The 121,896-nt window shown below is 44.6% G+C and overlaps 2 protein-coding genes across 2 annotated transcripts; one reads left to right on the forward strand and one right to left on the reverse strand.

Annotated features, from left to right (window-relative positions):
- The first annotated feature begins 38,155 nt into the window (after positions 1–38,155).
- On the forward strand, positions 38,156–111,428 carry LOC147447313 (RNA-binding (RRM/RBD/RNP motifs) family protein). The gene is made up of 7 exons (XM_086523154.1): positions 38,156–38,498; positions 54,873–54,936; positions 63,194–63,261; positions 109,829–109,918; positions 109,992–110,122; positions 110,816–110,977; positions 111,075–111,428. The coding sequence occupies exons 1-7, from the start codon at positions 38,207–38,209 to the stop codon at positions 111,090–111,092; spliced, it is 825 nt and encodes a 274-aa protein (XP_086379280.1). The 5' UTR covers positions 38,156–38,206; the 3' UTR covers positions 111,093–111,428.
- LOC147447314 (uncharacterized) lies at positions 56,298–57,434 on the reverse strand. Its single transcript, XM_086524438.1, has one exon. The coding sequence runs from the start codon at positions 57,432–57,434 to the stop codon at positions 56,298–56,300; it is 1,137 nt and encodes a 378-aa protein (XP_086380564.1).
- Positions 111,429–121,896: the final 10,468 nt, after the last annotated feature.

A 121,896-nucleotide genomic window follows, 5' to 3' on the forward strand; every position in this document is an offset into this window, starting at 1 on the left:
CATACCTAGAAGAGATAACGGATTACAAGCTCTTATATGTCTACACATACGGAGTCGACTGTCAATGGAGATCTATAGTTGTCGACAAGTATGGACAAGAATACAGAGTTGTGGAAAGCACAAATCCACAGACTGTACTAGAAAGAGGTGGATATTTGGTCAATGAAGGACCACAAATGCCTCCACCAAACACGAGAATTCCTATAGGAATTCCAAGAAGAGAGCCACCAGGATTCCCTTCAAGAGCGATAACGAGAGAAGGATTGGGAGAGCCTCTGGTTAGACTTGTAGACAATCGACGAGTTAGACCATCCCAAGTCCAAAAATGGATAAACAGAAAATACTCCGGAGATAAAGATCCGAGAGATCACGTAGCGGCTTTTAGAAGAGTGATTAGAGCAGAGGAAGTTTCAGATTTTGCGACACAGTTTGCGGGATTTGGATTGACTCTAGAAGATGATGCAGCTACATGGTTCGACTCGGTGGAAAAATGGAATTTTGAGACCCTAGATGAGCTGTTTGAGGAGTTTATTGTAGAATTCTCGCCAAAAGGCATTGCTCACAACACGGTCTCGCAAATCCATAGATTCAAACAGAAAGAGGATGAATCAGTACGCAAAGCATCATTACGGCTCAAGAGATATGTTAAGCTCTGTCCGAGAGCGGAGTTACCTACACAAGCACGACTGATGTTGATCTTTATCCAGGGAATGAGACATGCGGGCCTTCAGAAGGATCTGTATATGATAAGGAGGATGACGCTAAACGAGTTGATCAAGAAGCTCTTTATCTAGTGGATAACTGTGAGGCATACAAAGAAAAGGACTTAAAGAGTCAAGGAGATGACACATCCTCTCAGCACAGTGTTTCACAGATAAGTGAGTCCATTGCCAAGCCAACGGCACCTATTGATCAAGAAAAGCTTATCTACGACTTGGTCAAGAGGTTGATTCCTCTTGTAAGGTCTGATTCGGGAGAGCCAAAGTGGTGTGAAATTGAGAGAAAATGGACGAACCATACGGGGGAAGAGTGCTATTATAGCATGGAAAATGCTAGGGAGAGGTATGTACAACCTATTCCAGAAGCACCTACTCCACCTAGATACATTACGGGGAATGCGCCAAGACCAGTAGGAGATTTCAGGCCACAACTTGTCTTACGACAACAACCTCCGCTGCCAGGTGCTAGAATTCCGGTAGACATGAGATACATGCCAATGATGGAAGCATCAAATAAACCAACGCCAGTACCAGCTACAATGTGGTATAGCAACCAAAGTGGGTACTACCCTTCGGAGCAACAAAATGTGAGAGCAACACATGGAGTGGTGAGGCCGGTACAACCTCCACCTCCTGAGTTTCAATCAAAAGAAAGAAGGTATGAAATGGACGAAAAGACATTGCGATTCATTGCAAATAGCGGCTTATCTAGGTCAAAGCTTGCTTATAGCCAAGAGGAAATGCTAAAAGAATCTCCTCAACCAAAGACAGATTGTCACAAAAGTCGTGACAACCACTTGGTCAAACAATGTCCTCATACGGAGATCATTGAAGTAAATTCCTATTGTCTTGAGTGCGGCATCACTCACTTGATCCCCGATTGCCCAAAAAAACCAAACCAAATCAGGAAAATCACGACAAATGTATCAGGGATTGTTCAGCTACCTAGTAGCTCAGAAAATGAAAATGTTGTACCAGTTCAAGTAGTTACGAGAGCACAAGCTCAAAAGAAAGCTGATGAGAATCTAGAGACAAAGAACACGGAAAGTGACATGAGTCCAAAGACAGATGATGGACCAAAGACAGACGCACCTAGTCAGAAAACCAAGAGCAAACGAAATAGTTGGAAAGCTAGAAAGACTAGGATGAAAGCACGCACGGAACAAGAGCAAAAATCCCTAGCTGAGAAGCTTACCGAAGCTGAGGAGAAGATAAAACAACACGAGGAAAAGGAGGCACCTTCTCTTACACAGATGGTTAACCTTCTAGAAGAACCATCCACGGATGAGAAACCGAGAAGTGCTAGTTCAGGAGGATCTGTGTTGGCAGAGAAGGTTAATGAGACATTAGATGCCCTCTTGAAAGCCTATGATGCGAGGCTCAAAAACAACCAAACCCAAGAACACAGGTGGATGACATATCCATATACGGAACTAGAAAAGCAAAGGTTTGAAATGTGCCATAAAATGATTCAAACAGCCCAAGCTTTACTAGAACCACCAGTTGCAAAACCTGAGGATGTGAGCCGTGTCATGCCTACACAAGTAATCCCACCAAACCAGGAACTAAAAGAGCCAGATTCGAGTCATGAGCACAGACCAGACCTCAAAGACCCAGCATTAGAACCAAGGATAGTACTGAATACCACGGATAACTCTTCCAAGGGATTTCACCAAGCTATACCTGAGGATTGTAAAGAGATAGATGGTCTTGACGAATTGTGGAAACAAGTCAGAGAGGCCAATGAAGCCGATGACCTAAGAAGACGAGTAGACAAGACTGGTGATGAACGAGGAGTGTTTCTACCACCAATAGAGGAATTTGAGACTGGATCTCAAATGAATCTAGACGTGCAATCGTGTTGGGGCGACAAAGGATCTGTACAATCTATGGATAGTCAACCCCATTCGCTAAGAACACTACCGTCCTACATGGGAGAGTACGAGACCAAGTCAGATGTGGTTGCAGTCCCATCAAAGAGACTGTCTCCCAACAAGGCCATCGATTCAAAGGGGCTAGTAGATATTCTATCTACCCCAGTCACCTGTACAATAATGTTAGCTGAGTTACTCAGAATAAGACCAAACATGTGGGCTAATGTGGGTAAATGTCTAGAGAAATTTGGTGTAAAAACCCCAATGACTCAAATTGAGGAAGGCATCAAAGAGCTTGAAATGCCTCAACTAAATACTAGGTCAGTTCCATTAAACAAGGTAGGCGAGTATTACGAGGGAGAAGATGGAAACACCACCCTTCGTGTGGAATTCAATGGTGTACAAACCATGGCAATCCTTGACAGTGGAGCTGGTGTGGTGTTAACCCTCACGGCTCACGGACACCCCATCACCTACAACGGACGTGTATTATGTATTTGGTAGAGTCAGGTACCGGGCTTGTCGGACCAATAGGAAAAGGGTAGGAGTGATCGCCGATGAGAGGCGCACTCTAACTGGGACATTCAAGGGATTAGTTGGCTAAGCATGGGCGCCCAAGTGTGAATGGGGTGTGCTCGTATAAAAGCCAACTAAACCTAAAATTCACGCATTCTCTCTCATTTGTGCAATAGAAGAGTGCTCTTGCTCCATCTCCATCTTCTTCTTCTTCACCTCCTCGTGTGTGTGTGTATGTGTGTGAGAGAGAGAGAGGGAGAGTGTGTGTGCGATCGAGCATTACGAAGGCACGATGGCGGCGAAGCGGTTGAGCGTGGCATGACTGCAGCTTCTTCTTCATCGCGGTGAGGAATCCTCCACGGCAGGAGCATAGAGCGGTGAGTGACACACCATTGCCCTCTTTTGAGCTTGCTAGATTAGTCTTGTTGTGTGCTTGGAGCCATTTGTGGCTCGCACACGGTGTATCGGCAAGTCCCTTGCTTCGACAGTGCGGCAAGGAGTGCACATTTTTGGCGCCGCTGTCGGGGAATCGCCCTGCACTAAGCCCAAGAGGCACTTTGTGCTTCTCCTATGAGTTGTTTGTAGTAGGAAAGAAGAGGAAGAGGAATGAGTTGTTTTTCTGTATGTTGTTAATTTTTGTGTTGTCTGCAAGTTCTGTGATTTCTGCATAATGTTGTGTTTTCTGTTTGCACACAGTCTTTGCACAATTAGTAGTCGTTAGCTTGGTTGCAGTGAATGAATAAGTAGGAAGGCAGTTAGCAATTTCTGTTTGCACACAGTTTTCTGTCAAGGTTTGGCTGCACACAGTGTTTGCACAGCAGGTAGTGAGAGAGGAAGTAGGCGGACAGTTAGCTCACTGTCAGCAAGCAGTTAACAGATTAGTTAGTAGATTAGTTAGTGGTTAGCAGCACAGTTAGTAAGTAGATAAGGTAGTGAGCTGTCTGTGAGCTGTTGACTGGGAGGTTAGGTAGGTGAGAGTGTGTGTAGCCAAGAAAGGGTCACCAAAATCCGCGCGCGGTCGTCGCCTAAAAAATAAATAATTTTTTTAAAAAAAAAGTCAAAAAAAAAAAACGAAAATATTTAAGCGTGAGTGACTGGGGGGCTACACTAAAATTTTGATCGGGATCGGTTCCCCAAGCTCAGGCCCAGGCCTCAGTCTTATGATATATACTAGACTCACTCTTATATATATACCCTACCCCCTCAAGAGGGAATGAGAGCATGTGGGGCAAGTCCTCCACTCTCCTCCCTTCTCTTCCCACTTGCACCCTTAGACTTTCTAATTCGGGCCTAGTTTCCTACTAGAAATTGACGGTTTTAGGGATTTCGAGGGCATAAAGTGATCAAACGGACGGTTGTAAAGCACGGCACGTCCCTCTGACCGAGACACTCGTTTTGAGCTATCCTATGTTCTATTCTATAGCTGGGTCAGAGAAAAAAGGACCAAAAAATCAAAAAATAAGAAAAGACTTGGGTTGCAAAACACCCAAAATTACTAGGTGAGCAGCCTTCACGGGCCCTCACTGACACTTCTAGGGGATCCAAGTCATATGAACCTACGCTCCGGACGAGTGTTAGAGCACGAGCATATTGGTAGTGCCTCCATTTACGCGGGCACCCATTATTCCTCCACCCTAGGTTCTGGACCTTCGGCCGGGACTCAAGGTAGCGCGACCCAAGATCCTCATATCGCGTCTAGTGATTCTTCCTCTGACTACGAAGTCATGGAGGGGTATCCTACACCAAACCCTGATAGTTCAAGTCAAGACATGCATGCCATGGGCCCACGGCCTGGGTCCAGCGTGTTTAGCCACTTAAAAGAGACTCTTAGTAGAGCTACTCGCTCCGAACATGCGGTTAATGAAATAAATGAAGGGAGCGGGGAAGTAAATTCGTCATTCATGCCTAAAATGGACCCTATGCTTCTTGAGAGTGTGCATGTGAATTTTCCATCCACTGCATCTCCTGATCCTTTAGGACTATCTCCCTCTAAGGTTTTACTACCCGATGGTAGGAGTCTTGCCGAAGTACAAGAGATCGAACGCTGTATGCAAGCAACAAGGGAGAGGGAAATTGAGAACCTACGAAGGCTAGAACAAAGTCGAGCCCTGAAAGCAAAGGCTCCTATGACAACAATCATGCCAGCCGAGCAACAGAGTGCTCCCAAGGTAGCAGTCACGGAGGGGCAAGCTATGGGGAACAATAATGCTTCCACTTCAAGGGAAACCTCCAGCACGCCAGGCCTAGATGGGATATTCCTAAATGAAAATTGGGAGTATGACCTACAAGCAGAAGCTTTAACTGATCGGTACACAGGACACACCTATCATGTGGGTTGGTTAGATGTTCTACAATCCACATCGGGTGCTACTAGCATAGATGAGCAACAACAGAAAGTCTGTGATGTCCTCAATAGGATTGTCGAGTTAGAAAGACAGAACACAGGGATCAACATGCCTTCAACAGGCCTAATGAGATTCTTGGATACGGGAAAGGCCAACCAACCAACCCTGTCACAAATGGAGACTCCCTCAGTGAGCCCCATTGATCCTCCATATGTTGTTTCGCCAGGAGCCTCAGTACAATCTGAGCCCACAAGTGGCAGCTTTACCTTCCCAGATCTAGCTCCTCTTTCTCTTAATGACACTACGGCTACCATGCATATCCCAATGGTGAGCATGACAAGAAGTACACCATGGAGTTCATTTGTTAACACTGCGCCGATGCCTAGTAGCACAGTGCCCCCAACTATACCTACATGTATGTATCAATCATGTGCACATGTCGTACCTCAGCCTCATGTAGCTCCTACACCTCTGATTATTCCAAGAGCTTACAATCCACAATGGAATTATCCAAGCTCTTATACAAGTGGAGCCATGCCATTTAATAATAACATGCCATATCAGGCACCCCCTATGCCTAGGGCCACGCCTGTAAACTTTGGACCACCGTCTGGTACACCACCATACGAAATTTGGGACCCAAGAGCCGCGCGTATGCCAAGGCCAAGGCCAACTCCCATCTCACATGAGGTTCCAGGAGCACAGACACCCATTATACCTGCTCAAATAGGAGATTTGGCAGCATTTGCTCAAACTATCGGTCGCTCTATTGCGGAAAACATGCGTAGTGCACCTGATAGAGAGCCTAGGAGCAAGGCAGTTCAAGTAGCTAAGCTCACACAGAAATTCAATGGAGACGGAGATGCTAGAAAGCATATGGAAGTCTTTGAACATGTGTGCGATTCCTTGGAAGAGCACAATGAGCTACATAAGTGTAAGGCTTTGAGTTTGACCCTAAGCGGAAAGGCTGGAGATTGGTATAGAACCTTAAGAGTAGAAGAGAAAACAATCTACTCTACTCTTAGGAGACTGTTCTTAAAAGAATACATACGAGAGGGAGTACTTTGGGGTGTAGCCTCTCAGCTCCAGAAAGCCCAACGAGAAGAAGGTGAATCCGTGAGAGACTTCATTTGTCGCCTAAAGAATTTGAATTCTCGATGCAATCCAAACGAGTGATTCAACAACAACCAATTGCTCGATAGATTCATTAGGGGACTACGACATGAAAGTATTTATAATGGCCTAGTCATTAGAGGTATCACTACTTGGGAAGCAGTCACTATGAATGCAATCCAATTGGAGGATAATTTAATGATTGCAGGAGAAAGAGTGTCTGCCGAGCTGAAGTCTAGTAGCTCGCAAGCATCAGGGCTAGAGCCAATGAAGATAAAGCCAATTGTGAAAGAGCAAACGATATCTGAGATGACTTTGGCAAATCTCACAAAGGCCATCCAAGAAAGCCTTAGGGGTAATCGTGCTCCACAAAACACTCATATGTATCCAAGAAGGGAGCAACAATGGTGCTCAATTTGCTTGGGCCCACATACTACGAGTGAATGCCCTACTTTCAGAGTAAAGTTTAACGGGACTTGTAATGCGTGTGGTAGGTATGGCCATCAAGCGAAGGATTGCCTAATGCTTAAACGCATCATGGAAAATAGACCGCCTATAGCTTGGGCAGACTCACCTCGAGTTCCTGCATTGATGCCTACCCCACCCATGGAGCAACAGTTGCCATTACAGCACATGGTCCCTAGAACCCAAAATGTGGTCCAAACCACACCGTTGCCACCTCCAGTGCTAGGACCGCAACCCCCTCATCCAAGAGTTACACCTATGAACCAAATAGGTTGCGAGTCATCTAGTACTTATGTAGATTGCGAAGAGGACATAGACTCTAGTATCACCTATGGAGTCGACATGCTTGAGGAGTGTCCCATGTACTATATGGAAGACCATTGGGGACAAATCAAACCGGTATATCAAGCTACTGCGCTAGCAGCAAGAGGCCAAAACATTAATAGTTTTGCCAGGAGACCACCTCTTCAGTGCTACGAATGTGGTGGACCACATCGAGTAGCTGAGTGCCCCATTAGAATACAAAAGAATGTTGCACTAATGCAAACAAGTCAAGGGAGTGCAATGGCAATGCCAATACTCACTTGTAATTGTTGTGGCATAGATCATTTGATCGCACAGTGTCCTAACAATCCAAACGCACCGAAATCACACCATTGAACATAATAGAGATTGTTGATGGGACACCACCAACTATAAACATAGCACCAGTGAATGCACTCACACGGTCGATGCTCCAAAAGCAAAATTACATCCTCGAAGAGAGAGATGCTGCATCCATTGGCCGAGCGAGAAAGAAGAAAACACGAAGAAAGAAATCCCTTAATGCTTCTAGCTCAAAACCTAGTTCAAAGACTAACATAGGGACAGGAGAGGATCCCGTGTATATGAATGACCCTGAGGATGACTCAGATTCGATAGAGACCACGGAGACCAAAATTGTTACTACAAAGGAAAAAGCCAGTGAGGAGGATCACGAGAGGGAATTACGACGAACACCAAAAGAGTATTCAAAGTTAAACTACCCAGTCATGAACCCCCAAAGATAAGCCACGAGAGACAAAAAATGAGGATTGCAAGAGAAAGATTGGAACCTATCCAAACCCAACAGTGGAAATTGAACGAGTCCAACAACTGAGGGGTTTGGTGGAAAAAACTCAACGAACATTAGAACCTGAACCCAAACATATCCATATGTCGGACACAGTGTTTCCCACACAAGTTCAACCTCACAAGAACTACAGGTCGTTAGCTATACCCAATATCATTCGGGAAGAGAGTGAGGGTAGGACATTTGAAAGTGGAACCACACCTTTCCTACTAGAGAGAATGTTTGGTGAGGGAATGTCCAACCCCCTTGAGGAAGTGGAGATTCCATCTTCACCATTCTCTTGTCAGGGTCCTACGTCCCACAAGATGCCATTAAATGTTGCCAAATTGCTGGATTTCATGTCTTCAGAAGTTAGAACCACCATCATGTCCAAACTATATAAAGACCCCGAGCTAGTCTCAGCTCTTCGAGCCTTCCTCAATGGAGAATTACAGGCCGGATTACCACAGTTTGCACATATGAACAAACCTGACTCGGTAATGAATGATGAGGAACATTTAGCACCACCATCTGACCTAGCGGGACATGAATCTGTAATTGAAGTACCCGTTAACAAGTTGGGGCAATACTTTGAGGGTGATGAATCTAATGCTACTCTGCCAATCACTACTAAAGGATTAACTGTAAAGGGAGTCCTTAACGGTGGTGCGGGAGTCAGCATGGTGACAAAGAGTTGTTGGGAGTCTATGGGGCGACCTCACCTTGAAGCCACAAGCGTAGTGGTAAAAATGGCTAATGGATCTATTGTTACGCCTATTGGAATGCTTAAGGATCTCAGGATCAAGGTCTTGGGACACAAGGTAAGGCAGACTTTCATTGTTATGGATTTTTCCAAGCATCCTATGTCATTTGAGATGATCTTAGGGCGTCCATTCATGAGGGAAGCAAAAATGGTGCATGACTGGTCCAAAAACCACGTCTACTTACAGTTCCAAGACTCTGTCATTCGAGTTGATCTTTTAAGTAGTCGAACGCATCCTCTAGGAAATAAATTCATCATTGATAATCGATCAGACACAACAATTCACTCAGCTCCATTACAGTATTGTTACACGTGTAACGAAGACACGGATATTGGGGAGAAATCTCCTTATATGGATATCCTACCCGGAACTATAGATACATGGGGAGCTAGAGGAACAACCTGGGTAACACCAAATGGGGAAGAGATACCACACATTGCACCAGTAAACATGTTAGGTGTAGCGCATGTAACATCCGATGATAAGAAAGAGGCACACCTACCTGAGAGTGAAACCGATGAATCCTCAAAGGCTTCAAGCCAATACACATTAGAAACGGAATCTCAGGGAGAAATGGATTCAGAACCTGAGGAAACATCAAGTGAGCCAAGTATAGAAACTGAACACTCAAGGTCTAGTACGACCATTTTTGGTAATTTATATGAGAGTGAAGAAGATACAAGCGAAGACCTATCAAGCGAGTCGAGTTCAAACATTTACCAAAATCAAAACCTTAACAAGAAACAAAGGTCATATAAGAGACGACGATATCGAGCAAATGTGAGAGCTAGGATAAACAAGGAAAGATCTACTGCAGAATGGCTTAGCTATCTAGGGGCATGTGATGCTCATCGAAAGCTAGTAGACAATTGGGGTGAACATCTCCAGAGTGTCATGTGGTGCAGCCCGCGACCCATTGACCTCGCTCAATTGGAGGTTACAGAGCCGAAATTGAGTCGAACTATAAGAAGACGTCAAAACCGAGAGTTAGCACAACAACAAAAGGAGGCAGAACTAAAAGAAAGGTCTCCGTCAGGACAAGAACCTGATGACTTACATATGGCTCCTGAACATTTTAAATCTTATACCACGGGGGAGCGAAAGGTTGTGTATGCCAAAGCCCAACGAATACCTACCAATGGAAGCAGTGGAGTCTATGATGGTCCAGCGGTAGTTAAAGAGATAGAATTAGCAGAACCAGGTGAGGAGTCTAAACCAGTCTTTATTGCTCAAGACCTTACCGAAACTGAAGAGGCTGTACTTAAGGAGCTCCTCAAGGAATACAAGGATATCTTTGCTTGGACATATCATGACATGAAGGGCGTTCCACCTTCTGTGGTGCAACATACAATTCCCATGATCAACACTGCTAAACCCGTCTAGCAACGACCCTATCCAATGAATCCTAAGTACACCAAAATTGTACAAGAGGAGATTGAAAAACTTATCCAATGTGGATTCATATACCCTATTGAGCACTAAGAATGGGTTTCTCCAATAGTCATTGTGCCAAAAAAGAATGGGAAACTAAGAGTGTGCGTGGACCTCAAGAAAGTTAATGCAGCTACTAGGAGAGATCATTATCCCTTGCCATATTCAGAACATGTGCTTGAAAGAGTTGCGGGCAAGGAAGCTTATAGCTTTTTAGATAGGTACTCTAGTTACAATCAAATCACAATTGCATTAGAGGACCAAGCTAAAACTGCTTTTATCATAGAGTTTGGAGTGTTTGCATTTCGTGTTATGGCTTTTGGCTTAACGAATGCCCCTGCTACATTCCAACGATTAATAAACACTGCGTTTAAAGAATTTCTAAGGGAGTTTTGTGAAGCTTTCCTAGACGACCTTTGTGTTTATTCTTCTTGGGAGAAGCATTTGTTATATCTATGAAAAATATTTGAAAGGTGCAGATTTTATCGCATCTCATTGAACCCTTTCAAATGCCAATTTTGGGTTAAGCATGGAGTCATTCTAGGGCATATAGTGTCCAAGAACGGGATATCCACAGATGAGAATAAGATTAAAGCCATTGCCGATTTGCCACCACCTACGAACTATAAAGGAGTTCAAAGATTTATGGGCCATGTTGGTTATTATCGAAGATTTATTTTAAACTTTGCCGAGATAGCGCGTCCATTGTACAAGCTTCTTATCGAGTTTCACTGGACGGAAGAATGTCATCAATCTTATGAGTTATTAAAGAAGGCCCTAACAAGTGCTCCAATCCTGCGAACACCTGATTGGAATGTACCTTTTCATGTGCATATTGATGCATCAAATTTTGCTATTGGGTGTGTTCTAACTCAACCAGGAGAACATAAATTGGACTACCCTATTAGCTTTGCAAGTCGCCAATTAAATGATGCCGAGATGAACTACACTACTACAGAGCGCGAAGGTCTAGCTATGATTTACGCAGTAAAGAAATTTCGTTATTACCTTCTTGCTACCAAGTTTGTGTTTTATGTTGATCATCAAGCATTGCTATATTTGGTAAACAAGCCGTGTTCCACAGGTCGAATTACACGATGGTTGTTAATTCTTCTTGAGTTTGACTTCACCGTTGTTGTGAGGCCTGGGAGGAAACATGTCATGGCGGATCATTTATCTCATATCCCTAATGGCGAAGCTCCTACGGGGGTTGATGATGAATTGCCTGATACTCCTTTGTTCATTGTTGAGACAATGCCTGAATGGAGTGAAAAGATTGTTAACTTCTTAGTTAATGGTTTTCCACCCGGCTGGAACTCTCTATAAGAGAGGAAAAGATGATGTTCTTAGACGCTGTGCCCGCGAGGATGAGTATTTATATATTCTACAAGAGGCAATGGGCGTAGCTGGTGGTCACTTTTCAGGAAACTTGACTGCCCGAAAGATCTTACAGTCAGGCTATTGGTGGCCCACTCTGTTTAAGGATGCATCACTTTTTGCAAAGGGATGTGATGAATGCCAACGCTTCAACAAGCCACAAAGAAGGGATAGGATGCCTCTACATCCCATCAAGGTAACCCAACCATTTGAAAAGTGGGGCTTAGACTTTGTAGGACCGATTAGTCCGGCTGCACGTAACACGCAATCACGATATATCATTGTGGCTACCGACTATGTAACCAAATGGGCTGAAGCAAAAGCAACACGAAAGGCGGATGCAAAAACAACAGCTAAGTTCCTCTTTGAGAACATTATCACACGTTTTGGATGCCCCTTTGAGCTTGTAAGTGACAATGGAACTCATTTTATAAATGAAGTAATAAAAGAACTCACGTCAAACTTCATGATATCACACCACAAGTCTACACCCTATTATCCCCAAGCAAATGGCCAAGCTGAGAGTACCAACAAAACTCTCATCTCCATTTTGACAAAGACAGTTGAGGCTCATCGCACTGATTGGGACCTAAAGCTTACATCAGCTTTATGGGCTTATCGTACTGCGTATAAAGTTGCTATTAATTGCACACCGTTTAAGATGGTGTATGGCCAAGAAGCAGTTATGCCATGGGAGTTTGTCATTCCTAGTCTTCGAGTATCATCTCAAGAAGGTTGGGATGGTAACCCCTTAGTGGAGCGATTATATATCCTGGAAAGGCTAGATGAAGAGAGGCAATTAGCTGTGCGAAATGCTCTAGTGGAAAAGGATAGGAGAAAGAAGTGGTTTGATAGCCATTTAAAGGATAAAGACATCAAAATTGGTGATAAAGTTCTTATGTACGGGGTACGTAATGAAAAGAAGAAATTGAAATACGCTGGTAAGGGGCCATATCGAGTGTGTGAAATTACCCCGCAAGGTACCATTCGTGTGGAGACTCTAGATGGAGTTGAAACCATTGGATTCCTTAATGGGAGTAAATTCAAAAGATATTATGATCCTCTAAGCCAGGAAGAGTTGCAAGCCATCCATCAAAAGAAGGCTGCCAAGGAACAAGCAGAGCTTTAAAAAATCCAAGCAAGAGTTGAGGCTCGAGAACGACAACAACGTCTTAGACGCCAACGAGAGGCTAATCTGGGAATCACGCAAGCAGTTTTCGAGGACACAGATGACGACTCATTAGAATCTGAGCCACCCCTACGATACCCAATTGAGCTAAATAGCCCCTATGGGAAAGTACTATACAATGCTTTATTAGATACGGGAGCTAAACACAATTTGTTATCCTATGGACTTTGGTGTCAATTAGGGAAACCGACCCTATCCCCGAGTACGATGCAAGTTAAGGGCATTAATAAAAAGAAAACTGCTATTCTTGGAGTCCTTCAGACCCCATTGTCTATTACAATGGAAGCATAGTGCAGAGGTCTCTAGTGATGCCAGCGGGAGCTATGGAAGGCAACGTAAACCTGGGACGCACGTGGATGTTGGCAACCAAATGCACTATTGATTGGGATATTGTTGTCACGACGCGACCACCAACTCTTACCCCTATCATTCAAGCAAAGTCACCTACGTTGCAAACTCTAGCAAAGTTGAAGGATAGCCAACATTCACAAGCCAAGGTGGTTAACTCGTCTTTGCCTGCTACCCATGAACCTAGCACTTCAACACTTGTAGTTGCAGCAAGCAGTAATATTGCAAGTACTCATCCACGACCTAAGAGTACATATCAATGGGTCCCCAAGGCCTTACTTCCAACTACCTCAACCCTCCCATCCATTCCAAGAAAAAATTTCCTGGGAAAACCAAGAGCGCGCCCTAGGAGAGTCAAGACCAAATCACGATGGATTCCAAAACAACTATTAGAAGCCCAAGGCTACTATGATGGAAATGAGCAAATTTGGGTACCTAAACGTAAAATGTGTCCTTCCCTATCGACAACAAACCCATATGAGTCAAACAGTGTAACGCTAAAGCCAATGGCAGACCGTGGGAAGGGAAAGATCACAGAATGCTACACGCCTAGTCCAGAGCTAGTTTGGGCTCCAAGGCAAAACCAATTTATTCCACCTAGCTCAGGAAGGGGGGAGTTCCATGAAGCTTCGAGCTCCTCATGTAATACATCCATAGAGGTAAAAGCTTCTACACAGCCTCCATCTATAGTAGTGGACCTCCATGAAGCTACAAAAGAATCCACACCTACCAGTGTTCAAGAATCGCCTGATGAACCACTTCAAGTTCGATCCTGGGAGAGTACCTTACCACCCTTGCAACTTGACGAGGCACCTAGGGTAATAGAAAACTAATGGCAAAAATCCTCACCTATTACCAACTAGAACAATTGGTTTCAAAGGGTGACGACATCATTTCAAACGGTATGATCTACCCAAGGAAGGGGGGAGTGTTTGTGGACATCCATTATTCACTTGCTTCCCTCTCAACCTTTCTCCCTGACCTCTTAATCTCCAATCTTAGGGAATGTATATATAAAGCCTTATACTTACAAAAACAAGATAAAAAAGTAAAAGAGCAAGAGCCATGACACAAATCATAAAACAAATTATGCACAAGAACATGACCCTTGTAATATTTGCACTCTAACCATCATCTATTTGCGTGTACAGATATGGCTAGTACGCTAGAGTCATCCACTCCTGCCTTGGGTGAGAGGTACCCTCGTTACTTTTCACAAATATTTCACATGGTCTTTCCAGTGCTTGCATGTGAATGGAATTTGATAGGTACGCTAGCATGTGAGAGGAATTTTGAGGAGTTAGAATGGTTGATACGTCTCTTGACCACGTCTGATCCATACTTAGTAGAGAGCGTTTCTCCCATTGCACAAGCCTACCCTTTTGACCAAGATGACTATAGGCGTCTAGTGACCTTCTTAGTAAACATGGGCACCTATGATGAAGAAGAAAATTTACATGACTACACGGATGGCACATATGGTCTCATGGATGATGACTTTGTTTACCTCGACGACGAGGATAGGGGTTTAGCCTTAGGGTTTCCCCCCAACCTCTACAATATCCTATTCCCTTGACTCTCTAGGGGGAGTGCAAATAATTAGGTTAGGGTTCCTTATGTTTTTTGTTGTGTTCAATAAGTGTTGGTACCTTTTTCCACTAATGTGCCTCCTGGAGGTATTCCTTTCGTTTCCTAGTGTGTACAGGAGCGTGTCGCTATTGATAGGATTTGGACCTTCATGGAATCTTTATCTCGACTCACTCTTCAAATCAAGCGCGACCATCAACACAAACAGGTGTTTCTTGTCCATTAGCATTGCCCCTTATCTTTTTTGCATCTATGGTTGTCAGCTTTAATTGTGATTGGTAGCCTAATATTCACCGCATTTGCTTAGTATCAAACATTTAATTCAATGTAATTTTTTGTCATAATCACTTGTCTAGGTTTAAAAATCAAGCAGTCCGACAAACTAGTTTGACCAAGTTAGGTGTTAGAAATCTTCTCTTAATACCATGGGGAATGCCTTCCTAATAATTAATGGTTACTTAGGTTCTTAATCCGATTTAGGCAGCATTGTGTGAAATGTACTAGGGCTTTCTAGTGGGCTTGACCCTATTGACCTTTAGCTTAAGTAGTATAAAGGGAGTTTACTAGTGTGATGAGCCTGGGGAGGTGTATCAGTGTTATATGACCCCCCAAAGTTACAAAATTAAAATGCTGAAAATGAACAAACAAAAAATCAAAGTGCCACACTGTAAAATCTTAAGCTGGAAGAGAAATCTCAGCTTGATTTGGTACTTCACTCACATGTATTGCCTATGGTACTAGAGCCCTAGAGGTTCCCAGTATGGGTGCTTTTACTTGAAAAGCAAAAAACCCAAGGCATACAAAATAGGCACACACATCAAAATTGAATCACTATGAAAAGACTTTGGGGGGTCAAAGAAAAAGTAATCAGTCAGGCGATGATTTCATGAGAAATTCCTTTTATGGTAGCTTAACTACAAGGTCTTCTAGATATAGCCTCTAGTCAGCCCTCTAACATGAATACTTCTAGATATAGCCTCTAGTCAGCCCTCGAACTGTCGAAGCAAGGGACTTGCCGATACACCGTGTGCGAGCCACAAATGGCTCCAAGCACACAACAAGACTAATCTAGCAAGCTCAAAAGAGGGCAATGGTGTGTCACTCACCGCTCTATGCTCCTGCCGTGGAGGATTCCTCGCCGCGATGAAGAAGAAGCTGCAGTCGTGCCGCGCTCAACCGCTTCGCCGCCGTCGTGCCTTCGTAATGCTCGATCGCACACACACTCTCCCTCTCTCTCTCTCACACATACACACACACACGAGGAGGTGAAGAAGAAGAAGATGGAGATGGAGATGGAGCAAGAGCACTCTTCTATTGCACAAATGGCGTGAATTTTAGGTTTAGTTGGCTTTTATACGAGCACACCCCATTCACACTTGGGCGCCCATGCTTAGCCAACTAATCCCTTGAATGTCCCAGTTAGAATGCGCCTCTCATCGGCGATCACTCCTACCCTTTTTCTATTGGTCCGACAAGCCCGGTACCTGACTCTACCAAATACATAATACACGTCCGTCGTAGGTGATGGGGTGTCCGTGAGCCGTGAGGGTTAACATGTGGCCATTGCAACCAAAGAGGTTTGGAAAAAATGGGAAAAACCTACCTTGAGATCCACACGAATGACCCTGCAGCTTGTAGACGGACACAAGGAAAAGCCCCTAGGACTGCTAGAAAAAGTAATTGTTACTTCTTGTGGCATTGAATATGAACACACTTTTGCTATTGTTTACTTTGGCAAGAAGAACAACTATGAAATCATTTTGGGAAGACCATTCATGCGACAATTGAAAATGGTCCAAGATTGGGGTTATGACCATATATACCTGAGACATATGGAAACCATAACAAAGGTAAACTTGAGGGACCATAGCTATAGGGATGTGACGAGAACACCGGTTGAGGAGTTTGATTCTGCCACAGTTGCAGGATCAGAACTTCCAGCTTGGTTAGGTAAGCCTAAAGAACTGTGGATGTGTGGAGCTTCACAATGTGGTAGCTTGAAACGTGAGGAATGTATCCTAGAGCGGGTTATAGAGGATATGGACTATATCCCAGAACCATTTCCTGAAGAAGAGTTAGAGCCTTTTGGATGGGAACACATCTTGGCTACTCTGGACGTGTGCGTCGTGGAGGATGCTCCCACAACAAAGTTTTGTGATGAAAATGGCTATGATGTCGTTCCTTATTTTGCAGTAAGTGTAATCCAAGAAAACGAAGAAATCCAGACATCAACAAGCTCTCGAAATAAGGAGCAAACAAAGAAATGTGGAGAATCAAAAGATGAAGAAGACGACGAGTTCTATGACTCTGTAGAACACTTCGAGCTTCAAGAAGATCAACGACCCGGGAATCAATGTCATCGCTACACAAATAAAGTGCATCAAAAGTGGATTCCGAAGTCCTCGGTGAAGACATAGCCACCACAAGCATCCTCATACAGGGCTCCTAATAAGGATGCAAAGACTCAGCTAGGAGGAATACGACCAGAGCAACGAGCTAACAGTGCTCTAATCAATGGGCTAGAAAAGTTCTCCAAGAAACTACCACCCACGAGCAAATAGACAGTAACTTTCCACTACCAGCCAAAAAATCAAGGGAAAGTACAAGAAGTCAACCTTGCTGAGGATAGTAGCGATAGTGATGAATCTTACGACATCCCCTATCATCAAATCAGTCCATCACTATCACCAACCCCTTCAGCAACAACCATGACAGGTCAAAAGAACAGGACAACAAGTCAAAGTCAAAAAGCTCGACAAATCTGGATACCCAAAAGCCAGATCGGCCAAAAACAGATATGGATCAAGAAGACAAAGATCTCTAATGACAAATCACAAGATCCAACACCAAAACAAAAACAAGGAAAGCGTGCACAAACGGGTAAGAATATCACAAAGTCGCAAGCTTTCACAACTCAGGTTTGGGCTCCAAAGAAGTTGATTCAAGCACAAAAAAGTCAGGAATTCACTTGGATTCCAAAACAACCACAGTATCAACTTTCAAAACCTGAATCCCGTCACCAACCAAGCGTACAAGGGATGAAGCAAAGACCACTGTCGACTCACACAAGAAAAAGGTGGATCCCAAAGAAGTCTCTTCAAACACAAACGAAGCACGGGCAAGTATGGGTTCCCAAACGAGAGCCGGCAACAAAACAGCCAAAAATCGCAAAGAAATGGGTCCCAAAGAACACCAACAAAAGTGTTGTCAGTGCATCACCGCTTGAATTCTTACAATTCTTCCTACGCTTACATTACAGTTAGAAGAGAGCAAGTCGCTTCAATCAAGCAACGATACAGGATCTCCAAGGACCATTACATTGCTTAGAATAGGAAGCCTTGCCAACAAATGCCAATAAGCAAATTGCTTATACCCACATCTTGCACAACATAAATCTTTTCCATGCATTGACTGTGTATGCATAATAGGGCTACATTACAAGGCCTGCATAGGCACAAATTTTACTTGCCCAAGCACAACACATACCCTTTGCGATACCCTGTCGTAAAGGATGACTCCAAATAGGAAGGGGGGAGGCATTCTGAATGCGGACCTAACATTATGACTATTAGAGGCCAATGTTTTGTGAGATGCATTGAATTTTTGCATTTTATTGTGATAATTTTTTGACGAAATTTAGAGTATATGCCCTCATAGTAGTGTTACAGAGGAGTATGGGGACAAAATCCATATATGAGCCCCTAGGGACATGTGTATAGTGTACATAGCATTTAGATTTCTATTTGAATGATTTTTCTTTTATTGAGTTGTTTTAAGATTTTCTTTGTTTATTATTTTTTTTTAAATCCATAATCCACATGAAGAAAAGACTGACGAGAGGCCTGAGCACTACAAAGAGAAGAAGGTACAGGAAAACGATGAAACTTCACGAAGTATGTCTCAGCAGCCACTACAACAGCCGAAGAACTTGTCACAAAGCAGTGTCAACAAGCAACCGACAAGTCATAAAAGTCAGAATCGAGTCGCTAAGCCACAAAATGAGTGAGGTGTTAGTCCCAAAGCTTCAAGTAATATTCTTTGTGGTCTAAGCGTCTTAGCTATTCTAAGTACTGCTCAAGCTGGAAGAGTTGAGCATATCTAAGTTGTGTCGCTCATGCTGGTATAGGTGAGCAAAAGAGTCGAAGTCTACTATACTTAAGTCTGGTGAAGTGAAGGAGAAGGTCCAAAAGACACTCACGTACTGTGCACAGTGAGATACGAGTGGAGAAACTTCTACATCGAAAACCCTTCTTGGAAAGGTGGAAGCTATTGAGACATCTTTTGATGTCACATGTGCTACATTTATTCCTCAAAACACCCATCATCTCCTTCTTTCACATTGCATGCTTTTGTTGACGATTTCTCATATGCATATAGAATGTCCCATAATTGGCACTTGCATCAGGCACTCTTTCAATGTGTCACCCAAGCACTCACCTTTCATGAACATGTACTTCACGTTCAACTGCTCAACTCCAATAAGAGCGTATACCAAAGGCATTTTTTTCCCACCGGGTTTTTTCCCTTTGGTCATCCAGGTTTTAGACCCTAATCTAAAGACACCTATCACCATCCTCTTGTACATAGTCCTTCTACATCAACAATAAGGAAATTCTACTCAAATCAATTGACAAATGAATTGGAGCACCACTTTCAGATCATAGCATACTTCTCCTCAATGGCGAGTCGAAGAATGGCCTACAATGACAAAGCTGCAGACAACACTAACAACATGATTGCACAGAAACAAAGAAGTCCCCAATGAAGAAGCGCAGACATAAAAGTAATCAGAGGATCTCAAAAGATGAATGGTTATGATGATAGATGTCCGCTCTAATGGATCATAGTTCTTGTTGTGGTTCGACAAAGATACAAGCAGTGCAACAGATGAAGCCAAAACAACAGCAAAGTGTTGACAGCTGGGTCAACATCACAACATAAATCATACAAAGTTGTCATTGGCTCACAAGATCAGAAAGCCAATCACTCAATTCTACAGATTGTAGAAGTTGTTTCTGAGAATCACAAATACTCTGAATTGACAGATTTGCTGGAGCAAATGATGGATGGAGCTTTCTCTATCCATGATGATAAGAGTCAAGTTAAACGACATTGGGATCTTTTTGAATTTAGATCTGGCAGTAGACTTATAATGACAGAAACAGATGCTGCAGCTCGGAGCGTGGATGTGAAAGACATAAAGTTCGTCATCAATTATGATTTTCCTGAATCATGTGAAGACTATGTACATCGGATTGGACGAACAGGACAAGCTACTGCAAAGGCTATAGTCTATACTTTCTTTCCAACAACAAAACGACAGCAAAGACCACATCGCCATCGACAATCAGGTCATGTCGGGGACGACGTGAATGCGGAAGGGGGGAAAGTTGACTGCTAGGTCAACAACACAACATAACTCAAGTTTCGTATCAAAGTCTTATCTTTTGTGAGTTATGAAATGCTGCGGATTATGGCTATAAACGTCATTTGTAATGAGTAATTATTCTAGTTTCAGAAGCCGGGGTGCAATGGTACTTCCAGATTGTAAATGCAAAGCCATTTGACCCTTTCAACCCCAATTTTGGTTAAACCTAAGGTAGCCTTAGTATATAAGGTACCTAGGTCATTTTGTAAAAAGACTTTTATCATAATCAAACTTTAGCGTTGTCGTCTGCTGTGTGTGAGAGAGAAAGAGAGTGAGTGTGAACTTCATCCTCTTGCTACGCCCAGCTCGCTCAACACATTGGAGATCCGACTGCACCATTGCTGTAGGCTCGAGGAGAGCTACGCGACAACGCCAAGCATTCCACGCGAGACGAAGCGCACACGCCGACGCATCTACGAGCTATTTGTGGCCGTAAGTGTATCAAACGATGTCTGTTTTCTGCGTGCTAGTAGTCTATAGAATCATGGCGACATAAGCTACGCATAGGTACTCATAAATTTCAATTTCGGGCACTTTCGAAATTCAGCTCTGTCATCCTACGCGTTTTCCGCAGATGGGTTTAGAGTGAGGGTTTTGAGTGTAGAAGCTTAGGGACAGGTGTATCCTAGTGAGGGGATGGTGTTCCTTAAGTTTCGTACGAATCTGGCATGATTAGGTGAGTTACCTTCCATATGTGTGTATGTGGCTAGGTGGTGTAGTTGAGAGCAGTGAGGTTCTTGATTGTGGTTTAGTTGGCCTTCCTGAGTGTTGTATGTGTAGGATGGTCTCAGCCTGACAAGCTTAAGAGATTTCCTCTGTGTGCCTATCGTGTCATCTGTGTCCTCGATTCACATTATGTTGATCTAGGTAGTGTTTGCATGCACTTCATGGGTGTGTGAGTCTCTCCCGTCCAACAATTGCCTAAGTCTATCCATGGGAATACGGGAATATGGACGATAGTAGACAGGTTCAGTAAACAAGCTCATTTTATACCTATCAAAAAGACTATCAAAGCCCATCAAATGGCAACCCTCTTCATTTCACAAATTTTCAAGTACCATGGCTTGCCAATGTCCATAGTGTCGGATAGAGATCCTAGAATGACCAGTAATTTCTGGAAGGGTCTCTTTGAGAATTTAGGGACAAGGCTAAACTTCTCTTCGCCTATCATCCACAAACGGATGGCCAAAGTGAAATAGCTAACCTAACCATTCTCGATCTACTAAAAGCCTATGTAACGAAAGTAGATCAAAGATCCCAATGGGAGAAATACTTACCCTTAGTGGAGTATGCTTACAATAACACTGTACATACTTCCACGGGAAAAGCACCTTTCGAGGTAATTGAGGGAAGATCAAAAAGTCCCTTGCTACTTAAGGTACATGGGAAGATCTTCGCTGCAGATGAGTATAGTCGAGACCTACAAGAATCTTTTCAAAAGATTAAGGATGCTGTCTCTATCTCACAGCAAAGGCAAAAGGCTGCTGCTGACAAGCACAGAAGAGCCCAAGCCTTTAAAGAAAATGATTGGGTCTTATTAAAGTTTCCCAAGGCTCGATTAAGGCACACGACGGGCAAGAATCCTACGGGCCACCAAAAGTACTATGCTAAACTAGCAAAAAGGTACTATGGTCCCTTCCAGATTCTTAGGCCAATCAATTAGATGGCCTATCAACTCAAGTTGCCCAATCATTGGCTCATACACAATGCTTTCCATGTGAGCCTATTAAAGCCTTACAAAGGAGAGCCACCTCAAGAACCAACTATTGAAGACCCACCGGAGATCGAGGACCAAGAAGAGGTGTTGCAGCCCGAGTCCATTCTCTGACATGAAGACAAGGTACTAAGAGGCGGTAAGACTATCCGACGATATCTTATTAATTTTAAGAATTATCCTTTTGAAGATGCTAGATGGATGCAAGGCATACAATTAAAGGATAACCTAAACCTTGTCAATGCTTACAATGCTTCCCAAGAGTAAGCAAATGTACAAAATGTTAAAAATGAACAAAGTTTTTGTCTTATAAGACTCTCTTTTTCTTTATTGTGCACAAAAATGAAGTAGTATGCATGCTTAGATCAAGTTTGCGGAGACGACGTCTCCCAAACACCAAGTAGAGCTTGTCACTCTACTATGGAAGATTGATAGGACTAACGTGCAGACATGCTTGCGGCAGCCTCAGGCTCTCAAGCACCAAATGGACTAGTCATCCATTGTGGAATGATGTCGTAGGGTAACATAGGGATCCTCTACCCGCTAAGAAAAGGACTCATGAATATGCTTTATCTTCTCTACACCATAGTCGAGGACGACTATGATTTCAAGAGAGAGGTAATGTCATAATAATCAATATCAAATTCTCCTAAATGATTTTCTCATATTAAACTGATCATTTAATGTGGGGAAGTGCCAGGGGAGAAAAAGCTAGAATATTGGTTAAGCTAGCAGACCGGCCACAGTAGGGATCCAAAGGAGGGAAAATAGGGATCCAAAGGGGGGGCCATCTGCAAAAGAGCCATGTGCAACAATGGGCTAAAAAGACCCTAAGGTTCAGCTCATTAAGACTTCCAAAATGCTAAGGTTTCAAAATTCAAAGGTTGTGTCCAAAGGTCAACCCTAGGGGAAATTGGATGCTTTGTGTGTGACCAAAAAAGTCTTGCATATCCCTACATAGGAGGGGGCAAGCCTAGTAAGTAGGGGATGAGAGAGAAAGTCACACACACACACACACACACAGAGGCTCCCTTTACACAAAGGGAATTAGGGACACATGTCAGCTCCCTAGCCCAGATGCCCACAAGGTGTGCCCAATTGCTATTGGATGACCCTTGAAGTGGACCAATGAGAAATAGGCTAGAGTAAATTTAGCCTAATTAATTTTAAAACACTTAATAAAAAGAACCAATGAAAATTAAGTCTTCTGGATGATTATTGGACAGAGCCCGTGAAGGGGTCCAATAGGAATTGAGCAGCCCAATGGGCTACTTAATTCCTATTGGTCAGAATGGGGAAAGGTCCAATGGGGATTTAATTCATTTAAATCAATTAAGTTTAATTGATTAAGCTCTCACAAAAGGGGAAAGAGGGACACATGTCAGAAGGCTATCACTTATGCTGCTTAATTGTGATAGGCTAGCCCTGGGGAGGTCCAATGGGGAGCCTGCAAGAGCAAATAGCAAGAGGGCTCACCCAAGAGAGAGAGGGGGCTGATTTTTGCAAGTCATTATCACACACACACACAGAATCTCATGTGTGAAGAAAGAGAAGACTATCTCTTCCCAAGCTTTAATGGAGAGCTCATCACCTACTCCAAGCTTGTGGGATAGAAGCCTACATCAACACACTCTTGGCATGTGGATGCAAATCCAACCAAGAGCCAAGCTTCAATGCATGCTCATCTCCTCTACCATGCTAATTACTAAGCTAAGCTATGCTAATATGAGTGATTATGTGAGGAGATGTACATCTTTCTCGTAAGATACTCCTTCTTCCTCTCAATCTACTCTCATACCCTGCTAGCTCTCACCATCTTCGAAGGTGTGTGAGGTCTTGGGTATGAGAATGGGGATAATTAAAGTTGTGTTTGCTAAGTGTTTTGCTTAGTGCATGAAGCTTTCATCTTCATTACACTAGCTAGTCTTGAAGGAACACAAAGAATTGTATTGTACAATGTCTCTCTTGATGGGAGAAACCATAATACAAAGCCTTTTGGAGGGGGGACTGGCTCCATGCAAATCCGGTCCTCAACTGTTATCAATAGCTTAATTTCTCTCTCTTTTGAAAGTATTGTTGATGCTATCTAACTAGGTGTTATGATTTTTGTTGCTCTCTCCACCCAAGCACTCTTGTAATTCTCATTAGGAATCTATTCTAATGAAATGCCCACTATGTTCATGCTAATTTCTGCTACACACAAGTTATTAGGCCATTAAATGTGACATAACACGTCCTTGGGTTTTCAGGTTACGGATATGGAGCGGGTAGATGTAATACTTGGTTGAGAATGGTTGCACACCCTAGGACCATCACTTGAGTGTAGCTATGAGCACAATAGTTTGATGTTTGAATCCCATAGTGTACATGTGTTGTTGCTAAGAGAGAAGGATGTGCCTTCCTCACCACTCATACGCACAACATAGCTTATGGAGCTCACTTCTGGTAATGTACTAGAAGAAGTTTTCTTGTGTTACTCTTTGTGTCATTTTCTTTCAAATGTTGATTTCGTTGATAATTCCTCAATGCCGCATGCTACTCTTTCTTCTCTCCTAGCAATGGCTACTACTCTCTCTCCTCAATAAGAAAATGTTGCTAATCAATTTTTTTTAATGGAATATCAAGATGTTTTTCCCAATGATTTACCACAAAGATTACCGCCAACACAATCTGCACAAATGGCATAGACGTGCTTGTAGGCAGTAAACAGGTTAGTAAACCACCCTATAGAATGAGCCATTCTGAGGCTGCTCAGGTAGAACGTCAACTTGCGGACTATCTTAGTAGAGGGTTTATTCAACCTAGTTCTTCACCATGGGCTTCTCCTATCCTATTGGTGAAGAAAAGTGATGGTAGCATGCACATGTGCATGGACTACCGTGCCTTGAATGCGGTAACCATTAAGAACAAGTATCCATCACCATGAGTGGATGAGTGCTTTGACAAGCTCACTCATGCTCGTATTTTTACTAAGATCGACTTGCGGTCGAGATATCACCAAGTAGGTATTTGACTTGTTGATATACCCAAAACTGCGTTTCGAACAAGGTTTGGACACTATGAGTTTCTATTTATTCCTTTTGGGTTAACCAATGCGCCCACAACTTTCATGATGCTCATGGATAGTGTCTTGAGACCGTATTTGGGCAAGTTTGTTATCGTCTTTGTCAATGACATTCTCATGTATAGTGCCTCTAAACAAGAGCACGTGCAACATCTAAAGCATGTTTGAATTGCTACGAAGCAAACAAGTTATATACCAAAGAGTCGAAGTGTGATTTTCTCAAGGAGGAAATTCATTATCTAGGGCATGTCATCTCAAATGATGGGCTACACATGGATCAATCCAAAGTGGATGCCATTCATACACAATGCTTTCCATGTGAGCCTACTAAAGCCTTACAAAGGAGAGCCACCTCAAGAACCAACTATTGAAGAACCCACCGGAGATCGAGGAACAAGAAGAGGTGCTGCAGCTCGAGTCCATTCTCCGACATGAAGACAAGGTACTAAGAGGCGGTAAGACTATCCGACGATATCTTATTAAGTTTAAAAATTATCCTTTTGAAGATGCTAGATGGATGTAAGGCATACAATTAAAGGATAACCTAAACCTTTTCAATGCTTACAATGCTTCCCTAGAGTAAGCAAATGTACAAATGTTTAAAATGAACAAATTTTTTGTCTTATAAGACTCTCTTTTTCTTTATTGTGCACAAAAATGAAGTAGTATGCATGCTTATAGCAAGTTTGCGGGGACGACGTCTCTCGAACACCAAGTAGAGCTTGTCACTCTACTATGAAAGACTGATAGGACTAATGTGCACACATGCTTGCGGCAGCTTAGGCTCTCAAGCGCCAAATGGACTAGTCATCCATTGTGGAACGATGTCCTAGGGTAACATAGGGATCCTCTACTCGCTAGGAAAATGACTAATGAATATGATTTATCTTCTCTAACCCATACTCGAGGACGACTATGATTTCAAGAGAGAGGTAATGTCATAATAATCAATATCTAATTCTCCTAAATGATTTTCTCATGTTAAACTGATCATGTAATATGGGGAAGTGCCAAGGGAGAAAAAGCTAGAATATTGGTTAAGCTAGCAGACCGGCCACAATAGGGATCCAAAGGAGGAAAAATAGAGATCCAAAGGGGGGGCCATCTGCAATAGAGCTATGTGCAACAATGGGCTCAAAAGACCCTAAGGTTCAACCCATTAAGACTTCCAAAATGCTAAGGTTCCAAAATTCAAAGGTTGTGTCCAAAGGTCAAACATTAGTGGAATTGGATGGTTTGAGTGTGTCCCAAAAAGTCTTTGCCAAGCCCTACATAGGAGGGGGCTGAGCCCAAGAAGTAGGGGATGAGAGAGAAAGTAGGGGATGAGAGAGAAACACCCATACACACTCACAAGCTTCATTTGTACACAAGGGGAAAGAGGGACACATGTCAGCTCCCTAGGCCAGATGCCCACAAGGTGTACTCAAATCCTATTGGATGGCCATGGAGGTGGACCAATGAGAATTAGGCTAGAGTAAATCTAGTTTAATTAATTTAAAAACACTTAATAAAAGAACCAATAAGAATTAAGCTCTCTAGAAGACTATTGGACAGTCTCCCAAGGGGACCAATGAGCATTCAACAGCCCAATGGCTTGCCTAATTCCTATTGGCCAGGAGGCAAAGGGGTCCAATGAGAGTTTAGTTGCATTTATTAACTACCTAAAGCTCTCACAAAAGGGAAAAGGGGGACACATGTCAGAAGGCTATCAGTTATGCTGCTTAATTTCCATTGGCTAGGCTTGGGGAGGTCCAATAGGGCTGTAGCATGAGCATTTAGCAAGGGGGGTCAATCAAGAGAGAGAGAGGGGTCTGATTTTTGCAAGGCATTATCACACACACACTCACACAATCTCATGTGTGAAGCAAAGAAGACTCTCTCTTCGAAGGTGTGTGAGGTCTTGGGTCTGAGACCGTGAGGGAATTGATGTCGTGTTTGATAAGTGATTTGCTTAGTGATGAAGTTTCCATCTTCATTGCACTAGCTAGTATTGAAGGAACACAAAGAATTGTATTGTAAAATGTCTCTCTTGATGGGAGAAACCATAATACAAAGCCTTTTGGAGGGGGGACGGGCTCCATGCAAATCCGGTCCTCAACTGTTGTCAATTGCTTAATCTCTCTCTTTTGAAGTATTGTTCATGCTATCTAACTAGGTGTTATGCTTTCTATTGCTCTCTCCATCCAAGCACTCTTGTTATTCTCATTAGGAAGCTATTCTAATTAAATGCTCACTATGTTCATGCTATTTTCCGCTACACACAAGTTACTAGACCATTAAATGTTACAATGCATATGTAAATCATGATAATATAAGATTCGTTCAAGTTCAGAGGCAGTTGGGTAGGAGGTTCAACGTGATCAACCAAAAATTATTAGTCAATGACATTGTTGTCCTTATGCAAGCGTTTATGTAAACGACTATCATGAAATACCGGATGAATACAAGAGTGTACCGGTAATGAGAGTTTGTAGGCTCAATCACCAACTCACTTGAGTATCTTGAAAGGTCCACGGCATCTTGAAGGAAATTTAGGTATTGGTCCAGTCTTCAGACCTTCTAAATGCTCTAGCACATGCAGAAATACCTCTTCCAACTTGCCGACGTTTCTCATCAGCGTACTTCTTATATCGATCATGGGTTTGTCGAACATTTTGACGAGACAGTTTTAGCATATCCATATGGTCTTGGATAAAATACTTGGCTTGTTGGAGTTTTTCATTTGCCAACCCCACCGTAACCAGTGACCGACATGAGCATGAAAGGACTAAAGCTAGTCGTTACAAGCTTGGCACTATTATAAGAAAACTCAAGAATAGGCAGATACTCTTCCCAATATGATTGCTTCTTGCTAATGTATGCTCATAGCATATCCTCTAGCACTTGATTGACTCTTTTATTCTAACCATCCGTTTCATGATGATCTCTTGTACTGAGGTTGAGTTGTGTACACAATCGTTTAAACACAGCCCTCCAAAGATGACTGCTAAACATGGGATCACGATAACTCACAATGTTACTTGGCAGTCCATACAACTTGTACAGATTGTCCACAAATAACTTAGCTAACTTTGGAGTCTTAATAGCTGAATTGGTTGGAATAAGCTTGCATAGTTTAGTCAACTGGTCCATACCAAGTCATGATCTCGCACAATGGTTGGTAAACCCACAATTAAATCCATAGAGATACTTTCCCATTTACCATTAGGAATCTCTAATGGATGCAGGAGACCTCCTGCCTTCAGGCGCTCTACTTTATTAGCTTGACATTTTTGGCAAGGCAAGACATAGTCTTGGACATAGCCGTGTAAACCTAGCCAGTAAAATTGTCATCGTACGAGAGCATAAGTCTTCTTAATCCTTGGGTGCCCTGCACTTGGACTATCGTGACATTCATAAAGAATTTGGTGTCGAATGCCCGTGTTTGTCGCTACACAAACTCTCCCCTTGTGAAGTAGGTACCCATTATGAATGGAAAAATTATTCCATCTCTGCAATTCATCACTTGATAGAGGAGAACTGCGTGTGGAGGTTAACGATACACTACCAGCATTGGAGCGAGAAGGATCCCTCATTTTCACATGGCTCCACACTTTGGAGTATGCATCGTCATGCTCATATTTTCCCTTAAGAGAGTCCAAAAACCCACTTTGAATTTCCGTGAGCAGAAGAGAGTTGATCTCAGGCATACGACTAAGAGAGTCAGCTACCACGTTGTATCTTCCTTTATGATACCAGAGCTCTGTGTCATACTCCTGAAGAATTTCAATCCACCTGGCCTTTCGACCCTTCAAATCAATCTGTTGTGTAAACTATTTTATGCTTTCATTGTCGAACACAATTTCAAATTGAGCTCCATACAAATAATGCCGCCATATCTTCAAGGAAGACACTATTGCATATAGTTCTCATTCATATCAGAGTAATTCTGTTGTGTTGAATCAAGCTTCTTGATTTCAAATGCAATTGGTATTCCCTCTTGTAGAAGGACTGCTCCAATAGCACAATCACTGGCATTTGTTTCTAAAACAAATGGCTTCAAAGGATCCACGATAGCTATAGTAGGAGTGGTAGATAATGCGTCCTTGAGAGCATAAAAACTTTGTTGTTGAGCGGCACCCCACTCAAAGGTTTTCCCCTTGGCTTTCAGTTGGTCCATCATCAGCACAACAATGTGAGCATAGTTTTTAACGAACCTTTGATAAAAACCTGCAAATCCCAACAAAATCTATAACTGTTTCATATTTTTTGGAGAAGGCCTCGGCTATACTCATTAACAACGAAGATCTTCCCGTGTACCTTAAGTAGCAAGGGACTTTTTCATCTTCCCTCAATTACCTCAAAAGGTGCTTTTCTCGTGAAAGTATGTACAGTGTTATTGTAGGCATACTCCACTAAGGGTAAGTACTTCTCCCACTGGGATATTTGATCTACTTCCGTTACATAGGTTTTTAGTAGTTCGAGAATTGTTAGGTTAGCTATTTCACTTTGGCCATCCGTTTGCGGGTGATAGGCCGAAGAGAAGTTTAGCCTTGTTCTTAAATTCTCAAAGAGACCCTTCCAGAAATTACTGGTCATTCTAGGATCTCTATCCGACACTATGAACATTGGCAAGCCATGGTACTTGAAGATTTGTGAAATGAAGAGGGTTGCCATTTGATGGGCTTTGATAGTCTTTTTGACAGGTATAAAATGAGCTTGTTTACTGAACCTGTTTACTATCGTCCATATTCCCGTATTCCCATGGATAGACTTAGGCAATCCAAAGATAAAATCCATGGATATACTCTCCCATGGTGAATTAGGGATTGGCAAAGGTTGAAGCAATCCAGGTTGCTTCCCTCTATCAAAATTCGTCTTTTGGCATACCACGCATTTAGAAACATACTCTTGTATGTTTGCTTTCATGGTAGGCCAATAGAAATATGTTTCAATCCCCTTTAGAGTAGACCGAATCTCTCTATGCCCTGCATAAGGAGGAGCATGAGATTCATACATTACTTTCTCACGTAGTGGCTAGTAACGCATAGTCTATTGCTGTAGAGAAGATAACCATCTTGTAAAGTAAATGGTTACTCTTTCTTCCCTAGTGCAAGGGTTGAAATCGCATCTCTAAAATCGGGATCAATAGCATAGAAGATAGATCATTGTGAGTTGCTATGGAAACCGCATTCACTCTCGGCCATTTTGAGAATGCATTGGCTACTTGATTATGCTTGCCAGCAATGTGAACAATATGGAAATGAAATTGCGAAAGGAAATTTGCCCACCTCATTTGTTTGTCGGAGAGCTGCGTCATGAAGTACTTAAGACTTTGGTGATCCGTTTGCAAAATGAAAGGAGTCCCCAATAAATAGTGCTTCCATGAGTCTAAGGCATGCAGAACTGCAAGGAGTTCCTTTTCATATATGCCTAGAGCTTGCTCAACAGGGTCGAGCCTTCGACTTTCATAGCCTATGGCGTGCCCTTCTTGAATCAAAACAGCTCCAAGGCAATCACCACAAGCATCACATTGGGCCTCAAATGGCTTTGAGAGATCCGATAGTGTAAGCACAGGTTGAGAGATAAGCTTTTCTTTAATCTTTTCAAAAGCATTGTTCTCCTTGGCAGACCATGTGTACCTAACCTTTTTCTTTGTTAGGTCATGTAATGGTCCTGCTATTAGTGAGAACTTTTCTATGAAGCGTCTATAGTATGCGCACATACCTGTAAAGCTTCTTAATTCATGAAGATTCCTTGGTTTAGGCCATCCTTTTATTACCTCTAACTTTGATGGATCCATTTGGATGCCATCTTGAGAGATTATGTGACCTAAATACTGAATCTCTTGTAAGAAAATTCAATTTTCTTTCAATTAACATAAAGTTTATTCTCCGTTAGAACTTGAAATATTACCTGGAGGTGTTGCTTGTGTTTGTCTAATGAATTAGAGTAGATGATGATATCATCAAAGAACACTTCAGTAAAGGTTCGGTGAGGCCTGAATAGCTCTCCATCAAGCGGTTGAATGTGGATGGTGCATTGGTCAAGCCAAAAGGCATGACAATGTATTCGTAAAGACCAAACGTAGTGCGAAATGCGGTCTTTACAATGTCTTGATCAACTATCCTTATTTGATGATAGCCACTTTTTAGGTCAATCCTACTGAAGTAGGTGGACCCTTGTAGGTTATCAAATAGGTCTTCTACCCATGGAACGGGAAACCTATTTTTGATAGTGATCCTATTTAGTGCTTTGTAGTCGACACACATATGATATGTGAAGTCTTTTTTTTGCACTAGTAGCACATGAGAACAAAATGGAGATGAGCTAGGCCTAACCATGCCCTTGTCGACTAACTCATGCACTTGCCGCATAATCTCCTCTTGTTGAGCTTGAGAAACACTATAAGGAGGTTTGTTAGGCGGTGAACTTCCTGGAAGAAGTTCAATTGCATGGTCATCATTACCTCATTTAGGACGTAGCTCACAAGGGATGTCGTCAATAAACCCCTTGAGGAAATTGGATAACTCTAATTCCTTTTGATTGTGTATATTTTATTTTGCTAAAACATTAGGTTCATTTTGAGAATCTTTAACAAAAATCATGTACACGGAAATAGAGCTCTTTATTGACTTGTTGAAAGCTTGTGTATGTACAATGGGTATAGTGTTACCCATTTCCTTAGCATCTATATACATATCTTTTTCCCTGAACTTAAAAGAGATTCTCCTTTCAGGGAATTTAACATTGGCAGTCATGCGATCAAACCATGGTGCCCCTAGGATTACATCCTCATGCTTGAGAGGAGAGATAAAGAAGTCCTCTTTGTCCACATAGCTTTGGACATGGAGCCTCAATTTCTCGATTAAGGGAGTGATTGAAGCTTCTTGCCCCTTGAAAGCACCGTCTGCGGGTAGGACATCTCCCATCTCGTAAGCTTGTATGCCTAGCTTGGTGGCCAACTCTATAGATATAAACTTGTGAATAGAACCAGGGTCAAAGAGAATAAAAGCATCATGTTCTCTTACCTTTCCCCAAGCATGGCATAGAGGAGATCCTTTGTGGTGAATTTCCCCCTCTTGGATTTCGACCAAGGTAGCTCTAGGAGGTTCATGGCGGGTGTTCTTTTGGGGACAAGCGCGGTACGCATGCCCTTGCTCGCCGCACTTGAAATAGAAGTTATCCTTGCTATAACGCTCAAGCTCTTCAGGAGAGAGTTTATTTTTGCCTTTATAAATTCTCTTTAGCTTTGTTGGAGCTGCCCTTAGGAGACTTTTGGATATTGTCCTTCCCCTTAGACTCATTGGAAATTGATTCGAGAGGCCACCATAGTATGGTGTATAACCGCCGATATGGTGCGTGGCCTTTGGGAGTTGACATACTCCACCGTTTATTCAGTTAAGCCCACACAAAATTATTGCTTTTGCTCTCCAATATCCAACTTTTTGAAGACAGTGGCTTTGAGTTGTAGGTCCCAAAACTTGTCTACATATTTGTGAATGGATTCATAGGGAGAGAGCTTCAAGCTTCGCCATTCGGTGAGTACTTTGTCTTTGGCATTGGTGGCCAAAAACTGCTTCATAATGGAAGCTCTTAAAGCTTTCCATGTTCGTGGAGCTTCACTGTTGGCCCGTAAGCTAGACCACCATTGTCTGGCAGACTTTTGAAAGTGCATAGCTACATGGTGTATCTTAGAGGACTCCGTGAAGCCCTCATCTCCAAACACCGCATCGAATTGTTGGATAAAGGCCAAGAATTTGTCCGTAGCACCAAAAGTGCCATCGTAGGTAAGGAAAGCGATGCTCTTCCCTCCCTCTTTGAACTTCTTGAGCTTGGATGACCTCTTCCACGTGGCATAGGATTTCCTATGGCCTCTTCTTTTTGATGGTTCAAAGGTTGCACCATCACTTTCTTTAAAAGATGAAGAAGTTGAGGAAGATGGAGAAGAGGGTGACCTCTTTCTCGCCTTTCTCTTGCCTTGTTTTTCATTTTCTTCACCATCACTTTCATAAGAGGAAGAGGATGAAGAAGATGGAGAAGAGGGTGTCCTCTTTCTCGCCTTTTTCTTCTCTTGCTTTTTGTCATCCCTCTTTGAAGTATGGTGTGGAGAAGTATGCGATGGTCTTCTTCGTTTTGGAGGAGATGGAGAGCGTTTAGCCCGCCGTCTTCGAGGAGCCATCTCCGCCGAGGTGGCGGGAGACTCACTTCTTTCTCGTTCCTTCGGTGGAGGCTCTTGAGTTCTCCTTTGAGAAGGAGATGCGTCATCAAGGAGCAAATTTTTGAGCCCTTCATATGGATCCTCTTCTTCTTCTCGAATCGAAGAGAGACCTCTTTTGGAAGTCTTGTAAGGAGGCTTCTTAGGTGTTCTCTCGTCATGGTGGGGAGCTTGGAGAATCCCATGAGCACGAAGCTGCCGTTGCACTTCACTTTGGAGGGATGGATTGCCCATGGCTTGTTGAAGCCTAGAAACAAGATAGTTAACAAGCATCGGGGCATCATTAGTAGCTTGCTCATTAGCAAAATCAAAGCTATCAACATTAATTTCACTTCTTTACTATTGTCAGCCATTCTAACAACTTTTAGGTGTAAAATTTTTAGGTGTACTTTGGCACTTCAAGCCCTAGTTGCTACTCCTATTTACAGTAGCACTCAAGCTACTGTATCTGTGGCTCGAATACCATTAATTACAAGGAATACAAGAGAGAGGGTCTTTCAACACCAAAACAACACCGGCTCCTGGCAAGCTTCTAGTAGCTCAATAGTGGTTAAGCCATAGGCAAGCCCCGTAGGACTCCACTATTAAGACCAGAGCTCTCGACGATGATGCCCTGTTAACTGCACAAAGGCAGGCGCACTGCAAGGCTGAAAAATCCCTATTCTACTTACTCACATGCAATTAATAGTACCAACCATTTATAGCTAGCTTGAGGACCTGCCTTCTTGAGCAAGAAAAGAGAAACCTTGTGCTCTAATACCAATGTAACATTTAATGGTCTAGTAACTTGTGTGTAGCGGAAAATAGCATGAACATAGTGAGCATTTCATTAGAATAGCTTCCTAATGAGAATAACAAGAGTGCTTGGGTGGAGAGAGCAACAAAAAGCATAACACCTAGTTAGATAGCATGAACAATACTTCAAAAGAGAGAGAAATTAAGCAATTGACAAAAGTTGAGGACCGGATTTTCATGGAGCCAGTCCCCCCTCCAAAAGGCTTTATATTATGGTTTCTCCCATCAAGAGATACATTTTACAATACAATTCTTTGTGTTCCTTCAATAATAGCTAGTGCAATGAAGATGGAAACTTCATGCACTAAGCAAAACACTTATCAAACATGACATCAATTCCCTCACGGTCTCAAACCCAAGACCTCACACACCTTCGAAGATGGTGAGAGCTAGCGGGGTATGAGAGTAGATTGAGAGGAAGAAGGAGTATTCTTACGAGAAAGATGTACATCTCCTCCCATAATCACTCATATTAGTATAGCTTAGCTTAGTAATTAGCATGGTAGAGGAGACGAGCATGCATTGAAGCTTGGCTCTTGGTTGGATTTGCATCACAAAGCCAAGTGTTTGGTGTAGGCATCCCTTCTCACAAGCTTGGAGTAGGTGGTAAGCTTTCCATTAAAGCTTGAGAAGGAGAGAGAGTCTTCTTTGCTTCACACATGAGATTGTGTGAGTGTGTGTGTGATAATGCCTTGCAAAAATCAGACCCCTCTCTCTCTTGATTGACCCCCCTTGCTAAATGCTCATGCTACAGCCCTATTGGACCTCCCCAAGCCTAGCCAATGGAAATTAAGCAGCATAAGTGATAGCCTTCTGACATGTGTCCCCCTTTTCCCTTTTGTGAGAGCTTTAGGTAGTTAATAAATGCAACTAAACTCTCATTGGACCCCTTTGCCTCCTGGCCAATAGGAATTAGGCAAGCCATTGGGCTGCTGAATGCTCATTGGTCCCCTTGGGAGACTGTCCAATAGTCTTCTAGAGAGCTTAATTCTTATTGGTTCTTTTATTAAGTGTTTTTAAATTAATTAAACTAGATTTACTCTAGCCTAATTCTCATTGGTCCACCTCCATGGCCATCCAATAGGATTTGAGTACACCTTGTGGGCATCTGGCCTAGGGAGCTGACATGTGTCCCTCTTTCCCCTTGTGTACAAATGAAGCTTGTGAGTGTGTGTGGGTGTTTCTCTCTCATCCCCTACTTCTTGGGCTCGCCCCCTCCTATGTAGGGCTTGGCAAAGACTTTTTGGGACACACTCAAAGCATCCAATTCCCCGAATGTTTGACCTTTGGACACAACCTTTGAATTTTGTAACCTTAGCATTTTGGAACTCTTAATGGGTTGAACCTTAGGGTCTTTTGAGCCCATTGTTGCACATAGCTCTTTTGCAGATGGCCCCCCTTTGGATCCCTATTTTCCCTCCTTTGGATCCCTACTGTGGCCGGTCTGCTAGCTTAACCAATATTCTAGCTTTTTCTCCCTTGGCACTTCCCTATATTAAATGATCAGTTTAACATGAGAAAATCATTTAGTAGAATTAGATATTGATTATTATGACACGCATCATCATGTACTTCGACAAGCTTTAGTAAAGTGGAAAGATCGACTTGAAGAAGGTGCCACTTGGGAAAACATTAGTGTTCTTAAGAAGAAGTATCCCACTTTTGTTTTCGAGGAAGAAAACACTTCTCCAAGGGGGGAGTAATGTAATGCCAAGGGCAACCCTAGGGGGTCACGGACAAGGGCACTACTATATTGGCAAGGAATCCTACAATGCCAAGGGGCTATAAATAGGGAGGTAGGGAGGAGGATTCAACTAAGCAGTTTCCTTGGGCATTTCAAAGGGGGTGGGATCTCTCACTGCCACGTGGCAGTACAAAATCCCATATGAGATTGGAAGTAAGATAAGTTTTGTGTATATATGAATTTTGAGCCCCCCCTAAATGCATCAAAAAGCATGGCATGACCCTTGGGGTGAGCTAAAGAGGGGCGGGTATGATAAGCATAATCTATGGCATGTTTGGGTGCTCCTATGGTAGTAGATGGCAATGCGAGCTGTGGTAAGCGGTTCATTGGCGATCCTTTCAATGGTGTTCACACACGAAGGCCACTTGGCCAGACATAAATTGCTAAAACCTTTTAATGAGAACAAGGGGGGAGACAACAACTAACATTGTTGCCCCCTCCCCTAAAAGCTTTGCGAGGAGCTTGCAACTTCATAAAGTCAAGATTAGAAGCTTGCATGGCATGCAAGAAGGGGAAAAATAAAGGATGGAGAATAAAGGAGATTAGGGACATGTTTTTTTAAGGACTTGTTTTGTGAGGGTGAAAGAAGAAGGTGAAGAGAAAGGGGGTCTTTCCCTTGATTTTTCTTTCTCGTGCTTCAATTTAGAGCAAATAATTGCTTTGAAGGAGGCAAGACGAAGAAGAAGGGAAGGGTAAGAAGTGGTTCCTTGGAGGGAGTTCTTTGACGGGAGAATTATGGGGAATATTTCTCTCATTCTCTCGTTCTCTCTTTCGCTCTCAATGAAGGGAGGAAGACCTTGATGGGAGCTTGTGAAAAGTTGAAAGGAAGCTTTGGTGGGGAAGCTTAGGGGAAGGATTCTCGGAAGGAAGAAGGGGGGGTGGGGTGGGGAGAGAGCGAAGAGGGGGAAGAGAATCTAGGGGCGGACTCGAGAGCGAAGAGGGGGAAACATCAATTGTCTCTCTCGATCTCCTATTGAACACTAAACTAAAGGGAAGAAGACCTATCGTCTACTTAATCTCGACAAAAAAGCACGTGAAAGGGGCGTGTAATTTATGCTTGGTAGGCAATTGTTTCCACCAGGGTAATAGATCTCTGACAATTGGGTCTGCAAATCGAGGTGCATACCAACAATGGCTTATGCAATCAAATTGTAATTGGGTTTTCATAGTCTATAAGAAAAGTTGTTGCCAATTCCAAGCATAAACTTTGAGTCAATGTCACATTTTCTCCTGTGAATAACTTTCAAGCTATATTCAAAGCTCTATGATTTCTCATAATTAAGCTCTAATTGGGTGATTATCCCAATTGCTAATACTAAAGCTATCCATATTTGCACCTTGATTTTCTAGGTGTTATATTTTTTTATTTTTCCATAGCCAGAGGCTCGATGCCTACTTGATCTCCCATGGAAAGTAATGCACTTCGACAAATTTGGTGAGCCTTGTGTGAAACTGACCACGGTGGATGAAATCAATCATGTCAAGATAATGGGATGTAGCAGTGAATGCAACAATTTGCTGCACTTTTGTACCAAGAGCATTTGCACCATCAACATATGATGAACCAAAGTATAGTTAGGGAAATAGAAGCCTAGATTCATGAAGCGAGGCAAGGATTAACATATAAACTAGGGCAGTGTGAAAGTTGAGATATTTCTCAATTTTGCAAAGTGTACGAGCAAGCTATGGAAAACAAGAGGAGACATGAACAATAGTTGAAGTCAAGAACTTTGCTTTGGTTGGTGCATGAACTGTGGGCACAGATTGATGAAGTTCGGATCGCTCATGAGAGTACATGGGTAGCTAGCCCTCAAGGATGAATACTTTTATAGAAAATAAAGAGCATGTTACGAACAAGAGTTTTCCCACGTCTCTATTTGACACCTCTTTTTTTGGAGGGGATCTACGGTCCAAGATCATTGTTGATCGTGGGCCGTCAATTCATTTGAAGGAAAAAATAGGGATTGGGTGGGATTCGACCCCACAACGTCCCCGTCCCAAGACCAATGTGTTACCACTACGCTATTGCACGCGTTTTGATACGCATGGAGAATAGTAGCATTATATTATGTAGGACTGGCCTACTGCGATCTAAGTTCACATTGAGTTTACACCACGATAATATAGTACACATACTTTTCAGAGTTCATATCTGTTTCTATGCAAGTTCACATTTGTCCGAGGTTCACATTCAGGATCAACGGTTGTGATCTTTGCCAACAAGCGATGTTGATTTTGAACCTTAGATCTCCTTTAAAAATCAAAGGTGTCAATTAGAGACGAGGAGAGTTTTCTAAAGTGGGTGCATCAGTGCAACACGAGAAGAGATTTGAGAAATTAAGAGGACAACACAAAATTAAATTGCAAAAGAGACTCCAACAATCCATCATTTCTTCTTGAGCGGGGATTTTAATCGAGAGTAAAAGTTCAAAATTTTAACTGCAAAATGCGGAGTCCCTCTCCTGCAGACGAAGAGAAAGCAGAGTTGGACTCGCATGACGAAGATGATGACGCAGAAGAAGAGGAAGAAGATGAAGGAGAGAATGATCGAGCGCAGGACAAGGTGAGCGAGAAAAGTAAGCAGAAACGAAGAAAAAGACTATTACAGGAAATTGCCAAAGCCAAAAACCGCGGAGTCTGTTATCTCAGTCGTATTCCGCCTCACCTTAAACCCCTCAAGCTCCGCCATCTTCTTTCTCAGTTCGGTGAAGTTCTACGAATCTACTTAGCACCTGAAGGTTTGTAGAGAGAGAGAGAGAGAGAGAGAGAGAGAGAGAGAGAGAGAGAGAGAGAGAGAGAGAGAGAGAGAGAGATTATTTTTGTCCTAGGATGTCAAATATGACCTATGGGACCAAAGATACATGTGATATGCTATGTGTGGGGTTGATAAGTGATTCTCGATACTCCAAGAAAGGAAAGCGTGGATGGGAGAGGAAAGTGTTTAGGTCTACGTCACGGTTGAGAATGCGAGGAAAAGAAGTTTGGATGTGAGCAAAAGTTGAGCACTCTAGTAGTGTGTGGTACTTAGACTCTCAAACTTGCAGTGAGCATAATGTGCATAGTTGATGTGACTCTTCTCCATTGCCCAACGCCATGTTCGCATCAAAGGGAGTGGGAGATAAGCTGAATGTCACAAAGTGATGATGTGGCATGTTCGATCGGATAAACCCCAGTGAAATTGACAAATTTAAATATTATAAATTGTTCCAACTTATGGGGTTCTGCCCGATGGGGCCCAAGGGACACTAGAAGCTAAAAGAGGAGTTGAACTACTGATGTGGCAACGTTGAACGGAACCTCCGCAATTTGTGTTGACATGCTGACGTGGAAGGCTGTACAGATCTCCGCGTTTTGCGTTGTTGCTGCCACATGGCAGGGTGTACGGATTTTCACAAATTACGTTGGCTGCTTTTGGGAGAGCCTTGGGCATCCCTTGTACTGTTTATAAGAGCCACTGAGGCCTCACTCTACAGAGCATTTGTACGCAGAGCTGAGAGTAGAGGTCTCTCGGGAGTTGTACTTTGTAATGATGAATGTTAAAGAAATACTGAAAGAGGCACCAGTCTTTGGGGCCAATGCTTCTGGGTGCGGAACTCCGTCATGCTGTGTCGATTCTCTTTTTCTCTCTATTAAAGTTTAGTGATTTTGAAGTTTCTGTTCGCGTGCTGCTATTGATTTCTCGCTTGCAGCGTCCAAGTCTGTTACAGTACTAAGAAAGATTCTTCTTCTACGGAGGGTCCGATCCCTTTTGTAGCACATGGTGGTTTTTGTGAGAAAAAGCATTAGGGATCCAAACACTTGGAATGAATTTCTAACTTAAGCCTTTTACCTTCATCGTTTCGTCTTAAGGCTTGTTGGATTTTGAACTTTTTTTGTTTGCTTCCCATTCAATTATAGGAAATCGATGTGAGGGGTTTTGATGCATCTTTATCATGTACTCCACAACCCCCATAACCTCAAATGGAAAAGATCTCGACTTAAGAAGAAGGAGCATATATGGTGCTTATGTTTTAACTTGGAGAAAGTTTGTAAGAAAATGCTTTTGGACATTCTCAAACTCTTTCCAAGTAGACTTTGAGATGCTCCTGCCCAACACTTCCAACCTTATAAAGAAGAATCGGTGTCACCAATGTGTCAAAAAAGTACTTCTTGAAAACCCAACATTTGACATCCTTTGCATTACATACGTTCTTAGATGCATATTATGCTCTCTTTCTAGCTTCAAAACATCGCATAGCACATTCATGTAACTTATGTGTGAGAGCGAGAGATGTTTTATAGGAACTGCGCACAAATTGCAGTTCCTCTCACAATGGGCACTCGGTGTGTGTGTCTTAGGCTTACAATTACAGAAGCAAACCATGTCAGTTGCTTGGAGCTTCTTGGATCTTTAACTAACTACTAATCTTGCTTAATTTCTTACACCCTCTGGCATTGATTACCCAATTATAGCTGGCATGTAGATCAAGAAAGAGACACAAAAATTTTCTTACCTTGGTTTTTGGAAGTGTGTGTTAGAAGAGAGAGAGAGAGAGAGAGAGAGAGAGAGAGAGAGTTCATGCCAATGTGAATGGACTCTTGCAGATAGTGTCTCCTTATTCTCTGATAGATAAAGAGTAGTATGAACGATAATTTAGTTTTAAGAGAGTGGCCTACCTGGCACAAGGGCTTTTATCCCAACAACTTCCTACTTAAAGGCCGCTGTGCCTTTAAGTAGCACCTCCTCATGTGGACGCTCTGGTGTGTCGAAACAAAAAAGGCCACTGTGCCTTTAAGCAAGCTAGGGACATGTGCTCGGTATGTAGAGTTTGTATTTCTATTAATGTCCATAAGCACTCGATAGTGTGATAACCGCTCGGAGGTAGACCATTGTAAAAAGATGTGTAGGGTTGTCATCTATGTGAATTTTGACAATCTTGATGCGCTTGTGCTCAAGTACCTCGTGAATGAGCCGATATCTAACTACAATGTGCTGTGTCTTTGCATGACACATTGGATTTTGTGCGACCTATTCCCCATTGTTTTTGTAATATGTATTGGCACAATCAATGATACTTATCTTTGCCTCCAAAGGGATTCAATGATGCCTTTGTACCATTTAAGTATCTCAGGATTTATCATACCTGTCACTCCTCTTGGATGCTACTTGCCATAAATTAGGCACTTGTAGAGTGATCCCAAACCATGAAGATATGAGAGAGTAATGAATCCCGGGCGAAGATTGACTTATGACAGTTATGTGGCTCGTCATTGTACATATATGGCAAAGATTGTGCAGGATGTAGAGTCTATTTGTTTTTAGGATGTGATTAAGTGAGATCAAGCTATGGATGAGGAGACGGCTGCTTTTGATGCTAATGAGACATCGGATATGGTGCCATTGCCAAAAGAAAGGAATGTGATTGGATGTAAATGGATTTATATGGTGAAACACAATGCAAATGGCTCAGTGAGCAGGCACAGAGCTAGATTGGTAGCAAAGGGCTTTGTACAAACTTATGGCATTGATTCTGATGAGACTTTCGGTCGCGTGGCCAAGATGGCTACTGTTCGTATCATATTGCAGTGACTACAACATAAGGTCGGGTTTTACATCAAAGGGATGTGAATAATGTGTTCTTGGAAGAGGTGTAGGCCACAAAGATGTTAGGATGTGAGACATCTTGAGTATGCATGTAAGTTGAGGAAAGCACTTTATAAACTGAAGGAAGCACCTAGAGCTTGCCACGAGTGGTTTGTAGTCTATTTGATTACTATTGGTTTTTGTATGGCTGATGTGAATCACTCCTTGCATGTGCGAGAGAATGAGGCACGTATTGTGATCATATGTATCTATGTGGATGATTGATGGTTTGTGGCAATCATAAGACTGGAGTTGGGCATGTAAAGAGCCTCTTGATTAGGAGTTTGACACGAAGGATTTGATAGATCTACGGTACTTTTTGGACATTGAGATTATACGTATGGAAGAGGGCATATGGATGTCACAAAGATAATATGCATTGGATATAGCTCTAGCCAAAGATCCCGAACAGTCTCTGCTGGTGGTATCGGGCGAGCCTCGAAGATGCGGAAGCGATGGGCCCGCCAGATGTACCAGAGTGTCAGGCCGTTGATGAGCTCCCAACACTCCTCTCTCTCACTGCACCACTCCTGTGGAGTAAGCTCTGTAGCAGGCTGGAGTGTAGGTCGACCCCCTTGCATCACTATCATCCTGCTGGTGGAGGATAGCTCAAACTAAAGTGCTTGGGCCGTGAGAGTAGACCAAGCAGCTGCTCCCCATGTGTACTGCTGAGCTGTGGAAAGAGAAGGCATCAGTCGAAGAACACGAAGCAACACCTGTTGTGCTAAAGGATAGTCCCAAAGACAGTGACGTTGACTACTGACATTGTACTTAGTTCAAGCAATATAAAGAAATACCGAAAGGGGCGCCAAGGTTTGGGGTAGTGCTCTATCGGGGTGGAACTGTGCCACTTCTCGTCTCGTTTGTCGTGCATCTCTTTCAGTTTAGTTGTTATTTGAAGGGCTTAAAGTTGTTCAATTTGCTATTTTCCATTGGCGTGTGGTGCCTGTCCTCGTACAGAGTACAACTGATTGCACTAGAGAACGAATCATTTAGGACAACCTGGATTAAATGCAAATATCGTTCCCACTTAGATTGTTTATCATGAACATCAAATTGAGAACATCAAATGCCAATCGGTTGTATATTTCAATTTGCCCATCAGATTGCGGATCAAATGTAGACGAAAAATTCAATTTAGTGCCAAAATTTTCAAACCAAGCACACCAAAAATGTGATGAACTTTGTATCAAGATACTAGAGCTTTGCCCTGAGGCTTTTGGTTTAGCTCCGACTATTCTAGAAGTCCACGACAAGTTAGTGGGTTGATATTGGTGCGGTGGGTGTTGCACGAGAGAGGTGCCACTCCACTTCTATATTACAGATTGGCCACATGAGAATATAGTTAACCAGCTACTCTCTGAGATTTTGGGTGTTGACAGGCTGACAGTACTTTGGTAAGTGACTTTATGATATGTATGTCAAAAGCTGCCATAAGTTTTGGGCTTGTGGTTGGGAATTCTTAAGGATTAATCTACAGGAGAATATTATTAACCAACTTCTTTTTGAGATTTTGGGTGCTGATAGGTTGACAATGCTTTGCTGAGTGACTTTATGATATGTAAATAAAAAGCTATCTTAAGTTTTGGGCTTGTGGTTGATGGGAATTCCTTAAAAATCATGTACTCTTTTAATTGTTGTTTTTGTCTCAATATGTGTTGAAGGTGAAATGACTGCAGCATTTTGTCTTGTTGATGTGAACCCGAAGCGACGAGATTTAGTGGACGTCATGGCCAAATAAGTCACAATGGTCACAGTTCATGTCTAAGATCCCGACAGTGATAGTGATGTGAATGTGATAATGATTGTTCAGTGACTTGTGTCTATGTGCCGTGCATGGTTTGAAGTGGTCAAATGTAGTAAGCGTGGAGTCAATGTCTATTGATTTGTCTACTGTCTTTTTGCATGCGTAATTGAGGGCGATTACTCTTCTCTAAAAGGGGAGGGGCTGTACATCGTAGGGGATGGTACTAATTCAATTACTTGTTAACTTTACATAGAGCATTGGGAAGAAAAGAGAACAGAGATGTGTCCAGCGACTAGAATGTCACTATGCACACGAGACCAACATCCTGTAGGCCCCAAAGACTGGCGCCCCTGTCTGTATTTCTTTATTCAATTGCAAATAGACGATCCACACACTTAGATCACACTCTCACAAAGCTGTCCAAACCTGGCAAGGGCTGAAAACGCAGGTTTCTGATGTGATTTTGACAGCATAACGATGCCAAAACTCCTGTATGTCAAGAGTACCTGCCTAGGACGGATTCCCTTGCAATTTAGAAGCTTTCTGGTGAGCTGTAACAGAAATGCAGCGTGCTGTAATTCCTTGTTTTGCCACTGCCAGGTGCCCAAAGCCCTGTCTAAGCATGCCAAGGCCTTCCCGAGGCTCCCCTAATGTTCCCTTACAGTTTAGGTGCGAAACCCTAAAAGTGTAGAAAAACACAGCAAGTAATTCTCTTTTTTGGATCGTTTTTAGTGGAGCGAACATGTCTATGTGTGTCCCAAGGGTTCCCGCACGCAATGGGATAGTTCCCTTGAAAATTGGACGAGTTTTCACGCGAGAAAACTCTCCAAACCCGTAATTTTCGCCATGGAGCTGTGCGTACCTGTGGGGGAATAGCAATTAGCTAATCCGGTTCCTATTCGGAAGGCTCTTGCCTTGGCAAACGTGCATAAAACCCTCAGAATTGTACATGATAATTGGAGTAGTCCAACTAGTGGGGCATTACCATATGTGCAAAAGGGGGGAGAGATGCGCGAGAGTAGATCATCGCGCTACATGAGACAAAGGAGAAGCCAAGCTTTCCATTAAAGCTGTGAGCCTGCACCCACTACTCACACACACACACACACACACACACTGTAATTGCACAATGAAGCAAAAATCAGCCTCTCAAAATGGGCGCCCCCTCTTGCTGAGGTGTCGTGCTGGTGGCTTTGCTACCGCCAAGTGTCCAGTTTGCCCCTTTAGTTTAAATTCGTAGTTTCCATCAACTTATAAATTTGTAAGTGATTTACCGAGTGGCCCAAATACCTTCTGGCGCACACAGGCTTCCATACTCATCAGAATTCAGTGCCAACTGGCCCGACCAGTCCCAGATTGACCAACCTAGACTCCTGTTGTGGGAAACCTATTCGGCCGCAGTCGTTTCACATTGGCCATGCAATGTTCACTTGCACGTTTTCAAGGGTTACGAGGAAAACAAGTAAAAATAAAATAAATAAAGATATGTAATGCATATTTAAAGAAGGCATAGGAAAAATACACCTCCTAGTGACACACCCCACCCTTGAAATACTGCAAGCGACCTTGCTTGCATGCCAATAATACATGCTGATATCTCCTGATATCACATATATTCTATGATGGGAGTCCAAGATATACATGCTTCCGGAAATGTAGTGTTGGACGATTAAACAATCCTGCCATCGTGGCTTCTACACATATATGAAGCATAGACGTCTTCTAGTGTACTCTCAACAAACTCCTCTAGCCAAATTCTGTATGGAAAGAGTAGATACAATTGCTTAACTACTCCTTTGAGCATCATGAACCATGCTCTTACCTTGCTCCAGAGGTCTACATCAAGTCACTGTATGTTAGGTGCAGTGGAATGAATGTTTGCGCTTTGCTCAAGATGAGTGCTCCGAATTGTGCTCAAGGTTCCTTTTGTTCTTATGGAAGGTAGAGCCTTCCGTTCTTAATGAGAGAATGCTATGATCACAAACAAAGTGAATGGATACTGTGCGTGCAAGTGTATGAGACTGAGAGATAGAGAGAGAAGAGAGATACGACACCAGAGACGTTGTAAAACCCTCCTCCGAAGGCCCCACTCTCGTCGACGATAGTGGTCTACTTATGATTGCACAAACTGGTACAAACTGTATGCATGTGACTGATGCAAGTCTAGGCTATGTCGACGATGACGACGGGGATGACGAAGTCGACCTAAGGGCTGAAATCTACAATCTTTCTACTGCTGTCCAAAAACGCTGTGGGCTGAAATCTGCGCGACTGAGTCAAAAACGCTGATTCGGGGGCTCCTTTGTGTGGGTCTTTGACGCTGAAAATCTGCAGGTATAGGGCTGAAAACTGAGGTTCTTCATGGCTGAAAACTGAGGTCTTTATCGGGCTGAATCTGCTACACTTTAGGTGAAAATTGCTAGTCTTTATCTGTTGCTGAAAACAAAAAACGCCAGGGCATCTGGTGATCCAAAACGCTAGCAGTTGTGGTCCTTGCAAAAACGCTAGGTGCTGGGTACTGTTGGCGATGCAGATCTGATGCAAAAACGCCAGGCTGGGGATGTTGTGCAAAAACGCTAGGTGAGGGAATCTGCTACTTGGAGAGGAAAGTCTACCAAGGTTCTTGTGAGAAGTTGCCTGCTGAGCTTGGCTCCTGTTGCCTCTTCTGCCATTTAGTGCTAACTTTGGTTTGCTTATATATTTTCTTACCCAAATGCCCTACTTACTTTTGTTGGGAAGTCACTTAAATTAATAAGTGAAAAATGTCAAAAATAGGGAAAATAGGCTAAAATCACCGGAAAATTCCCCTGATGGAATCTGATGGATTCTGGTGGGAATACTGATGATCATGCTGTGTGCAACCAGAGGATATGCATCTACACTAAGTGACTGGGCATGCACGGTCTACAAATAGACTCACAAAAGTGCTTGATCACTTCTAATCTAGATTGACTGGACTTAATTGAACCCTGATCGTGCTGTAGCTTGTCCACGGACACATAGGGTTGGATGTGTCACGTGACATCCCCTCCTTTTCAAAGTGAGGTACTGGTACCGAACTGTATGGCGTCGAGGGAGATCACCAATAGCATCCGGAATCTAGAAGGGACTCTTCGCCGACCCACTCTGATGTGTGGGTCGTGCGGTACTTGAACTTCATAAAGGTCTGCAATTTCTTCTTCTTTGGGCCACGCCAGAAGCGACAAAATCTTCTGTGGCTCCTTCGTCCATGCTTCAACTTCGGCTAGAGTCATGCTTCTTCCGTCTTCAAGAATCTCCATGCCTGAAAATTCCTGAAACCACTTTCAACACAAAACCATGAACATACCTATTCCATGTAAAGTGAGTGGAAAAAATCTTGTCGTCCTAAAAGACTGTGCATGCAATGTAGATGAACAAAGATACGGAGTGCGAAACCGTTCACCACACACACGCAAACCATGAGATCGAATCTTTCACTTTTGATCGAAAGTAATCAACTGTGGCAATTCACAACGGAAATGCCCATGCTTGGTGCTCATACTTTCATGTGCCCTTTCTACAACTGTGTCGTGCCAAGGAAGAGACATGGATGTGACTTCCTTGAATGCATACTTTTCAGCTTTTCATGAAAAATGCGCATACCATTCGTGCTCATTCATGAGTGAAACGTGCTCAACGTACAATATGTCATGCCTAGTAAAAGGGATCACATAAAGACGCTGACTAAAATACAGGAAACGATCACGAATGAAACACTCGAACAATGCGTGCGTATCAATCATGTGAACACATAATACTTCCTGTGAGGGTTCTTTGGACCTAGGCTCGAGAGCCAAGATCGCTTCTTCTTGAATGATCGAATCGTCCTGTGGGGGTTCTTTGGACCTCGACTCGAAAGTCAAGATCGGTTCTTCGTGATTGATCGAATCTACAACGAGGTTAGCTTCACTAGAAAAAGCATCCACTAACACATCATCCTTGTGAAGAATCACATCATCTTCATGCAAATCATCATGCTCGTGAGAAATCACATCTTGATCATGCAAATCATCATGCTTGTCATTGTCATTCAAATCATCATGCTTGTCATACAAATCATCATGCTTATCATCATGCAAATCCTGTGTGTCATGCTTTGGAGAAGAAGAGACTGAGAGAGTCTCCTTTGCCCAAATCTCTTGCATCTGTGCCTGAAAAGAGTCGCCAGAACTCTTTGTTTTGTCGGTCTCTCTGTCCTTGGATGGCTTTGTTCTCGCGATCAAATTCTGCTTGTCTTGCTTTGTCTTCCAAGTCGTACTGAAGCTCTATGGCTTCCATTCTTGCATCGTATTCACGATCGATGGCTGCCCTTCTTTCTTCGTAGTCACGATCTATGGGTGCCCTTCTTTCTTCGTAGTTAAACTTCCTATCCATAAACAACTGCGGCAACTCCTTCATAGGAGTTAGTGCAATCCTTGTCGTAGATGGGGAAGGGGGAGGGTCAGAAAAACCTCCTAGTGGGGAATATTTTTCTTCGCCTCTCTCATGCTCATCACCTCCAAGCGAAGTATCCATTCCGCTTCGAGTGACTACCATTCTGAAGTCGTGGGTTCTTGTGGTCTTGGGTTCTTAAGTTCACGAGGAACTTGGGTTCTTGGGGGTCTTAGGTTCTTGAGGTTTTCTTTCGCTTGCAAACCGTGTTGGAGAAGGATCTTCTCTTCACCTGAGTTCTACTCTTTTCCGCAAGCGCACCCCTTGGCGGCCTTGCGCTCACACCAAGGTTGCTTTTTCCCACCTCACGTCGATTGGCCGGCCGCTAAGTGCACGGTCCGCTCTCAATGAGTGAAAAGAGACTCAAGGGGAGGCTGGACAAGCCCTTCTTTCTTGGGATTCCAGTCACTCTTCAAAAACACGATTAGGAATCGACACGCCCAAGCGAGCTTGGGTTCGTGCGACCTCAACAAGCAAAAAAAAAAAACTTGTGATTCTTGTGGTTCTTTCCTTGAGTGATACAGAACACTGCCAAAGCTCTGATACCAATGTTAGGTGCAACGGAATGGATGTTTGCGCTTTGCTCAAGATGAGTGCTCCGAACTGTGCTCAAGGTTCCTTTTGTTCTTATGGAAGGTAGAGCCTTCCGTTCTTAATGAGAGAATGCTATGATCACAAACAAAGTGAATGGACACTGTGCGTGCAAGTGTATGAGACTGAGAGATAGAGAGAGAAGAGAGATACGACACCAGAGACGTAAAACCCTCCTCCGAAGGCCCCATTCTCGTCGGCGAGAGTGGTCTACTTATGATTGCACAAACTGGTACAAACTGTATGCATGTGACTGATGCAAGTCTAGGCTATGTCGACGATGACGACGGGGATGACGAAGTCGACCTAAGGGCTGAAATCTGCAATCTTTCTACTGCTGTCCAAAAACGTTGTGGGCTAAAATCTGCGACTGAGTCAAAACGCTGATTCAGGGGCTCCTTTTTGTGGGTCTTTGACGCTGAAAATCTGCAGGTTTAGGGCTGAAAACTGAGGTCTTTACCGGGCTGAATCTGCTACACTTTAGGTGAAAATTGCCGGTCTTTATCTGCCGTTGAAAACCAAAAACGCCAGGGGATCTGGTGATCCAAAACGCTAGCAGTTGTGGTCCTTGCAAAAACGCTAGGTGTTGGGTACTGTTGGCGATGCAGATCTGATGCAAAAACGCCAGGCTGGGGATGCTGTGCAAAAACGCTAGGTGAGGGAATCTGTTGCTTGGAGGGGAAAGTCCACCAAGGTTCTTGAGCTTGGCTCCTGTTGCCTCTTCTGCCATTTAGTGCTAACTTTGGTTTGCTTATATATTTTCTTACCCAAATGCCCTACCTACTTTTGTTGGAAAGTCACTTAAATTAATAAGTGAAAAATGTCAAAAATAGGGAAAATAGGCTAAAATCACTGGAAAATTCCCCTGATGGAATCTGATGGATTCTGGTGGGAATACTGATGATCATGCTGTGTGCAACCAGAGGATATGCATCTACACTAAGTGACTAGGCATACATAGTCTACGAATAGACTCACAAAAGTGCCAGATCACTTCTAATCTAGACTGACTGGACTTAACTGAACCCTGATCGTGCTGTAGCTTGTCCACGGACACATAGGGTTGGATGTGTCACGTTACACTGTAGGCTCTTTCTGAAAGGCTTCATTCAAGATATAGTTACAATAGCTAAGGTGAATCAACCAATTCAGACTCTTCCGTCCATTTGGCATCCAACGATGGATAGTTCTTGAACTTCACCGAATAGCGTCTTGCAACCTTTCCTCTAACCTTCCTTTCCTATGTGCCAATATCTGTTGTGGTGGTACCCACTCTTAAGGACTATCCTTGTAAACAATGACGCTCCCTGAAGTCGATCAAGAATGTCATCTATCCTCGATATGGGGAACCTGTTCTTGATGGTATTTTTATTCAAGGCACGATAGTCAATGCATATGCGCCATGAACCATCCTTCTTCTGCACTAGGAGTACAGACGAACATAAAGGGGATGAACTGGGCTGAATCAGCCCCTTCTCTAGAAGCTCGTTGACCTGACTCATAATCTCTTTTTGTTGGGACGCACTAACCCTGTACGGTGGTCTATTTGGTGGACTAGAATCTGAAACAAGATCTATGGTATGATCCTCAGGTCTCTCCGGAGGTTACTCCCTTAGCAAAGAGTCCAAAAAACAATCACTGAAACCACTCAGAAAGGTTGACCTGTCTTTATCTAAAGTAGAAAAATTAGATACAACTTCAGATACTTCTTTTGCAAAGATCAAGTATGCAGAAAGATGATTCTTTATTACAGATGAAATAGCAAAAGCATAAACAATTGGAACAGACTCGCCTTAAGCTTTACAACAAGGACATGAGGGTAATCTTTTTGTTGTAGGTATCCACCATAGCATGCAACATGTAACACCATGGGATACCCAATAAAACATCACAACCCTCAAATGACATAATATGAAACTCTTCCTCATCCACATAGCTCTGAATGTGCAAACAAAGCTTTCCCAAAATGGGAGTAACAGGCCTTGAATGACTTGGGCATTCAGGCTTTGAATGACTTGGGCATGCTAAACCTGCTTCACATGTCATACCCATCTCCTTTGCACAAATACCCATCTCCTTTGATGCCAATTCCGGTGATATGAAATTTGCACGGGCTCCTAGATCAAAGAAAACTAGCACTGTCTGGTCTCTAACTTTGCCCCAAGCTGTGCACAGTTCCGTGGTATCTATGTTTGGCTGGTCACCAACCAAATCTGGGACAAGTCTTGTGCTAGGATTTGGCTTCTTTCCTGTAAGGTGCAGTGGAAGTCAATGATCTCAAGATGAGTGATCCGATCGTGCTCAAGGTTCCTTTTACTTATGGAAGGGAGAGCCTTCGGTACCCTTAATGAGAGAGTGCAAGTGATCACAAACAAAGTGAATAGACACTGTGCGTGAAGGTGTAGAGACTGAGAAATAGAGAGAGAAGAATATGACACCAGGGTGTTGTCAAACCCTCCTCCGAAGGCCCCTCTCTCGATGGCGAGAGAGGTCTATGCTATTGATTGCACAATCTGACTGATGCAAACTTGGAAAGCTGGTATGCAATGAGCGGATACGACGACGACGACAACCTGACTCTATCTTCTGTTGAATATGGTGCTGGAAGAAAACGTTGATTTGGCTGAATTTCTGATGCTTCTAAAACGCCACCTGCTGCTCTCTTAAACGCTGTTGAAACGCGGTTTTACTGCTACCTGAAAACGCAGATTAGGGCTGTTTGAAAACGCTGATTAGGGCTGTTAAAAACGCTGCTCTAATGTTCCTGTGCTTGCTGAATTTCCCTGCTGAATCGCTGCTGCAACCAATGCTAAAAACGCCAAAGGTAGGGCTGAAAACGTTGTTGCCTGGTGGAAAAACGCCAGCCTAGGGGGGGAATCTTGCTTGAGAGAGAGAGGGAGGAACCTGTTGCACTTGTGCCTGTGTTCTCCTTGCTCTTCTGCCAAATGATGCTAGCCCTGGTTTCTTATATATTATCTTACTCATTTTGCCCTACCCAATTTCCCAACAAAAGTCACTTAATAAGTGAAAAAGATCAAAAATAGGGAAAATAGGTTTTATGTACTGGAAATTGCTCCGGATGGATTCTGATGGTAATGCTGATGATCATGCTGTGTGCAACCAGAGGATATGCATCTACTCTAAGTGTCTGGGCATGCACGGTCTGCGAACAGACTCACAAAAGTGCCAGAACACTTGCTAAGCTAGACTAAGAACACTTGCTAAGCTAGACTAACTAGACTGACTGAACCCTTGTCATGTTGTAGCTTGTCCACGGACACATAGGGTTGGATGTGTCATGTACATCCCCTTCTTTTTACATTCAGGAAAAATTTGATCCAAGAACATCATGAAGTCCCTTTTGCTGCTCATCGAGGCATCAACAAGACATACAGATTGTTATTAGCAACATATTTTTGGTCACAAATGCAACAAGATGTTATCAAGTTTGTCAAAGCTTGTCATTCTTGTCAAACAATGAAGGCTTCTCGACAACTTCCTCAAGTTTTACTTCATCCTTTACCAATACCTCAAGAAAGATGGGAAAGTGTCGGCATGGATTTTATCACTACTTTGCCTCGTTCCCAAAGAGGCAATGCACAGATTCTCGTAGTGGTTGATTGGTTTTCAAAGATGGCACACTTTATTTCTTGCAAGAAGGCTGCTTCGGCCCCAGACGTTGCGCAATTGTTTGTGCAACACATTTTCAGATTACATGGATTACCAAAGTCTATTGTTTCCGACGGAGATCCAAAATTCACAGGACATTTTTGGACATCTCTCTTCAGATCTCTCGGTACAAATTTGCTATTCAGCTCATCATGCCATCCTCAAACTGATGGTCAGACAGAAAGAGTGAATCAAATTTTGGAAGAAATGCTTCGACATTACATACAAATTCGATTGGGGTCGTGGGAAGAGTATTTGCCACTTGTAGAGTTCGCATACAATAACTCTATCCATTCAATAACCGGCATGACTCCATTCCAAGCAGCTTATGGACATCTTCTCTTGGACCGACAAACTTTGTTCTTCAACACAAAGTAGCTCTAGCAGATCAGTTGGTTCAAGAAATGCAAGATGTACTTATTCAAGTACGTGACAAGTTGGTTCATGTCCAACAAAAGTACCAAAAACAAGCCAATAAGCATCGACGACATGCATATTTCCAAGAAGGAGATTTGGTCTTGTTACATGTAGCACCTCATTGCTACAAAATTGTGAAATCGGTCTTTCCAAAGTTGCGCCCTCGCTTCTATGGACCTTTCAAAATAATCAAGAAGTACTACTTTGTCAGTTACAAATTGGAGCTTCCACTCTCATGGGGAAAACTTCATCCAACCTTCCACATTTCTTGGCTCAAACAGTACATACAAGGAGATTCGCCAATTCCCGACTTATCTTCTTATGTGCCAGAAATTGAGGATGAACACATAATTCTTGTTCCAGAAAAGATCCTTGATGTTCGACAAAAAGAGACAAGTCGAAAGATCACAACAGAATTTCTTGTTAAGTGGATGGATCTTGAAGAGTCAGATTCAACTTGGTAGACGGATGAAGACATGTAGCAGTACCCAAACCTTCTTCAAGAGTTCTTTGACAAGCGGATGACTTTCATTTGAACACAGGGTTTTAATTTAAATGGGAGGGAATGTCACGATTGTGACTTGCTACACTCTTCTTGATTCATTACAGATGCAGATGCGAAGTGTGACCAACCCGGGAGGACTCCTGTTCTCGAACGGTCACAACCCTTCGCCCAAAAGTCATACCTCTTCACCAACAGCCACACTCCTTCGACGACCAGTCATGTCCCTTCGACCAATGGTTGCGGCTCGTCATCGAATGGATGTGTCCATTCGCCTAAAAACATGTCTATTCGCCTAAAGGATGTGTCTCTTCGTGAAGGGTCATACCTTTACATATGTACTTGTTCGTCTCTTATATAAGGAGCCCTTGTATCACACTTTCAATCAATCAAACACAGAGTCTTTTGAGTCTTGTTTCTGAGTTCAGTTCAAGTTTCTTAAGTCTTAATCATGAGTTTAAATACTTAATTAAGGATTAGCACCTAGAATCCTTACATACCAGATGTGCAAAAGGGGAGAGAGAGATGCACAAGAGCAAATCATCATGCTACATGAGACAAAGGAGAAGGCAAGCTTTCCATTAAAGCTGTGAACCTGCACCCACTACTCACACACATTGTAATTGCACACTGAAGCAAAAATCAATCTCTCTCAAAATGGGCGCCCCCTCTTGCTGAGGTGTCGTGCAAGTGACTTTGCTATCGTCAAGTGTCCAGTTTGCCCCTTCAGTTTAAATTCCTAGTTCCCACCAACTCTTAAAGCTGTCAGAGACTTGCCAAGTGGCCCAAATACCTTCTGGCGCACACAAACTTCCATACTCATCAGAATTCAGTGCTAACTGGCCCGACCAGTCCCAGACTGACCGACCTAGACTCCCGATGTGAGAAACCTGTCTGGCCGTAGCCGTTTCACATTGGCCATGCAATGTCCAGCTGCACCTTTTCAAGGGTTCCGGGGAAAACAAGTAAAAATAAAATAAATAAAAATATGTAGTAAATATTTAAAGAAGGTAACAGGAAGAATAGACCTCCTGTTGACAGGGGGAGGGGGATATGTCACAAAAAGTGATGACAAGGGACTAGGACTCATCGGTAGAGACCGATAAAGAGAGAGATCGCGAGTTGATGATGTGGCATCCTTATAACGTGGCATCCTTGCGATAGGATTTGCGGCGGAATTTTTGCTTGCTGAAGTGACAGTTCCAGCTGTCAGTTATTAGCAGTGGGAAAACTGTAAGTTGGGCGCCCTATTTTTAGTAGTTGCTCTTAGGGTTAGCGCCAACCTTTTGTATCAGCTGCTTTTGGGCTTGGAGAGCCTTTATAAGGAGCCTTAGGGGTTGACTCTTGGAGATCAGTGTATGGTTACGCAGTGCAGAGCAACTCTTGCGAGTTTTTTGTTCAAAGACGTTAAGTTCGGTTTGTGCCGCCTTGGTCATATAGTTTCTAAGTACTGATTGTTTTTACTTTAATTGCTTCACTGCAAAATCACAAGAAAATGGTGGCTTATTTAATTGAGTTTTTGCATGCCATCAAAGTTTTGACAATTGTATTATGTTTTCAAGTGTCTCTAATCAGCAAACACGCTTTATATACATATACAAGGTCACACACATACACACGCATACATGTTAAACATACATGTGGTTTAGTACTTAACGTATTCTATAATTCAAAGTTGATGTTCAGTATTGTACAAAGTTTTTTTTCCGTACTTTATGTATCATATTTAACGTATCTATCCACCTTGTTGTACTCTATGCTTATCAATATAAAAAGGAGTACGTAAGGGGCACTAGACTTTGGGGCAAGTGCATCTGGAATCGGAATTCTATCACTTCATGTCTCGAACCTGGACTACTTTGAGTTTTGAAGTGCAAGTGTGAAAGTTTTTATTCTGTTCGTGTGCTGTTGTGAGATTGTTGTCTTGTTAGTGCCCCCCCCCCCCCCCCCCCCCCCCCCCCCCCCCCCCCACACACACACACACACACACACACACACACACCACACACACTCACGCATGCATGCAAACAAAACGAACTTGTGTATTAGGGCTCTCAAGTTCAACAAAGTCCATACAACATGTTTAATGTACAAATCTCTGTGTTGTGCAGATGCTGCTACCAGGTTACGTCGAAAAATGGCGGGCAAGAATAGCGGGAAAAATTTCACAGAAGGGTAATCTTGTGCCTTTGCATTATCACACCGTTTGAAAAAGAAAGCCTTTAAATGTGGAGTTGATTCTATCTTGTTGGTGGTTGTTCGTGTATAGTTTTTGTTTGAGATAGGCACCTTTGTCTGCTCTTATAAGAGCTGCATGTTTATCAAAGCAAAACGTTGCTTCTGTTTAAACGTGTAATTGTACATGCTTTGGCACCTCATATGCTTGCTCTTAATAAGTTTCTGCTGGCCATTTGCTTTGCTACATGACCTGCCCTCTTCTTACATTTCTTGCATCCTCCTCCTCCTTTCACAACTTCACTTCTTATAGTGCTTATTGCAGTCCTTATGCCTAGGTCCTGGTCCTATCTTTCACAAGCCTTGTCTTGCTACACCACATCACTTTTCCCTTTAGGGTTTGTCATTGCAGGTGTTATTGCATGTCGCCATAAAATCTTGTTGGAAGAGTGGTTGATAATGGAGGGATCTACAATAATTGTAGATTAAGCATCTCTATGAATTTCTCAACGAGCCTTGCGCCTAAATGATCAACTTCAAGCTTCCTTAATTAGTCTGCCAATCATAGAGGCAGTTTGAGTGGTCTTCCTCAAAACAGATATTCAGTGAGGCGATGTTACATTTCTTTTGGGTTTTTTGAGTTCCATTTCTCATGCATTGTGAATTTGGCTTGAGCAAACTGCTGTCGTCAAACTCTTAAGCTACTTGTTTCCCTGTAGCTTATGGAAGTGGCTGCTTTTACTGGTTCTTGGTTCCTTTCACTTGTGAGAGAGAGAAAGAAAGAAAGAAAGAAAGATTTTTTTACGTCCATAAGAGGCTGAAATCGGCCTATGAGACAAATCAAAGTACATGGGGGTAAGTGTCCTCTGGATATCCTGTGAAGGATAAAAGGTACAAAGCAAAAAATAGCTATCCTGTGTAATGACTGGGAGAGAAGGGAGGTGGTACAAGGGTAGGGGGGGGTGGAGCTCTAAACCAGGGAAAAAATGCAATCCTATATGCTGGGGTATATACAATCATGAGAGAAAGTGCTATCATATCTTTAGCTCCATCCAGTCCTGTAATCAGGGTGTAAGACATGATGCATGGGTGGGTGAGGTGTGAACAATCCCCATAGGATGGCGGCTGGGTCTGCAAAAGCCGGATGCGTCTCTCCTCTAGAGATCTATAGTAGCGCTCTTGAATCTCCTGGATCTCTCTCTGGTGAAGTCGGGGTGCCCTACGTCCGTGGGGACGTGGACGCCTGTGAGCTCGGACCTCCTCAGCCTGCTGTAGAGTCACTCCTCTCTGAGTAGTCTGGGATGGTGGTACTACTGTGTCCCTCTGGAAGAAGTCTGTGAGCTGTGTCTGGCTCTCGTCTCTCACGAGTGATGATGTCTGAAGGAGAGAGTCCCTGTGCTGTTGTGCCTCTGTGAGGAAGCGGCCAAACTGTCGCTGGTCTTTGGACTCAAGAATCTGATGTAAGGTGGGCTGATCTGCAAACAAGGTCGGGTATCTGCCTCTGATCTCCTCATATGCTCTGCATCTGCATACAAAATGCTCCCCACTCTCAATTCTGCTGAGCAAAGTCTGCATATCCTCTCTGCTCTGGGGACATGTGCAACTCTCCCTGCCTCAATGTCTAGCTGGTGTGATGATACTCTGAGCTGTCCAATGGCGACCCATGCTCTGTGCGGCATGTAGACATCCATGTACCTCGGTCTCTGGATGAACCCATCTGCTAGGATGGTCAGGAAGTGGTCTCTGTAGTACTGCCTCTTCGTAGGAAGAGGCTCTCTGGGTGTGATCCATGTCTCTCTGATGTATAGCTGCCAGAGATCCTGTCTGAGAACTCTATTCCTCTCATGGTGTGAGAGGCGTATGTGTGGGGAGTCGGGATCATACTGAAAAGGAGGCAAGTCTGTGATGTCTAGGCCATGTGATGTGAACCACTTTGTGACCTGCGAGTACCATGCTCTGGTGTCCCCCTCCTGGTGTAGCTGTATCGATGCCTCGAAAGCTCTGCGGGTGAGTCTGTCCGGTGGCAGCTCTCGCATGCGCTGGATGAAGCAAACTGTTTGGAAGAGGGCTTCTACTAGCATCGGGGGTGCCGCTAGCTCTGCTCTGATGATGTCGTGTGGTACTGATGGTTTGCTATGGAGCAAACGAGAAATCATAATGATCTGTGGGCGCTCTATCTGTGTCCAGAGAGATGCTGGTAGTGTTGGTGCCCATACTGTGGCAGCGTACATCGTGGCAGGTGTAACTAGAGTGTCAAAAAGCCACCCCTTGGTACGGGGCTCTTGGAAGTGGGCCTGGTGGCATCTGCGCTCTAAGGTGGCCAGTGCTGCATATCCTCGTGTAAGCCGGTCTCTGGCTGCCTGGGTCATGGAAAATCTGCCAGTGGTGCCAGTGAAAGTCACCCCCAAGTATACATATGAATCAACTACCTCAACCTGTCCACCTGCTACAATGAGCACTGCTCTACTTCGGACAGTCTTGGAGGTGTGGAAAATCATGACCTTGGTCTTGCCAAGGTTCACTGTGAGCCCTCTATGTGTGCAGAAATCATCCAAGGCGCGTAGGTGGCTCTGTAGTCCCTCCTGTGTCTCAGAAACTAGAATAATATCATCTGCATAGAGCATAATATGGACTGGTGTACCTGCCAAGTCGGAGCCCGCCCCGCCTGCTCGTAGGATGTAGTCTGCTATCTCGTCGATGTAGAGGCCAAATAGGGTCGGGGAGAGGGGGCATCCTTGCTTCACACCAATGGTGCTAGCAATGGGATCCGATACTCCACTTGGGCACCGCACTCTGCCTATGACCTGCGCATACAAAGAATGAATGGCCCATATCATCTCAGATGGTATCTGTAGCTCCTGGAGACGCTGAAAGTGTCTCTCTCTAGGGATAGTGTCAAAAGCCTTGTGGAAATCCACAAAGCAGCAGTAGAGTCGTCTCTTCCGTGCTTTCGCTCCGTCGATCAGACAGCGAAGCGAAGATGTGGTCGATGGTCAAGAAAGTGCGTCGAAACCTTGCCTGTCCTGGTGCGCGTAGCCCTGATGCCTCTGTGTATGTGCTGAGCTCTGCCTCAAGAACTGCTCCAAGGTGTCACCAGATTTGTGGATAGGCACAATGGTGTGCATGGTCCACTCCTCTGGTAGTCCCTCAACCAAAGCGCGGTTGAAGAGACGTGCTATCAAGGGGGAGAGGGTGTCTGCTGCATAGATGAGGTGCTCACTCTGTAGTCTAGTGTGGTCGGCTGAGCGGCCATGCTGGAGGCATCGAATAGCCCTCTTCACCATACTGGATGTGAAGAAAGTCGAGGTGGTAGGTCGGGGGTCGGATGGCTCCGGGATCAGTGGCTGCCCAGGTATCTGGTATAGGCGCTTGGGGTAGTCATGCCAAATCTGAGGATCCTCCAAGTGGGTGGTGGGGCGTGGCTCTTTGAGAATCCTCCATGCGGTGGCGCAGTCAGTACTCATGAGAAGATGGTATAGCTCAAGCTCCTGCGCCTCTTCGAAGGCCCGCCGTTTACGGCGTGTGATGGCCTTCATCTGTCGCCTGACCTCGCTCTCAATGATCTCCTCCAAGGCTCGTCGAGCTCGTAGCTGCCTGTATAGATCCCTACACTCCTCATCGTACCACCGGTTCTGGGGCATCGTCCCAGAGGGTGGAGGTCTACCAATGTGGGTAGTATGTGGAAAGCAGCTGAGGGCCGAGGTGTGTAGAATTGCGGAAAGCTGGCTAGTGAGTGTACAGAGTGGTGTATCTGGGTCGAGAGTGTAGATCCCCTCGTAGACATGTGATGAGTAAACTCTGGCTAGCTCATGTGTGAAATGTATGGTGGTGTGAGTCTAGTGATCTTCGTCCGTGTGACTGGCAGTGAGGGTGCATCCAGGGAATACTGAAAAGGAGGTAGTCTATCTGTCACGTGACACATCCAACCCTATGTGTCCGTGGACAAGCTACAACATGATCAGGGTTCAGTCAGTCCAGTCAGTCTAGATTAGAAGTGATCTGGCACTTTTGTGAGTCTATTCGTAGACCGTGCATGCCCAGTCACTTAGTGTAGATGCATATCCTCTGGTTGCACACAGCATGATCATAAGCATTCCCATCAAAATCCATCAGTTTTTATCAGGGGAATTTTCCAGTGCATTTAGCCTATTTTCCCTATTTTTGACATTTTTCACTTATATTTTTAAGTGACTTCCCAACAAAAGTAGGTAGGGCAATTTTGCTAAGTTAATATATAAGCAAACCCAAGTTAGCACTAAATGGTAGAAGAGGCAACAGGAGCTCCCCGCTCCTCAGCAAGAACCCGCAGTACCCCCCAAACCTGGGGTTTTTCTCTCCCATTGCCTTAGCGTTTTTGTAGCATCATCATCACCCCTAGCCTGGCGTTTGCAGTTTCTCATCGCCAACACACCTACAGCCCTAGCGTTTTTACTAACGCTACAAGCAGCCCAGCGTTTCCATTTTCAGCCTCATTTGCTGCAGATGGTTCAGCGTTTTCAGCATTCAACAGTCCAGCCGATTCAGCCCTAGATGATTGCAGAAGATCCCCATTTTCAGCCCCCAAAAACGCAGCCAAAACAGTCATTTTCAGCCACCGAAATCAGTCCCAGATTTTCAGCCATAGCGTTTTTATGGACAGCAGATAGAAGACCACAGATTTCAGTCCTAAGGTCGTCCTCGTCATCCCCGTCGTCGTCACCGACATAGTCCCAGGTTGCATCAGTCCATTGCATCGTCATTGTACCACTTTGTGCAATCAATAGTAGACCACTCTTGCCGAGGAGAGTGGGGCCTTTGGAGGAGGGTTTTACAACGTCTCCAATGTCGTATCTCTCTTCTCTCTCTATCTCTCAGTCTCATACACTTGCACGCACAGTGTCCATTCACTTTGTTTGTGATCATAGAACTTTCCATGAAGAACGGAAGGCTCTCCCTTCCATAAGAACAAAAAGGAACCCTTGAGCACAGTTCGGAGTACTCATCTTGAGCAAAGCGCAAACATTCATTCCGCTGCACCTAACACTATCCATGCTGAACCATGCCTCTGAAACCATGAGGTCATCTGTGCATACCAACATGATGCGTCTCCCTGCATCGCTAACTGTCTAGAGGACTCAAGAGCCAATCTAGTATATCTGCCTCTATGTGTATCCCATAGACTGTGCATAAAGGACACTGATCTCGTAAGAGCCTTAATCTCTATAGGAGGGGTGGCTACCTCCGCTTGAATAATCGCATGTGGTAGACAGTGGTACGGAGGCCTTGGCTCTAATCATCCGGGATATCATAAATACCAAGGGTCTCTCCATGCTCCTCCAACTGTCATGATTCACAGATGGTCCCCAAACCTGGACCCCATAAAGCATAGCTGAAGCAACCAAAGTATCAGAAAGCCATAGCTTTGTTCGTGGTTCTTGAAACTGAACCTGCGAACACATCCTCTCTAGCCCTCCCAATGCCGCATAGGCTCTGGACAGTCTAGTCTCTGTTGCTCTCCTCAGAGTAAACCTCGGTTCTGTGAATACCACCCCCAGATATGTATATGCATCTGTGTACTCCACAGTGTCTTGACCATATACGAGTGTAGGTGCCGATCTCTTGACCCACTGTGGTGTGGTGTTAAACACCATAACCTTGGTTTTACCAAGGTTCACAGACAATCCACTATCCTCTGTAAAGCTATGCAATGCATCCAACTGTCTTTGCATGCCCTATGGTGACTCTGATATCAACACAATATCATCAGCATATAATAACAAAGGGATCCATGTCCCTGCTAGCTGAGCGCCTCTATTGCCCTCTCTGTCAATGTAGTCAGAAACCTCATCTACATACATACCAAATAGTGTAGGGGACAAAGGACATCCCTGTTTCACTCCAATAGTGGAATGAACAATGTCAGAAATCCCCTCAAGAGTGCGTACATGGCCAGTCATTGAGCCGTATAAAGCCATGATCCCCCATATGATCTCTGTGGGTACTCCCAACTTCAGTAGCCTGCGCATCAATCTGGCCCTCGGCACTGTGTCAAATGCTTTGCGGAAGTCCACAAAGCAACAATACATCCGTCTCCCATGTGCCCGACCCTCCTCAATAATGGCTCTGAGTGTAAGAATATGGTCCAAAGTGGAGAAACCCCTCCTGAATCCAGCCTGTCCTGCTGCTCGTATGCCCTCATTTTCTGCCCATTTACTCAGTTGCTGTTCAAGAATGGATGCATACAACCGTGCCAATGTGTGCCCTATCATAATAGTACGGTAGTTCCCTGGCACCGTGGGGTCCCCTGCCTTGAAGAGAGGTACAATAGTAGATAATTTCCAAGACTCGGGTAGTCCCTCACACATGACACGGTTAAACAACCGCGCAAGAACCTCTGACAGTAAATCTCTAGCATGTATCAAGTGCTCTGCCACCAAACCATCATGATCATATGCTCTCCTAGTCCTCATCCTGTCAATGTCGTTCTTCACCATCTCAGTGGTAAAGAAGGTACTAGTGGCTGGACATGGCTCTAGAGGGTCTGGTAATGGTGGTTGCCCAGGTATTGTATATAATGATGCTGCATACTGACCCCAAATCTCGGGAGAAGTAATCACTGGAGGAGGTGACTGCTTATGGAAGAGACGCCAGGCCTCACCTGAATCTCGACTCAAAAAGAGCTGATACAAATCATGTTCCATCTGGGCTAAAAAGGCCCGCTTCTTTTATCGCACTAAACGCCGAAGGGCAATCCGAGACTGTCTATATGTAATGACTCCAAGTATAAGCTCGCTCTGAATGTGAACTCTCATCTCTTTGCACTCCTCATCATACCAACTATTCTGAGGCATGTTCCCAGAACGTCTTCTCTGATCTGGTTGAGTGTGTGGGTATGCCTCTGCTGCTGCCCCATGCAAGATCTCCGTCAATAGAGTGGTGATCTCCTCCACGGTATGTACAGGCTCAGCTGCCCACAGCCGACTGTAAATCTCCTCCACATAAACTGAGTCCGTCTCTGGTGTAAAAGTATACCGTGTGTGTGCAATCCTCCGTGGTGTCTGAGAGGCACTGTACTGGAAAGAGACTGAAAAAGTCAAGAGAGCATGGTCCACTGCTACTCCAACAGGTCTAGGTCCCACACGGAGATCCTGAATACTAGAGATGAAGCTCGGTGAAGTCGTGACATAGTCCTCTGTACTGGCCCCATGTCTGTGTGGAAAGCATGTGAATCCCCCAGACGAAGGAAAATCTCTAGACCATTAAGTATGGCCAAACCATGCGTAGTCGTCATCTCCATGAGATATCTCCCATACTCTGTGTGCTCTCTATCCTGTGAGTGTCTGTCAAGCCCCATCTCCGATATATCCATCTCTCTAAGCATCTCCTCCGAGGTATTATAAAATACCGTTTGAGATCTCATGCGATTCCAAGGCTGCTATGTAGTTGTAAAAATATAAGGATTTAAGACTGGATGGGGAGGCTCTTGCGCGATGTTATGGTGCTCCAAGAGTGTAGATGGGCTGCTCCAAAAATGGAAATGATGGTGCTTCCAGGGTCCCTGGCTGTTATGAGTTCTTTGCGTGAGGGTTGAAAACGCAAGAGAAGGGGGTGCAATGTGCATGCACATGCGAGCCTGGCTTGCTCTCCTATTCTCTCTAGGGGTTTTGCAGCCCTCCTTGCTCTTGGTATTAACTCTAGTCTCTTCTTTTGTCTTGTGTCAAATCACTGCGCTAAACTTTACTAAAGCATATTCTTTGACTAACATACCATTATGTGACCATTTAGCTTTGTGCATACAGGCGTGAGATCAGGAGAATGGGTTCTACATGCTCTAAGCATCCCTGAGCCATTTTTAAGTCGATGCTTGGACTTGTTGAGTGCTATTTGTGTATTATTGCTGGTGGTTTTTCAGCTTTTCCATGGCCAGATTTCTTATGACATTGTCTCATAATTCGCAACTATTTTCTACTTCGCTTATGCTGATGCCTAGTCCTTGCATCAAGCACATAAACGTAGAGAATGACGTTTCTTGAAACAGGCAAGATAGGAACAACTCTGGAACTACTCGTTTTCTCAGATGTGTCTTTTAGTTTGTAAGCTCATATCTTTCTGAGCTCATGAAGGTTTAATAAGTTGCTTGATTGATCTTTTGATGTTCACATAGTCTTAAAGAAGTTGTCTTTTTTTTTGGAAAAGAAGTCTCATGTGCTATACCGATTAATTATTGAGGATAAAATGTTGAGTCTGATTTTCAAACAATGTGGTTGTTTGTTTATAGGTGGGTAGAGTTTTCCAATAAGAAAGATGCTAAGAGAATTGCCAAAATGTTAAATGGAGAGCCAATGGGTAAGATATGCATGGAAGCTCAAAAGATCTTTTCACTTACTAAGCTTGGAATTTTCTTCTTGATGTACTTGTGGGGATCTTTGAAAAAGTTGGAAGGAATACAACTTGGGGTTATGGTTAGCTAGTGGGTTGTAACCTCTTTTTTTTTTTCTCCAAGAAAAAGATCCTCCCATTAGTTAAGAAAACTGCCCAATGGGCTTCAAACAGCCCCTACTAGAGGGGGCTACATCAAAATGTGGGGAGACTCTCCAAGTGAAAAGGCAAGATATATACAATGATGGCTAAATCAAGAGATAGGAGGAAACCACACAGGTGGACGGTACTGCCATCTAGGTGCTCCATGAACCATGGTGAAGAAGGGCCCTAGGCGCCATAGTCTCAAGAAGGCCTCGTGGTGCTCCCGCATGCGGTCGGAGCTGCCGTGAAGACTCTCAAACTGGCCCCTGAGTGTATGGATCAGCTCCAGCCAAACGTCATGAACAGTCTCTGCCAGTGGACAGGTCGAGCCTCGAAGGTGCGCAAGCAGGGTGCTCGCCAGAGATGAACCACAATGTCAAGCTGCAAATGAGCTCCCAACACCACTCTCTATTGTTGCTCCACTCGTGAGGGACGAGCTTTGTGGCGGGCTGGAGTGTAGGCCGGCCCTCTTGTGTCACAATCATCTTGCTAACTAAAGCCATCTCAAAGCGAATTGCTGTGCTCGTGAGTGTGGACCAAGCTGCAGCACCCCAAGTGTAGTTTTAGAAAGTGCAGGCATCAGCCAAAGAATCCGATGCCAAACCTACTGTGCCATGGGACAATCCCACAGTGAATGATGCTGGGTCTCAAATGGATGGTCACAGTCGGCACATACTGTCGAGAAGCCGCTGTGCACCAACCAACTCTCAACTGCAGTAGCTCGATGTGCAACTAGCCACTAGAACATGGTGACTCTCCTCGGTTGTCTGCTGTTCCACAAGGGCTCCCAAAACCCTGCCAAGAACTCGAACGTGAGACCTCCCTCCTGCTAGTGAATCGTTGCAACAGGACGAGCCTCACTCCGGGCTGTTAGTATGTGGTGACCCAACCGACCTGTGTACTACAGGAAGGGGGTCCCCGGGTGATCTGCTGGAGTAAAGAGATCCCGCCAAGACCACTCCCCCGGGTCCCACTGCACTCACACCAAAGGGCAGCTTTCCCAAGCCCATAGCCGACAGTCGTGACTGGAGATGTGACGGGTCGGGGTCTATGACACAAGTCCTCCCACTGATGCTCGAACTCGGATCCGCTGAAAAAAACATGTAGCTACCTTTGGTGCCTTGATAGTGACTCTGTGGAGGTGACCCTCTCTTTGAACCTCAAAGAACATGCAAGAACTTTTGTCTGAGCAAGCCCTAGGTGCAATGAGGACCTCTAGTCGTGTGAAAGCCCCAATCCAGTTACCAGTAGGGAGCTGCCTGCTCAAAAAGGGCGTGCCACTCATCAGGTATAGCCTGTGCAATATCTTGACACAGGCTTTGCACCCCCCTCATGTCTTGCAATTGAATGCTCCAAATCTGTCTTGTAAACTGCAGCAAGTCCCCGAAAGTGTGGGCCTCTGCCATGGGAGTCTGGGACCCCAAGAGACATGAGGTCTGCTACCAACCATGTGGGCTCGCTATGTGCTGACCATAGGGTTGCGAACATGGCTGCCTCAAATGCTCCTCAATGCATCTGGGGTGGTGGTGCTCAAGGCCACTCCGCAACTGTTCCCGTGACTGAAGTAGGCTCACAGCAAAGCGGTCCTCCCATCTCCCGCTCAGGCCTACTCTGCGCATCTCTCTGAAAATCCACCGGGTGGAAGGGCTCCATGGGCCACCTGTCTAAGGGACTCGGGTTTGAATCTTGTGTAGCAATAGCTTCTTCCAAGGCTCCTCCCCTGGAAGAAGTCCTCTGACCACAAGCTTCCCAAGGAGGGCTCTACTTTGCCGTGCTGGGTTGATGATTCTCAACCCTCTTTGAGAGCAAGGTAAAGTGATCACTTGCTAGGAAACTTTGGCCCGAGCTGACTTTGTCTTGCCTTGACCACAAAACGTTCCTGAGCTCGAGAACATCCAGCAAGACTTGATGTAGCTCATAGTACCTAGAAGCGCCTGATTGGCCACTAGAACCCTGCTGGCAAGAGAGAGCCGTGCTGAGCTCCAATGGAGCAGTTTCCTCCTAACGGAAAGGAGGGGAGGAGCAATCTGTTGCTCTGGTGACAGATCCAAACCAACCTGACAGCCCAAGTAGCGTACGGGTGTCCCTGGGGGGATCCGCTTAAAGCCCTCTCAAGGTGACCAATCAGGTATGGGAGCACTATCAAACCAGAAAGTCACTGTCTTTTGCTAGTTGATCAGTGCTCCCGATGCACAATTGAACACCTCAAGAGACTGCTCACACCGTGCTCACACTGTGCAAGTTGGTCTCCCGGTTCGGGACTGCTTGAGTTATTAGCAAACTCAACGTCCAAAAGCTCATCTCCCCTAATAGGCAATTGCAATCCACGCAAACCAACCTCTCGTGGGGTCAAAAATCTGCCTGTCGCCTCAACATAGAAGAGGAACAGGAAGGGGGCAAGTGGGCAGCCCTGCCGAACTGAACGTGTGAGCATGAAGCGCTCCCCTCTTCCCCCTGCCAACAATACCTGATTGTGCGCACACGTGTAGAGCTGACACTTCCCTAATCCATGAATCTGAAAATGTCATCCGGTGCATAGTGCCCTCAAGGAAACCCCAATCAACTCTGTAATATGCCTTCTCGAGGAGTGTCACAAGATCCTCTCCTCGGAGACGTGCGAGAACAGTCGCCTCCCAAAAGGTGAAAATGTTGTCAAGGATGTTGCGCTCCTTGACAAAGCCCGTCTGCGTCTCATGGATAATGCTCTCGAGTAGGGGGTGAATTCTCAAACTTAGTAGGCTGAGTTGAGAATGGTCATTTGTCGCCACTATTGAATCCCCCCAGTGTGCAAAATGTGCTGATAAGCACTACAAAGGTCTCGACCAAGCAACTCCCATTACTCCAAGAAGAAACTGGGAGTCAAACCATCCTCCCCCAGACAACGATTCCGGGGAAGTTCCCTAAGGGCCTCCTAAAGCTCCTCTGGTTGGAGAGGGTGCACAAGCCTCTGGCGCATCTCCTTAGTGATTAAGCAAGGCATTTGTGCCCACACCTGCTCTCTTCATGCATCTCGATGCTTTGATTGTGGCTCGACTGAAAGCAACTCACGACGGTAAAAGTTAGTAGCAACTGCACACATATCCTCAGGCTCTGTAGCAACTGACCCATCGGGCCTCCTCAATTGGCGAACATTGGTGTGTGCATGGTGAGGACCCACAATCTCTAAGAACTCACTCGTAACTCTATCGCCCACCTGAGTCCACTGAGAGGCCTGACGATGGAAGGCAAACTTGTGCCGCTGCTTCTCCATGGTGATCAACTCCTGCCGATCCTGCTGCATCTGCTCCTCCGTCTAAGGGCTCCCTTCATGATGTTCCTTCATCCATTGTAAGGAGGCAATGCCCTATCGAAGCTGCTTCTCCTTCTCCCTGGTCGCAGCCAAGCGATTTGCAGACTCCTAGAGGAAGAAACGGCCATGCTCCACAAGGCCAGTGATCGCTCTAGTAGTAGGGTCCCCCTGTGTGTCCAAACTCTCTTTTCAGAGCGCCACAACCTGCTCTTTGAGCTCTGTATCTAGCAAAATTCTCTCTGGGATGCGGAGCATGACACTACCACTCCTGTCTATTTGACACAATAAGAATCATTGGTGCATGATCCGAAAAAGTAGTCCCTGCCAAAATGCATTCTGATCTTTCCATGTCAAAAATGTGGTCACTAGCATAAAATCGATCTTCCTGGATAGATTCACACCCCCTACTTTGCGGTCAGCAAACCGAGAGAAAGAGAGGCTATATGAGGGTTGTACAAAGCTTGCATGCTGCCATACATCCTAAATCCTCAAAGTCATACATAGGCGCTCCTAAGAAGCCATCTCAGCCCCGTGAACAGTAGCATGGTTGCCTCCAATCCTATTCAAAGGCTCCAACATGTTTGAAGTCCCCCCAATACACCACTTCTCTGTGTGAGGCAAGGACTGTAACCGGCCCGTAGACTCACTGAAGGGTAGTAGACTTTAGCTTTCACCTGATCTTTACCGCACCCATGACTGATGCTTTGAAAGGGGTGAAAACTCGCCGACAACGCGTTTTATTGCTTGAGGCAGCCATTGAGGCTTTTGAAGCCCTCAAGGTTGCAGTTACTGAGGCTCCGTGTCTCATCCTTGCCTCTTGGCATGACCCCTTTGAGGTATGGACGGATGCGAGCAATGTCGCTATAGGAGCTGTGCTACAACAACATGGCCGTCCAGTTGCATTTCTGAGTAGGAAGTTGATCAGTGCTGAAAAGAATTATTTTGTGTATGATAAGGAACTCTCTGTAATTCATTCTCTCAAGCATTGGAAGCATTTTTTGTATAGTAGAGAGTTTACTGTGTGTACTGATCATCAAGCCCTCAAATGGCTTCAATCTATGCCTAGTGCAACATTGGAGTGACCGCCAAGCACGGTGGTCTCAATTTTTTGAGCAATTTGGAGGTTTGATTGAATACATTCCTGGTAAAGCTAGCCTTGTTGTAGATGCGTTGAGTCGCAAAGGACAGATCTTGGCTCTTGAGTCCAGTTCAGCAGCCTCCATTCAAGGAGTCTCTTTTGACAGCATGAAGAACAAGTATGCAGATTCTGAGTTTGGTAAGCAATGGTTGTAGGCTCTTGCTTCCCAAGGGCCTAGCAACTATCTCATTCGTGAGAGTCTCTTGTATTTTCGCCATCATTTGTGTGTGTTGCCTCCTCTTAGGCAAGCCATATTGCACGATGCACATGATACACTCACGGGTGGCACTGAGGCATGAATACCACTTTAGAAAAGTAGAAAGATTCTTTTTTTGTCTTAAAATGTGAAAAGATGTGTTCAAGTATGCACACAATGTTCCATCTGTCAAAAAATAAAGCTCCTAGGGGTAAGCAGCAAGGCCTCTTGCTACTGCTGCTATTCTCGAAGGGTCATTTCAGCCTTCAGGACATTTCCATGGATTTTGTGACTAATCCTAGTTTGCATTCAAGGAACACTTAATGTCTAATCATTGTTGATCCTTTCAACAAGTTTTGCATGTTGATTCCTTGTAAGGCCACAGTGACAGCACAAGATGTAGTACGCTTGTTCATTAAGCATTGGTATCCCCTTTGTGGTTTGCCAAAGTAGATTGTGTTCGATAGGGATGTCAAGTTCATGTCTAATTTTTGGAAAGCACTGTTTGAAAATGTTGGCACCAATTTAAATTTTTCATCCGCATTTCACCCAGAGTCTGATGGTCAAATTGAGATCTACAATCAGTTGTCTTTCGATGTTTGAAAGTCTTATTTGGTCTCATTGAGAGCAGTATCTCGCGTTAGTACAAGCAATTTTGAATGACTCATACTCCAGTGCCATTGGTAGAACTCCGTATGAGGCAGCATTTGGTGATCCGTTTTAGTCTTTGTTGACTCGATCAGTCAGTGAGTTGTCTGATGCCAATGTTGAGAGCCAGCCTTTGAGAGTGTGAACCTTCGGCTAAGCAAGGCTCAGGAGTCTTATTCTTGTCAAGCTAACAAGCATTGTTGGGATGCTACTATCAAGGAAGGGGAAAGAAGTGTCCAAAGTTGTCTTTTCATATGTATAGTCCTTTTCCAATCATTAAAAAGATCAATGAGGTTTCTATGAAATTGCACTATCCCACAATGTTTTCCATGTTTCTTGGTTAAAGTTGTTTCAGGGAGACCCACTAAAGGACATTTCTAAAGAAGAAGAAGAACCCAAGATCATTGATGAAGCAGAAGTCATGGAACCGAAGCAAATTTTGCTGCATCGGTTTCGCCATGGATCAAAGAAGCAAGCATGACAATACCTTTTGAAGTCCAAAGATCGAGGAACCCACGAGGCAGTGTAGGTTGATGAAGTATTTTTCACAGATTACCCTGAGTTGTTGGTAGACTACAAAGACGCCATGCAGCTCAGTACTAGTTCCTCACCTTGAAAAGGGGGGGGATATCACGTGCAATTCTAACCCTATGTGCATTTGGACAAGCTGTTCCTACTTCTAGGGCTTAGGAAGCCTAGGACGTGTTATGGCACCCTTGTGAGCTTGTACCTAGGCCGTGCATGTCCAAGCACTTAGAGTAGCTGCATACCCTTTGATTGCACACCTAGCATGAGCATTACATGAACCCAAGTCGCAGTGCATATGAATCATCTCTTAAAGGGGCCTTTTATCAAAGTGACCTTTTAATTTAATCCAAATCGTGGGGCTATCTGGGAGATTGCTTGACCCACTTGCTGGCAACTCTAAAAGGAGGCCCTTGGGCGCATGAAGGAGGTAGAAGACAGCAGAGAGCTAGCAGAGTAGTCGGCCCTTTGGCGTTTCCTCAGCAAGCATCAACGTTTTTGCAAACCTCACATCAGCGTTTTCAGCCCTTGACGTTTGTCAAGTGCAGCGGAAGAGCATAAGGATTTGCTCGGATCTAGTACTCCGCACACAAACACAAGGGACACTTTACTTCACTTGAAAGAATTGAATTGACTAAAAGAAAGAGAGAGACGAGAGAGAGAAAAGAGACGACACAGGGATGTCGGGTCCCAACCCTCAAGGGCCCCTTGCTCTGTTGCTAGAGCAAGTACTTTCTTTATTCTTGCACAATGCTGCTACAATGATGCTGATGCTAATGGGTATTGATGCTGGGTACTGAGGTATTGATGATCTATGTCGAGGACGACGATGTTGACGACGACGAGGTACTGCTGGGGACTATGTCGAAGACGGAGATGTTGACGACGGATTCTATGTCGAAGACGATGAAGTCGGCAATGAGGTACTAAGGGTCTTGGTCTACTACGATGAAGTCGATGACGGTTTTGTGTCGAAGACGGTGAAGTCGACGATTGTCTTGTGCTGAAGACGGGGAGGTTGACGATGGGTGCTATGTCGGCAACGACGCTATGGCTGGAAACTGAACACATACATTGGCTGGTCTGATCTGAAAGCGCCGACTGGTCCGATTTGAAAACGCTGGCTGGTCTGATCTGAAAACGCTGGCTAGTTTCATCTGAAAACGTTGATTGCTTGAGGCTGAAAACTCTGGGCTGATCTTGAGAAAATGTTGGGACCTGTGGGTGCCTGCCTGCTCTACTGCGGGTGGCTGCCCTTCTGTCCTGCTTCTTCTGCTTCTACTGAGTGCCCAGTGGTTTCTTTTATAGCTCTTTAGCAATTTGCCCTACGTACTTTTCCAACAAAAGTCACATATCAATAAATAAATTGAAAACGTGTTCTTTGGCAAAAAGGGTTCAATGCTCTGAAAAATGCTCATGCTAATTGACTGTGCAAGAGAGGTATGCAATTGTGACCGGCCTGGGCTTGCACGTCCTGCTAGAGGCTCACAAAGTGCTAGGCTCAGTCCTAAGCTAGGCTATGACAGATGCTAAACTATGGCAGAAGCGTGTCCACGTGGCGCAAGTGAAGTGCACACGTGACAACGTTTTTACCCAGCACATCAGCCTAGCCTCGCGGTACTACACCGTCCTACACCCGATGCCTCGCTGGATTCTCCAAGCGCTATCAAATCAGCCAACATTTGCAGATTCCGATCCATCATTTCAGATTTCAGCCCATCAGTTTCCAGCATAGCCTCGTCGTCACCGGCATGGGAATGTGGTTTTTGCCCTGAGAAGAGGAAGCTCTTAGTTGAGGCTTCCGAGTACCATCGAGTTTGATTTAGAACAAACGTGGTAATACATTCGGTTCAAGTGCTTGTATAGATTTCTGCCAAGATACTCTTATGAGGGGGGGAAGCCTATCTTCTGATCCCGAGTACTGTGTCGATCTCTCCACTCTTTCGCACTATTTCTCTCTAAATCAATTGGCTTTAGTATCAAGTGATAAATTCTATTTATCGGAGTATGTTATGCGCTCACGTTTGTGTCAAAAACTAGTCGTGATGGACTGACGCAAAAGGAGAAGCGTGCACCAAAAGTGGCGTCCTCAATTAGGGCTGTCCCTCTCTAGTCAACCGGCTCGTAGCGAAGTACTACCAAGAGATTGTCAAGTTGCTGAGGAGTGCCGAGTCCCCTGAGCCGGAGGTGGAGTGCGGGATGGGTGAGGAGATGAGGCTGAGGGGGTCAGTGGGAGAGATGGAAAGGGGCGGGGGGGTGTGGGGGGGGGGGGCGGCACGGGAGGAGGGGGTGGGGGAGGGGGAGGGCTAGGCAAGGACAAAGCAAAGGAGTCGGCAAGCAGGGGGTGGGTGGGCTGGTGGCGGCCAGGCTGAGGTGAAAGGAGGGTCCTCAGGACTATAGTGCTGTCAATGGTGAAAATGGTTCCGTGTAGGAATCCAATGCTGTTGGCTTGTTGTAGGTCGGCCCGTGGCGAGCTCATCCTTGATGGCGGTGGCCGTGAACTTGCTGCGAGCCATCAACTAATTGTTCACCCATCTCCAAAGAAGTGCCAGCCTGTGCACCCTGGGTCTTTGTCAGCTGTGATGTCACGTGCGCAGCGCAGTTGAGCCACGTGGACAAGCTTTGCTACAGTTTTGGGTCAGTCTTAGTTTAGCTTAGGATCTAGCCTGGCACTTTGTTAGCCTCTAGCAGGACATGCATGTTCAGGCAGGTCATAGTTGTATACCCTCCCTTGCACAATACAGTCAGTTCATAGGAAGAGTCTCTAAAGTCACATAGGAACAGTCTCTTAAGCTACTTAATAATAAGTGACATTTTAAGCATGATTTTGTCAAGATCGTGGGGCTCAGTTGAAGACTGCTCGACCCAGCATGATGGGAGTATATAAGCGACCTGGGAGGTTACTTCTCATGGAAAGGGAGTAAGCAGAAGAAGCATAAGTTATTACCCGCAGCACCAATATCTTCAGCACCCCGGCATTTGAAGCATCATCGTCAACGTTTTCCACCCACTTCAGACTATCGTTTTTAGCCATAGCAGACCAGCATTAGGAAGCATCAACATCAACACAATTCAGCCAGCGTTTTCCAGCATCAGCATTGTTGAAATCAGCTCGCAACATCAGCACTTTCAGCCATCAGATTTCAGCCTTTTCGCCATCAGGTAGGAGATCTCAGTCCGAGAATCACTAGCGTTTTCAGCATCCCGTCCTTAGCCTCGCAGTACCAAGCATCTACACCAAGTATTCATCAACGTCTCAGCATTTAGGACCAAGTATATCTGCATACGAGGCAAGCAAATCTTGGTACTCAAGATTTGGATTTTCATGTATCCGATGTCGATCTTCGCTTAAAGACATAGCAATGAAGATGGGAGCGCGCCCGATGCGCTATGGACTAAGGGTGGAAGTGGCTAATAGGTCCGGCGCAAGGACTCAAAGATTCTTTGAGAAAAAAAACTGAGAGAGGTTCTTTGGGTTCTTGGTTCTGCTTGGATTCTTGGTTCTTCCCTGGAGTTCGTGAAGCCGAAGCACGCACAGAGCTTTGATTCCAATGTCAGGTGCAGGTGTATAAGGATTTAGCTCGGATCTAGTACTCCGCACACATACAAGGTTACTTTACTTCACTTGAAAAGAGAAACTGAACCAAAAAAAATGAAGGAAGGAGAGAGAGAGAGAGAGAGAGAGAGAGAGAGAGAGAGAGAGAGAGAGAGAGAGAGAGAGAGAGAGAGAGAGAGAGAGAGAGAGAGAGAGAGAGAGAGAGGACACTGCATGTCGGGTCCTGACCACCCTCAAGGGCCCCTTGCTCTGCTGCAAGAGCATGTACTTGCTTTATTTACTTGCACACTGAAGGAGTTGGAGAAAGGATCCCTAACCCTCTTCTGCATCTGCATTCGCATTTAGTGTGCATCCACTTCCGTCGACATGGAACCATTCAAAATATCTCTGAGCACCCTTACCTTTCATCTTCATCCGCAATGTTTTCACGACAAGACTATTCGAGCATTAGTACTTGCTCGCAAGGCAAAAGAAGAAGAAGAAGAAGAGAATTTTAATGTCGTAGGAAACTATCCCAAGAGTCAGCAGTCGGTATTCTGCGACAATAGTAAGGCTACCTAGTAACTCATACGATCGATGTTTACATCGCAGCAGTACATACTACCTACATTCGCAGTATTCATCGGCGTATGCATCCACAAGCATTAGAAGCATTCAACATCAGAAGTACAGAAAGTATCCACATGTAACAAACTTGGACACCCCAAGTCAAGATTCTACCACGACACATCAGAGATTCACTTCAAAACAGTTCACGATTCACACTTGAGTCGACACGGCCCGACGTAGTTCCGTGCATAGAGATATTGGCCCCAAAGATTGGCGCCCCTTTCGGTATTTCTTTTTGTATTAATTGTTCAAAGTACAAGAGAGTGGGTAGGTGCTCACTCTCAGACTCTGCGTCCAGATGCTCTGAGAAGTGAGGCCCTTCCCACTATTTTATAGATACAAGGGATGCCCAAAAGCAGAGCCCCAAAAGCAGTAAGTGAAACGCTTTTAATATTCAAAAGCAATAGCCCAAAAGCACTGCTAAAATCAGCAAGCGCAAAAAGCAGCCTCCGTAGTTTGCAGAGATCAGTACGTTGCCACGTCAGCCTGTCGGCGTGTTTTGCGCCGCTTTTTCTGGGATTTCCATACCAACCTGCCACATGTCACTGTTCGGGCAGTGTGTGTCCAGGGTCTGTTGCCACGTCACCCATTTGTGACATACCCCCCTCGTGAAAGCATTGTAATCGCCCTCGATTACGCTTGCAAAACAGATAGAGGCCATAAATTGTATTAGCAGACACTGATTGTTAGTATCGACGCACTAGGCACAACACATCTAGCACATGTACCAATCGACAGTCACATCATAGCATATCACTTGACATCACAAGACATCACATGACAAATCACATTCAAATTCTTCCAAATCTCAGACCATGATTAATCGGCAATGTATTTAGCAATCGCATCTAGATCCAGCCAGGACCTCACAGATGTCCGATTAACTAATCCATATTGCAATCATGTCTATAGAGATTTATGAGACCTAAATGCTACAGTCATTTCGTCTATCAGTTCATGCACTCAAATAAGTCAAGTACAAATCAATCAGTATCATTTTCATTTTCAAGAATTCCATTTCGTAAAGTCATACAACAGAATACTGTCAGCTCAGCAGTATCCCTGAAACCCAAAGGGACATCAATGACTCAATATCAAAAATTGGGGTAATCTATTGACAAAGGAGCGGAGTGACTCCTCTCTCGTGCAAACCCACTGCACTAGATTCATCCATGCTTAAATTCGGGTTCTATCGGAGTAGACTATGCTAAATCGAATGCTTCAAGGTAAAGGTTCACAATCTGAGGAGTATCTGCTAGGTCTTCCTCCTCCATCCACTTCGCATCCAATGCAGGATAGTTTTTGAATTTAACCAAGAATCGCCTAATCACTTTATCTTCAATCTTTCCATCTTTATATGTCAGTATCTGTTCTGGAACGAGTATCTCCTCTCTTTCCTCCACTATGGGTTGCTCATCTGGCTCCCCATCATCAGGCACATCGCCTTTAAAAGGCTTCATGAAAAGCATTGTGAATTCTCCAAGTATCGGGCAGCTTCAGTCTAAAGGAGACATCATTTATCTTTTCTTTTATCTGGAAAGGTCCATAGTATCTCATGCTAAGCTTTGGAAAAAGCCGCTTCTTTCCCTTTTTCTTTCTCGGGCGTGCCTCCTTAAATCGTAAGAGCACCCAATCGTCTTCCTTTAATTTCAAATCGCGATGGTGTCGATTTGCTTGGCTATTTTCTTCATTGGAACGAAGTGAACTTGCTTGCTAAATCTGTTGATGACAGTCCAAATGCCATCTTGCCCACTCTGTGTCTTCGGGAGATCAAAAATGAAATCCATAGCAATACTTTCTCAGGGGCGGGTGGGAATGGGTAAAGGCTGTAACAATCCCTGTGCTTTATGCCTGTCAGACTTGACCTTCTGGCATACCAAGCAACTGCATACAAAATCGTCCACGTCCTTCTGGAGTCTCGGCCAAAAGAAGTATCGCTCCACACAATACAACGAAGTTAGATCTGGAAGATAAGTTGGAGCAACTCGTCACTGTTGCTCTCGCTCCTCCCTCACCATCGCTTATCCCGCCCCTGCCCAACAGCTCGCGTTGCTCCTCAGAAAAGTGAGCCAGCTATTTGGAGAAGTGCGCTCCCCACCCTTGCGCTGTCGCCCTCAGTTCCAGCTTGCCAGCCCGCCCGCGCTGTCGCCCTCAGTTCCAGCTTGCCAGCCCGCCCGCACAACCACAGCCTGTCGGCTCTCGCTCCTACCTGCCGCCCACTTATGCTCGCACTTCCCTCTGCCCACCTGCCTTTTTTCGTCTCCCCCCTTCGTTGCTCGTTGGTGTTTTTCCTAGTGGCAGCGGCTCAACCTTTTTCGCCCCTTTTCGCTCCCCCCCCCCCCTTCTAGACTCTTCTTCGACGCTATCTTTCGCCTTCGGCCTCGCCCGTCTTCACAGCAACAAACACTAATGGAGGATTCTGCTCCGCCAAAGAGGGACTCCATTGCAGCCCCCTCGCCGGATCCCGCAGAACCCACCATCCGACTTGCTCTTTCACCGACAGAGCAAGCGAGTTTAGAGGCAGAGGTGGCGCACCTCTGTTATTTGCAAGATTCTCGGCACCAGACCCAATAGAGGGGAAGTGCGTGATCTCCTTCAGGCCCGCCTTCTCGCAGAGGTGAGCAAGATTCTCAATGTTCAGCTTCTCGGACGTGGCTACTACCATATAGAGTTTGAGACTCCCGAGATGGCGCCCAAGGTCATCGCGATGAGCCCCTTGGCCATCTGTGCAGTTCGAGCACATTTTCGACAGTGGCCCCACGATTTCGACCCAGCCATCGCCGTTCTTGTCGAGGAGGCACACCTGCCAGTCTCAGTCTGCTTCCTCGGCCTGAGGAGGGAGTACCTTCCGCTCCTTTCTAGGATAGGCTCAGCGATTGGGGCTGTCCTCCGGACACCACGCACTGCAGCCTCGGTAGCTGCCGAGGAAGGAGGCATCCCCACAGTACGTGTTCTGGTTCGGGACACCCCCACTCTCCCGAAGGTCATCCTTCTACCTCGGGTGAGTGGTGGTTGGTTTAGACAGAGCGTGGAGTATTTGGGCCTCCCGAATCAGTGTTTCATTGTAGACAGATGGGCCATCTTGCGAAGGCCTGTCCACGGAGGAGACCCTGATCACAGCCTAGCCCCAGCCCTCAAAGACTGGCCAGCAGCAGCAGGCAGAGTCACAGAGTACCTAGGCAGAGTCACCGTCCGAGCCTGGGGCTCAAGTAAAGGAGGGCTGGCTGCAAGTTCGTGGTCGACGTCGGCAGGGACCACCGCGCCAATCTTGCACTTAGAGTGGTTCCTAGGCTCCTGCCCAGTAGTAGTGGGTTCCCACGGTGAACCGTTTTGACCCTCTACAGCAGGACGAGGTCCTTGCTCCAGCTCCACCTCAGCCTCACCCTTGACAGCCCCTCCTCCCCCCAAGTTCCCCAATCTTCCCCCCCCCCCCCCCCCCCCCCCCCCCCCCCCCCCCCCCCCTCCTCTCCTCCCTTTGCCTCTCCATCTCGCCCCCCTACTTTTGCTGATCCCCCTCGCCCCCCCGCTCCCTCATCCCCTCCCGCTCCAGTCCCTCAGCTGTCCCAAGGGCGAGGGCCATCCTTGGCTGTTAGGAGATCTCTTGGCAGCGCCTTTGCCACGAGTCGCTTGGCGAGAGAGGGACAGCCTTTCTTGCGACCCCCTCTTCTGGTGCAGACGTCTCCCTTTGCAGCAGTTCCTTGTGGTCTAACGAGCTTCAACATTCGTCACTGTTGGGATTTCTTTGCCTACGACTTGACACGGTTCCTCGGCGACCCCTCACCAGACCTTGAGGTAGCCTGCTTCAGAGTTCATGTACTGTTTCTTGCAGCTAGGGGGATAGAGGCCTTGGACTCGGCGGTTGGCTTCTCTTTTCCCCTATGCGGCAGGGACCAGTCTGAGTGGACTACAGACTCAGTGATGGAGTGGCTGCAGTCACAGGCCCTAGAGTTCTCTCATCACATGGGAGACCTAGGGGTTATAGACTTGCTTCAGACTCTATGGCCGCTGGCCAAGTTTTCATTGACACCTCCAGACGCAGCAGGACGTAGACACTTTGTGGTTCACTTCTTTGCTGACACGCAGAGCCCGCCATGTTATGTACATATACATGAGGACTCTTGGACATAGGAGGTTGCTTTGCGCACGGCTCGGTCTACTTGGGCTTGGGCTAGACACTCTTTGCAGTCACGCCTATCTCGAGGACGCTCGGATGCGGATTACTCCCCATCCAAGCATGCCTCGAAGATAGCACGGTTAGCTGCTGCTGCAGCATCAGTTCTCTCTCTCTCCCCATGAGGATCGTCTCATGGAACGTACAGGGATTAGGTGGGCCCCAATTTCAGCGTCAGAGGGGCCGATTGCGTCAGGAGCTTCAGCGATGCCTTGTGGGAGGAGAGATTGACCTTCTTATGCTACAGGAGCATCATCTGTGTGAGAGCCGCATTAGACGTCGTGGTCAGCTTTTGCGTGGGCGAATGAGACTTTTTGGTCAGCTGCTTTTGGACCTGGAGGCATCCAGGGCGGGGTATGTATGACTATTGGGGATTCTTTGCAGCAGGCCATTGTGGGCGGAGGGATTATTGTGCCAGGCAAGGCTCAATGGATCACTATGCAGGTTCAGGGTTGCCTCGTGGGCTTCCTGAACATCTGTGCGCCAAATGTGGCGAGTGCACGTGCAGAGTTTTGGTCTCAGATTGTTCAGTCTCTGTCGTAGGTAGAGCAATGGTGCATAGGGGGGGACTTCAACATGTTGGAGGACCCCTCTGACAGGATTGGTGGTAGCCATACTACTGTGCATGGAGTTGAGTTGGCAGCTTGGGAGAGGTTTTGTATGACTACGGGTTTCAGATGTGTAGCAACATTCTAGCTTTGTGAGGCCCCCAGACAGCGTGGCCTTCTCTCGTTCAGACCGCAGAGTGGGAGGCGTGAATCTATCTCGGATAGATCGCTTCTACACTTGTGACCATTTCTATGACTTGGGTGGGTCAGTTGGCATCTTGGCTGGGACTTCCTTTTCAAACCATACACCAATGATATTGAGGAGGGGGAGCACGATGCTTCGCATTCTTGAGGGTCTTGTTGGACTCTGCGCTTAGAGAGTGAGTGGAGGCTCTTTGGATAGAGAGCTTAGACATGCAAGATACTCCTGCTAACAGAGTGGCCTCAGGACTTACTCAACTTTGTCGACTCTTTCTTCAGGAGGCTTGGGCTCGCTTGGCTGCAGCAAGAGAGGAGGAGCAGCGTCTCCGACGGGCCGTTGCTTCCCCGTAGAGGATGTAGGAGCAGCATCCAGACAGTCCTTGGTTGGAGGAGCAGTTGCAGCAGACTCGCCAAGAGCTCGTCAGCATAGAGGAGAGGCGCCATGAGTTTGCTTTCCATCGACAGGCATCTCAGTGGACCCAGGTGGGTGACAGAGTGACATGCGCTTTCTTTCAGGCAGTGGGACCCCGCATACGCGTGCCAAGGTCAGTCAGTCGAGGAGGCCCGACTGGTCAGTTGCTTTAGAGCCTAGTATATGCGTGTAGTTGCTACTCACTTCTACCATGATCTAGTTTCTTTTGACTCCCAGCTTTTTTCTTGGAGTACTGGGACTTGCTTGGCTCAGATCTCTGCAACGCTTTTCAATACATCCTGCACACAGGAGAGATGCCTGACAACATGAGTGAGGGCCTGATTTACCTCATTCCCAAGGAGGGTGGCTCCTTGGATGAGATTCGACAGTGGTGACCCATCACCATCCTCAACTCATCCTACAAAATTCTTGCCAAGGCTCTGAGTTTCAGGATTCAGCCACATATAGAGAGCATTATACATGGGACACAGACAAGTTTTGTTAAGGAGCGTAGTATCCTTGACAACATCTTTACTTTTTGGGAGGCTTGTGCCCTCGCGCGGCTCCGTGAGGATCTGGTGATACTTCTCGATTTTGAGAAGGCGTACGATAGAGTTGACTGGGGCTTTTTGGAGGGCACTCTACGCAAGATGGGCTTCTTAGATGCTTGGATCAGAGGTGTCTCAGCTCTGTACAGACGGGCACTTTTGTCAGGAGGTAGAGGTGATCGTTTCATGCTCACATGTTCGGTCAGACAGGGCTGCCCCTTGCCTCTTTCCTCTTGCTGTTCTATGCTGAGGCGATGAGTAGGTTTCTGGTTTCACAGCAGGTTGGTCTACGTGGCTTAGCTCTCCCTATTCGGGGAGATGAGCTACTGGATGCTGAGTTTGCAGACGACTCGGCCTTGTACTTGGATGGCCAGGAGGCCAACCTTCACAGGTGTGAGCAGGCTCTTGAGACTTTTTGTTGTGCTTCAGGCGCACTGATCAACTGGAGAAAGACAGTGGCTTTCTTGGGGTGTAGTGCTCCTATGCCTGATTGGATGCCAGGTGAGGGTTTCAGGTGGATTCCCCCAGGGATTGCAGTTCGGTACTTGGGTTGTCAAGTTGGCTTGGACTTGTCTCCCGAGTAGCAGATTGCTCCCCTCCTCCTGTCCATCAAGAGGAAGTTGTTACATGGGAGCTCCGCACGACTTTCTCTGGTAGGCAAAGTTGTAGTGGCCAACCAGGTGTTGTTGGCAGTATACTATGTGGTACATCACCTCTTGTTGAATCTTTTCGAGTTCTTGCATGAGCGAGGTACAGAGGCTGATCAGGAACTTTCCTTTGGTTAGGCGTGACACTCAGATAGCCCGGGCCAAAGTGGCCTGGCAAGTCATCATGCTTCCTTGTTCTCAGGGAGGGTTGGTGATCATAGACCCAGCACAGCAGAGCAGAGCCCTTCTAGGGAAGCTTATCATTAGAGGACTTCTTCCAGGAGAGGAGCCCTGGAAGGAGTTCTTGCTTCAACGGCTCAGTGCTAGGGTGTCGCAGGCTAGAGGCCCCCAACGACCTTCGACCAGATGGATTTTCACAGAGATGCGCAGAGTTGGCTTGAGCAGGAGACTGGAGGACCGCTTTGCTGTGAGTCGCACATCCTGGGAGCAACTGCGGAGAGGCCTGGAGTAGCGTCAGCCTACTTGCACGGAGGAGCGCCTGCGACAGCCCCTTGTTTGGAACCCCATGGTTAGCACTCAGAGAGGCTACTTGGTTGGTAGTCGGCCTCATGTTTCTTGGGGTCCCATGGCATAGGATCCAGCACGCACTTTAGGTGACTGGCTAGAGTTTTCAGGCTTGTCAGAGGAGCTTCAGGGCATGAGAGGGGTGCACAGCATGTGTTAGGACATCTTAGAGGCAGTACCAGCTGAGTGGCTCACCCCTCTCGAGTCAGTAGCCCCCAGATGGATGGGGGCCTTCACACGACTGGAGGTTCTCATCTCAGTTCGGGCTTGCTCAGAGATTGTACCCTCCCTGTTTTTCGAGCTACAGGGTGAGGGACGCTTACACCGAGTTGTAGTAGAGGCCCCACAAGTTGCAGAGTGCTGTTTTCAGAGGATTCGAATGGTGGGCATCTGTGGGAGGACTTGTGTCATAGACCTTGACCCAACAGCTCTTGAGACTGTGGGCTTGGGAGAGCTGTCCACTGACACGAGTACAGTGGGATCCTTTAGAGTGGCTTTGGAGGGACGACTCCTCAACTGAACATCCAGGTGTCCCTTTCTTTCAATACACTGTTCGATTGGGACATCACATACTGGCAGCGCAGAGAGAGACTCGTCGTGCTGCAACACCTCATTGGCAGGAGGAGGGTCTCACAACTGAGTTCTTGGCAGCTTTTTGGGAGAGGTTGTGGGACTCCATACAGCCGAGGCGGGTCTTCCAGTGGCTGGTTGCACATCGAGCTACAGCAGTTGGGAGCTGGCTTGTACATAGTGGTCTCTCGGCCACATGTGCAGCTTGTGACCATCTTGTCGAGAGTCAGCGTCACTGTCTTTGGGACTGTCTGTTGGCATAGCAGGTTTGGCTTCGTGTTCTTCGGCTGATGCCAACTCTCTCCACAGCTAGGCAGTACACCTGGGGGGTAGCTGCTTGGTCCACTCTCACGGGCCCGACACTCTAGTTTGAGCTATCCTCCACCAACAGGATGATAGTGATGCAGGGGGGTCGACCTACACTCCAGCCTGCTACAGAGCTTACTCCACAGGAGTGGTGCAGTGAGAGAGAGGAGTGTTGGGAGCTCATCTGCGGCCTGACACTCTAGTTCATTTGGCGGGCCCGTTGCTTCCGTATCTTCGAGGCTCGCCCTGTACTACCAGTAGAGACTGCTCAGTATCTTTGGCTGGAGCTAATCCATACTCTCAGAGGATAGTTTGAGAGACTCCAGGGCAGCTCCGACCGCATGCGGGAGCGCAGAGAGGCCTTCCTTCGACTCTGGCGTCCTGGGCCTTTTTTCACCATGGTCCAAGGTGTGCTCAGATGGCTCTACTGTCCACCTGTGTGGCTTTTCCCTCCTTCCATCTCTTGATTTAGCCTCATTGTACATATGCTGTTTTTTTTCATTGGGAGAGTCTCCCCATCATGATTGTTGTAGCCCTCTCTTGTAGAGGTGGTTGTAGCCCTATGGGCAGTTTCATTAACTAATAGAAGGATCTTTTTCTCGGAAAAAAATAAGTATCACTTCACACCTTTCAAAGTGGTGTCAATGCCGTGGTGACCCGTAAATGGTTGACAATGGGATTCAGATAGAACCTTTTTCCTCAAAGGCTGTGTAACACACAACACCGTTTTCTTCATCAAGTAGCCATCCCGAATGGAATATCCCGCTACTACCTCCCCATTTTGTATTTGACTAAATTTATCTGGAAAATCTAGATCTGTGGCGTACTGATCGACCATGTCCTCAAAGCTTCTATGATGAATTGCGGAATTAGCCAAGACTAACGGCTTTTGGGACAAAGCATCTACCACCAAGTTCTTGTGTCCTTGCAAATGGACAACTTCGAAGTGAAACTGTGACAAGATGTTAGCCCACCGCATCTGCTTTTCCGAAAGCTAGTTCTGTGACAAGAAGTAGCGTAAACTCTGATTATCAGTGAAGACCATAAAATCAGCTCCGAGTAGGTAATGTCGCCACTGAGTAAGAGCATGGATAACCGCCAAAAGCTCTCTCTCATAAATTTGTGCTGTCAATTCCGGCCTTGAAAACAATCGGCTCTCATAGGCAATGACATGGCGTTCTTGCATTAAGACCGCACCCAGACTACGACCACAAGCATCACAATATACTTCGAATGACTTTTGCAAATCCGGCAAAATCAAAAGTGGTCCTGTACTCAATTTCTCTTTCAAAGTTTGAAAGGGAGTCACCTTTGTGGGTCCCCACGAGAAAGGGACTCCTTTCTGAGTCAAGACATGCAAAGGGGAAGCAACCTCTGCAAATTTTCGAATGAAACGTTGGTAGTAGAACATAGGCCCAAGAAGCTTCTAACTTCATGGACATTCTCAAATCGGGCCAATCACGTATAGTCTCAATCTTGGCCGGGTCCATTTGTACTCCTGCTCTGCTGAGACGATGTGTCCCAAAAAATGTATTTCCGATAAGAAAAGTTCACTCTTCTTGGCATTGATCACGAACTTGTGATCTCGCAATGCCTGAAAGACCTGTAGCAGATGTTTTCTATGAGAATCGTGTCCATCATTCGGTTTAAAAGTCACTGGAGCATTGGTAAGGCCAAAAGGCATCTCTAAAAATTCATATAAACCGAAGCTCGTCCGAAAAGTTGTCTTGTAGACTTCTCCCGACACGATTCGGATCTGATGATATCCGCTCTTCAAATCAATCCTGCTAAAACAAGAGAATCCCTATAGTCGGTCAAGAATATCATGGATCCTTGGAATCGGAAATCTGTTCTTGATGGTGATTCTATTGAGAGCTCTATAATCAATGCACATTCTCCAAGATCTGTCTTTCTTTAAAACCAACAATACCGGAGAGCAATAGGGTGAAGTACTCGGCTGGATAAAACCCTTTTCCAAGAGGTCTTTCACTTGGTTCATAGTCTCTTCATTTTGGGCTCGGCTCACACGGTAAGGTGACCGGTTCGGTGGTGTGCTTCCAGGTATCAGATCAATAGTATGATCCTCGGGACGAGCTAGTGGCAACTCGCCTGGCAGGCCCTCAAAAAAGCAATCGGCATGAATGTAGAGAAAATCTTGGCGTTCTTTATCGAGTTCATACATATTTATCCTGTGTTCATCATTTACTCTTTCAAATAGATCGAGTAAACAAACAGACTAGATTTCATTAATTTTGAAATGGCCGAAGCTGATACAATAGGGACAGATTCGCCCTTCAATTTTACATCTAGTACAAATTTTTTGGCCCTTTTCATTTGTCAATGTTTCTTTCTTTGCTCGATAATCGACCACGGCGTTGTTCTCATGGTACCAAGGGACTCCAAGGAGGACATCACAACCTTCAAAGGGCATTATATAGAAGTCCTCGTGCCCCAAATACCCCCGACAATGCAACCAAAGTTTGCCAATGATAGGTGTAATGGCCACGTCCCGTCCGAGGGGTGCCGCTAGAACCGTCTTTGCTTGTGGTCCCATCCGATCGGGTGTAATCTCGAGCCGCGCCGCCAATTCAGGTGAAAGGAAGTTAGCCTTGGCTCCTCCATCAAAGAAAATTAGGGCTTCTTGATCTTTCACTTTGCCTCAAGCTCGACAAAGTTCTGTACTTTCATCAATCGTGCTTGGGTCAGTACCCATGCAATCTGGAACCCAGTCCTGCTTTCATCTTGCCTTTCTGCCACGTTCTTCAGCTGCTCTCGAACTCTCTAGCCTGGCTTCATTTTGTTCTTGCTGTGCCTTTTTAGGGCACTTCGCGGAGACGTGCCCATGTTCCCTGCATCCAAAACACTTCCTCGCTTTGATGTAGTTGGTCCTCTCTCGAAGAGTGAGCCGGGGTCGTGAATCCTTGTCTTTCTTTTCTTGGGAACTCTCTCTTTCTACTTTCATTATTAGAAGTCTATTGGGTTCTTTGAGTTAAGATCTCATCGGTTGGGTAAGTCAGATGCCTAAAAGTATGGCAAAACCCCGTTTTGCATGACCCATCAATTCTTGAATAGAATTTGACTTCTGTTCCAAGCAATAGTCTCGGATCTTTGTACGAAATCCGCAGCAAAACCGCTCAATCTATTCTTTAAACGAGACCTTCTTAAATGAGGAGGCTGGTAGAAAAGAGCTCCAAAATCTCTCGCAATAAGTGTCCAGAGAATCTCCCTTGGTCATCCGGCGATGATTCCAAGCAATTCGTATATCTCGTACGTACTCCCGAGTCAGCCAAGAAGAAATAAAAAGCCTTTTGAATTTCAACCATTTAACCGGAGCTTCCTTTCTCAGTAGAAGGGTGGACCACCATGTTTGAGCATTTCCCTTGAAGAAAGATGTAGCCCTCTGAATCTTGGAGTGCTCTGAGTAATGCCCTCCAGAGAAAGCTATGTCAAACTGCTGTATGAAGGCCAAAGCCCTCCAGAAAAAGAGTCGAACTTAATTGATTGTCCACCTTCTTTGAATTCTCTTACTTTCTTGCTTTTATCTTCGAGGGAGTCATATTGGTTGGCTTTATAGAAATGTTTCTTCTTTGCATAAAACGTGTGATCGTCGGAGTCCGAACTGTCGGAGGATGAGTCCTCTGTAGAACTGTCAGAGGACTTGGCAAAATTTAGGCTTCTTTGCCTTTTTCTTGCCCTTTCTGAAGCTTTGCTTTTTGCTTCACTTTTTGCCTTTTCTGTCTTCTTCGCTCGAGTCTGAAGAGCTAGAAGAACTGTCAGAAGAAGAAGAAGAAGAACTGTGTAGTCCTACAAATCATACACGCTTCTTCTGCTTTCTTGCCGATGCAAAGGAAGATTGACGACCCAAATAACCCGGGAAGTCAGTTCCTTTCTTATGCTTTTTGTCGTGCTTTTTGGCTTTATTGTTTGCCTCCAAAAGCCGGTTGATCTATGTCTGAACCATCTCTTCTAATTCTTGCTCTGTAAACATCCTCAGAGAAGGAGGTTTCTTGAGTGCCGGTTTGATGGGTGGCTTTGTGGCCTTCTGCCACTGGGTGTGCACTTCTTCGAGGAATTGCTGAGTTAAAAATTTTGCAAATTTTGGATCCTTCAAAATTTTAATCATCTTTGTTGCTTCGTCAACCAATTGTTGACGTTCCATCTCTTCAATCTCAGCGTGAGTAGGCGGAGGTGGGCCGTACTCTTCTGACTGCTCATGAAAATCTTCTCTGCGATCGCATCCTGCAGATGCATAAGAAGTCTACTGATTTCTATTGGAATCCATAAGTGTCGCGAGAAAAGGATCGGATTTCCCGGTAGAAGAGAAATCGGCCGCGCTCTGATACCACTGTAACAAACCTGGACACTCCAAGTCAAGATTCTACCGCGACACAGCAGAGATTCACTTCAAAACAGTTCACAATTCACACTTGAGTCGACACGGCCCGGCGTATAGTTCCGTGCCTAGAGATATTGGCCCTAAAGACTGGCGCCCCTTTCTCTATTTCTTTTTGTATTAATTTGTGTTCAAAGTACAAGAGAGTGGGTAGGTGCTCACTCTCAGACTCTGCGTCCAGATGCTTTGAGAAGTGAGGCCTTGCCCACTATTTTATAGATACAAGGGATGCCCAAAAGCAGAGCCCCAAAAGTAGTAAGTGAAAAGCTGTTAATATTCAAAAGCAATAGCCCAAAAGCACTGCTAAAATCAGCCAGCGCAAAAAGCAGCCTCCGTAATTTGGGAGATCCATATGTTGCCACGTCAGCTTGTCAACGCGTTTTGCGCCGCTTTTTCCGGGATTTCCATACCAGCCTGCCACGTGTCACTGTCCGGGCAGTGTGTGTGTCCAGGGTTTGTTGCCACGTCACCCATTTGTGACACCACAGGTAGAAGTTCGGCAGTTGTGTCTCACCTTTAATAGGGGGGATGTCATGTGCACATTGTAGTTGAGCCACGTGGACAAGCTTCTGCCACAGTTTTGGGTCAATCTTAGATTAGCTTAGGATCTAGCTTGGCAGCCTCTAGCAGGATGTGCATGTTCAGGTAGGTCATAGTTGCATACCCTCTCTTGCACAGTACAATCAGTCTGGCATATAGGCATAGGAAGAATCTCTTAAGTCACATAGGAAGAGTCTCTAAAGTTACTTAATAATAAGGGACATTTTAAGCATTAGTTTGTCAAGATCATGGGTCTTAGTGGAAGACTGCACGAAAAACCCATGATGATGGGAGTATGTAAGCGACCTGGGGAGTTACTTCTCAAGGAAAGGGAATAAGCAGAAGAAGCAGAAGTTAGTACCCGCAGCACCAATACCTTCAACAATGTCTGAAGCATCATTGCTAGCGTTTTCCACCCACTTCAGACCAGCGTTTTTAGCCTAGCAGACCAGTGTTTTCCAGCATCAACATCCTCGAAATGAGCCCGCAACGTCAGCGCTTTCAGCCATCAGTTTTCAGCCTTATCGCCATCAAGGAGGAGATCTTAGTCCGAGAATCACTAGCGTTTTCAGCATCCCGTCCTTTAGCCTCGCAGTACCAAGCATCTACACCCAAGTACCCATCAGCATCTCAGTATTTAGGACCATTGTATCAGCATTGTACAAGTAAATAAAGCAAGTACATGCTCTTGCAATAGAGCAAGGGGGCCCTTGAGGGTGGTTGGGACCCAACATGCAGTGTCGTCTCTCTTTTCTCTCTCCCTCTCTCTCCTTCATTGTGTTCAACTCAGTCTCTCTTTTCAAGTGAAGTAAAGTAACCTTGTGTTTGTGCGGAGTACTAGATCCGAGCTAAATCCTTAAACACTTCTGTTGCACCTGACATGTGCCTGACCAACCTTGGAAGGTTGAGCGTGCGACGCAAGCCAAGATCTCATGTGAGGGCAGGCGTTCGCAGGATGGCCCATTGGTCTGCATATGAAGCACTGATTTGGGAGTCCTGAATACTCCATGCTCTAGTGAAATCAACCGCCACTCACCCTAGGTAGAAGGACTACCTTTGGGAGAGAGTGGGTGTCCCGAACAAAAACGTGTATTGTAGGTATGCCTGCGGCCTTGGCAGCGACTGAAGCTACCGTGCGCGGAGTCTCCAAGACGGTCCGAATGTCGAAACCAATCCTGGATAGAAGGGAAAGGTACTCTCTCCTCAGGCCGGGGAAGCAAACCGATATGGGCAAATTTGCTTCCTCGACAAAGAACATCAGAAATTGGGTCGAAACCATGGCGCCACTGTTGAAAATGAACCCTGACTGCTTGGATGGCCAGGAGGCTCATCGAAATGACCTTGAAAGCCATCTCAGGAGTCTCAAACTCTATCTGGTTGTAACCACGCTTGAGAAGCTGTATGTCAATGATCTTTCCCACCTCCGCAAGAAGGCGGGCTTGGAGGAGGTCAGACACCTTGCCTCTGCTGGGGCGGTTGTCGATAATCTTGTAGATGACAGAGGTGGCCTGAAGGCGCTCCACCTCTGTTGTGAGGTTCGCTTGCTCCGGTGGCGATGAGAGCAAGTTAGATGGTGGGCTCAAGGGGCTTCGTCTTAGTCCCCTTGGGGCGGAGCAAGAGCCTCCATCCGTGTGTGCTGCTGTGAAGGAAGAGGACAACGGGTCGACATGACGAAGGTGGAAACGAAACGAAGAGGAAGCAAAACAGTGAGGGCAGGGAAGGGAAGGAGGGGGGGGGGGGGGGGGGGGGGGGGGGGGGGGGGGGGGTGCGGGGTAGGCATGGTGCAGGAGGGGGCAGCGCAAGGGGAGGGAAGCGACAGGCATGGGGGTGGGAGAGGACAGAGAAGGCAGCACAATGGGAAGTAAGTGGCAGGCAAGGGGGCGGGAGAGGGCAGGGGCAGGGCGAGTGGGGGGAGCTGGGGAGGGCAACATGAGGTTTGGGGGGAGATGACAATGGCAAGGAGAGAGAGCAGCAACGAGTCAGTGGGTTCTAACCTTGCATATCTAAGGTTGTTTAAGGGCAATTGTAAATATGGAGTGATGTGGATGTTGTTAGTTTTAGGCCCTTGAGAAAAACAAGTACTAGTATCAGGGCTGCTTGGAGACTTTCAACCTCAACAACTGGGCTCGCTTTTCTCTGGCGAAAGAGAAATTCAGATGGTGGACTCCGTGGGTTTGGAAGAATAGGCTTCATGGGAGTCTCTTTTGAGGGGATGAAGAAAGGTCTCTTGCTACTGACTAGAGCAATGGTAAACAAAGAAAATGAAATAAAATGAAATGTTTATTCACATCTACAAAAGGCCAGAAATTACATCGTCGTCATACGGTCAAACTGTCCAGTATGGGAAATACAAAATAGTAAGGTAACAAATGCTAAAATGTGAACAAATTAGTGACCTGGTTCAGCCAATTGGTTCCTATTTGCCAAAGCCTAATCTCCTTAGTGGGCTGCCATGTAAGTACCATCACATGAACTCTCTCATGGGCCGCCACATCATGGCATAATCTCCTCCTTTGTAAAGAACCTTGAAGGAGCTGCTCTACGTGTTTCACTTATGAGGCGACGGTAAATATGTTGGTGACTTACATCCCGCCCTGACAACCTCATGTGGCATTGCGGCCATACATCGTATCATCCTAGAGATTATAGTGACTAATGGTCTCTCCATATCACTCCATCATCCAACTAGACCGACTACAATGGTCTAGGTCCCAAACCTGTACCCCATACAATAATGTGGGTGTCACCAATGTATCAAGGAGTTTAGTATGGGGCTCGTGAAATTGTACCTGTGAGCACATCTGCTCCAACCGTGCGAGGGCTGCATATCCTCATGACAGTCTCCAACCCTTTGGTGCATGCACTCTACTTGTCATCGTGTCATAAATGTAATTTCACTCAGAATACTCAATAATCTTTGTAGTAATCTTGCTCTAGGTACCTTATCAAAAGCTTCGCGAAAATCCATAAAGCTGCAATAGATATGGCGTGCGTGTCCTCAACCACCCTCATGGATAGCTCAAAGTGTAAGTGTATGATCAAGCATAGAGAATCCTCTCCTGAATCGAACCGGTCCTCGCTCTTGGACACCCTCTCTCCGTGCCCAATGCCTTAGCACATGCTCAAGGAGAGAAGCTTAAAGCCTGGCCGATTTGTGGCCTATCATGATGGTACAATAGTTGTTGGGGATATGATCCCCAACCTTCTATATTTGCACAAGAGTGCTAGTGCTACAGCTCTTAGGAAAGTCTTTGACTCTTCGCATATGCTCTGTTAAACATGTGTGTCAAATAAGGTGCCAGTGTATCTTTGGGTGTGACATAAATGTCGATAACTAGACCATCGTAATCATGTCATTTGTCCGTGTGTAGTCTATCAAGGGCATCACGTATCATGATGGTAGTGAAGAATGTGGAAGTTGAGGCGAGGTAACGTTGCAATGGTAGAGGAGGTTGAGTTGGCTCTTGGGATGGATTTGGAGCGAGCTTGGTGAAGTAAGCTTTTCCCCCCCAACCCCTGCCGCTCACTACCACCAGGTGCCGCTCATTGCCACCTCTACCACCGGCGCAAGTGGCCCTTCTTTTGAGCCACCACATTTCTTTTGTTCCTCCACGTTGCACTGTCAACTTCCAACCCCCCTCCTCTCTCATCCTCCAACCGCCCTCTCTCTCTCTCTCCCCTCCCTCTCCATTTCTCACTCTTCTTGATTTCTTTCCCCCCTCCTTTCTTTTTACCTCCTTTCTCACCTTGTCTACGTGTGCTCACTTATGTTGGACGAGACTTTTTTTGTCCTTTTACTAGAGTTTGAAGTTTGCTTTATAACAAGAGTCATTATAGAGAGTGCACATAGTGTAGAGAGGGCCGAACACCACCATGCCTCACGAGGCCAATCAATTGTGGAATTTATTGCTTCTGAGTTCTTGTTGTCTAGATAATGAACAGCGATCAATTGTCACTTTGTGGGATTGAAAATTGAGATCATATCATCGTACAAGTCACAAATCTTGTGTTTGAAGTACCTATTCATGGTAATAGGTATTGTGCAATTGTTAGGGTACAGGTTGCAAGTGACAAGCAACTTGATTGATGTTCGGGGCTAGTAGGTCTCTCCAATCAGCTATATCGAGTAATAGTTTATATCGTTGTAGGTTTCTATTGTGATTTTTATTTTTCTCTATTTTTAAAGTTTTTTTTTACCAATGGTGCATATTTTTATGTACCTTAAACCTCAATCCATACTGGACTACGTACCTTACGTACTGAATATATCGTGTTTTGCATATGGTTCCACCTTGGCACTGGCTCTATCTATCCATCACCATCTCTCCCCCTTATTTTCTTAGGGTTTATTTTCTCTCTCTCTCTCTCCACTATTTTCTTTTCAGTTCTTTGTAACTTTTGTACCCAGACCTGGTATTAGATTCACCGCATATAACCTTTTGGTCCCATAGGTCATTTTGGCCTTTTGAAGACGTTAATATTACATTTCATTTCATCTCTCTCTCTCTCTCTCTCTCTCTCTCTCTCTCTCTCTCTCTCTCTCTCTCTCTCTCTCTCTCTCCGTGTCGCAAGCGAGAGAACCCAAATCTTAAGCCTTGACCCGCGAGTCTGCTCACGTGATGAGGGCGCATGGGTGGGCGTTCCTCGTCTCCCTCAAGTCAAGCTTGAACTAAGCCGAAGCTCTCTCTCTCTCTCTCTCTCTCTCTCTCTCTCTCTCTCTCTCTCTCTCTCTCTCTCTCTCTCTCTCTCTCTCTCTCTCTCTCGCCATATTCCCCATCGCGTCTCTGCCCATCAGCTGGCCCGGTGTGTCATTGTCCGCTTGTTGACTTGCGAGCTCAACTAGGGCCATCAACCACAGAGGTCGGGGTCGAGGCTGCTTGTGGCTGCCTCCTCCTCGCTCGACCTAGTTCCCGCTCGCGAGCTGCACAACATGGCAACCAAAAAGCCTATCAAGGTTGGACAGGCACTTGTTCCCATGCCAACACAAAATCACCCAGGCGGCACCCTCAGTTCAACACTAAACAGAGCCTCGCCTCCAGGTACACCCTTCTCTAGCCCCATTGTTGCTAAATTGGCTTTATCTGATGAGAGATCGTTCGCTAGTTGAACCCTGAACCACTTTGTTTGCTTCCGCGATAGATCTAGTGGCCACCAGGTTCACCATCAGATCCGCCGTTTGATACGGCGGGGTGGGGACCTCACACCTGGTATCAGAGCCAAGCCTAAGTTAGGTTAAGAAATAAAGTCGTATTGTTTGAATATTTAAAAGGCACTAAAAGTATATAGGTAGCTGATCCGAATTCCTTGCATTGGTGTTGCAGGAAGATCTCGTGCTAGAATATCGGAAGTTCGTAAGTGTTTGAGCTTATTTACGAGCAAGCTCGACGATCCCCAATTTACCAATTCAGGCGAGATGTCATGGAGATATTGATGAAGGCTCATACGCCACACTCCACTCGCATCGATAGAGGATGGGGACTTGAGTGGACACTTGTAGGAGGGATTTACTACATCAACGCTCGGAAGCTAGGATGCCTGGCTACCGATTTGAAGAAGATACGTTGGGGAGAAGAGTTGAGGGTGGTGGAGATATTCTACTTGCTGCCTACACGATTGGACGTGACTGTCTCAGACGACACCAATCAAACCCTCAACGAGTGGCTTTTGGAGAAGGTCACCAATGTAATCCCAGCAACTAGAGTCAGAACTTTTGGAGAACCAAAAGAAGAATCTCGACTTGACACCATAGTTTATTATCCACTCAAGGATGAGTATAGAAACTACTTCACGAACAAAGTAGTGCATCATGTGAACACAATCTCCTAGGCGTATTTTATACGCAATCCAAAGCCATGTAATTAATTGATCATCAGTTATCCTAAACCTTGAGGGGTTTCGATTGTAATAAATTTTCATCAATAAAGTGTTTTTTGTCTCTGAAATCTCTGTCTCTTGATAAAGTGGTATCTTGAATTTTATTTAAAAATCTCGTGTCTATTTTGAAATCCAAGTAATGGTATCAAGAATCTCGTATAACCCATGTAGGCACCGCTTGCTGCTCTCTACTCGGCAGCGCAAGAGAAGAAGCTCCTTCTTAAACAAGCCCAACCTCCACTCTTTAAGGACGAGGGGACAAATGTGGAGAGAGATGCGGAAGTGTGGATGGAAGCCATGGACGATTACTTTGAAGCTACGGGAACCCAACCCGTGAATCAGACCATGCTTGCGATGTTCCGCTTGTCTGGCGATACCAAGATATGGTGGAAGCAACATTGCAGGGACTTAGATATTAAGGGATCTTCCCAGTCCTAGGAAGACATCAAAGCTACAATAATGGGACGTTATTTACCACCTGCCTATAAAACCTTGAAGATGAATGAGCTCTTTTCACTTCGGCAACTGACTTCATCTGTCGAAGAGTATTATGCAAAGTTTGTCACTCTTCGGAGATATGCTCCTAAGATGACCTTGGAACAACGGGTAGCGAGGTTTTGCCAAGGGCTAATCTACCCTTTGAATACTCGGTTGGAAGCTCTCAGGCCGACAACACTACAGGATGCCTTGTTGAGGGCCAAACCTATAGCTCTTGAAGAACAAAAAGTTAATCAGAATAGGAGGAATCATTGGGCAAAGAGGGCAAGGATAAATGCTTGGAATAACAGACCAAGCAACCAAGCATATGACTAGCGTCCTATTGTGGCTACCACCACAACCATGGAGTTCCCAGATGTTCGATGCTATGGTTGCGGCGAGATTGGACATTACAAATCCAAGTGCCTCAGGAACACTCAGGCAACCAGCGCCAATGCCATACCCTTGAATGCCCATGGGCGTGGCCAACCTAATGGAAGAGGAGGACGTGGAAGGATGAACAGAGGGCGAGGGCGTGGAGCTACTGCCAGAGTGAATGCCGCAATGGTACAACCAACTATGGGTGACGAAGCAGTGGAGAGAGCAACCTTGCATGCTGCAATTGACAACCCGAATGGTTGCGAGCAATACGTAGTCATTCATACGCCAGGATCTCTCAGAGGTGAACAAGTTAACTTCCTTATAGATTGTTGTAGCACTCTTTCATTTCTTTCACCCAGATGCATGAGGAAGCTAAAGCTAGATAAGTGTCCAACAAGCAAGCTAGTTGTAGAGTTAGCAAATGGCAAGGAAGTAGTATCTCAGCATTCTGCAGGAAAAATTGACTTTGATTTAGGGGGACACCCAACCTCTGCCCAATTTCGAACCCTACCCTTAGGATTCTTTGATGGGATACTAGGGATAGACTGGTTAAAGCAAAATAAGGCCCACATCCATTGTGCACAAGGGAACTTTACCTTTACAAATAACTTGGGTAATGAAGCCTTAATCCAGGGGGAAAATGAGAGACCTAGGGCTACTCTAGTTAAGGCCAGCAGACTCTTGAAGGGACTGAGAAAGGGGCAACAAATTTATGCGGTAAAGCTTAACAAGGTAGACCAATCAGATACCTCACTTCGACCAAATTGGTTGAGGGAGTATGATGATGTATTCCCTGAAGACCTTACGAATCTTCCGCCACATAGAGAGGTAGATCATGAGATCGAGACTATCCCTGGATGTGAACCTATCTCAAAAAGACCGTATCGAACTCAAGGAACAACTTAGGCAACTCATTGAACAAGGATTCATTCGACCGAGTACTTCTCCTTGGGGTGCACCAGTTTTTTTTCAGAAGAAGAAGGATGGAACCTTAAGGCTATGCATAGACTACCGTGGACTAAACCAGGTAACTGTCAAGAACAAGTATCCAATTCCAAGGATCGATGAACTCTTGGACAGGCTCCACGGCGCCAAAATGTTTACAAAGATTGATCTAAGGTCATGATATTACCAAATCAGGATCAAGGGATCAGATATTCCAAAGACAGCTTTCAACACTAGGTATGGACACTACGAATTCACAGTAATGTCTTTTGGTCTAACTAATGCTCCTGCAAGCTTCGATCGACTTATGCAGGATATTTTCAGACTTACCTGGATGATTTTGTCTTGGTTTTCTTTGATGACATTCTGATCTATTCTAAGAACGAGGCAGATCACGAAGAACATGTTCGCAAAGTACTTGATCTTCTTCGGGAACACCAACTTTACGCTAAAGAGAGCAAGTGCACCTTTTGCTCACTAAAGGTCAATTATCTTGGATTTGTCATATCGGCCGAAGGGATTTCAGTGGACCCAGACAAAGTCAAGGATATCGTTGATTGGCCTCAACCATCCACCGTTAGTGAAGTAAGAGGATTTCTTGGGATAACGGGATGGTACAGGATTTTTGTCAAGGATTATGCATGTATTGCTGCACCTTTGACGGAACTCCTGAAGAAAGGAATGAGAATCGAATGGAAGACCGAGCACGAGTTTAGCTTTGCTAAGCTAAAATAATTCTTGGTCTCAGCTCCTATCTTAAAGCTCCCAGATTTTAGTAAGGAATTTGAAGTAGCGACCGATGCTAGCAAATTTGCTCTAGGTGGAGTTCTTACTCAAGAAGGAAGACCGGTGGCGTATACTTCGCGAAAGCTGCGGGATCGTGAGAAGAATTATCCTACTCATTATACATGTGCTGAAGTTATGGAGACATTATCTTCTTGGACGCAAGTTTCAGTTGGTTACAAACCACAAGAGCTTAAAATGGATTTTTACTCAACCTATTCTCAATATGCGACAACGGCGATGGATAGAGCTATTACAGGAATATGACCTTGACATAAAGTATAGACCAGGGAAGGAAAATGCAGTTGCAAATGGTCTTAGCCGAAAATCTTTTCTCGAGGCTATCTCTATTCCAAATAACCCTATCTGGGATAGAATCAAAGAAGCATCCTTGGTAGATCCAGAGTACCAGCGTATAGTATCATTAGTCCAGCAGAATAAGATGCCTGAAGCTAAAGATTACTCTCTTATGGGAGGATGTCTTTACTACAGACATAGACTCTGTGTACCCAGAGACCCAGCTTTAAAGAAGGCTATTCTGTATGAAGCACACGATAGCCCTACATCTGGACACCCAGGCTATGCTAAGACTCTTCACGCGGTCAGAAGGAGTTATTTTTAATCTAGAATGAAAGGAGACATACTTCGCTATGCGAGGCAATGTCTTTCTTGTCAACGGATAAAAGCTGAAAGAATCAAGTTACCAGTGCAACTTCAACCTCTTGACATACCCCAGATGAAATGGGAATGCATCAATATGGATTTTGTTGCAAGAATACCTTCTACAAGAGGTTATGATTCTGTTTTCGTGGTTGTTGATATGCTCACGAAAGTGGCTCATCTAATACCCGTAAAGACAACCTTTACTACTTCAGATATTAGCCGGGTATTCATCAAGGAGATTTTTAGGCTACATGGTCTACCCAAGCGTATCGTCAGTGATAGAGACGCCAAGTTTACATCAAAATTTTGGACTTCTCTTTTCCAATCTATTGGGTCACAATTAGGCTTCAGTACAGCGTATCATCTACAGACAGATGGGCAAACGTAAAGGGTTAATCAAGTCATTGAGGACATTCTCAGAGCCTATTGTTCGCAAGAACCAAAGAAGTGGTTACAATATCTACCTTTGGTGGAGTATGCTTATAATTCTTCCGAACACAGAAGCATTGGAATGTCACCCTTCAAAGCTCTTTATGGATAGGACTGTCTAGCACCACTGAACTTCTCAGATCCAATCATCAGGATAGAAGCCTGTAGAAAGATGATAGAAGATATGGAAGCTCAGACTAGAGCTATTCGCCAAGACATTTAGGCTACTTAGGATAGACAGAAGCACTATGCAAATAAGAACCGTTCAGAAAGGACTTTCAAAGAAGGGGATAAGGTTTTTCTGCGAGTCCGACCAAAGAAAAGCAACTTATCACTACGCAGATATAAGAAGCTAAGCCCAAGGTATTGTGGACCATTCGAGATTGTTAAGGTTATGAGTGACCATGCCTACAAGCTAAAGTTACCTGCAAACTTAAAGGTTCATGATGTATTCCACGTCAGCTTACTCAAACCCTATATTCCTAATCCTGATCAATTCTTGGACTCAGATCAAATAGTCATGCCAGCACAAGGAGTTCTCGAGCTCCAACCTGACTACGAACTTGAAACAAGGGAAAGGAAGTTACGCAACAGAACTATCACAGAACATTTAGTAAAGTGGAAGGATTATTCGGAAGAAGATGCAACTTGGGAGGACGAACCAACGCTCATAAAAGATTACCCAACACATTCTTGAGATAAGGACATCTCAATTTCTTCACGTTGGGGAGGTTGTAAGGTCTCTGACCCCGACCAAAAAGATCACCATTGTACCATGAAATGAATAATGGAAAAAGTTACTATTTTTAGCAGTTTTTCGAATCTGTCAGTGCCATGATGTTTAGAATGTTTTAAAGCTTCGAAAAATTAATTTAATGAATGGTGACGAGTTTAATGAATGGTGAAGGATATCCTCGAGGTACTAGAGGAAGGACATGAACTGGTAAGGTAAGTATTGAATTATTGAATTTTTGTTTAATTTAATTTCTAAGTTCTCTTTTGAGAAAGGACTGGCTCAACTCACTCTCCCCGGCAGTTCAGTTGGACCTCTACAGTTGAGGACAACTATTTATAAGTGAGAGGGATGTTGCTAAATTGGCTTTATCTGACAGAAAAATAATTCTAAATGAATTATTGGATTTATAAGTGAGAGGGTTTTCTCGCTTGGAACACCAAGAAACTAATTCTAAATGAATTATTGGAATTTTAAGTGAGAGGGTTTTTCTCACTGGAGACATTCGAGTACAGAGTATTCCTAGTGCGTCATTCAAAGTAATGACGGGAGCACTGTGAACGGGAATATCTGTAAGGCCACCAAGAACAGGTACTTCTGATGCGTCACATCGGATGGGTGACAGGGAGCATCGGGAAGAAGTATCCGACCATCCGGGAACGGACATCTCTGATGTGTCATAGAATGAGTGACATAGAGCATCGTGAAGGGGATTGTACCGTAAGTTCGGTAGGAAAGGACTAGGTGATGGGTATTCTTGATGCGTCACAAGGTGGGTGACGGGTGCATCGGAAAGGGGATATCCATAGTCGAGAGGAAATCCGAATTGGAAAGAGGAATACGCGGAAAGACGCAAGCACAAGAATAAAGATGGGTTCTGAGAAGCTTTCTTAAAAAAGCGGAATATTTTAATGAGTTTTTCGGGAAGAGCAGATGCTTTCCTGCGAGGAATCTATGTTTGCATTGTATTCGTGCATGTGGTTGCATCCAGGGACGCCTGGGAAGTGCTGTGAAAGCATTGTTTTTAACTTATAAGGTTTTATTGAGTTTTTGGGCAGGTTCAAACCAATTTTAAAAATATGCCGGCCGTCCACTTAATAAGTGGGCAGCCACTTAGAAATAAAACAACAAAACCACCTAGCGAATTCTCTCTCCCTATTTCGGGTAGAACAGAAGGGGGAAAAAAAAAATGAAAAATGAAAAAAAAAGACTCTCCGCGAGCAACTATTCGTGCTGTGGTGAAGGAGCTATAAAAGCACCACATGCCCTCACTGAAGGGAGGTTGCCAGGGCCAGCAAGAGAAGACTCTGCCGCCAGAAGACGCGAGAGATCGCGAGACTACGAAGCAGGAAGTCTCTTTTTTCGCGCAAGAGCGACAGGTACCTATTGTGGATTCGCCATTCGAATTGTTGTCGTGTGTTTGCGTGTGTGTTTGCAGGTACTTCATCACAAAGGAGAAGCGAGAAGGCTTCGGCCTACGCTTGGGAATTCCAGAAACGGAATTCGGAAATTGTTTGCGGAGTCTCAACTCCGAGTACAGACGGAAAAAGGATTGAGAGCTTGTCTCTCGGATTTCCCTTACGGGAAGGAACGACCATCGAGTCAGAGATTTAGAACAGAGGGGTTTTCTCCAGTTCTTGTGCTTGTAAAAAGATTTTCCCTAATAAAGAATACTCTTTAACGGGGGGGACCAGCCCATCTTCTGGTCCCCAGTACTGTGTCGATCTTCTCTCTCTCTCTCTCTATTTATTTCTCTCTATATCCTTTGGCTTCAGTATTAAGTGATAAATTCTATTTATCCGAGTATATTTTATATTGTTATGCGCTCCCGTTTGTGACACCCATCATCTCGGCTGGGAGAAAGTCTTTTGCATCTGTACTGCGTACCCTAAAGAAACCGCCCGACGTACGAGCCTCGGATTGGGATGCCCTCCAAGCACAAATCCAGGCGTTACAAGAGGAGAACCTCCTTCTTCGACAACGCCTAGATACAGTTGATCACGTCTCACGAACCTCAAGTAGAAGCGCTGAAGGAGGGATGGAGGCAACGGCCTTAAACACCGTTCAAGCACAGGTTCAAGAGATCACCGCAAGTCTTCCATCCCAAATCCAAACTCATGTCAACAAGGAGATACGCGAATTCAAACGCCGAGATGTTGCATCCCTCAACCTGCGGATTGGAGGACTGCCTCAAGAGTGGTACACAACAGGTAATTTTCACGCTTCAGTAGGTTAGCTTGCTAGTTTAATGCCAACAGTCAAGTGGGATACAATGCTTGACACATCACAGGTTCAGTCCATAGCCTCACATGTCACCAAAAATGGTGGCTCCCATGGAATCATAACATTCAAGTCTAGGTAGGCTGTGATACTATGTTGTACCAATCAAAGAATCTCAAGGACACCAAGTTTTGGTTTGCAGAGGACTTGACTCCTTTGCAACTCTGATGTAAGAGAGAAGAGGTGAAGCTAGAGCAACTGAGAAATGGGGAGTCTATCGTGGAGGACGTGCAATTGTTGAGGACTTTCGGTCTACCAAGGCAGTCACCAATGATAGCACATAATTAGTAGTTTCTCTTTTGTTTGTAAAATGGAATTAGACACTGCCACTAAGTCCGTCTAGGAGACGGCTAGTGGTAAGACCTCTCCGTCGTAGGTTGTGGACACCGCCCTCTCCCATGAGAAGAGGAGACACTTTCCACCCTCCCCTTCTAGAGAGGAAAACGATTTTGTATGCATCTTTGGTCCCATGGGTCATATGTGACCTTAATGGACGATAATGAATCTACCTACCTACCCCCCTCTCTCTCTCTCTCTCTCTCTTTATATATATATATATATATATATATATATATATATATATATATATATATATATATATATATATATATATATATATATATATATATATATATCCCTCCTATGTTTGTCTATCTCTATCTCTTGCTCTCTCTCTTTCTATTCCTGCATGTATTTATCTTAGGTAGGATTGTCTCAATCTATTCATCTCCATCTCTTTTCGTAGGTAACGTCTCTCTCTCTCTCTCTCTCTCTCTCTCTCTCTCTCTCTCTCTCTCATCTTTGTGCATTATATCTTCTTCAGAAGCATCACAATGGTCACCAATAGGAAGGACTTTGCGTTGGTTAGGTGCATTGACACAACTATTCTCAATGGTTCCATCAATATGTGTTTGTATGTGAGAAAATGTTACATGTAAAAGTTTGAGTCAAATGCATAAAATCTTTTAACAAAACACGAGCTTTGACAAACACATTATTCATAATAACTAAAATGTTGAAATCGCTTTTTCTATATGTAAAAGTTTGAGTCAAATGCATAAAACCTGTTAAAAAAACATGAGCTTTGACGAACACATTGTTCATAGTAACTAAAATGTTGAAATCGCTTTTTCTATATGTAAAAGTTTGAGTCAAATGCATAAAACCTGTTAAAAAAACATGAGCTTTGACGAACACATTGTTCATAGTAACTAAAATGTTGAAATCGCTTTCTCAACCTTGTAGAGATTTTTCAATAACTCGGCATAAATATTACTTTAGCTTTTTGCCTTGCAACAAAATGTTGAGCTCATGATCGCCCAAATTAAATTGGTGAATGAACATATTGTGATTTATGTTGATTTCAAACCTTGTATGTAAATGTAAAGGGATGAGGTGAAGGGAGGGTCAGAGGGATGAGAGAGGTAGAGAAATGAAGGGTGGGAGGGATAAGAGAAGTAGAGTGTAGAGGATATAAAGAAGAGTGAAAAGAAAAAGAGTATAGGTAGGAGAGATGTAGAGGGTAGAGGGATGAAGTGTGAGCTTGAGAAGGACAAGAGATGTAGAGGGTAGAGAGGAGAGAGGTAGAGGGGATAGTGGTATAGTAGAGGGTAGGGGCGAGAGAGATCGAGAGAGTAGGATTGGGGTTGATGGGAGAGGAAAGAGGCAACAATAGATAGAGAGATAAGAGATAAATGGTTAGGCGGCCCCTTCCACCAGCGAGGTCGTTAGTGGGTAGAGAGAGGAGAGGTAGAGCGTAGAGAGATAGAGCGTGTATGGAGAAGAGAGGTAGAGGAGAGGGTAGGGGTGAGAGAGGTTGGAAGAGTAGGATTGGGGTTGATGGGAGAGGAAAGAGGCAACGATAGATAGAGCGATAAGAGATAATTAGTTAACCCACCAGCAAGGTCGCTAATGGCGCAAAAAAAAGGGTTCTTTTTTTAGTTCTCCCTTGGTTACAACATGTATAACTTGTCATTTATAGCCTTTGACATTTGTATATGTTAGATGTGTATGGAAGATTTTTTGCCACTGGAAATGAAAGCGTGATCCACCGAATTCCTCCCAAGTCGTAATACATTGGTGTTGTAGAGAATCTTCATTCACTTGGGAGTCTATTGAGACATCATGTAGCAAGTGTATTGCATCCTGGATAGGTTACAGGGCTCTACTTGTTTCAGTAGAATCAACCTGAAAAGTAGCTATCATCATATCATGATTGCTCCCGGATATGTATACAAGACTGCATTCAGGACGTCCTTTGGATCTTACAAGTATTTGGTGATGCCTTTTGGTTTCACAAATGCTCCTGCAACGTTCAACAAGATGATGGACATGATTTTTCGAGAGTATAGGTCATTTGTGGACCTTTTTTGATGATATCGTCGTATTCTCCAAGAATGAGGGAGAGCATTGACACCACGTGTTACGGTTTTTTCAGGTACTGAGGCAACATCGGGTGTTGGTGGTGAATGGGAAGAAGGGTGAGTTTTCTTACCAAAGATCCACTTTTTGGGACACATTGTCTCTGCGAAGGGTGTCAAAATGGATCCGGCCAAGGTTGAGACCATCAGAGATTGGCCTGATTTGAAGAACGTTCATGAGGTTCGAAGCTTTTTGGGTTTGTACTCTTACTATCAACGGTTCATTCGAAAGTTTGCGGAGATTGCTTCTCCTCTGCATGGTTTGACAGAGGAAGGGGTTCCTTTCACATGGGGATTGCAACCTTCAAGACTCTCAAGGATAAGTTGACGACTGCTTAGTGTTGGCTTGCGAAAGCCATTTAGGTATATTGTGATGGGCCATAGTTTGGGAGCGGTCTTGATGTAGGAAGGCCATGTTGTAGCTTATGAAGCCGAATGTTTTCTAGTCCAGAACGGGTTGCACAGATTTACGAGGAGGAGTTGTTGGTAGTTTATCCATGCTCTCAGTGGCGACACTTTCTACTCGAAGCCGATTTTATAGTGTTCACCAATCACTAAAGTTTACGCTATTTCTTGTCTGAGAAACAACTTTTGGACAAACAGATGCATTGGGCAAATATTTTGTCACAATTTCACTTTCAGATTGTGCATGTTCAAGGACAAAAGAATGTGGTGGCGGATGCACTGTCTCATAACCCTTTGGTTTTGGCTATTTCGGCAGTTTATCATCACAGGTTCGAGGATATGGTAGATAGTACGCCAGAGATCCGCATTTTGCAGTCATCTTTGATTGATTGCAGAGTGGGGAAGTAGTTGCGGGCTATTCGCTCAAGGAAGGCTATATGATGCGGAAAAACTTCTTGTGTGTTTCACAAGCGCTGAGAAATATGGTTTTGACTTAGTGCCATTGTCCACCTTTTTCGAGTCACCGCAGCATAGACACCACCTTGAAAGGTGTGGAACGGTTTTTCTCATCCACATCCTTTTTTCTCAAAAAGGATGTGGATGAGTTTGTTTTCAGTTGTTTGATATGCTGGAAGGTCAAGCTCGACAGGCATAAGGCACCATGTCTTTTGCAACCTTTACCTATACCTAGCCGACCTTGGGAAAGTATAGCAATGGATTTTATATTTGATCTTCCCAAGACTCAGAGTGTGCAAGATGGGATCTGGACAGACATCGGCAGATTTAGCAAGCAGTCTCATTTTATTCGAGTCAAGAAGACGGTTAAGCCAGATTATTTGGCTAAATTGTTTGTCTCGTAGATATTTCTACTACATGACATACCTCAGTTTATAGTTTCAAATAGAGATCCCCATTTTACTAGTTTGTTTTGGAGGGCAATCTCGGAGAATATTGGTACTCGGTTACAATTCTCGTCCTCTTTCCACCCACAGATAGATGGACAGTCGGAGATTGCGAATTTGGTGATTCTGGACTTGTTGAAGTCTTACATCTCTAATCAGAAAGCTCAGTGAGAGAAGTATTTGCCCTTGGTGGAGTTTGCCTACAATAATATAGTGTGTATGTCTACGGGGAGGGCGCCATTTGAGATCATCGAGGGTGCTAAGAAGGTTCCACTTATTCTAAGCACCAAGGATAAGATTTTTGAAGCAGATCAGTATGTTCAGGACTACTTTTGCAAAGGTGCGCGAGAAATCTCAAGCAAGGCATAAGAAGGCAGCGGACAAGCATTGACGTGACTTGCAGTTGAAGGAAGTTGATTGGGTGCTTCTACGGTTTGAGAAGGCACGCTTACGAGGAGCAACTTTTTCTAAAGTTGAGTATGAGATACTATGGCCCTTTCCAGATTCAAGAAAAGATAAATGATGTATCCTTCAGACTGAAGTTTCTAGATACTTGGAAGATTCACAATGTATTTCATGTGAATCTGTTGAAACCTTTCAAAGGCGAGGTGCTAGTGAACAAGGAGCTTGAGGAGCAACTTGAAGTGGCAGAGACAGAGGAGATTCTCGTTCTAGAACAGATACTGGCTCACAAAGAAAGGAAAGTGAAAGGTAAGCTGATCCACAGATATTTAGTCAAGTTCAAGAACTATCCAGCATTGGATGCGAAATGGATGGAGGAGGACCTAGCAAATACTCCTCGGATTTTAGAGCTTTATCTTGAGGCTTTTGTTCTAGCTTCGACTATTCCAAGAGTTACCGATGATCAGCGGTTGAATCTGTTGCAGTGCGAGACTGCACAAGAGGGGAGTTACTCCGCTCCTTTGTCATAGATTACTGAAATGGATTAAAGTCAATGATGTCTTTTGAGATTTCAGGGGTACTGATGGGCTGACAATATTTAGTTGTATGACTTCAAGAAAAGTAGTACTTTGAAATGGGAATTCCTTAAATGAATTTGATATATGTGCTCTCATGTGTGTAATGTTTGAGTGCATGTTTGAAAGACGAAATGTTTGCAGCATTTTGGTCTTGTTCACGTGAGGGGTGATGTGGATATGATATTAACAAGATTTAGTCAATCCCGACTTCCGCTAGAGATCGGTGAGATCTGGATGTGATTGTTTAAAACATTACAATGATCATGATTCTCATCAAAGATCTCGAGGGGAATAGTGATGTGAATGTCATGTGAATGTTCAGTGACTGTCGTCTTCCTGCAAGTAGTGGATATGTGTCGTCTAGTGTGTCGATACTTAGAGGCTGTCACGATTGTGACCATGTTAACAGCAATACATCTACTCCTAGTTGCAAATACGCGAAGTGCCATGCCAAGGAGGACCCTTGCGCTTGGATGGTCACACCCCTTCACTCAAGAGACGTGCCTCTTCGCCAAAAGCCACACTCCTTCGACAACTGGTCACACCCCTTCGCTCTGATACCACTGTGAAGATTCTAGGTACTAATCCTTTATTAAGCACTTTTTTTTTTTTGAGAAAAAGATCCTTCTATTAGTTAATGAAAACTGCCCATAGGGCTACATCCACCTCTGCAAGAGAGGGCTACAACAAGCATGGTGGGGAGACTCTCCCAATGAAAAAACAGCATATGTACAATGGGGCTAAATCAAGAGATGGGAGGAGGGAAAAGCCACACAGGTGGACAGTAGTGCCATCTGGGCACCCCCTAGACCATGGAGTAGAACGGCCCAGGGCGCCAGAGTCGAAGGAAAGCCTCGCGGCGCTCCCGCATGCGGTCGGAGCTGCCCTGTAGTCCCTCAAGCTGTCCTCTGAGAGTATGGATCAGCTCTAGCCAAAAGTCACGAACAGTCTCTGCTGGTGGTACAAGGCGAGCCTCAAAGATGCGGAAACAACGGGCCCGCCAGATGAACTAGAGAGCTAGGCCGCTGATGAGCTCCCAACACTCCGCTCTCTCACTGCTCCACTCCTGTGGAGTAAGGTCTGTAGCAGGCTGGAGTGTAGGTCGACCCCCCTGTATCACTATCATCCTGCTGGTGGAAGATAGCTCAAACTGAAGTGCCGGGCCCGTGAGGGTGGACCAAGCCGCTGCCCCCCAAGTGTACTGTCGAGCCGTGGAGAGGGCAGGCATCAGCCGAAGAACTCGTAGCCACACCTGCTGGGCCGAGGGACAGTCCCAAAGACAGTGACGCTGACTCTCCACCAACTGGTCACAGGTTGTACATGCGGCCGAGAGACCACTATGTACAAGCCAGCTCCCTACTGCTGTGGCTGTGTGCAACCAACCACTGGAACAAGGTGACGCGCCTCGGCTGTCTGGAGTCCCACAGCCTCTGCCAAAAAACTGCCAAGAACTCAACTGTGAGACCCTCCTCCTACCAATGACGTGCTGCAGCGGGGCGGGCCTCACTCTGTGCTGCAAGTATATGACGTCCAAGCCGAACAGTGTACTGAAAGAAAGGGACTCCTGGGCGGTCTGTAGAAGAGAATGGGTCCCCCCATAGCCACTCACCAGGATCCCATTGTACTCGTGCCAGTGGACAGCACTCCCAAGCCCATAGCCTCTGTCTCAAGAGCTGCTGGGTCAGGGTCTATGACGCAAGTCCTCCCACAGATGCCCACAACTCGGATCCTCTGGAAACAACACTCTGCTACCTGCGGGGCCTCTACTGCAACTCTCTGTAGTCGTCCCCCACCCTGAAGCTCGAAGAACAGGGCTGGGACAGTCTCTGAGCAAGCCCTGACTGAAATGAGAGCCTCCAATACTGCGTTCCTTGACAAAACCTGTCTGAGTCCCATGTATAAGGCTCTCCAAAAGTGGCTGAATCCTCAAACTCAGAGCCTTGGCAAGAATTTTGTAGGCTGAGTTGAGAATGGTGATGGGGCGCCACTGTCGAATCTTATCCAAGGAGCCACCCTCCTTTGGAATGAGGTAAATCAGGCCCTCACTCATGCTATCCGGCATCACTCCTGTGTGCAGAATGTACTGAAAGGCACTACAAAGATCTGGGCCAAGCAGGTCCCAGTACTCCAAGAAGAAGCTGGGAGTCAGCCCATCCTCACCTGGACAGCTACCACGAGGGAGGGCCCTAAGAGCCGTGTGCAGCTCCTCAAGCTGAAGAGGTAACTCAAGCCTCTGCCGCATCCCCTTAGTCACAAGACAGGGCATCTGTGCCCAAACCTGCTCCCTGCATGCATCCTGTCTCTCTGACTCGGGCTCAGCCGACAGTAGCTCACGGTAAAAGTCAGTAGCGACTGCATGCATATCCTCAGGCTCACAAACAACTGACCCATCGGGTCTCCTCAACTGATTGACCTTGGCATGCGAGTGCCGAGGTCCCACTGTCTCAAAAAAGCCACCTGTCACCCTGTCACCCACCTGAGTCCACTGAGATGCCTGTCGATGAAAGGCAAACTCATGGCGCCTCTCCTCTGTGCAAGCAAGCTCCTGTCGAGCCTGCTGTAACTGCTCCTCCAACCATGGACTGTCTGGATGCTGCTCCTGCATCCTCTTATTAAGCACTTAAACTCATGATTAAAACTTAAGAAATTGAACTGAACTCAAAGAAAGACTCAGAAGACTCTGTGTTTGATTGACTGAATGATTTTCAAATTGCGTACAATAGGCTCCTTATATAGGAGACGAAGAGACATAAATGAAAAGACACGTGGGCTCGCGGTGTGCTCTTGAAGGCGGATTTGCATGGCTATCCAGAAATTACAACAGCAAAGTACTTCAATTTTCAGCACCGGACGATCTTCTTCTTCGCCACTTTTACCTCCCAGGAGTGATGGTTATCAATCTCCCTTTCTAATGCTTGAGTACTACATGATTTTTCAGCCCCCTCCATGGTGAACAATTTTCATTCCCCTCAACAAGAAGGAACCCCTTTCATTGGCGTCTGAGCAAAGCCTTCCTTTTCATCAACGGTTCATGCTCGAGTATGGACTCTCACCTCTCATTGTGGAAGCAGCGGGTAGCCGCCTTGGAACAAGACATCTCCTCACTTACAGTGAAATTGGAGGCTCTCCGGCGACAATTGCAACAACCTTTTGGTATCAAACAATTTTCGACGGTTTCTCAGCAATCTATGTCTCACCCTCAGCATGTTTCTTCAGAGACAACCCAACACAAACTCACTTTGCTTGAGCAACAACGTGCTCAGAAGCAACATTCTTTGCAGCATGATTGCTATATGAAGCTTTCTAAAGATCTCCCCTTGAAGAGCATTCAACCTCTTCGAAGTGGGCTCACATAGTGGCACATATTTCCAACCCTAGTCAAGTACTCGGTCATGAACGCCGCAACGTTGGACAAGTTCCCCCTTGCGAGCCATGCCATGCTCCTCCTACTCTGGAAGCCTTAATACCCGCTGATAAAGCTGAAGATTCAAGAGATTTTGGTTCATGTGTGGCATCCCAAACGCACACAACTTCTTTGGTTGTGGTCCAGGCAAAAACAAAAGCCTCATGACCGCCCTTGCAGAATGAAATCTTTGTTTCTGATGAGAAAACTGATGTTGTGGTGAATGAATTTTCTTAAACTTGAAGATACCAATTCTTACCTTCAATGATACAAAGGATAAAACGGATACAGAATCTTGCAGCACGACTTCAGTCGCTGCAATTGAATATTTGGACACAACTTGTTTCATAGATAAACCTTTACAGATGGATGTACCTCCAAACACTACTCTGTCTGAGTCTAGGACATCCCTTCAGGAGGATTTTACTATTCTAGATAAACCAATGAATACCTCACAGATTTCCAACTAGCGATCATCACTCAACAGAAAACTCAAGTTAGTTTATCAATAATTTCACTCGAAGCAGATACAGATTCAATCTTTTATTGGACAAAGCTCAAAGTTAGAAATAACTTTGACAAAGGCACTTATCAAGTTGAAAATATGATTAGTTTTCAGTTTGGCAAAATAGTCATGGTCAATAACAGTGCCATGACATAGGACTTGACAAAAAGAGCTTTGGATGCAGAAGCACTGCAACAATACATTTCCTTCTCTCGGAGTTTCTACAACTACCCCGGGTTTTATTTAAAGAGGGAGGGAATGTCGCGATCGTGACTATGTTAACAACAATATATCTACTCCTAGTTGCAGATACGCGAAGTGCCATGCCAAGGACGCCCTGCGCTTGGATGGTCACACCCCTTCGCCCAAGAGACGTGCCTCTTCGCCCAATGGTTGTTGCTCTTCGCCGAAAGGATGTGTCTTTACGTCTAAAGTCGCGTCTCTTCACCATGAGACGTGTCTTTTTTCATTTATGTCTCTTCGTCTCCTATATAAGGAGCCTATTGTACGCAGTTTTAAAATCATTCAATCAATCAAACACAGAGTCTTTCTTTGAGTTCAGTTCAGTTTCTTAAGTCTTAATCATGAGTTTAAGTACTTAATAAAAGATTAGTACCTAGAATCTTCATAGAGGCAGTGTCTACTGAATTGGTTGGGTTTATGTTGGTTTTGCAGACGTAATCGAGGGCGATTACATTTCTTTCAAGAGGGGGGTATGTCACAAAGCGATGACGTGGCATGACCTAAAGGACAAACTCTGGACAGAAGGAGGTTAGAGCCTTGTTGAAAGATGCTGAGAAGTGCTACCAAGAGACTTGAAAATAAAGGCCAAGGATTTTAAAGTTGTTCCAACTTATGGGCTCCCGTCGGATGGGCCTAAAGGGACACTAGAGATTAAAATAAAACAAGCACCCTCAAATTGTGTGAGATGCTGATGTGGCAAAGCTGTACGGACATTTCGCGATTCACGCTGGCTGTTAACGTGGCACCTTTACGGATTTCCATGATTTGCGCTGGCAGCACTAGCGCTAGCTTTTGGAACCCAGATGCTTTTAGACTTGAAGCTTTTTATGTACACTGCTTTTGGAAGGCCCAGGGCCTGTAAATAAAGTGCAAGGGCCTCGCTCTCATGCAGATATGCTTGGGAGCATTGCTGATCGAGGACCCTCGGACATTGTACTTTGTGAAGCATTAATAATAAAGAAATATCGAAAGGGGCGCCAGTGTTGGGGCCAATCTCTCTGGGCGCGGAACTACTCCGTGCTGTGTCGTCTCTCTCAATTTGTTCAGTTCTTTCAGTTTGCTCTCGTGTGTTGTGGTAGATTCCCAACTTGGGGTGTCCCAAGTCTGTTACACTACCTCTCTTTGTTGTCTGGCTCTAGTCTCTTTACATTCATCATTCAAGCTATTTTGAGCAAAAATGCCACTTCTGTGTCTCGTGTACTACAAGAGTCATGAATGGCGTCCGTATTTCCTCTTTTAATGCTATGTACATCTTTGCTCGAAAGTTGCCCAGCGTTTCTTTTTGCAAGACCTTCCTCATATGTGCACATGGATCATTTTGTTTCATCTTTGAGTGACCCTGAGTTTTTTTTAACCGAGGTGTTCCACTTCTATGGTCAAGCAGGTCCCTTGTTTCGAAGCAAGCCCCTTGCTTGAAGCATTGTGACCTTGGCCTTCCGAAATTGTCCGTGAAGCATCAGATATGCCCTTCCAGACGGTCATTACCCCTATTAATTTCTGTACTCACCCATCTGATGTGACACATGAGAGAAAACCAGCATTAGGAATGTCATCCTTGGATGGTCAGATACCCGTACTAGATGCTCTAGTCATCTATCCAATGTGAGTGGTGACACATAAGTTGTATACATGGGGCCTAGTAGATATTCCCTGTTAGTAGTTACAGTGCTTTAGCCATCCATTTGGAATGATGTACCAAAACTATCTGTGTTCTAGGATGGCTCAAAGGGTATTCCATCTACAATGCTCTGTGTCACTTCCCTTTGTTGCATCTAGAATATCCACTTATTGTGGATCCACTATCAACGAACAGTTCAAATGCACATTCTTAAACAAAATTTTCATTAAGCTAGAACTGTACAGAAATAGCCACTTTAGTGACAAGCAGTCCCAAGATGGTGCTTTGCAAGTCCTAAAGAGTTTGAAGGGCAGGGTTTTTGTGTCTAGTCTTGAGGTGTAGGTGGCTATTTGGGAGCCCTTGTTTAGTTTTGCTGTATTTATGTTGCGAGTTATGGGTAAAAAAAAATTGACCACTCTCTCAAATAAGGCAAGCAAGTATCATTGCAAACACCAGTAACCAAGCATGATTGTTTACTGATTTTTAATAAAAGCATTTGTAAGTCCTACTGTTTTTGAGGTGTACAGGAGGCAAGAAACGCTCAGCTTATTACTATGATTTGTGGAACATCAAATACCTCAGGAAATTCAAGTGGGATAATCTTACAGAAGAGATTGGTATGCATCAAAAAGCTGGGCTGTCAAGACTGCTAGTACTTTAGATTCAAACATTGTGCAAGTATTGTTTCAGCCTACAGGAATGCTGTTCGAGAACAGAAACAAGCAGCTGATATTTCGGCTGCTAAACGGGAGCGAGATTTTTACTTGGCCAAAGTTGATCAATCCAAGGCTATATCGGCTATGGAGGAGAGAAAGACGAAGGTTGGTGCTTTGTTTTGCTTTGTACACGCTTGAGAAATGGAAGCTAGATGTAAACAGCATATTATTTGGGCTTCTTCTGAATTCCTCTAGCTTCATATGACTTACACGGTAAGGGCTCCAGGTACAAGTAAAGTGTGTAGTACTTTTTGGCCTGCTGAAGTATGGACTATGTGTTAGGGGATTTTTTTTTTGGCAAGTCGAGAATTATGATGAGAATTTGATGTGATTTGTCTCTCAACTCAAATCATCATTAGTTTTACAATGGTAGTTAAATGCTTTCTCTAGCTTCACTAAAAGAAAGAATGAAAAGTTTTCTTTCATGATTTTGGACTCTTCTGATATCAAAAAATAATACCTATAGTCATTCATGATGAAAATGTTTTCTTTCCATTCCTTTTGAGAAGATTTTATTTTAACTTGTTTTGTTGGGCGCTCAAATTTTTTTGTGCAAATAGTCAATTTGTAAAGAGTTTTGATTCACCAAAACAATATGCTTGAGAACAGATATGGAAGTACCATCTTGTTCTGTAAATGATGTCCATCACACAAGACAGTTATTCTTGGAAGGAATCGTGTGAAAATGATTCTTTAGCTTTGTATGTCAGGTCTTGCAAATGCACAATTGCAAATTTGAAAAACAGTTTGAAAGAATTTTTTGCTTTTTTAATGTTTTATTTATTTTCTTTGCTGCAGAAGCAAAAGTTTGATGATCCTCCTACTTCCCTAAGGGATAACAGTGAACCAGCACCATCTGTCGGAACATCAAAAATTGTGCGACACTTTTCACAAAAGAAGTCTGTTGCCGTTAGGGAAGATGGCGATGTCCCAAGGCTTTCTAAGGATGTCTTGGCAGCGGTACGTATCCCAGTATTACCTTGGGGATTATATACCTTCACCAGAAAGCTTGAAGAGTTTGAAAGAAGAAAACCTTATTGTATCTGTACATTTGCAGGTCTTGGGAAGGAGGTGATGTCTGTCAGACACTCTTTGGAAATCTTGGCTAATTCAGTTGTCTTGTCAAAATGGGCAGTGTAGGCAGGAAGTGTGGATCAAGCTTGTCTGATATTGATTCTCGTGTTAATCATTCTCTGGGATGGAGCGCTGAGGATCTTACACTCCTCTTAAGAGGATCAACACTCATCTGCTGTCGATTCTCATGTTAATCATTGTCTGCGATGGAGCACTGAGGATCTTACACAAAAATGTATAGATTAAGGAAAGCTACTCAATTTTGTTGGGTGTATGGACTTGCATCCTCTTGTTTTCATTGAACAACTCTTGAATAACAGGTCTTGAGTTCAACTCTCCTCGTCGGATAGATTTTTAAGGTCTCTTGGGATAGTTTCCTACGATGTTAAAATTCTCTTCTTCTTCTTCTTCTTCTGCCTTTTGTATGAAGAGCCAAGTTGATGCTGTTGAAAATAGCTTCCTATATATTCTGCTTAATTTTTGCAACTAGGCTTAATAATATTTCTGTTTTTGCGTCGTGCTTTTTGGTAGATTTCCTCGTGCATGTTATCAGTTCGATGGCAAAATGGGTGTTTCTATCTGAAGAAAAGTGTCAATGCTTTCATCATATTACCATCAATGTGCACATTTTTAAGCCCAATATTATTCACTTCTATGTTTCTCATGAGGCACCGCCTAAACTTGTCATTTGCATACCATTGTAGGATACCATCTTTAAACAACCCTTGTGTATCCATAAAGTCCATAAAAAGACCTTAAAACATGAGAAAAAGACCCCAAGAGAGATACCGAGATTGGAGATAAATTTGGGCTAGCAACAGTGTAAACCCTAACCTTGGAGCTCTACATTTTGTAGTTTGATGACACCATTGCATCAGGCTCCAAGTGCAATCAAGGGTGTATGTAACCTTTGAATTAGAATAGTCAAGCACACCGAAGAATATTTGTTGCACATCAAATGTTTTCTCCCATACAAACGTCTAAGGGTAGTTAACCCGCTTAAACAAAATAATCAAGCAAACCAAATATTTCTTGCTACATAGCTTTTTTTCAACCAGACCTTTGCACGTGCCCAAAGAAGCATTCACCTTCACATCCATGCCAAACATAATGATGCATGCACCAAAGATCTAGTTGTTCAAAACTTTTCACACGTGATCATAGATTTATCCTTAGTTCTTAAATTAAAAACTGAAATGAAACTATAGTAACATATGCAATGGATTGCTTGATGGTGTATATTGAGTACTTAGAGCCATAGAAGTGATATCCAGCTCTTGTGTTGCATGGATAGATTTCTTTCCTAGCCATATAGGAATACGACAATGAGAAACACCTCATGAAATTTACCACGTCGATGCCACCTCGTGGTGGACACCAACCTTTCAAGCAATAGAATAATTTGCAGTTGGAGCGTACTTGAAAAGAACAAGACAAACTTGCAAATGCATGCATAGTCCATTGGTCCCGAAGGCCTAGGAGTTGAAGCACTAGTATTCTATCTTGCAAGCATCAAGAACCAGGAATTAGAATAAATAGCTCCATCTCATATCAACAAAAATCCTATAAATCTACACATTCAAAACCAATGAACAAGAATAGCATTGTAGACATTAGCAAGCTGAAAATACTTGTGTATGCCTCTTACCACACTAAAAACTATTACATGTGGCTAAGGATTGCCTCATCAAATGATACATTTAGCACATAATACATGGTCCGACCTTTGCTTCACTAGACATCTTGTGTTTCCAAGAGAGATGCAATATACCGCTTTGGATGATATATGAGTATTTGTAACTATGAAGAAAAAATGTTAAGATGGGGCTAGTAGGTAGTTTACTTTTGGTTCACTAATGCTTCACTTGAGAAAACATTGAGCTCACTCTTGACAATTAGTTCATTCATAGCTTACTTGGAGATCACACTGGGTTCACTAGCTCTCTTTAAATGGCATCATGCCCATCCCAGATGACACTTGAGGTATCAATTAGTCATGAGGATTGTGAAAACTAATGAGATGTATTAGGCCACCCTCACCCCCCCCCCCCCCCCCCCCCCCCCCCTTCCTCTCTGTGTGTGAATGTATTATGGTTATCTCCATATCTCCAAGATGAGCAAGGCTAAGGCCTCGTTTCCCCATGCAATCATGCGAGCAAAGCTGGCTACCCCTATGAGATAAGTGGCATTCATAAATAGCTTATGGGAGCGGGAGCTCCCATGAGATTGTTATCTCGGTTGGCCCTAGAGTCCTTCCGGCACTTGACAGCACATAAAGATACATTGTGTTGGTATGCACACATGGCAGCATGGTTTGAGCTACATGGTTTCTCCATGCAGAGCATCCCCCCCTTTCAGTATTCCTAGATGCACCCCTCTCTCTATGACACGGAGAGAGGTCACTAGACTTATACGACAGGATCTGTTTTAGTTGGATACATAGAGGACATGGATAAAACCTATACAAGAGCGGGGCACAAAGATAACTACATATAGAGAGCATTCTCTCTAGCTCATAGAGGATGGGTTCTTCTCTAGGCTTAGCTACATAAACACTCACTTCTCCCACGGATTTACAATGTGCTATTCGACATGTTTGGACATCATCACATCAGTTCCAGAGTGAGACTGGCCGATATCAAGGCATTTCAATTGAGGCCAAGTTGTGCCAGTTGAGTCAGAGAGAGCCAGAGATAGACCTTCACTATAAATGCCATTGTACAACGTACTATGAGATACATGGCCGCTTTCGCTGCCTCTTTAGAGAGGGTTTTGGGCCTCTATCTAGAATTATGAGATACCAGGATCAGTGATATCTTGGCCTCTATCTATTGGAGACTCAACGATATTGAGCAGGGTTACTGAGAGAGAGAGGCTCAGACACCGGGAGACACACCTAGAGATAGATTACAATGTTCTTCCTTCTAGAGATTGAGCAGAGATGAGACCAACCAAAGAGGAGGGATGCAGGTTACATCACTACCTAGGGGATACACTTAGTGGGGACGTCACTTGCGTGCAACCATATAATAAAAAACCCCTATCTACGGACCCTTTAGCACTAACCGAGCCCCCTATGTACAAATGATAAAGCCGTCATATACCCCTCTTTCTACGGTTTTTGTATAATCAACTAGACCCCCTCCGTAATATATATACGAGTTGTAGATATTGTCATTCTTTAAATTTCCGCAAGAGTTTCCTATGTATGACACTAAATCTTATCAAACTAGCATGCCTCCTATTCAGAATGATTCCAACAGAGGATTTAAGACTTCCAAAACCAAAAGACAAACTTAAACCTCTATATGGATAAATTGCCCCAAAAAAACTTGCTTAACTTATCAAATGCATTAAACCATAATGCTTCATGCCACTTTCTATTTTTCAAAAGTACAGAACATGAGATGGACTAATCATGTTCACAATTCAAAGGGATACAAAACATTCTCTCTACTAAGACATCCAACGGATTAAACTACAAAAAAATTGTCCTCTTCTTAGTCTCGCCTTGCATCCCATGATTTGACACACTCATGGTACATCCAAACTTAACTTAGAGTGGTTGTCATCTTCTCTATATGCACTCCTCTTTAGCTTTCTTCATACAATAGCAACTTCTTTTTACATGTAGCTCTACTGTGTAGTCCTTTCTCCTCATACACCACAAAGACCATCTCCCCATTCCCCTCTCTGCCTATGTTCATAGTGCCTTGAGAACAGCTAGTTGAACAGATTTCTTCTCGGTTTCCTTCTCGTGCGTAATCCAAGCACCCTAGAGGGTTGGTTGCCCGTTGAGCTCCCCTCAACAGTGGCTTCCCTCGACCTTCACAGGAAGCTTTGGTTAGCTTCCCATAATTATTCCCACATTGTGAATTATGACAAAATCATGAGGTTCTGTGGGCGGGGTAGCTAGGTGGGTTGCCGGCCGCCGGTAACCCCCTGCCCCCAACAGCACCTAGCTAGGTGCACGGTGCCAAGCCTACAGAAGCTTATGATGTTGAAGACTATGGGAAAATCCCGGGGAAAGAGGGCTCCTTCCCAAAAGGAAAGCTGTCTAAAACTTCTTGTGCTTCTACTCCGGCTGTCTCCAATTGCCTCGAGCTTCATTCTTCTGCGCGCACAAGAGTGTGTGTGTGTGTTCTACACAAAGTACACCAGCAATTAGAAGTCCGTTGTTCTTGGCCATAACGGATGCTACCCCAACGTCCAATATGAAATCTTGTCTCACATTCAAGGCTGCTCATAAGCTTTTTGCATCTAGCATGGCAACTTGGTACCTCACTAGAGTAAACCATTGTATTGCTACACCTCCATTTCTCTTATTAGACTAGGCAACCATCTCCAAGTTTCACAAGGCATCGACAACCATACAATCACAAGCTCTTCAAACTTTGTTTGCCTTAGATTGCAACTTGAGGCAGCACCTCTTGTGATGTCAAAGAAATTTTCAAGTTCTGCGTCTCCTACAATACCACAAGAAGTTTTGGAGCAAATTCTCACAATAATTCTCACATTGTGACTTACCTCAACATCATGAGCTTCTGTGAGAGGGGCACCGCATACCTAGCTAGGTACGATTGGGGGCAGGGGACCGCCGGCCCGGTGGGGGGCCGGTGGTCCCCTGCCCCCAATCATACCTAGCTAGGTATGCGGAGCCTCTCAATCAAAAGCTCAGGATGTTATTTATTGTATGTCAAACACTGGAAAAGACTCCGTTTTCCTACATGAGAAAATTTCTAAATCTTCTTTTGTACCTCGTCACAGCAAGCCTCGCCATCCACAACTGGCTTCACAGCTCCAAGACTAGCTCTAGGGGTTGAGGCTAATATAATTCATACTAAGTGAGGGTGCTCCTTTGAACCTGAAAGGAAGATCTCCATGTCCAAAAAGCTTCACAAAATCACCAAGGTGATCGAGAGCCTTGAGCGGGGTCTTATCCTTGCATAGATTTGCAAGATCTGAGTGCAGGAATATCTCCATAGCTTGGAGCTCTCTCTCATAACCTGCCAAGCCTTGCAAACTCCCACCTTTAACTTCATCTATGGCAGCGACACAAGCACTACGGGACATGCCTTCTCTGAAATCAAGCAATCAAGCAGCAAACACTTTTATGACCTTGATGGGTATTGCGGACATCTCCAACACCAATAACAATATGCTTATATCCAATTGAAGAAAAAAATATTGCATAGTAACTTAAAAATTAGGTTTAGTAGTAGGATTTCTAATTGACTTTTAGCAAAAAAAATCCGTTTTGAAATAAGAATGAACCTTATAATAAAGAAAATCTTAAGATGAAGGATTTTCAAGATTTGAAGGGTCAAGAAAAAATTTGGTATTATTATAATCCCACCACAAATTTTTAAGGTTCTTAACTCTGAAGGTGAGAAAACCTACAAAACTTTGGAGCAATATCATCAATTTACCTCTAAAATCTCTCATATGTAGGTTTCTCAAGTTTTTTAAAAAGTCTTTTCTTAGCACGACATGGATATCATTGATAGATCTCTATTGTATCGCTAATAGATGTCAAGATGTCAATGTTGGAGAGAGAGGGTAGCCATTGGTTTGGCTAGCCACTAACGATTGAAACAATAACTTGAATCAAGGCTATAAGGGTCCATGCACATACAAGGAGTAGATGCGATACAATGTTTACCTTTATTCCTACGGTCATTGAGCTTGGTTTAGTTTGTATACTTCTCGCAAAGAAAGTTGGTATAACTGTTTGTGGAGTGGTGTTGATTACTTTTATTGCATATGTTTGGTGGACAATTGACATCACAAGAGATGATGCCACGAGTTGCAATCTAAGGCAAACAAAGTTGAGGAGCTTGTGATCGTAAGGTTGTTGATGCCTTGTGAAATTTTGAGATGGTTACCCACTCTAATAAGGAAAAATTGGAGGTGTAGCAATACAATGGTTTCTCTAGTGAGGCACGAAGTTGCCATGCTAGATGCAAAACACTTGTGAGCAGCCTTGAATGTGAGACAAGATTTCCTATTGGACGTTGGGGTAGCATCTGTTATGGCTAATAACGACGGACTTCTAATTACTGATGTACTTTGTGCAGAACACACACACACTCTTGTGCAGAGAGAGAGGAAAAGAGAGAGAGAGAGAGAGAGAGAGAGAGAGAGAGAGCAGTTGGGAGTGCAAGCCTAGCTCAAATATTGATGGCGGACCTTGTGGTAGGTGTTGTGATGAGCTTTGGGGTGGAGTGGCTTCTCCACAAGGTATTGATGCACGCATCAGCTCTTTCCCTACAAGATCACAAGCACTACCACACGCTCCACACTCTGCTTACATGCCTACAACCACAGCCAATGGCCTTTGAGATTTCGAGTCCACTTCCACTATTGGCCACCCAATGCTCCCCCTACTTGCACACGCATGTACTTTACAACCTCACACATAGTAAACCATAGCTAGGCTAAGGCTGCCTTGGCTCTTGATCTCAAGTGTTCCATTAGTTTATTATTTTCCTTAGCTTGAGTTTATTTCTACTTCCATTGTCACCATGTTGAGAAGTTTTCAAGATGTGTGTCTCTTACAGTACGTCGCCACATAGCAAGCCCCACCATCCACAACTGGCTTTAACAGCTCCAAGACTAGCTCCAGGGCTAAGGCTAATATAATTCATACTAGCGATGGTGCTCATTAGAACCTAAAAGAAAGATCTATATGTCCAAACATCTTCTCAAAGTAACCAAAGTGTCCAGAGCCTTGAGCAGACTCTAATCCTTGCAAAAATTTGCAAGATTTGAGTGCCCAAATCATGAGCCTGCAAGAATATCTCCATAGCTTGGAACTCTCTCTCATAACCTACCAAGCCTTGCAAATGCCCACCTTCAACTTCATTTATGGCATTGACACAACCACTATGGACCATGCCTTCTCTGAAATCAAGAAATCCGCAACAGACACTTTTATGTCCTTGATGGGTACTGCGGACATGTCCAACACCAATAACCATTTGTAAGTTCTTATATACGACTGAAGAAAAAAATATTTAGTACCTTCAAAACTTAGGTATAGTCGTAGGACTTCTAATTGAATTTTAGCAAAAAAATCCATTTTGAAGGGTCAAGAGCAAATTTGGGATTATTATAATCCCACCTACAAATTATGAGGTTCTTAAATTTGAAGGCGAGAAAACCTACAAAATTTGGAGCAATTTAGTGTGAAACCCTTCCAATATCATCAATTTATCTCTAAAATCTCTCATTTGTAAGTTTTTCAAAGTTTTTTAAAAAGTCTTTTCCCAGCACGACATGGATATCATTGATGGATCTCTATCGTATCGCTACTAGATGTCAAGATGTCAACGTTGGAGAGAGAGGGTAGCCATTGGTTTGGCTAGCCACTGACGATTGAAACGATAACTTGAATCAAGGCTATAAGGGTCCATGCACATACAAGGAGAAGATGCAATACAATGTTTACCTTTAATCCCATGGACATTGAGCTTGGTTTAGTTTGTATACTTCTTGCAAAGCAAGTTGGTATAACTGTTTTTGGAGTGGTGTTGGTTACTTTTATTGGCATATGCTTGGTGGACAATTGACATCACAAGAGGTGTTTCCTCAAGTTGCCATCTAAGGCAAACAAAGTTGAAGAGCTTGTGATTGTAAGGTTGTCGAAGCCTTGTGAAACTTTGAGATGGTTGCCTAGTATCTAAGAAGAAAAAACTAGAGGTGGAGCAATACAATGTTTTACTCTAGAGGTACCAAGTTTCCATGCTAGATGCAAAACGCTTAGCGGAAGCCTTGAATGTGAGACAAGATTTCATATTGGACATTGGGGTAGCATCGGTTATGGCTAAGGACAACAAGCTTCTAATTGTTGGTGTACTTTGTGCAGAACACACACACTCTTGTGCACAGAGAGAGAGAGAGAGAGAGAGAGAGAGAGAGAGAGAGAGAGATTGGGACTGCAAGCCTAGCTCAAATATTGATGGTGGATCTTGTGGTAGGCGTTGCGGTGAGCTTTGGGATGGAGAGGCTTCTCCAAAAGGTACTGTTGCATGCTTCAGCTCTTTCCCTACAAGATCACAAGCACTACCATGCACTTCACACTCTTTTTACATGCCTAAAGCCATGGCCTTTGAGATTTGAACCCCAACTTCCACTATTGGCCACCCAATGCTCCCCCTCCTTGCACATGCATGTACTTTACAACCTCACACGTAGTAAACCATAGGCCGCATTGGCCCTCAATCTCAAGTGTTCCGTTAGTTTATCCTTTTCCTTAGCCTGAGTTTATTTCTACTTCCCTATCCATCATGTTGAAAATTTTTCAAGATGTGTGTCTCCTACAATACGGCGTCACAAAGTGAGCCTCGCCATCCACAACTGGCTTTAACAGCTCCAAGACTAGCTCTAGGGTTGAGGCTAATATAACTCATAGTAGCGATGGTTCTCATTAGAACCGAAAAGAAATATCTCTATGTCCAAAAAGCTTCTCAAAGTCACCAAGGTGGTCCAAAGCCTCGAGCGGGCTCTTATCCTTGCAAAGATTTGCAAGATTTGAGTGCCCAAATCATGAGCCTACAAGAATATCTCCATAGCTTGGAGCTCTCTCTCATAACCTACCAAGCCTTGTAAACGCCCACCTTCAACTTCATCTATGGCGTCGACACAACCACTACGGACCATGCCTCCTCTGAAATCAAGCAATCGGTAGCACACACTTTTATGTCTTTGATGGGTGTTGCAAACATGTCCAACACCAATAACCATTTGTGAGTGCTTATATCCGATTGAAGAAAAAAAAATACTCTTGTGCAGAGAGAGAGGAAGAGAGAGAGAGAGAGAGAGAGAGAGAGAGAGAGAGAGAGAGAGAGAGAGAGAGAGAGAGAGAGAGAGAGAGAGAGAGAGAGAGAGAGAGAGAGAGAGAGAGAGAGAGAGAGAGAGAGAGCAGTTGGGACTGCAAGCCTAGCTCAAATATTGATGGCGGACCTTGTGGTAGGTGTTGTGATGAGCTTTGGGGTGGAGTGGCTTCTCCACAAGGTATTGATGCACACATCAACTCTTTCCCTACAAGATCACAAGCACTACCACACGCTCCACACTCTCCTTACATGCCTACAGCCAATGGCCTCTGAGATTTCGAGTCCACTTCCACTATTGGCCACCCAATGCTCCCCCTGCTTGCACACGCACGTACTTTACAACCTCACACATAGTAAACCATAGCTAGGCTATAGGCTGCCTTGGCTCTTGATCTTAAGTGTTCCGTTAGTTAATCATTTTCCTTAGCTTGAGTTTATTTCTACTTCCATTGTCCACCGTGTTGAGAAGTTTTTAAGATGTGTGTCTCTTACAATACGTCGCCACATAGCAAGCCCCACCATCCACAACTGGCTTTAACAGCTCCAAGACTAGCTCCAGGGCTGAGGCTAATGTAATTCATAGTAGCAATGGTGCTCATTAGAACCTAAAAAAAAAGATCTGTATGTCCAAAGAGCCTTGAGTAGACTCTAATCCCTGCAAAGATTTGCAAGATTTGAGTGCCCAAATCATGAGCCTGCAAGAATATCTCCCTACCTTGGAACTCTCTCTCATAACCTACCAAGCCTTGCAAATGCCCACCTTCAACTTCATTTATGGCATTGACACAACCACTATGGACCATGCCTTCTCTGAAATCAAGAAATCCGCAATAGACACTTTTATGTCCTTGATGGGTACTGCGGACATGTTTGCAAGATTTGAGTGCCCAAATCATGAGCCTGCAAGAATATCTCCATACCTTGGAACTCTCTCTCATAACCTACCAAGCCTTGCAAATGCCCACCTTCAACTTCATTTATGGCATTGACACAACCACTATGGACCATGCCTTCTCTGAAATCAAGAAATCCGCAATAGACACTTTTATGTCCTTGATGGGTACTGCGGACATGCTTCTCAAAGTCACCAAGGTGATCCAGAGCCTTGAGTAGACTCTAATCCCTGCAAAGATTTGCAAGATTTGAGTGCCCAAATCATGAGCCTGCAAGAATATCTCCATACCTTGGAACTCTCTCTCATAACCTACCAAGCCTTGCAAATGCCCACCTTCAACTTCATTTATGGCATTGACACAACCACTATGGACCATGCCTTCTCTGAAATCAAGAAATCCGCAATAGACACTTTTATGTCCTTGATGGGTACTGCGGACATGTTCAACACCAATAACCATATGTAAGTTCTTATATACGACTGAAGAAAAAATATTTCATAGTACCTTAAAAACTTAGGTTTAGTAGTAGGACTTCTAATTGAATTTTAGCAAAAAATCCGTTTTGAAATAATAAACCTTATAATAATAGAAATGTTAAGATGGAAGGGTTTTCAAGATTTGAAGGGTCAAGAGAAAATTTGGGATTCTTATAATCCCACCTACAATTATGAGGTTCTTAAATTTGAAGGCAAGAAAACCTACAACATTTGGAGCAATTTAGTGTAAAACCCTTCCAATATCATCAATTTAGCTCTAAAATCTCTCATATGTAGGTTTTTCAATGTGTTTTAAAAAGTCTTTTCCCAGCAGGACATGGATATCGTTGATGGATATTTATCGTATCGCTACTAGATGTCAAGATGTCAACTTTGGCGAGAGAGGGTAGCCATTGGTTTGGCTAGCCACTGATGATTGAAACGATAACTTGAATCAAGGCTGTAAGGGTCCATGCACATACAAGGAGAAGATGCAATACAATGTTTACCTTTATTCCCATGGCCATTGAGCTTGGTTTAGTTTGTATACTTCTTGCAAAGCAAGTTGGTATAACTGTTTTTGGAGTGGTCTTGGT

The sequence above is a fragment of the Adiantum capillus-veneris genome, chromosome 11 (assembly GCF_014529385.1).
Source record: "Adiantum capillus-veneris isolate H3 chromosome 11, ASM1452938v2, whole genome shotgun sequence".
Classification (NCBI taxonomy): Eukaryota; Viridiplantae; Streptophyta; class Polypodiopsida; order Polypodiales; family Pteridaceae; genus Adiantum; species Adiantum capillus-veneris.

Excerpts from the sequence above, each read along its gene's own strand:
- LOC147447313 (XM_086523154.1), top strand. The coding sequence starts at position 38,207 with ATGCGGAGTCCCTCTCCTGCAGACGAAGAGAAAGCAGAGTTGGACTCG. Across the intron at positions 54,937-63,193 it reads GGGAAAAATTTCACAGAAGG|GTGGGTAGAGTTTTCCAATA; the intron begins GTAATCTTGTGC and ends GTTTGTTTATAG. Across the intron at positions 110,123-110,815 it reads TGGAGGAGAGAAAGACGAAG|AAGCAAAAGTTTGATGATCC; the intron begins GTTGGTGCTTTG and ends TCTTTGCTGCAG.
- LOC147447314 (XM_086524438.1), bottom strand. The coding sequence starts at position 57,434 with ATGATTTTCCACACCTCCAAGACTGTCCGAAGTAGAGCAGTGCTCATT.